Source organism: Salmo trutta, chromosome 31 (genome assembly GCF_901001165.1).
Source record: "Salmo trutta chromosome 31, fSalTru1.1, whole genome shotgun sequence".
Taxonomy (NCBI): Eukaryota; Metazoa; Chordata; class Actinopteri; order Salmoniformes; family Salmonidae; genus Salmo; species Salmo trutta.
The window spans coordinates 2,437,701-2,577,657 of record NC_042987.1 but is presented as its reverse complement, the minus strand read 5'-3'; the positions used below and the strand labels follow the sequence as shown (position 1 = coordinate 2,577,657).

Genomic DNA, 139,957 nt, shown 5'->3' with positions numbered 1-139,957 from the left:
GTTATTTGCTTAGAGCTTTCCATTAGTTGACTCCGTGTTTGGCCGGGGTAGACCGTCAATGTACTGTAAGTAAGAATTTGTTCTTAACTGACTTGCCTAGTTAAATAAAGGTTAAATAAAACATCTGGTACATGTACCTCCCAAGTGGGAAACTCAGGTGTCTGACTAGGTTAGCAAGATGGACATTTCCCAGTTTCTGACAGGACGTGAACGCGGTATAATTGTTGTGATTATAGGCTTCGCTGTACCCACAGCCTCTGAGTGCCATAGAGAATAAATTGAGCGCAGATTCGTGACCGTTATGTTTTCACCATTACTACAGAGAAAATGGCTAGTTTCTAGCAGTTGAAAACATATGACCCATATTACCGGCGCAACGTTTTTTGTAGTAGGGGAGAGAAGGGCATGCTTCATAGTTCCCAACCAATGCTTGTTCACTTGTGCAGGGCCACTGAGTGAGCATAGTTCACTTATGAAAACAATTCTCTCATTTAGAAGCTAAAATTACATTTAATCTTTTCACAAATAGTTTCATATTTAAACATTTAAATTGCACAACAATTCCTTGTGAATCTGATGACTAGAATGTGTAGACTTTCTAAGATACAGTTTGTCATCCTATCATCAGTAATAATGTCTCAGACGACAACTGATCTGACATCATATTCTTTAAGTACCAACGGACACTTTCAACTGGTTGGATTACATAAAGATTGTCCTTTTCCCCAACCTTTTGATGTTACAATACTCTCTCTATGTTAACAAAAAGGCTTTCCAAGGGTCCATTCTGTAGAGTGGAGAGAAAAGCGGTATGCATTTATGGGATGGAGGGGGGGTTCATAAACCTCCCCCAACAGGGCAACGTCATGACACACGTTTGCTAAAAAGTTAAAGTTAGCAGGCACCAGGCTAACTAGCTAGCCAACTCCAGTCAAGTGCTAAAGTTTGCTGGTAAACGTAGCTTTAGGTGGCTGGTTGTAACCTTGTAACTTGCTGTTTAGTAGCCATATCTACGACTAAAAAGAGAAGAGGTTTTACAATCGAGATACAAAAGATCTCATATTTTGTGAAAGCTCTTCTATTTTTAGTCATAGATACCTAGCTAAGTTAGCAAAAATAAAATTTTCCCCCCACTGTAACACAGTAGTGTGTTAGCCAGCAATACACAATATGGGTTTCAGTAGATAAACTAAAGTTAGCTAGCTAGGTGACTTGCAGGAAAAATAACATATTTGTCATCTGCCCTCTTGGTGCTGGCATCGGCTGTAGCTGAGCTTCTAATGTTAGCTAAATCCAACTCTTTGTTTCAAATCCTCTTCGCTATATTCGGGTTGAAACATGTATGGTTGAATGTCACCATGGAGATAATAGACCATCAATAAATGCTCCATTGTGGAATTTGTGTTGATGAGAGGAATCACTTGAAGCCATTGTGTCTGGTTAGTTCTTTACATTTTTCCCAAAGGATTGTGTTGTTAGTGTCTGCCTCACCTTCAAAAAAGCCCGCCTTGGTGCAGGGACTGGGGACAGAGCACGAAGCACCGCCCAACACAAGTTGTAGTCTTTCAGAGACTGGAAAAAATATGTCTGCTTGTATATTTTATCAATGCCGCTGAAAGACGTCCAATGGCTCTATCGAACAAGGACAATCATATCTTCACGCACAAAAATGTATAGCACAATCAGCATAACATAGAGCCGTCACAAAATGCCACAAAGCAAGACTATATTTATTTTTAAATGTATCAATTGTGGGTGTATCATTCAGCATGCGAAGCCCAGACCTGCCTTCCTCCTGGGTAATTATGTGTGAAACATCTCACTGTCCTAGAAATGCCTCAGACATGATGAAAACAAGCCCAGATTCCCCCAGGGTGAAATTCCCCTTTAAGGCTGGCTTACAGTCCATCTATTGACATGTCTGTAGACAATTGTCATAGGGACATCATGAACATTCTATTGTCGTCCGACATCAAACATGTATAAACACAAAAATACAGCCTCTGCATGACATCGGCAGCAAGGTGCTCCAAATAGCATACTTTCTCTATTTTAACACCAATAAACACATCCGTTTAAAAATGTATTGAGTAAATGTCAACCTAGCAAGCCAGGCAACTAAAAGCAATTTTCTAAACAATGTTATGGTTCGTTGCTAGCTAGTCAGCTAGATGGCTAGTCATTTCAAATAACGACCAGAACAGTTGCAAATTTAGCTACTTTTTATTCGTTATTACAGGAAAATAAACCCACAACAACATAATTATTTACAATGTAATGACGAGCTTACAGAAAATAGCTTATTGCCACACGGTGTGACAAAATAAAAACAGGTCATTCTATCTGAGAATTTTAGAACTCCTGCATCTTTTTGTCACAGTAGGATTTGGTCTCCTTGCTCTGGCAGTTCGGTAACCATGACAACGGACGTTGCAACAATCGCAGAGACTTAAACTTTTTTCATGTCTGTGCGACAAAGAAACTGACAGTCACAGCATCAGTCTACAGACATTCCGCCAGAGTATAAATTAAATGTTGTTTTGACCAGCGACACTTGTCGCTTTCTAATTGTCTACACACATGTCGTTAGACCAAGTATAAACTGACCTTTAGTGAGAAGATGCTGCAAGCAATAGTCCCCTTTCCAGTACATGACATACTGACGTCACGAACAGATGCGCGTGACTCTTTGTGGCAGTAAGAAAGCCATCGCCGTCTGCGCCCAACAGCTTAGATTTACATTTTTATTACTTCTAAACAAAATAACTTTTTGGGATTCTCATATGCTTACAATGATGTTTTGATTCTTGCTTGAACAGTCGCTAAGATTATATTTGGTTGTGATCTTTGCAAAATATTTTTTTCAGATGCAGCAGCTCATTAATATATGCTGTGGTAAAAGCTAACCAAAGAGCCGTTTTACTGGTTGAAGTTGAAGTGTTTTTTAAGTATAATGCAGTTGATTTGCGATAATGACACACACATTATATTAAGCAGGGCATTCATACAAACCTTAAAATCATATTTATAATCCAAAAGTAGTGTGAAATGCACTCATAAGCAACATGAAAATTGAGACTTTTTTTGCAGGCGTTCTATAAGAACTCCCCTTGTTCTGCCACAAACTTTTGCGCATCGCCCACATGCGGCAATGTTTGCAAACACTGAAATGGGTCTAGATCTTGCTGTGAGATGTTATCCCACTCTTCCACCAAGGCACCTGCAAGTTCCCAGACATTTCTGGGGGGAATGGCCCTAGCCCTCACCCTCCGATCCAACAGGTCCCAGACGTGCTCAATGGGATTGAGATCCGGGCTCTTCGCTGACCATGGCAGAACCTTGACATTCCTGTCGTGCAGGAAATCACGCACAGAATGAGCAGTATGGCTGGTGGCATTGTCATGCTGGAGGGTCATGTCAGGATGAACCTGCAGGAAGGGTACCACATGAGGGAGGAGGATGTCTTCCCTGTAATGCACAGCGTTGAGATTGCCTGCAATGACAACAAGCTCCGTCCGATGATGCTGGGACACACCGCCCCAGACCATGACAGACCCTCCACCTCCAAATCGATCCCGCTCCAGAGTACAAGCTTCGGTGTAACGCTCATTCCTTCAACGATAAATGCGAATCCGACCATCACCCCTGGTGAGACAAAACCGCGACTCGCAGTGAAGAGCACTTTTTGCCAGTCCTGTCTGGTCCAGCAACGGTGGGTTTGTGCCCATAGGCGACATTGTTGCCGGTGATGTCTGGTGAGGACCTGCCTTACAACAGGCCTACAAGCCCTCAGTCCAGCCTCTCTCAGCCTATTGCAGACAGTCTGAACACTGATGGAGGGATTGTGCGTTCCTGGTGTAACTCGGGCAGTTGTTGTTGCCATCCTGTACCTGTCCTGCAGGTGTGATGTTCGGATGTACCGATCCTATGTAGGTGTTGTTACACGTGGTCTGCCACTGCTAGGACGATCAGCTGTCCGTCCTGTCTCCCTGTAGCGCTGTCTTAGGCGTCTCACAGTACAGATATTGCCATTTATTGCCCTGGCCACATCTGCAGTCCTCATGCCTCCTTGCAGCATACCTAAGGCACATTCACACAGATGAGCACAGACCCTGGGCATCTTTCTTTTGGTGTTTTTCAGAGTCAGTAGAAAGGCCTCTTTAGTGTCCTAAGTTTTCATAGCTGTGACCTTAATTGTCTACCGCCTGTAAGCTGTTGGTGTCTTAACGACCATTCCACAGGTGCATGTTCATTAATTGTTTATGGTTCATTGAACAAGCACTGGAAAGTTTTTAAACCCTTTACAATGAGGATCTGTGAAGTTATTTGGATTTTTACGAATTATCATTGAAAGACAGGGTCCTGAAAAAGGGATGTTTCTTTTTTTGCTGAATTTACAAACAGAATACAGACACAAGTTCACATACACATCATACAGAATATTCAATATCGGAGCAGTAAACATAAAACGTAAAACTCTGAATTATAGTCTGATTACAGTGGAAATATATAATTTACAGAGGAGTTAAACTGTATCTGTATATAAACAGAGGGAGGAATGCTGCCGTGGAAAACATATACTGTGCATATACAGTGTTGTACGGAGGTTTACAGTGCAAATGCAGTGTATTGCAGATTTTTATTGGCGGTCATTGATGACAATGTGTAGTAATCGGCTCAATACAAAGTCACTTAATCCATAAGCGCTTGAGGGCCGGTTAATGAGGGCCACGGCATGGGGGAAGAAACTGTTCAGGTAACTGTCTGTTTTGGTCATGAATCACCTAAACCTTCTGCCAGAGAGGAGTCTTTTAAAGATGAGGGGTCTGGGATCGGCGATCATCTAACCTGGACGCTTTCTTGTCCTGGAGGCGTGCTGGTCCTTGATGGAGGGCAGGTGACAGCCAATTAACTTCTTTGCAGACCAGATGAGGTGCTGCAGTTTGTCCTTGCAGTTGCAGATGCGGACCCAAACCAGATGGTGATAGAAGTGCTGAGGATGGACTCAACGATGGTGATAGAAGAGCTGAGGATGGATTCAATGATGGACTTGTAGAACCGAACCAGAATTGTCAGAGAGAGTTTGAGTTTCCACAGCTGGCACAGATAATACATCCTCTGTCGAGCCTTTTCGGTCACTGCAAGTGGTGGTAGGTTCCGTTTAAGATTAGGGAGATTTTTTTTGTTTTAATTTATCAGCATGGCCTTATTTCTATTACAGCATTTTGGATGACTCACTCATATTCCATTCAGCCAGCTCAATGTAACATTGATAGGTTTAGGTTACTACATGATACTCAAATTTTCCCTGTACCCATCATGAGGTTGCTACAACCTAGCCTACAAATGAACGTTTTTAACGTAGGTGCACAGGTCGAGAGACAAATTGGAGTAATCAAGGTGACAGACAGTGACACATTCAGTACCGCCTTGCACACTCTTGCCTGCATCTAGCTGATTTGGGGTGTAATCATTATTTTCGGAACTGGGACCCGGAGAAAAAAGGGGGAGGACAATGCTTTTTCAATGTTAGGGTTTAGTCCAGGGGAGGGTCATGCAATTTGTAATCGATTAAACTTCAACATTGCCCGATGCTGCCCCTCATCCCTGATTCTTTGCTGGAGAACAATATCAGGTCTCAATTAAATTATCTATAGCTATACTATACAGTGCATTCGGAAAGTATTCAGACCCCATGACTTTTTCCACATTTTGTTACATTACAGCCTTATTCTAAAATGGATTAAATAGTTTTTTCCCCCTCATCAATCTACACACAATACCCCATAATGACAAAGCAAAAACAGGTTTTTAGTAATTTTTGCAACAAAAAAAAATACAGAAATCACATATACATAAGTATATATAGACCATTTACTCAGTACTTTGTTGAAGCACCTTTGGCAGTAATTACAGCCTCAAGTCTTAGGTATGATGCTACAAGCTTGGTACACCTGTATTTGAGCTCAAGCTCTGTCAGGTTGGATGGGGAGCATCACTGCACAGCTATTTTCAGGTCTCGCCAGCGATGTTCGATTGAGTGGCCCAGACTCAAGGACATTTAGAGACTTGTCGCAGTGCCACTCCTATGTTGTCTTGGCTGTGTGCTTAGGGTCGTTGTCCTGTTTGAAGATCCAGTCTGAGGTCCTGAGCACTCTGGAGCAGGTTTTCATCAAGGATCTCTGTACTTCATTCCGTTCATCTTTTCCTTGATATTGACTAGTCTCCCAGTCCCTGCCGCTGGAAAACATTCCCTCAGCATGATGCTGCCACCACCATGCTTCACCGTCAGGATGGTGCCAGGTTTTCTCCAGCTGTGACGCTTGTCATTCAGGCCAAAGAGTTCAATCTTGGTGTCATCAGATCAGAGAATCTTGTTTCTCATGGTCTGAGAAACAAGAAATCTGGAGCTCTGTCAGATTGACAATTGGGTTCTTGGTCACCCCTCTGAGCAGCCAGCTCTAGGAAGAGTCTCGGTGGTTCCAAACTTCTTCCATTTAAGAATAATGGAGAGCACTGTGTTCTTGGGGACCTTCAATGCTGCAGAAATGTTTTGGTACCCTTCCCCAGATCTGTGCCTTGACACAATCCTGTCTCTGAGCTCTATGGACAATTCCTTCAACCTCATGGCTTGGTTTTTGCTCTGACATGCACTGTCAACTGTTGGACCTTATATAGACAGGTGTGTGCCTTTCTAAATAATTTCCAATCAATTTACCAAAGGTGGACTTCATTCAAATTGTAGAAACATCTCAATAATGATCAATGGAAACAGGATGCACCTGAGCTCAATTTTGAGTCTCATAGCAAAGGGTCTGAATACTTATGTCAGGTGTGCCCAACCTTCTTTGACGTGAGATTGTCTGTCAGTATAATGGAGGTGAGGAATAGAGTCAAGTGCACGACACCGAACTGAGTAAAATAACACCCGGAGGACGAGGCGCAGGGCGATCTGGGCGGCGACGGTGAAAATCCTGCAGCAAGGAAGGGTCCAGTATGTCCTCCGCCGACACCCAGTATCTCTCCTCCGGACCATACCCCTCCCAATCCACGAGGTACTGAAGACCCCTAGCCCGACGCCTGGAGTCCATGATTGTTCTCACAGTATACGCCGGGGCCCCCTCGATGTCCAGAGGGGGAGGGGGAACCTCCCGTACCTCAGATTGCTGGAGAGGACCAGCCACCACCGGCCTGAGGAGAGACACATGGAATGAGGGGTTAATACGATAATTAGTGGGAAGCTGTAACCTATAACATACCTCGTTCCGTCTCCGCAGGACTTTAAATGGCCCCACAGACCGCGGACCCAGCATCCGGCAGGGCAGGTGAAGGGGCAGGTAAAGGGTTGAGAGCCAGACCCGGTCTCCTGGTACATATGCCGGGGCCTCACTACGGTGGCGCTCGCCTTCTGTCGCCTGATGGCCCGTTGCAGGCGTACATGGGCAGCATTCCAGGTTTCCTCCGAGCACCTAAACCAATCATCCACCACAAGTACCTCAATCTGGCTCTGATGCCACAGTGCCAGAACCGGCTGATAACCTAGTACACACTGCAACGGAGACAGGTTAGTGGAGGAGTGGCGGAGGGAATTTTGGGCCATCTTTGCCCAGGGGATAAACACCGATCACTCCCCCGGCCGGTCCTGGCAATAAGACTGCAGAAACCTACCCACATCCTGGTTAACTCTCTCCACCTGCCCATTACTTTTAGGGTGAAACCCCGAAGTCAGGCTGACCGAGACCCCCAGACGTTCCATGAACGCCCTCCAGACCCTTGATGTGAACTGGGGACCCCGATCAGACACTATATCCTCAGGCACACCGTAGTGCCGGAAAACGTGAGTAAACAGGGCCTCCGCAGTCTGTAGGGCCGTAGGGAGACCGGGCAAAGGAATGAGACGGCAGGACTTAGAAAACCGATCCACAACGACCAGAATCGTGGTGTTTCTTTGTGACGGAGGAAGATCCGTCACGAAATCCACCGATAGATGTGACCATGGCCGTTGTGGAACGGGTAGGGGTTATAATTTCCCTCTGGGCAGATGTCTAGGTGCCTTACACTGAGCGCACACCGAGCAGGAGGAAACATACACCCTCACGTCCTTAGCTAAAGTGGGCCACCAGTACTTCCCACTAAGACAGTACACTGTCTGATCAATGCCAGGATGACCAGAGGAAGGTGACGTATGAGCCCAACAGATCAATCGATCACGAACATCAGACAGAACGTACTTACGTCCAACTGGGCACTGGGTGGGAGTGGGTTCCGCACGTAATGCCCGTTCGATGTCCGCGTCAACCTCCCATACCACCGGTGTCACCAGGCAAGGAGCTGGAATTACAGTGGGGGAAAAAAGTATTTGATCCCTTGCTGATTTTGTACGTTTGCCCACTTACAAAAACATTATCAGTCTATAATTTTAATGGTAGGTTTATTTGAACAGTGAGAGACAGAATAAAAACAAAAAAATCCAGAAAAACGCATGTCAAAAATGTTATAAAATGATTTGTATTTTAATAAGGGAAATAAGTATTTGACCCCTCTGCAAAACATGACTTAGTACTTGCTGGGAAAACCCTTGTTGGCAATCACAGAGGTCAGACATTTCTTGTAGTTTGCCACCAGGTTTGTACACATCTCAGGATGGATTTTGTCCCACTCCCCTTTGCAGATCTTCTCCAAGTCATTAAGGTTTCGAGGCTGACGTTTGGCAACTCGAACCTTCAGCTCCCTCCACAGATTTTCTATGGGATTAAGGTCTGGAGATTGGCTAGGCCACTCCAGGACCTTAATGTGCTTCTTCTTGAGCCACTCCTTTGTTGCCTTGGCCATGTGCTTTGGGTCATTGTCATGCTGGAATACCCATCCACAACCCATTTTCAATGCCCTGGCTGAGGGAAGGAGGTTCTCACCCAAAATTTGACAGTACATGGCCCCGTCCATCAGTCCCTTTGATGCGGTGAAGTTGTCCTGTCCCCTTAGCAGAAAAACACCCCCAAAGCATAATGTTTCCACCTCCATGTTTGACGGTGGAGATGGTGTTCTTGGGGTCATAGGTAGCATTCCTCCTCCTCCAAACACGGCGAGTTGAGTTGATGCCAAAGAGCTCCATTTTGGTCTCATCTGACCACAACACTTTCACCAGTTGTCCTCTGAATCATTCAGATGTTCATTGGCAAACTTCAGACAGGCATGTATATGTATTCTTGAGCAGGGAGACCTTGCGGGCGCTGCCGGATTTCAGTCCTTCACGGCGTAGTGTGTTACCAATTGTTTTCTTGGTGACTATGGTCCCAGCTGCCTTGAGATCATTGACAAGATCCTCCCGTGTAGTTCTGGGCTGATTCCTCACCGTTCTCATGATCATTGCAACCCCACGAGGTGAGATCTTGCATGGAGCCCCAGGCCGAGGGAGATTGACAGTTCTTTTGTGTTTCTTCCATTTGCGAATAATCGCACCAAATGTCGTCACCTTCTCACCAAGCTGCTTGGCGATGGTCTTGTAGCCCATTCCAGCCTTGTGTAGGTCTACAATCTTGTCCCTGACATCCTTGGAGAGCTCTTTGGTCTTGGCCATGGTGGAGAGTTTGGAATCTGATTGATTGATTGCTTCTGTGGACAGGTGTTGTAACGCCCTGGCCATAGAGAGGGGTTTTTTGTTCTTTATTTTGGTTAGGCCAGGGTGTTACATTGGGTGGGCGTTCTATGTTCCTTTTTCTATGTTTTGGTATTTCTTTGTTTTGGGCCGTGTGTGTGGCTCCCAATCAGGCACAGCTGAAGCTCGTTGCTGCTGATTGGGAGTCACACATAAGGAGCATGTTTTCCTTTGGGTTTTGTGGGTAATTGTTTCTGTTTGAGTATTTTCCTAACAGGACTGTTTGCTGTCGTTTTGGTCATTTTGTAGTGTTCTCTTGTTTATTTGAATTAAAATTCTAATGATGAGCACATCCTCTGCTGCACCTTGGTTCCCTCTTACAGACAGCCGTGACAGAATTACCCACCAACAACGGACCAAGCAGCAGAGGAAGGAGCAGCACAAGGAGAGGCACCAGGAGAAAAGCTATCTGGAGTCATGGACTTGGGAGGAAATCCTGGATGGGAAAGGACCATGGGCTCAAGCTGGGGAGTATCGCCGCCCGCAGTGGGAGATCGAGGCGGCGAGAGCTGAGAGGCGCTGGTACGAGGCGAGGGAGCTCAACGGACACGGGAGGCAGCCCCACAATTTTTTTGGGGGGGGGCACACGGGGAGATTGGCAGAGTCAGGTGGTAGACCTAAGCCAACTCCCCGTGCTTACCGGAAGCAGCGTGGTACTGGTAGGACACCGTGTTATGCTGTGGAGCGCACGGTGTCCCCAGTGCGCGTTCAAAGCCCGGTGCGCTACATACCAGCCCCCCGCAAGTGCCATGCGAGTGCAGGCATCGAGCCAGGGCGGATGGTGCCAGCTCAGCGCGTCTGGTCTCCAGTGCGCCTCCTCGGTCCAGGTTATCCTGCGCCGGCGTTGCGCACTGTGTCTCCAGAGCGCTGGGAGGGTCCAGTTCGCCCAATGCCTGCTCTCCGCCTGTGCCGGGCCAAAGTGGGCTTTCAGCCTGGAGTGTGGGTAAAGAGTGTCCGTACCAGAACTCCAGTGCTCCCCCACAGCCCGGTTTATCCTGTGCCTCCTCCTCGGACCAGGCCTCCAGTGGGTCTCCCCATCCTGGTCCATCCTGTGCCACCTCCCAGGACCAGGCCTCCAGTGGGTCTCCCCATCCTGGTCCGTCCTGTGCCACCTCCCAGGACTAGGCCTCCAGTGGGTCTCCCCATCCTGGTCCGTCCTGTGCCACCTCCCAGGACTAGGCCTCCAGTGGGTCTCCCCATCCTGGTCCGTCCTGTGCCACCTCCCAGGACTAGGCCTCCAGTGGGTCTCAACTGTCCTGAACTGCCAGAGTGGCCAGGGACGCCCGCCAGCCCGGTGAGTCCTGTGCCTACGCCTAGGGCCAGGCCTCTGTCATGTCTCCCCAGCCTGGTGAATCCTGGGTCAGTGCCGTCGGAGCAGCCAGGGTCGCCCGCCAGCCGGGCGCAACCATCGCCGCCCGCCAGCCGGGCGCAGCCAGGGTCGCCCGCCAGCCGGGCGCAGCCAGGGTCGCCCGCCAGCCGGGCGCAGCCAGGGTCGCCCGCCAGCCGGGCGCAACCATCGCCGGCCGCCCGCCGGGCGCAACAAGGGCCGCCCGCCAGCCGGGCGCAACCATCGCCGCCCGCCAGCCGAGGGCAACCATCGCCGGCCGCCAGCCGGGCGCAAGCATCGCCGCCCGCCAGCCGGGCGCAGTCAGCGTCGCCCACCAGACCTTCGGCGCGGCCAGGTGCGCCACCTAAGAGGGCGACGTCAAGGGTGGAGCAGAGGCCACGTCCCGCACCTGAGCCGCCGCCGTAAGAAGGCCCACCCGGACCCTCCCCTTCAGAGTCAGGTTTTGCGGCCGGAGTCCGCACCTTTGGGGGGGGGTACTGTAACGCCCTGGCCATAGAGAGGGGTTTTTTGTTCTTTATTTTGGTTAGGCCAGGGTGTTACATTGGGTGGGCGTTCTATGTTCCTTTTTCTATGTTTTGGTATTTCTTTGTTTTGGGCCGTGTGTGTGGCTCCCAATCAGGCACAGCTGAAGCTCGTTGCTGCTGATTGGGAGTCACACATAAGGAGCATGTTTTTCCTTTGGGTTTTGTGGGTAATTGTTTCTGTTTGAGTATTTTCCTAACAGGACTGTTTGCTGTCGTTTTGGTCATTTTGTAGTGTTCTCTTGTTTATTTGAATTAAAATTCTAATGATGAGCACATCCTCTGCTGCACCTTGGTTCCCTCTTACAGACAGCCGTGACAGGTGTCTTTTTTACAGGTAACAAGCTGCGGTTAGGAGCACTCCCTTTAAGAGTGTACTCCTAATCTCAGCTCGTTACCTGTATAAAAGACACCTGGGAGCCAGAAATCTTTCTGATTGAGAGGGGGTCAAATACTTATTTCCCTCATTAAAATGCAAATCAATTTATACCATTTTTGACATGCGTTTTTCTGGATATTTTTGTTTCTTATTCTGTCGCTCACTGTTCAAATAAACCTACCATTAAAATTATAGACTGATCATTTCTTTGTCAGTGGGCAAACATACAAAATCAGCAGGGGATCAAATACTTTTTTCCCCCACTGTATGGGAGTGGGATCCATGGATCGTTCCTCTGTGTCATACATGCGAGACAGTGCGTCTGCCTTAGCGTTCTGGGAACCTGGTCGATAGGATAGAGTAAACACAAAACGGGTGAAAAACATGGCCCACCTTGCCTGGCGAGGATTCATTCTCCTCGCCGCCCGGATGTACTCCAGATTGTGGTGATCAGTCCAAATGAGAAAAGGGTGTTTAGCCCCCTCAAGCCAATGCATCCACGCTTTCAGAGCTCCAACTACAGCCAACAACTCCCGATCCCGCACATCATAGTTTCTCTCCGCCGGGCTGAGCTTCTTCGAGAAGAACGCACAGGGACGGAGTTTAGGTGGCGTTCCTGAGCGCTGAGACAGTACAGCTCCTATCCCAGCCTCGGACGCATCCACCTCTACTATGAACTGTAAGGAGGGATCAGGATGAGCCAACACCGGAACCGAGGTAAACAGAGCCTTCAGTTGATTAAAAGCCCTGTCTGCCCCAGCTGACCACTGCAGTCGCACCGGTCCCCCCTTAAGCAGTGAGGTAATGGAAGCCGCTACCTGCCCAAAGCCACGGATAAATCTCCGGTAGTAGTTGGCAAACCCTAAGAACCGCTGCACTTCCTTTACCGTGGTTGGAGTCGGCCAATTACGCACGGCTAAAATGCGGTCATTCTCCATCTCCACCCCTGACTCTGACAGACGATACCCTAGAAAGGAGACGGACTGTTGGAAGAACAAACATTTTTCAGCCTTCACAGACAGGTCATGCTCCAGCAGTCGACCAAGCACCTTGCACACCATAGCTCATACTCGGCACGTGTAGTGGAGTATATTAGAATGTCATCTATATACACCACTACGCCCTGTCCGTACAGGTCCCTGAAAATCTCGTCAGCAAAGGATTGGAAAACGGATGGAGCATTCATCAACCCGTACGGCATGACAAGGTACTCATAGTGCCCAGATGTGGTACTAAATGCTGTCTTCCATTCATCCCCCTTCCGGATACGCACCAGGTTGTAAGCACTCCTGAGATCCAATTTGGTGAAGAAGCGCACCCCATGCAATGACTCAGTCACACTGGCTATAAGAGGCAGAGGGTAACTATACTTCACAGTGATCTGATTTAAACCTCAATAGTCAATGCACGGGCGCAAACCTCAATCTTTTTTCTTCACAAAAAAGAAACTCGAGGAGGCAGGTGAAATGGAAGGCAGAATGTATCCCTGTCCCAGAGATTCGGTGACATATGTTTCCATAGCCGCCGTCTCCTCCTGTGACAGAGGATACACGTGACTCCTGGGAAGTGCAGCGTCTGCCAAGAGATTTATCGCACAGTCCCCCCGTCGATGGGGTGGTAATTGAGTCGCCTTCTTTTTCAGAAGGTGAGAGCCAAATCGGCATATTCAGAGGGGATGTGCATGGTGGAGACCTGGTTTGGACTCTCCACCGTAGTTGCACCTAGGGAAACACCTATACACCTCCCTGAACACTGATGTGACCATCCCTTAAGAGCCTTCTGTTGCCACGAAATAGTGGGGTCATGATAAGCCAACCAGGGAAACCCCAATACCACTGGAAACGCAGGAGAATCAATCAGGAAAATACTAATTCTCTCCTCATGACCCCCCTGCGTTCTCATGCATAGTGGAACGGTGACCTCCCTTATAAGACCCGATCCTAAAGGACGACTATCTAAAGAATGTCCAGGGAAGGGCACATCAACAGGAACAATAGGAATCCCTAAACTATGAGCAAACACACAATCAATGACACAAACTCTGGGTGAGTTGGGTGACTACTCACCTGGGATGATCCACCAGTGCCCTGCCTGCTGCCTCAATTTCCTGGGGTACCTCTCCAGCACCGACCAGCAGTGTGTCCTCTGCAGCCACAGGTAGTGCAGGAAATAGCTCCCCCTCCGGCCCCCCTTAGAGCAGCACCCCCGAGCTCCATAGGTGTAGAATTGGAGGTACTGGGGGATGGAACGGACGGACCCCGATCTGGACGTCCGCGGGTAGCCAACAGGTTATCCAGCCAGATGGATAAATCCACCAGCTGGTCGAGGGTAAGAGTGGTGTCCCTACACGCCAGCTCCCGACGGACGTCCTCTCGTAGACTACATCGATAATGGTCGATCAGAGCCCTCTCATTCCATCCCGCACTGGCAGCCAGGGTCCTAAAGTCCAGTGCGAACTCTTGAGCACTCCTCATCCCCTGTCTGAGATGGAATAACCGTTCACCCGCCGCTCTCCCCTCTGGTGGATGATTGAAGACAGCCTGAAAGCGACAAGTGAAATTCCCATAGAGGACCAACGTTACGTCTATACTCCCCCATTCCGCGTTGGCCCACACAAGGGCTTTCCCAGACAGACAGGAGATGAGGGTGGACACGCTCTAGTATCCCGAGGGCACTGGGTGAACGGTAGCCAGGTATAGTTCCATCTGGAGCAGGAAACCCTTACACCCTGCAGCCGTTCCATCATAAGCCCCTGAAGCGAGAGCCTAATCCCATTGGGTCCAATTGACGGAGGGGTGGGCAGCGGTGGTGTTGGTTGAGGTGATGTGGATGAAGTTGTAGGAAAAACCCCTTTTTCCCAACGCTCCATGGTGAGCAGCACGCGATCCATGGCTGTGCCAAGATGTTGTAGCATTGTCGCGAGCTGCTGGACTTGTTCCTCTACTGGTACCGGAGGAACTGATGCGCCTGCTGACTCCATAATATGGTGCTGTCATGGCTGTTCGAAGGAGCAGACAAAAAATTTAGCGTGTTCATAGTTCCACATATTTATTAAACGTGAAACTTAATGCAATACACTTAAATACTTGAAAACACAAAAACAACAAAACGTGACGCAGAGAGGAAAACACACTACACACTACTAAAAGATAATCACCCACAAAAACAGGTGGGACAAACATCAACTTAAATAGGACCTCCAATTAGAGATAACGACAACCGGCTGCCTCTAATTGGAGGTCATGCCAAACAAAAACCAACATAGAAATACAAAACTAGAAACTGAACATAGAAATAGAAAAACAGACAAACACCCCCTGTCACGCCCTGACCTACTCTACCATAGAAAATAACAACTTACTATGGTCAGGACGTAACAGGTGCGTTATTCTGTCAGTGTCAGTATAGTGGAGGTGAGGAATAGAGTCAAGCACAGGACACCGAACTGAGTAAAATAACGTAATTTACTATAGAAAGACTCATCAGTCAAAATCCAAGCAGGGATAAACAATATAGACAAAACACAACTAACACGTCAACAGGAAAACAATAACGCACAAAACATCATGAGAACCAGAGGGTTTAAATAGGGAAGTAATCATAACGAGATGGGAACCAGGTGTGAACAATCAAGACATAACAAATGGACAAAGAAACATGGATCGGTGGTAGCTTGAAAGCCGGTGACGATGACCGCCGAACGCCGCCCGAACAAGGAGAGGCACCAACTTTGACGGAAGTTGTGACAGTGATCTACTTTTTCATTTGCCAGCCTGATGAGATCTACCAGACTCTAAATCTAAACCAACCAACAAATTGTATGAAATGCAACACACGACTGAGTATTGACCTGCCGCTATGAAACCTATTTGATACCGAAATATAATGTGGACCAATAACATGTTTTCCACAAATAAGTGCAACTAATTTCATTTCCTACTTTAGTGTGACTTTTGGCATTGGGTGGAGGCAAGTAGTTTTTATTAGTCAGGGCTGTTACAGCTTGTTGCAAGTCTCATGCAGGCCACAAGGTGGTCATCCGTCATAGTAGATCTGTACTTGGACTTCATTATCTTCATGTGAGAAAATGCAGACTCACAGAGGTAGGTTGATCCAAAAAGGGCTGATAAGTTGAGAGCACATCTTCTTATGTTGGGATACTTCTCTTCTAGCAGCAGCTCCCAGAACTCGTCCTTCATCTCAGTGGTTGCCCTGGATTTCAGTTGAATATCATTTTGAAGGTTGACAATTTCAGTTTCTGCTATAGTTGTGTCCAAATAAAAAAGTGATCCCATTTTGGAGGCAATGACTTCCACATTTATGTCTGTGCCAAACGGAAAGCACATATAAGTGGCAATAGGCTCAAGTGATGCAAACAACTGTCAAATTCAGATAAGATGCTCTGGACTTGCTCCACGTAACGTGCACTGTCAAGCTGTGCGGTATCCTCCATAAAAATGTACCTCGGCTCAGCCACAGCACATCCGTGTGCAGCAGCAGGTCTGTATGCTCCGCTTCAGTCTCTTCTAAGTGAGCACGAAATAGCCTCAGCTGTAGGCTTCTTGCTCGAACAATCTTCAACGCAACATCCATCACCTCTTTCATGTTTCACATCTTCCCACACAAAGCTTGCTGATGAATTACACAGGGATAACTAAGAAATTCTGGGGAAAATGATCTTGTTTGCACAATGCAATGAACCCACTAATGCGGCCTACTATTGCGGGAGCCCCATCGGTAGTAATGGAGACAAGCTTACAAAAGGGCAGTTGGAATTTGTTAGCAAACTCATTAAAAGCTTGAAAAATATCTTCGGCCCTTGTATGTCCTTTTAGTTGCAAAATGGCAAGTAGTTCTTCCTTCGTACTCATGTTGTCAAATACCATTCTGATGAAAATGAATAACTGTGCCACATCTACCGTATCTGTGGACTCGTCAAACTGGAGGGAATAACACTCTCAGTTGCCAATATCCTTCTTCAGTTGATCCTCGAGGTCCTCAGCTATTCCCTCACATCTTCTTGTCACCGTATTTCTGGACAACTGAATGTCATTGATGGCAGCCATAATTTCAGTCTTGTTCTTAAAATCCCCAAACAGCGAGTCTGCAGCCTCAGTAAATGCTTCCTTGATCATCTCCCCATCTTTGAACTACTTTTTATGCTTAGCAAGAACATGACTCATACGATAAGATGCGATGGTTGCCGCCTCCCTTTGGTCACAGGCCTTGTAAAAATTGACTGCTGCGCAGCCAGTTGATTTTTTTGTTCTTGTACCTTTCTTCTTCGTAATTCAGTCTTTGCTGGAAAATCTCTTTCCTGGATGTCACGTTCTGACCAGTAAAGGGGTTATTTGTTATTGTAGTTTGGTCAGGACGTGGCGGGGGGGGTATTTGTTTTATGTGGTTCGGGGTGTGTTAGAGTATGTGTTAATGTAGAGGGGTGTTTGTTTAGGTTATTCCGGGGTTTTGGTTATGTTCTATGTTGTGTATTTCTATGTTAGATCTAGGGTGTTTAGTTCTATGTTTAGTTTATTGGGATTGGGCCTTCAATTGGAGGCAGCTGTTCCTCGTTGCCTCTGATTGAAGGTCCTATGTATAGGGGTGTGTTTGTTGTGGGAATTGTGGGAGGTTGTTTTTGCATTGTTATGTTTAGCCTGCAAGACTGTCTAGCTGTCGTTCGTTTTTTTGTTTTGTTGTTTCTGTGTAATGTTCGTCATAAAATAAATATGAGCATTCACGTACCCGCTGCATTTTCCTCCACTTCCTACAACGGCCGTTACACTGGAATTGTGTGTGGATTTAAAATGTTGTTCTATGTTACCTTTCTTTGGGATAGCGATGCTATTATGGCAGATGAGGCACACACATTTTGAGTTTGAGTTTGACATGACGAAAAAAATGATCCTCCTCCCATTCCTTGTGGAAATTATAGGTTTTCTGTTTTTTGTATCCTTCCCTTCACTCATTGTTGCTGCTGTCGACCACACAACTTAAGAACGAATCTGGCTACACAGTTAGCTAGCTAGCTACCTACCTGGCATCACCGTGACCTGACTTGGAGTTAGCGCGGTCAGATGCCGTCCGCCAACTCGGCATATGTCAGTAAGTGGGCAGGGACTGGTCATATTTTATGTAAATCACGTGACTTTTCAGACATTGCTGTGAATGGAGGACTGTCGAACATTAAAACAGAAAGAGATTATAGGCATTGATTTGTGTGGCTGAAATTTTGTAGATGTAAAATCATCTCACGATCGAATGGCAAGCACTCCGCGATCGACCAGTAGATCGCGATCGACTGGTTGGGCACACCCGACTTATGTAAGTAAGGTAATACTGTTTGTTCGTTTTAATAAATTGGCAAAAATGTCTCCACCTGTTTTCGCTTTGTCATTAAGGGGTATTGTGTATAGATGAGTATTCTTTTTGATTTAATTCATTTTAGAATAAGGCTGTAACTAGTGATGCACCAATATGACATTTTTGGCCGATAGCGATATTTTCCTTGCCAAAAAAAAAGCGATACCGATAACCGGTATAAAAGAAAATTGCGGCATTCTAGTACAGTTCAATAGTTAACACACACAGATGGACGCAGCGGTATAAGGCACTGCATCTCAGTGCAAGAGGCGTCACAACAGTCTCTGGTTCGAATCCAGGCTGTATCACATCCGGCTGTGATTGGGAGTCCCATAGGGCGGCACCCAATTGGCCCAGCGTCATCCGGGTTTGGCCGGGGTAGGCCGTCATTTTAAATAAGAATTTGTTCTTAACTGACTTGCCTAGTTAAATAAAGGTCACACACACATACAGACACACAACACTGACCAAAAAGTTCATTTGTTGGCATTTACGTATGTCTCCATTACCAGGAAAACAATCAAAACCTATTTCTTTCACTTACTTGCTGTGCTGTTTCGTTGTTCATTTGTTCAGTCGTTTCATTCTCAACCAGAATTTATCATACTATGGAACGCCGTGTGGGTCTTTGCGTGTCAAATAACACTATTGCATCTGAGCTCCTAGAGTGTGCGGCTCTCCTTTATTTTTTTAAGTGTTCCACTCCGCTAGCCAGCACCTCGCCTAAATAGGTGTGCGTTTCTTTCGCCTCTAAATAAGCTTGTTGACCAATCAGGACCTGAATATGACTGCATGTCACATAATAATTTAACGTATTCATACATTTTTTTATGTAGTTATTACACATTGATTACACTATCACTCGTATTTCATATGTCACAACGATTCATCGATACGTATGCTATGATGCTGGTAAAGTTTTGTCTCGTGCACCTACAGTGCTGGTCATAAAAAAAGCTAGCTAGCTCATGGATGCAAACAATGTTCTTCCCCAAAAACATAGCAAAACGACATAATCTGTTTCAGTAGCTAAAGTTAGCTAGCTAACTATATAGCTAGGTGTCATCTAAAATAACCCTAATTTATAAGACAGTTCTTATTTGATTAATGGTGGTCGGACCCATGTATGTGATGCTAGACACACTAAGGATTTGCCACAATAGTGGACTTTGCCGTTGGCCTTCAAAATAAAAGTATGTAATTGACAGTAATGCAAATGAATACAAATAGTAGAATTATGCCATAATTGAATAGATCATGCTAATCGAGGTCAGAATGTTGTTCTAGAAAATCAACAAAAGACAATAATTTGTTAATTTGACAAAAATCTGTTGAAATCACACTGGATGTATTATACTTTAGAATTGCATTGGGAGCATACTTATTTCACTGTACAGCCTTACCTATGGATTGTGGATCAATGACATGGGCTATCAGTCTACTCAGTGACACCCACAGAGCATTGGCGTCATAGCTCTTATTGCAGGACTCTGAAACAACTGTGAATTGAGACACATTTATTGTCAACCTTTGTGTATTGAACACTATTCCTGAGGAAAAACAATACTGCGTGCATGTTTTGGAGTGTGACAACTCTGAGGAGGACGTTGGGAAAAAATATCTTGGGTATTGAGTAGACTGATTTCATTGATCCCCAATCCTTAGGTAAATCTGTACAGTGCAATATGAATGTCAATACACACAATAGGCTGACTGGGGAGGTGATTTCACACAGTCACAGTCCCGCGATAAGAGCTACAGCGCTAATATTTGCGTAAACTCTTCACAGTTGTGTTCTGTGGGTGTCACCCAGTAGACTGATACCCCATTTCATTGCTTCACATTCCAACCTTGTTTAACATTATCTAATCTAAAATGGAATGATTACACCAATTGTAACCTTCTGCATCGCTTTCAAAGAGATACTTTCATTTTGAAGGCAAACCGCAAATTCCACTACTGTGCCTAATCCTTAATGTGGCTAGCTTCACAACACATAACCCAGTCCGGTCGAGCATCATTAGCCAGATGAAGCTAGCTGGCTGCTTATAATGTTATCTTTGGGCAACAGGGTTAAGTAGCTGGCTAGCTATTTATTTTCATGAACTGAAGTTCAATTTCAATAGGCGAACAACAAGTAGCTACCTAGCTAATACTTACTCACAAGGATTCCTAAATCATTGCTAAGAATAATGAAAATGACTGCAGTTTCTCCTGGTCATTGTTTTCAGGCTGGTTGTATTGGTGCTAGCTAGGTACCAAGCTAAAGCTAGCTACCCCAGAAGTTGCGGTCGAACAAATAATGCTTTATTACCAACGCTGTATTGGAAACACATCTTTCGTGGCAGGTGTTTGCTTGTTTGCACGCTTGTTTGTACAGCTTTGACAGTGCTACTGATAGTAGTGGTGGTGCTTGGCTTGCATGTGCAAATTCAGAACACACAACATTCTATAATAGATCTGTGTTATTTGACATGTCAAATTAAAAGCTTATTTAACGCGTCAAATACTGTTATTTGACCTGTCAAATTGTTTTATTTGACGTATATCTTTTTTGACACTCAAAGACCTAAACAGCATTCCATATTATGTCGTGAAGCTAATAGCAGTGACGCTATTACTGTGTAACATCGGTAGGGCAATATGTGTACCGGTGCTCAACCAGTCGGCGAAAGCCAACATCACCCACGACAGAGAACGGTTGATTGTCAAGGGCAATGAATTCCATTATCTTGGTGTTAATGGATTTCGCCTTTAAGTTGTCTCGCTGAAATGTTCTTATTCTTTCAAATGACTGCTCGACTTGTTGACTGCTCGATCCACACAGCAGACATTGTGGGCTAGGTTAGGAATTCTGTGTTGCACGTGTAGCGCCAAATTTTACGTGGCGTCATCACGTCCTGTACCTACATTATATAGGTCAGCTTTGACATCGGTTTTGCACATCAGCATTAAACTAGACATCGGGTCGATACCGATGTTGGCATTTTTAGCTAATATCGGCCGATTCTGATATGTTCCCCGATATATCGTGCATCCCTAGCTGTAACGCAACAAAATGTGGAAAAAGTCAAGAGGTCTGAATACTTTCCAGAATGCACTGTATGTTGCTAGTAGGCTAAGATGTAGCATTAGCAATGTCTTTCAAAAGGAGACAACTCACAAATGTGGAAATTCTGGAGATTGTTTTCAATTCTGACAATGAGTCTGAGTATGAAAATGAGGAATCAGATTCTGACAGTGACAATGATGAGCTGCTTGCCAACTTTGTAGCTATTGAGAACCCTGAATCTGAGGACCCCTTGCCCACCAACAAAGTCCCAGGTCCCTCTGAAGATGCTGGTGGTGATGGTGGCAGACCAACAGTGGGTGAAGTATGAGAGGTCTGCGGTAGCTGGAAGTCTGGCAGCCATTTCACCCTTCCAGCCTATGCTGTTGGCTTTGATGAGTCCCAGTCTGGAGTGCAAAGCCCCTTGCCATCTCCCTCTGAGGCAGAGTGCTTCAAACTGTTTCTGACAGAGGAGCTGTTGGTAGACATAGTGGAGTGGACCAATTGCTATACTTTGGAGCTACAGGAGAAGAGAGAGCCAGGAGTGATGGAGAAGCTTGCTAAATGAGTGACAACCACAATTAGTGAAATGTATACCTTCCTGGTGATAGTCCTTCTCATGGAATAGTGAAGAAGAACTCCCTAAGGGAACACTGGAGGACAGATCCCATGTTTGCAATTCTCTTCTTTGCTACTCTCTTTTTCCCAAGTTAGACTAAATATTAGCGCTTTATATACCGTGGGGTAATTACATTCAATTTGGATAAGTAGACAAAACAAATCATAAGGCTAGATAAATGTATTGCGAAAACAAGCAACACTCAAACATGATGGAGAGTAAACGTGGAGAATCAATATCGAAAAGGAAACGTGACTCCTCCACAGATACAAACGATTTATGCGTTTCACCACTGGGACTGGTAATTGTGGAAAGCGATCTGTTAAAGTCGACACATGACGAACTGGGCCTACTTCAATTAGTCAGTAAGGATATAAAGGAGTTGAAGGCGAGTCTTGAAATGAGTGACGAAAGAGCTGCGATAATGGAGAAAGAAACAAACAAGCTAAAAGGGATAGTCAATAAGATAGAAACGGACGTTAATGAACTTAAAAAGGAGAACATCTTTATGAGAGAAGCCTTACTAGACATACAGACTAGATCTATGAGAGAAAATCTAGTAGTTATGGGTACCAAAGAAAGAGAAGGAGAGGTTCCCGAAAACGTAGTGAAGGAATTCTTTCTTACAGCACTTCAAATCCCACTCGATGTTGTCAATAAAATCCAACTCGAACGTGTAAACCGTTTTGGACAAAGATATGAGCGTCCAGTCGTTGCCAAATTTACTTTCTTTAAGGATAAAGTAATGGTTAAAAGCCTGGGTAAAATACTCGCTGGCACGAAAATAAGCATGAATGATCAGTTCCTGAGGGAGATTGCAGAATAGCGCAAAGTTCTGTATCTAATCTTCAAGGAGAATAGATTGAAAGGGAAGTGTGTAGCTCTCGTTATCAATTAAGTGTTTATTGATAACCAAATGTTCAGAGACACAAAGACTACTCCATGGCTATTCTAAATATTACAACATTCCCATAGATTTGAATAATGGAACACCGAATACTAGCCAGGGTAGGGATTTTGTTAATATATATTTTTTATTGAATCTTTATTTAACTAGGCAAGTCAGTTAAGAACAAATTCTTATTTACAATGACGGCCTAGGAACAGTGGGTTAACTGCCTTGTTCAGGGGCAGAACAACAGATTTTTACCTTGTCAGCTCGGGGATTTGATCCAACAACCTTTCGGTTACTGGCCCAACGCTCTAACCACTAGGATTGTAATAATACAAGAAAATAGATAGAATCTTCAAATATAACTAATTGGAACACAAAAGTACTATTTCAACATGGTGGAGATAGAAATACAGCAAACAGAAGACATAGAAGGCACAGTATGTGGGTATGTGGGGCTGTATTGTGATGGAAGGTGAGGTGTGTGTTTTTGGTGTTTGGAAAAGTGTGGCGTTAAGTGAGTGAGAAAGGAAATGGTTGCATATCCCAGAACCAATGTGTGCCTGTGAGCAGGGGTTGTGATGAAACGGTCCACAACCTTATACACTAGAAACCCACCTGAACGACCCATACACTAAAGAGAAGTCCCTATCTGTTTTATGGGCCTGCTGTAAGCGGCCTGTATGCAGCCATAATGCGTTCAGAGACCTACTAGAGCAGCACCGCCCCCTCAAGATTCTGAGCCTGCCTGGCAGGGTTGGTCCTACAAAGCCAGAGCCCCCTGATTCGGAGAGCATAATATACAAGGAAATTCTAAAAGCTGCTAATGAGAACCTTGACGACCTTGTACCTAGCCGGTGGGGATTCCGGTGGGGTCCTGCCACCCAGGTAGTGGCAGTGTTGGCAACACTGGCTGCAGTAACCCATGGGGAGGGGGTCACACTCGGACATTCAGAGAGGGGGTATATTACTGTGGCCCTGGTGGCACAAAATAATCAAAGGTCTGACTGCACAGAGATGCTTGGGAAAATGGTCACAATGGAGGACCAGTGTGTGTATGTGTTTCTGGGGAAGGGGGTGTATCTGCTCTCCATCACCTAGGACTTGACAATGGTTAATCAAATCTCCCCATTTTTGCTCAATCTTGCATGCTTTCTCAAACAGCTGTAACTGTATATGCATTCATAAATCAGGTCCTTTCTTGAGTTGGGCTCTGGGATGTAACAACCTTTGAGCATCTGAGCTTATGGTTGAGCGTTGGGGAAAGGGGTTGAGTATGTAAGAGTGAGTGTGTGTGTATGTATCCCACATCTGTTGCAAGGGGCTAAGGATGTTAGGGACAATATAGGATGAATCACAATAATTGTTTGCGAAAATAATAAATGCTTGAGAAAAATGCAATGGTAATCCTGGTTATAGGTAACAATCCTTTTCACAAACTGCCAACATTATTTAGCATATTCATTTTAAATGATGGAAATTAAGATACGTAGGATATTTGAATATAGCGTTTTTTAATAGCAATATATAAAGCAAATTGAGGTGCGCTTGACTATAACTTCCAAATGGGGGCTGTGGATAAGGCAGACATGATAAACAGCTTCGTGGAATGCACTCTGAAAACCACCCAGTGGCACAAGAAGATATTTTTCCACCTGATCGACACTGCTGTCCTCAATGGCCAGATAGTTCACCGCCAGGTGAGATGATTACTGAACAAGTATTTTTTTTTGTTATTGGACATACAAATGACTACAGTTCCATTATGCAATTATATTGACAATATCTCACCCACCCACTCTCTCATCATCTTCTCCACTTCCTCATCCTGCCCACTCCCTCTCCCCCATAGGTGAGGTGATTACCTACCAAAAGTATGCAGAGAACTTCCTGAAAGTGCTGCTGGAAGAGCACCACACCTCCCGGCGTCCATCCACTGGGGGCCGTCCTGCTGCAGACAATCCCTTACGCCTCACGGCACAACATTTTGCCTCCAAAGTCCCTCAAACTGCTGTTCAAGGCAGTTGCACACAGAGACACTGTAGTCTGCCTGTCCAGCACCAGGAGAAGGAAGGTTGACAAAGTACATGTGTTTAGCTTGTGACACACCCCTGCGTGTTACACCATGCTTTGGGGAGTATCATAAGCACTATTGAGCACATCTGCAGCAATTACTGACTGACAGCCTTGACAGGTGACCTGCCATAATACTATGCCTTTAGGGGTGGGGAGGGGGGTGCCATTTTTGTTGTTCGGTCACTACATTAATATTGAAATATGGGTTATGCATATTTATAATTAAATGACAGTCAATTTTTTTCCTTCTAATAAAACTAGTTTTTGTTTATGTTGTTCAAACACTACTACTGCTTCAATAAAATAGACAAATATAGGCCTATGTCTGTTATTGCTGTTTTTTTCCTCTAGTTAAACTGTAAAGGAGTGAACGTTCATACAGTATGTTGCTAGCATACAAAAGCTGGCCTCAATCTTCGCCAAGAAAGATGTCCAGCTCCAGTTACGTTGGCAAATAATGTTCAGTACTGTTTGTGTGGTTTCTGAAAGTACAGAATAAAGAGGAATTAGTAGTAATTATACCGAACAAAAATAATTTCAAAGATTTCACTGCGTTACAGTTCATATAAGGAAAGGAGTCAATTTAAATAAATTCATTAGGCTCTAATCTATGGATTTCACAGGACTGTGCAGGGGCGAGCCATAGGTGGGCCTGGGAGGGAATAGACCCACCAACTTGGGGGAGCCACCCACTGGGGAGCCAGGCCCAGCCAATCAGAATGAGTTTTCCCCCAGAAAAGGGCTTTATTACAGACATAAATACTTCTCAGTTTCATCAGCTGTCTGGGTGACTGGTCTCGACGATCCCATAGGTGGCTGGCGTGGTTACACGCTGTCTGTGGATGTAAGGCCAGTTGGAAGTACTGCCAAATTCTCAAAAATTACGTTGGAGGCGGTTTATGGTAGAGAAATGAACATTGAATTCTCTGGCATCAGCTCTGGCGGACATTCCTGCAGTCAGCATGCCAATTGCATGCTCAATCAAAACTTGAGACATCAGTAGCATTATGTTGTGTGACAAAACTGCAAATTTTAGATTGCCATTTATTGTCATGCTGTTTAATCAGCTTCTTGATATGCCACACCTGTCAGGTGGATGGATTATCTTGGCAAAGGAGAAATGCTCACTAACAGGAATGTAAACAAATTTGTGCACAAAATTTGAGAGAAATATGCTTTTTGTGCATATGGAACATTTCTGGAATCTTTTATTTCAGCTAATGAAACATAGGACCAACATTTTACAGGTTGCGTTTATATTTTGTTCGTTATAAGTTGTGGCATATGTTTATTATAAGCATTTTTTCTCTATCAAATTCATGACTGTAATTTACTTTCCACAAACATGACCGTGAACGAGGGCTATACTCTAGGAAGCAAAGGAACAGAAAACTATAATCTCCTCGGAAAGGTGTCTTGTCATCTCTTTAAAGGCCCAGTGCAGTCAAATACGTGATTTTCCTGTGTTTTATATATATTTCCACACTATACGGTTGTAATAATAATAATGAAAATTATGATAATGCCCTTTTAGAGTAAGAGATGCTTCAAAAGACAGCCTGAAATTTCAGCTTGTTTTAGTGGTATGGAGTTTTGGCGGGATGGAGTTTTGGCCTACCTGGTGAATTTGGCCTACTAGGCAGTAAATGAGTTAATAGACCAATAAGAGAGTTCCAAACCTCTCTGACAACACCAGCTAGATTTCAGTTTCCCCTCCCCACTCAGACCACTCACAGACAGTCCTAGTAAAATTATTGCTTGAGAAAATGCTATTTTTGACCATTTTAATGGACAACAATCATAGTAAGGTACTTAATGGTTACCCAGAAATGATTTGATATTGAGATAAAAACAGCTGCATTGGACCTTTACAGTAATGTGTTATAGACAAAGTTAACATGAAAACAGGAAGACCACAGATGAGTTGCGTGAGCAAATCAGTTTTTTTTTTTTATTCAATTTTTTTATATATATAATTCAGAACAGCAAGAGTCAATTATGGCAACAATAAAATGTGCATAAAACAAATCTGAAGACAAGAGTAGTACATTATTCTGTAGCAACTATAAGCAAAAAAATTAAGTGTTCACACATACTAAACAGTCGAGCATGTGTGCCCCCTGCAGGGAAGAAAGACCTTGGTTTAAGCTGAGAGACAGTGAAATCTGCCCACGCAGCTCTGGTTGGTTTGGAGAAAGTGACGCTTTGGTTCCATAGCACTTATTCAGCGACCTCGAGTCAGAAATAGGATGACCTTGACTGAAGACGGTTACATTCATTTGAAAGAGTATTTACCTATACATTTGGTATGGTGGGGAGCCTTCACCTGCTGAGTGCACAGTTGTCTGGTAGCATTAGCTGTGCCCTGTGAGGCCATGTTGACTTGAGTGATCTAAATATTTCCGGGGTGGTTTTGTGTTAACGTTACATTTTATTCTTGAGAGCTCATGTAGTTTCTTGGTAAAAAATATATATATCACAAGTGCAAGTGTTCGATTACTTGTCTAAAGTGTTATTTCCCCCTTCTCCCCAAATGTATTTTTGTAAATTGAAAATATAAACTTTCCATATCTACTCATATAGATTTACATTTGTGTTCTTTTTACATGCAATGAAATGAAACTAAAATTTGAAATGGTTTGTAATATATTTTTTTGTAGTTATTGTACCGTAGGGCTAGGCATGAATGGCCTGTTCCAAGATTTGAAATATGGACAATATATGATATTTATTGTATATCACATACTACAGGGGGAGTGAGTGGGAGTGAATGTGGGGATTACGCCCCTTGAGGATTTCCTGGCAAACTACTAGCCACTGACAAAAGCTTAAAAACGCATAGCTTTTTCTGAATGCATTGGCCTAGAAACTGGCACCATTTTCTTTCTTTTTGCAAGCAAATTTGTTTAGCTGGTCTATCCGTTTCGATTTTTTTTAAATTAACCTAAAAAAGTACTTATCATTATAGAATTTTTTATTCAAAATAATATCTCAATATGATAAATGTTTTTTTTTTCTCTGTTCATTGACTATGTACAGAAGTGCAAAAAGTCAACCTTCGTCCCTTAGGTTAGAGTTCGTTCATCTGCAGCATTACCGACCTTCCCGATTCAGCAAAGTCCACTACCTCACCTCTACTCTCACTATTCACCAAACTCCAGAGACCCATCAATCTCACTGTTCATTTTGCGCTGACATTCAGGGCAATCTTAAGAAATATTAAAACAATATATATATATTTTTTTTAATTAATGGATACAGTAGAAAATAACTTTTTGTTCCTTCTCTAAACATGGACGATCTAAATTTCGACACAATATGCACTACCGTTCAAAAGTTTTAGAACACCTACTCATTCAAGGGTTTTTCTTTGTTTTTACTATTTTCTACATTGTAGAATAATAGTGAAGACATCAAACTATGAAATAACACATATGGAATCATGTGGTAACCAAAAAAGTGTTCAACAAATCAAAATATATTTTATATTTGAGATTCTTCAAATAGCCACCCTTTGCCTTGATGACAGCTTTGCAGACTCTTGGCATTCTCTCAACCAGCTTCACCTGGAATGCTTTTCCAACAGTCTTGAAGGAGTTCCCACATATGCTGAGCACAATGTAGAAAATAATAAAAAGAAAAACCCTTGAATGAGTAGGTGTTCTAAAACATTTTACCAATAGTGTGTTTTCAAACAAGATCTCGACTTGTAGCTAGTTAAAACATTCGTTTTCAGCCAGAGTTGATGCCTCGGCAACACACCAACTGATGCCGTTCATTGTATCAATATCAAAAGGTCTTTGATCAACATTTTTGATCAACTTCTTCAGACGTCCAGCTACAAGAATGATGTGAATACTTATTCTGACTCCACATATTATTATTAATCATTAGTATGGTTTGAAAATCCAAATCTCTAAATTTACAACGGCTATATAATAATGTTGTCAAGTAGAATATAATAAGGCAGAAATCTACAAACTAAATATTCAAATAGATTAAAATCCTTAAGTAATACATAACACATGAGTTCAATGAAATTTAAGAGTAAATTGTTACTTGAGAAAAAAACTAAACCAAAACATTATAAGGTGTATGTATGTGTACGGACTATAATATATAATTGGTGTTCATTGCCTGTATGGTGATTGAAAGTACATTTGATTGGGATGTAACCCAGTCCTGTAATCTAAGGCTTCAATAGAAGTACATTACAATCAGAAAAGAGATCTTACACCTCAGTCAAAACAACAAAACAAAATCCCACAACATAATGGCATGTGAAAACAAGGGTTTTGAAATGAAATCTCTGCTCCCCCAATTCTGTGTTCAACCTTCCTTGAATTTGGCCATATACTCCGGTAACCCTTCGTGCATGAGCAGAACTGTGCTTTGGTATCCTTAATCAGATCAAATCTGATCAAAAATGTGAGATACTTTTTCCTTCTGTTTGATAAATTCACATCAAATTAGTTATTTGTTGTATAACCTCAATTGAAGTAAAATGTGTCTATTGAGAGGTAATAGGTCTGGGGGAGCACAAAAACACTCAACCAAGTGCATATCTTCTTATGACCTAATCAAACTTATATTTTTTTAACAACACATGATTTGACAGTGCTTCTTTCTAGACACACTTTTAGAGTCCCTCCACCTATAACGAAAAAATCAACTCAAAAACTACATTTTGATATAATACCAAAAGATTGTTTTTGAGTGGATTTTTCCTTTAAGGTTGGGGACAAGAAAATGAGACCTCATGGAGAGCTAGTACGCCCCATATCACTTCAACAGGCAATAGAGTCTACTGACTTACAACTCTCCCAGTCACTATGAGCTCTGAGTCATAGATCACCCCATCTGATAAATACAACAATAAAGCAAAAACAGAAAGGCAAAACAAAAACAAATTGATAAAAGGCACCTCTATTTTTTTTTTCATTGCAAGAGAGATCAAAGGCTGGAGAGGAACCCATTCCTAATATCAACCAAAAATCAAATGGCACAATATATATATATAAAGAAAATACACAATGGAGAAATTATGTAAAAAAAACTAAACTCGAGCCATAAAAACACATATCTTAGGTAAACAGAATAACACTGCTGAAATAACACTCTGGTTTGGGATGTATGGCCTCTATGGCACAATTTAGGTGGTTAAAGCTAGCATGGCTGTGCTTTCAAAGGTACACAGGTGTGTTTCTTACCCAGAACATTCATATGTCCCTGACCCTCATTTTATCATCTAGCTTCACTAGAAGCCTTTTTAAAAACAGAAAACTGTACATGCTAAAATGTGTTGTGCCTTTCTGATTTCAATTCAAATTCAAGGTGCACATTTGCATTTTTTTTTTGTAAACCATGAAAACAAATGTATTAATTTAAAAACAAAACAAATAAAAAATGCTGTCTTGGTCTACCGACGTACCAACACAGGGTTCTGTATGTTAGACGCCACAACATCTCGCTCTCAGCCTCGTGTGTGTGCAAAAATGTCAAAAATAAATGTGTTTGAACACACAGGTGTATTGTGAATGTACTCAGTGTCTGTCTGTCAGCATGGATAGACAGACACTCCTCTTCTCAGCTGGGTGTTGACTTGGGGGACAAGGAGGTGTGTGTGTGTATGTATGTGTGTCATGGCATGGCATCGACTGGGCACACCGATGTTGGCATGTGTGACAAGAACAGCATTGCGGAGCGACTGAGAGATGATGACCGATTCTCCTCATGTCCATTGCTTGACATTCTGAACATTATATACATAAAGGCGGAACTCTTTAGGCTTGTACAGTGCCAGCACACGGTCATTTGATCTGCAAAACAACAGACAAGGAATTACATTTTTTGGGGAAGTTAGAAAAGTTATTTTCATATGTAGCTCGTCTTCCAAGATCTGGATCTTATTTTTTGTTCGCTGAAAGGTTGCTTAAATCAGCAATCTGCAGTTTAATCAATAACCTTGCAGTCACCCCGCCACTGCTTTGGTAAAAAGCTGAAAGATGGGTCTGGAGAAATATAACCAACATCTAATTCATAGACAGAGCTCTGGATGTAAGGACTGACCATCCATGATATCAAAATTGTTTATGTTATTACCATCAAGAAGCACTTTGGAAACAAGTGTTTAAATGTATACTTTTAAGTGCTCTCGCCTGGAAATACAGTGTACGTCTTGCTGTATAATGTTTTTACCCAAACAAATCTAAATAAATTAAATGTTTGCATTTACATTGTTTACAAATATTGGATGAAAACAAGATTAGAATGTGGATTCTGATGGGGTACAAGAGTTAAACTGGCATCTATAAGTAATATTCTTCAAGAATCAATGGGTATATATTCATTTCAATGTCCAAAAATCTATGACTGCCGATTGCCCCTTTAAATGTATAAAAATAAAACAAACACACTAGCTGCACAGTTAAACATACTGTAACGAAACAGAGATGAATAGAAACTCACTGTTCTTGACTCGAACTACATTTGAGTCAGATACTTGTGACTACTCAGATGATCGGCAGAAATGATTGGAATCTGGGGATGGAGACAGGGCAGAGAAATCAAACACAGCAAACATCTTACGCATATCATCGGACATCCACTAGCACACATCAGCAGTTTTAACCACATTTTCGAGTTCATTACCGAAAAGGAGATGAAGATAAGACAAAATGTGGTTACAATGTTGCATAGATAAAACAAAGCATTTTATAGGATCACTGAAACCTGCTAATCAACGGTCAAGCATCATTTTTGGAATGTTTGGCAAGGGGAGGGTGGAGGAAGGGGGTGGAAGGAAGAAAATAAAATGTCAGTCGCTAGTGAGGTGTCTCCTCGTGCAAACTTAAGTCCTACAGCTTGTTGACCTGCACCCAGGGGTTGGAACCAAAATTATTTTCCAATCGTTTTGTATTGTTTTTCTTTCCGTTCCACTGTTCCAACCTATAAAATAAAGTTCTGAACCGGTTCGGACCAAATAAAAGTATTGGTTTATATGGTTCCTTTTTGTTCCTTTTTAAACCTCTGAAATAGTTTTTTACATTAGCTCGACATTAAATTACTTCACAAATCAGTGAGGATAGAGTAGTATGGAGCAGGCAAGCTATAGTTGTTTAAATCCGCGATGAACAGACAGACAAGTGTAGGGCGCGAGAAGCGACTTCAATTTTGCGGGTGGGGGAGTGCAAGACAGGGTGAAGGAGGAGGCTTGGCTTGAAGCTCTGGGCATATTGTTATGACATGCATTATCTCAATTAGGCCCACAGAACTATACCTACGGAAGAACGGCTTCTATGGAAAATCTTTGAATGTCTATTGAACTTCCGAGTGTTAACATTGGACCAGAGCTAGCTAGCTATCTAGCTAATAAGCTTGTGTGTGCAGAGTGGCACCATAATTAAAAACAATAGTTAATAAATCCAATGTGAAATGTAAAAGCTATAGTATTGAAAATGTTAATACATTTTTCCCTAATTAAAAAGCTCTCCCTAATTTCTGAATCACACTTGTAACTACAGTAGGTTACAGTAGCCTAAGCTTCGGAGGGGGAGAGGCAGGTTGCCTACATGCTCACACTGGCAAATATTTTCAGCTGGCAGGCCGACACTGGAATAAGTTTCTGAGTGACAGAGGGAGGGCTTTGCATAGCTGCCTTGTAGTATTTTTTTGAGGGACTGAAAATAATTCCTGGAACGTAACATAATATTATTAACCGGTTCCCATGATTTAAAAATAACGCTTCAGAACTGGAACAGTATAGATCTCTTTCCTTCCCGGTTCTGATTCTGTCTCCCCAAAAATGTTTTTTGGGGGGTGTTTCGGTTCAGTTCCCTGAAGTGCAGTTAGTTAAGCATACATTTTTTTCATTGGGATAATAAAGTTTCAACTAATGTCTTTAACTTTAAGGGTTGTTGCACTCCCATTACATTATATGTATAGTGAGGGAAAAAAGTATTTGATCCCCTGCTGATTTTGTACATTTGCCCACTGACAAAGAAATGATCAGTCTATAATTTTAATAGTAGGTTTATTTGAACAGTGAGAGACAGAATAACAACAAACCAATCCAGAAAAACGCATGTCAAAAATGTTATAAAATGATTTGCATTTTAATGAGGGAAAGAAGTATTTGACCCCTCTGCAAAACATGACTTAGTACTTGGTGGCAAAACCCTTGTTGGCAATCACAGAGGTCAGACGTTTCTTGTAGTTGGCCACCAGGTTTGCACACATCTTAGGAGGGATTTTGTCCCACTCCTCTTTGCAGATCTTCTCCAAGTCATTAAGGTTTCGAGGCTGACGTTTGGCAACTCGAACCTTCAGCTCCCTCCACAGATTTTCTATGTGATTAAGGTCTGGAGACTGGCTAGGCCACTCCAGGACCTTAATGTGCTTCTTCTTGAGCCACTCCTTTGTTGCCTTGGCCGTGTGTTTTGGGTCATTGTCATGCTGGAATACCCATCCACGACCCATTTCCAATGCCCTGGCTGAGGGAAGGAGGTTCTCACCCAAGATTTGACGGTACATGGCCCCGTCCATCGCCCCTGTGATGCGGTGAAGTTGTCCTGTCCCCTTAGCAGAAAAACACCCCCAAAAGCATGTTTCCACCTCCATGTTTGACGGTGGGGATGGTGTTCTTGGGGTCATAGGCAGCGTTCCTCCTCCTCCAAACAAGGCGAGTTGAGTTGATGCCAAAGAGCTCCATTTTGGTCTCATCTGACCACAACACTTTCACCCAGTTGTCCTCTGAATCATTTTGATGTTCATCGGCAAACTTCAGACGGGCATGTATATGTGCTTTCTTGAGCAGGGGGACCTTGCGGGCGCTTCAGGATTTCAGTCCTTCACGGCGTAGTGTGTTACCAATTGTTTTCTTGGTGACTATGGTCCCAGCTGCCTTGAGATCATTGACAAGATCCTCCCGTGTAGTTCTGGGCTGATTCCTCACCGTTCTCATGATCATTGCAACTCCACGAGGTGAGATCTTGCATGGAGCCCTAGGCCGAGGGAGATTGACAGTTCTTTTGTGTTTCTTCAATTTGCGAATATTCGCACCAACTGTTGTCACCTTCTCACCAAGCTGCTTGGCGATGGTCTTGTAGCCCATTCCAGCCTTGTGTAGGTCTACAATCTTGTTCCTGACATTCTTGGAGAGCTCTTTGGTCTTGGCCATGGTGGAGAGTTTAGAATCTGATTGATTGATTACTTCTGTGGACAGATGTCTTTTTTACAGGTAACAAGCTGCGGTTAGGAGCACACCCTTTAAGAGTGTGCTCCTAATCTCAGCTCGTTACCTGTATAAAAGACACCTGGGAGCCAGAAATCTTTCTGATTGAGAGGGAGTCAAATACTTATTTCCCTCATTAGAATACAAATCAATTTATAACATTTTTGACATGTGTTTTTCTGGATTTTTTTGATGTTATTGTCTCTTTTTTTGTTGTTATTCAGTTTAAATAAACCTACCATTAAAATTATAGACTGATCATTTCTTTGTCAGTGGGCAAATGTACAAAATCAGCAGGAGATCAAATACTTTTTCCCCTCACTGTACAATATGTTAATATTTCACTATGTACATGTATTATTTCCCTTGTCCTATTTGACCACATACAGTATGGTCTGAAATTATTGACACCCTTGAGAAAGATGAGCAAAAATTACTGTATAAAATAAATAATTGAAATACTGAGCTAAATTGTATGCCAATATTTTTGGGGAAATTATATTATTTTATACTAATACAATTGCTCAGAGAAGGAGATTTTGTTTAACAAGTAATACAAAAAAAATACAAAAATAGGTAGGGGTCAAAATTATTTACACCCCTGTTTTCAATACCTTTCAACACTTCCCCTTGAGAGGATAACGGCACTGAGCCTTTTTCTAAAATGTTGAAGAACACATTGGGAGGGATCTTAGACCATTCCTCAATACAGAATTCTCCCAGATCTTTGATATCCTTTGTCTGTGCTTATGGACTGCCCTCTTCAATTCAAACCACAGGTTTTCAATGGGTTTCATGTCCGGAGACTGAGATGGCCATTGCAAAATGTGGATTTTGTGGATTTTGATGTCTGCTTGGGATTATTGTCTTGCTAGAAGATCCACTTGCGGCCAAGTTTCAGCCTCCTGGCAGAGGCAACCAGGTTTTTGGCAAAAATATCCTGGTACTGGGGAAAGTGACCTTAAAAAGGGCCCCAGGACCAGAGGAAGCAAAATAGCCCCATAACATCAAAGATCTACCACTATATTTTACAGTAGGTATGGGGTTCTTTTCTGCTTATGCATTCTAATTTCGACACCAAACCCACCAGTGGGATGCGTGGCCATTGAGCTCAATTTTCATGACAAATGTAAATGCCTGGAGTTTGCTAAACAACATTAGCACTTGGATTGGAACTGGTGCTTTGGTCAGGTGACATGTAAATAGAGCTCTTTGACATCTTTATCAAGTGTGTCAGTAATTTCTGACCCCACTGTATACTCCTCACTCAAGGGCCTAAGCAGCGGAAGAAAAAAAAAAGTGGAGTCCTCAGACACTGTAATAGCTTTGACTGCATGTAGGCAGCAGCAGAAAAACATAAGCCGAGCACCAAATGTCACAGATAGCAACTGCTGCACCTACTGTGCAAAACGCTTGACAAAAATAAGGAAAACTACCTCATACATACCAATTGCATGTATTCGTTGGTAGTCAACTTTGATAAGGAAGAGTCCTCAAAATGAGAAAGGACAAAGATCAAGGTTAAAATTACGTCAAACATGAACGACAGAGTAAATGTCTCCCCAGAATGACTAGTTAATGACATATATAACTTGTTTAATAACTACATTCAAAGTTTACCATTAACATGATACATAGATGTACTGTTCTAATAACCTTTTGTTAAACGGTTATACTCAACAACCAGTGTAGGCCAACAAGAGGGAGACTGTCTCCCATCCCATCCCTAGCAGACAGAGAAGCACCTACAGAACCTCCATGTGCACTGTGCGTGAAAGGCAGATATATATACTGTATACACAGTGCCTTCGGAAAGTATTCAGACCCCTTGACTTTTTCCACATTTTGTTACATTACAGCCTTATTCTAAAATGTAAGAAATAAAACAAAAATCCTCAGCAATCTACACACAAAACCCTATAATGACGAAGCTAAAACTGTTTTTTAGACATTTCAGACCCTTTACTTAAATCTTTGTTGAAGCACCTTTTGCAGCGATTACAGCCTCGAGTAGCGATTACAGCCAAGTCCTCTTGGGTATGACGCTACAAGCTTGGCACACCTGTATTTGGGGAGTTTATCCTATTCTTCTCTGCAGATCCTATCAAGCTCTGTCAGGTTGGATGGGGCGCGTCGCTGCACAGCTATTTTCAGGTCTCTCCAGAAATGTTCGATCGGGTTCAAGTCCGGGCTCTGGCTGGGCCATTCAAGGACATTGAGAGACTTGTCCCAAAGCCACTCCTGCGTTGTCTTGGCTGTATACTTAGGATCATTGTCCTGTTGGAAGGTGAACCTTTGCCCCAGTCGGAGGTCCTGAGCGCTCTGGAGCAGGTTTTCATCAAGGATCCATTCATCTTTCCCTCGACCCTGACTAGTCTCCCAGTCCCTGTCGCTGAAAAACATCCCCACAGCATGATGCTGCCACCACCATGCTTCACCGTAGGGATGGTGCCAGGTTTCCTCCAGACGTGACGCTTGTTTCATCAGACCAGAGAATCGTGTTTGTCATGGTCTGAGAGTCTTTAGGTGCCTTCAGACAAACTCCAAGCAGGCTGTCATGTGCCTTTTACTGAGGAGTGGCCTCCGTCTGGCCACTTTACCATAAAGGCCGGATTGGTGGAGTGCTGCAGAGATGGTTGTCCTTTTAGAAGTTTCTCCCATCTCCACAGAGAAATCTGGAGCTCTGTGAGAGTGATCATTGGGTTCTTGGTCACCTCCCTGACCGAGGCCCTTTTCCCCCGATTTCTCAGTTTAGGAAGAGTCTTGGTGGTTCCAAACTTCTTCCATTTAAGAGTGATGGAGGCCACTGTGTCCTTGGGGACTTTCAATGCTGCAGACATGTTTTGGTACCCTTCTCCAGATCTGTGCCTCAACACAATCCTGTCTCGGAGCTCTACGGACAATTCCTTCGACCTCATGGCTAGGTTTTGCTCTGACATGCACTGTCAATTATCGGACCTTATAAAGACAGGTGTGTGCCTTTCCAAATCATGTCCAGTCAATTGATTTTACCACAGGTGGACTCCAATCAAGTTGTAGAAACATCTCAAGGATGGTCAATTAGAAACAGGATGCACCTGAGCTCAATTTTGAGTCTCATAGCAAAGGATCTGAATACTTGTGTAAATAAGGTATTTCTGTTTTTTAATTTTAAAACATTTGCAAAAAAATCGATAAAACAGTTTTCGCTTTGTCATTATGTGGTATTGTGTGTAGATGGATGAGGGGGAAAAAAATATTTCATCCATTTTAGAATAAGGCTGTAACGTAACGAAATGTGGAAAAGGGGAAGGGGTTTCCGAATGCACTGTACATGAGGGAGAGAGAGAGAGAGAGAGAGAGAGAGAGAGAGAGAGAGAGAGAGAGAGAGAGAGAGAGAGAGAGAGAGAGAGAGAGAGAGAGAGAAGCAAACCTGATTGGCTGAGGCGGTTGCGAAGGGAACGCTTGTGGCAGATGTGGTGGCTGCAGACGCTTGCGTACCACCGTGCATCATGGGTACTTTTGTCAAAAGGGAAAATCAGATAAGCAAAAACCCATAGAGGAGGAGTAGAGTGTGGCCAATTGGGCACCAGGCAAACGTGAGGGACAGGAGAGGGGGGAGAGGGGCAAGGGCCCGATTCTAATTCAATAACTCACTTCCTTTCTCTCTGCCCTCGCTGATGCATACTTGAAGATCTGAGAGGATTGGATACGTTTAAGCAATATGATGCAGAAAAGACCTAGCCTAGAAGAAGGTTGGGTTGGCAGTAACCATATTGCTTAAACACTTCCAGTCCTTTCTGATCTGAGAAGGGAAAGACACGAGGGAGAGGAGAAGGGAGTAAGTTATATGATTGGAATCTAGCCATGGATGTTAAAGGGATAGGGATTCAGATTGGTACATCTGTGGATGGCATATTGAGGAGTAAGTTATATGATTGGAATCTAGCCATGGATGTTAAAGGGATAGGGATTCAGATTGGTACATCTGTGGATGGCATATTGAGGTTATACCAGACAAAAGCGGTATAGAGTCTAAGGAATATTTACAGTAACATGTTTGGTAGTACACCTGAAACAGAATAAAACGTACATTAAAACATACACTGAGTGCACAAAACATTAGGAACACCTGCTCTTGCCATGACAGACTGACCAGGCAAATCCAGGTGAAAGCTACAGTATGATCCCTTATTGATGTCACTTGTTAAATCCACTTCAATCAGTGTAGATGAAGAGGAGGAGACAGGTTAAGGAGGATTTTTAAGCCTTAAGACAATTAAGACATGGATTGTGTATGTGCTATTCAGAGGGTGTATGGGCAAGACAAAAGATGCTTTTGAACGGGGTATGGTAGACGGTGCCAGGTGCACTAATTTGAGTGTGTCAAGAACTGCAATGCTGCTGGGGTTTTCCCGCTCAACAGTTTCCCGTGTGTATCAAGAATGGTCCACCACCACACAAAGGACATGCAGCCAACTTGACACAACTGTGAGAAGCATCGGAGTCAACATGGGCCAGCATCCCTGTGGAATGCTTTCAACACCTTGTAGTTCGTGTGTCAACGAATCGAGACTGTTCTGATGGTAAAAGGGGGTGCAACTTAATATTAGGAAGGTGTTCCTAATGTTTTTCACACTCAGTGTATATCGCCAGTATTACAATTTATAGTTATGACTAAACACAGTATTATTATTTTTTAAATGACAAAGGAAATGTGCAAATGAGTAGATATTATATGCCACAACCAACCCTGTGACTCAGTCAAAGCAAAGGCAGATCCAACTACATGTGGATCTGACCATTCTGAGGATTATTAAATGGAGGGAAATTAAAACTATTAGCCTGATCCCAGATCTGTTTGTGCTGTCTTGCCAACACCTATGGTTATTGAGTGCTCCTATCTTGCTAACTCCTATGGTCACTCGTGTGACAACGACCCTAGCAGTTGACTAGACCGCACAAAAAAGTGGGAATCATGCTATAAAACTATATGGGTTCACTCAGATGTGATGGTTAGATAGATTGATGTGCGAGTCACTGGCAAGGCTGAAAGCTAATTGGTGGAGAAGGAAAGCTGGAACCTACCAACACCGGCGGTGGGGGTCATGCAGAATATTGAGCCTGCCCAAATGCACATCATGCAGTGCAACAGGAAGTGTACAACAGGAAGTGGATCGGAAAAGGGGGAGAGAAATCAAAACAGCCCGTCACAAGGTTCGTTAGAATGAAGGAAGAGATCAGGTTAATTAATTAACTGGACAGCATTCAGTAACACAGTAAGTAGTCATCAGTGGAAATACAGGTGTGCTGACCAGGGTTGGGAAAAATTTAATTTAAATTCCAGTTAATTCAAAATGCAAACCTAATTCCAATTCCAATTTAACACATATCTAATTGAAAACCATTGAAGAGAATTTGAATTGGAATTTCAGTGTTTCTAAATTGACTGGAATTGAAATGGAATTGACCCCAACCCTGGTACTGACCAAACTAGACAATAAGGAGAATCAGGTAGAGAGTCAATACAGATCAGATAAAAACATGGATATTAATGTGCAATAAACAGTGATAATAATAGTAATAGCAATCATCAATCAATGAATATAAATAGTAAAAGTCATAATAATAATCATAATAGTGACACATAGCATACACACACGCTCAAGACAGAATCGAAACAGTGTAGCAGCTGAATATGGAAGCAGGACATACATTATGTTGCCAAACAGATGCAAGGGGACAGAAAGGAAACACTTCCCAATGCAGTCTCCATCTGACCACATGCACAGCCCCCCAGCCCAAACCAAAGCACATTACCAGCGAGAGAACCTGAACACCTCCACCACTTTCAGATTTAGATGGCGGCGTGGAGCCTTTAACATTGTTATAACAATGTTTGCACTGTTCACCTTCTACGTACTCTAACTCTATTGCTGAGCTCTATCTACCTTCAATGTCCAGGCAGGTCTACTCGTTTTAGTTCTACGTATGAAAGAGACCATATGAAAGCAACGTGGGCGCCCTGGGAGCCATACCTGAGGGGAGGAAGGCAGCCTGCTGCTGAAACTGCATGTTGGCCAAGGCGTGTTGGTACTGGAGCATGCCAGTGTTGAACATGGCAGAAGCCCCATTAGGCTTCTCCAGGGCTGCCCGCTTGGGCATGGGTGGCATGACACTATGGGGGATCCCCTGCCCAGCCCCAATGGAGGGAGGGAAAGAGGGATGGGGGAGAGAGAGAGAGAGAGAGAGAGAGAGAGAGAGAGAGAGAGAGAGAGATTGGAGAAACAAACAACGAGAGAGAATGAGAGAGAAAGAGGTGTGTGAGGGAGGCGTGAGAGAGGGTGTGTTGGAGGTAAAAATGGGAAAGAAAACAAAAAAGAGAATTGTTGTTAAGTTAGAGGATAAAAGAACATCACAACAACAACGTGTGACCGTGTGTAACACCAGCAAGCAAGCAGCAGTCTACATCATTACTACACAAGCAAGAGCATGGCACTAACTGGGGCTACATAGTGACTCTATAAAGCATTCATATCCATGATACAATCAGTTACTAAGCTTAATATGGAGGATATACTGTATAAATACACCTTGCGCTGACTTAATGCAACTAAAGCAAGCATTGCTCTATTAATAAAACAATAAGGCAGCTAGAATAGGAAGGGATAGGAAGCATAGAGAGAGAGAGGGCTGCACTGCTAGCGCCATGATCAACTGAATTATGAGCAATCTTCTTAACTCGGGTGGGAATGGATCCCTACAATATGACTTTAGTCCTATCCCACTCAATCAGACATGCACTAGGAACAAATACATGCATATATACTGTACATACATACTACTGATTTACAACACATTGTACATAAGCTAGAGCCATGCCACCATTTACATTTACTGTTAAAAGCTAAAATGTCCTCAACCCTCTCCTACTGTTAACATAAGCTACAGGTGATTAATTGATTGTGGCCCTTTTTTACAGATTCACTTGTCGAATCGATGTTTGTTTGGGAAGCAGGTTTTTAATCGCAAACATGGTGGAGATGGTCAATTCAGTCAAAGCCGGGAAGGAAGCCACAATCAGTTTATCACAGGCAATAATGACACATATAGCAACAGGAGAAAAGAAAACACATTACGATAACAAACAATAATTAAAGTAGCTATATCTGGGTTAAGACATTGCACTACGACAACAAAGCCACATGCCAAGCTAAAAGGTGAAAGGTCATAGTACCAGGTCAAAGGTTGCGTCGAGGGGTCGCTTCAGTGATTTGACAGCCGACTGAGTCTTAATTAGCAGGCAGCGAGCACATGATGGCAATGGGCCAATGGGGTTCAAGCGCATTAACATAAACCAGCAAGCAGAGGTGCATCATGGGGGCAGCAGTGCAGTTCGGGTAGGTGAGAAAAAAAAACAAATAAAAAAACAAATCATTGGAATGCAGTATACAAGGGGATAACATGACTAGGGCATGCACAGTGTGTAGACACTACAGTACTACGCTGAGCGCTACAGTACAGTACATACATGGTCATGAGTTCAATAATGGTCTAGCTAAATCAAATACTGTGAAAAGATGTAAACAAGAATAAAATGGAATGTACACTGTCATTACTTCAAAACACTGGGCATTGAGTGATATGATCACACTTTAAAAGAACTATAACTTATGAAGCATTCATAAACCCTTTATAAGGTCTAAATAAATGCTTCATAAATCATTTATGAACAAATGTCATACTTTATGAAGTGTAGTATAGGGTTTATACCACATCTGGTATAGCACCAGATGTAAGGACCTGTTATATAACCTTTATATAGTGTGACATTTGCTTATAAATGATTATGAAGCATCTATGCAGGCCTTATAAAGGGTTTATGAAGACTTTATTAAGCAAAATGAGCTATAGAATGTTTAAAGTGTGACAAGTGGGACAATTAAACGATCAAAAAGCAATACACTCTAATCTTTCACTGTGCACATCATAGTCATTGTCTCATTACAATGATTACACCACAACGTTTGTTTTTTGCTCTTCATACAAAGCATGGCAAATACTAGGAACAATAGACAAGTGTTACAACGCTAGTTTAGCTGTGGATGTTCAGCTAGAGAGGAATGACCATTGTTATATTAGACTTAGGCTGCAGTCAGATAAGCACATTAAATGCATTGAATGCCAAGAGGAACCTATGCAGGGGAAGCACACATTGAGACAGAGGATGTAGATACAGATACGATCAGTCAGATCAGCTAAACGTCTGTTTTTTTTATCAGCTAACGCCATCAGGCAGAGAAAAAGACTGAGCCATATAATATAATAGAGACGTTACCTGTAGGCACATATCTAAGATCAGTTTCTCTGCTTACCCTCCCCAAATCCTAACCATATCCATTGCAACGTCAAAACACATAACTGACCTTAGATCTGTGGCTACGGGCGGCTTCATCCTACTGTGTGTATTTCCTCATTCCTACAATGCGACTGTTTCCTAGATGATCCAAGATGGCGGACTACTCACCATGGTTGCGGCGGCAGTGGCCTGGTTCACCTGATGCTGTGCAGCCTTGATCTTGGCCTGCAGGTGGGCCGGAGGGTGGAAGTACTTGCACTTCTCCCTGGAGCAGCGGCCCTTGATGTAGTCCATACACACGGTGACCGTGTTGTCGTTGGTGTCAATCATGGTGCTGTCGGAGGGGTGGGAGAAGCGGCAGTCATTCTCCCCCCGGGAGCAGTTGCCCCGCTGGTACTCACGACACACCTGGCAATGGGGAGAGGGTGTGGGGGAGGGATGAATACATGGATATACATTGATACACACTAGCTTGGTTTCCATCCAATTGGTGACAGATTTTCATGTGAATATTCTAAAATCTGCATAAAGAAAATATCCACCGCCATTTATCGCATAATTCATTTTCATAATTCATATGAACGCATAATTCATTCATTTTCATTCATTTCATTATCTATCAGCATTTATAAAATTGGACCAAAACTTCCTGTTTCCATCACAACTGTCGTGATTTTTTTTTATACGGTATGACTTTACACACATAAAAACTGTAGATGGAAACTTGGTTACAGCCATACAGACATAAGCATTGAGCAAAGTCACTGTGTGTTGGACATGGCATTTGAAGGGCAGCAGAGGGCAGCACTGGCTTTTTGTTAACACAGCATGTTGTGGCCTAGAATCAGTACAGGCTGCTGGAGCGGGGGAAGGGGTTGTCCGTCAATCTGAATCTCTTACCTCCAGTCTGTCTGTCCTCATGAGTTTCTGTGCAGCTGCGGCTGCAGCATTGGGGACCTGGCCATGGTTGGGGTGGCCTGCCATGAGGACCTGCGGGCTGGGCATGATCTCTGCCTGCATCAGGCCAGGCGATACCGGGCCCAGGTACGGGTTGAAGGCTGCTGCCGCTGCGCTGGCATTGGTGGCCAGGCCTGGTGCCATAGAGAACATAGGCTGCAAACGGGAGGAGGGGGTGGGCAGATAGAGACAAGGGTCAAAGGTGAGAGGTTATATTTCCTGGTATGTTAAATGTACTGTAGTCAATGTTATGTGGCTTATCTAAACTGATACTGAATTCCCTATATAGTGCACTGCTTTAGGGCTCTGCATGGTCATAAGTAGTACACTATATAGGGAATAGAGTGCCATTTGAGACGCAACCGACTGTAAGTGTTGTCATGTAATTACTTGATGTAAACTGAACCTGTTGCTGTCTTGGACCAGGTCATAGAGACTAACCTGGATTGGCAAAGGTTGAATAAAATGAAGAGGGGTTTCAGGTCCTGGCATTCAGTCACAGTTCAGTTATATTCTTTTCCACTCATGTGTATGTGTGTGTGTGTGTGTGTGTGTGTGTGTGTGTGTGTGTGTGTGTGTGTGTGTGTGTGTGTGTGTGTGTGTGTGTGTGTGTGTGTGTGTGTGTGTGTGTGTGTGCATTTGTGCGCACATTTGTGCATGTGTGTGTTCTCTCACCATTGTGTATGTGTGTGACTTCACATCCCTACTGTATTTGTCTCACCATAGGCTGTAGCTGTGTGCCGGGCATCATGGCGTTTGCGAGTTGCATCTGCTGGGCCAGCATGGCCATGTTCTTCTGTTGGATTAGGTTGTTCCTGCCGTTGATCTCCAGCTGGGTCTTTAGGTGGCCAGGAGGGTGAAGGTACTTACAGTTCTCCCTGGAACAACGGCCCTGAGAGAGGGAGAGGGAGGTGCGATAGGGGAGTGGGGGGGGGGGAGGTGTTGCACAGCAAGAGAGAGAAGCAATGTGTCAAAGTAAAGTAAGTTGATTCAGATTCAGACAGCCCTGCTTTAAAGATGTCCTCCAGAGACAACAAACTTCAAGGAGACTGCCTCGCCTGGTTCACCAACTACTTCTCTGATAGAATTCAGTGTGTCAAATTGGAGGGCCTGTTGTCCGGACCTCTGGCAGTCTCTATGGGGATACCACAGGGTTCAATTCTCAGGCCAACTCTTTTCTCTGTATATATCAACGATGTCGCTCTTGCTGCAGGTGATTCCTTGATCCACCTCTATACAGACGACAACCATTCTGTATACTTCTGGCCCTTCTTTGGACACTGTGTTAACAAACCTCCAAACGAGCTTCAATGCCATACAACACTCTATCCGTGGCCTCCAACTGCTCTTAAATGCTAGTAAAACTAAATGTATGCCCTTCAAACCATCGCTGCTCGCACCTGCCCGCCCAACTAGCATCACTACTCTGGATGGTTCTGACTTAGAATATGTGGACAATTACAAATACCTAGGTGTCTAGCTAGACTGTAAACTCACCTTCCAGACTCATATTAAGCATCTCCAATCCAAAATTAAATCTAGAATCGGCTTCCTATTTCGCAACAAAGCCTCCTTCACTCACGCTGCCAAACATACCCTCGTAAAACTGACTATCCTACCGATCCTCGAATTCGGCGATGCCATCCGTTTTGTCACCAAAGCCCCATATACCACCCACCACTGCGACCTGTATGCTCTCGTCGGCTGGCTCTCGCTACATATTCGTCGCCGAACCCACTGGCTCCAGGTCATCTATAAGTCTTTGCTAGGTAAAGCTCCGCCTTATCTCAGCTCACTGGTCACTATAGCAACACCCACCCGTAGCATGCGCTCCAGCAGGTATATCTCACTGGTCATCCCCAAAGCCAACACTTTGGCTGCCTTTCCTTCCAGTTCTCTGCTGCCAATAACTGGAAAGAATTGCAAAAATCGCTGAAGTTGGAGACTTATATCTCACTCACTAACTTTAATCATCAGCTATCTGAGCAGCTTACCGATCGCTGGAGCTGTACACAGCCCATCTGTAAATAGCCCACCCAACTACCTACCTCATCCCCATATTGTTTTTATTTACTTTTTTTTGCTCTTTTGCACACCAGAATTTCTACTTGCACATCATCATTTGGACATCTATCACTCCACTGTTAATTTGCTAAATTGTAATTACTTCGCTACTACTAACTCCTTACTCCTTTTGCACACACTGTATATAGATTTTCTATTGTGTTATTGACTGTACTTTTGTTTATCCCATGTGTAACTCTGTGTTGTTGTTTTTTTTTGTCGCACTGCTTTGCTTTGGCCAGGTCGCAGTTGTAAATGATAACTTGTTCTCAACTGGTCTACCTGGTTAAATAAAGGTGAAATTAAAAAAAATAATAATCAAAGAGTTGGTCTGTTGGGAATTAGTGATGTCATCAGCCTCGTCCCCCTTGCTTGAGGAACAATAGAGGAGAAATAGAGAACAAAAGAGGAAAGGACCCCCCCCACACACACTTTTGCTATGTCATGACTTACCTGGACCACCTATTGAGAAGAGCCTTTTGTTAAGTAAATCAGGTGTTAAATGAGGTGAAAAGGAGACTGGAGTGCCACTTTCAGCTGACCACTGTGTGCGTGTTTCTGTGTGACTGTGTGTGTGTGTGTGTGTGATATGCTGGGAGCTGTTTATAGCTGCACGCACCTAACCCTGTTTCACCCTAGGTCTGGGCTATGCCTGGCACTAACTAATTGTTAAGGGATCTTTATTTCTGCTCTATCCTGTGGGACAGAGATGTCTATGTGTGTTTCTTTGTGCATATGTCAGTGCGTGTGTCTTTATGCATACTTGCACATGTGTGTCTTCATACATGTGTATGTTCAGGTCAGAAGAGGGTCTCTGTGACCCTATTTTTTATTTTTTTTCAATTTTACTGTTATTTTACCAAGTAAGTTGACGGAGAACATCTTCTCATTTACAGCAACAACCTGGGGAATAGTTACAGGGGTGAGGAAGGGGATGAATTAGCCACCTGTAAGCTGCAGATGATTAGGTGACTGTGATGGTATGAGGGACAGCTTGGGAATTTAGCCAGGACACCGGGGTTAACACCTCTACTCTTATGATAAGTGCCATGGGATCTTTGATGACCTCAGAGAGTCAGGACACCCATTTAACATCCCATCTGAAAGACAGCACCCTACACAGGGCAATGTCCCCAATCACTACCCCGGGGGCATTGGGATATTTTTTTAGACCTGAGGAAAAAGTGCCTCCTACTGGCCCTCCAACACCACTTTCAGCAGCATCTGGTCTCCCATCCAGAGACTGACCAGGACCAACCCTGCTTAGCTACAGAAACAAGCCAGCAGTGGGATGCAGGGTGTTATGCTGCTGGTGCAGGGTGGTGTGCTGCTGGTGCAGGGTGGTATGCTGCTGGCTGGATGGACTGCAACCCAGACATCCAGCTAGGCTACATGTCAGACAGGAGATATAAATACATTTCACTCATATGATACATAGATATTGTATCACAGGGCAATATGAGGTCAAACTTCAAAGCGTCAGTGCCAAGAGATAATGAACTAGGAGAGATCGTTTTATGCTGTCTGCTAGGAATACACACTGCCAAGAAGGAGGGGTCTGAGTCGCAAAAATACTGGTGGACTGGGGTCAGAATAGTTCAAGTGTCACACACAGGCGTACACACACACTGGAGTCATGTTCATGTAACAGGTGGCGCACACACATCATGCACATAGCCCTGTTCTTTACGACAGATATTTATTTACTGACATTCCATGGGCACAGCTGAGCCGACCGGCCGAGGCAGCAGGGTCCTCCCACTGTGGACACACTGGTTGAATCAACGTTGTTTCCACATCATTTTTATGAAATTACATTGAACCAATGTGGAATAGGTGTTGAATTTACATCAGTGCCCAGTGGGCACACTCAATCACAAATAGAGCTGCTGCCTGGGTGCTTCTCAATAGTCTAACATATATGCCTCTCTTTGTCTCCTTTCCTCTATTCGCAATGACATGAAATACTTGGACAGGTCAAAGGAAGCAAATTCCTGGTGGGCATTCTCCATATTGCTTTCATCCTGGGTTTTCAGATCAGTGGAGAGGAAGGAAAGGAGATAAGGAGAGGAAACCACGTTGGACAATTAGGATGCGCCCTCAGAAGTTTCGTTACTCAGATACATAAGAGTGTTATTGTGTCTGCGTCACAGCACACCACGTCAGTCACAACTACAACAGGAGACGTAACGCCTCGGGACAGTGTGTGTGTGTGTGTGTGTGTGTGTGTGTGTGTGTGTGTGTGCGCGCGTGTTATGCCTCTCGGACAGTGTCTATCACAAAGAGAGGGACGTCTAGCCTACGCAGACATCTGACTTGTTGAGACTTGTGACTCAGAAATGTCAACAACTGGGTCAGATTTGAACTCATGATCCCTGCCTCAGCACTGCTGTGTGACTGACTGGCTGGTTTAAGCACTGTTATTAAACCATATCACTACATGTACTTAACCTAAATTGCTATAGATAATGGTGAAGGCTTAACGACTGGCATGTGAAATGTAGGTTAAATGGTAAATGGTTGAAAGTAGGCTTGGGCGATATACCGTTTATACCATATATCTGGGTATTTAAAAATATGATTTTCAATATGGTATTTCTTTTGAATATATATTGTTATGGGGGGGAGGGGCTGCTACGCCACTGCTTATACCTAACTATAAGTTAAGTATAACTATAAGAAATCTAAGATGTGTCAAATAAATTATATCTAGCTCAGGACTCCAGCTATGCATTTGGTTTGCTAATTTGCTAACTAAGAGGCACGATTTCAAGATCAAGCTTCTTCGTTACAGCATAGACATTCAATCCCCTCCTGGATCAAGATCCCTGTTGTCTAAATTGTATTTATACAAATAGCGCCCCTTGTGTGCACATTCACTAATACGTATACCCAGGTATGGTACAGAAACGGAATGACGGTATGAAAATCTGGATACCGCCCAACACTAGCTGAAAGAATCAACCTCTCTGTCATTCAAGTTAAATGGTGCACGCAGGCAGACGGGCTGTGTGCTCTATGTGATGGTAACACATCACCAAGTTAACAGGAGTTATGATTGTAAACATGTTCAGAGAGGTCAAAAAGGAGAGGCCAAATTGAAATATCGATACAGTTCTTAGACTGGACTGATGGACTAACTGGCTAATGTACAAAAGCTGTGAGTCAGAAACTTGGAGAGAAATTATGCAGAGCTTGTTTTGAAAGAGGTTCTAGACCCATACAGAACTGTTCTGAAAAGATGTTCTAAATCTACAGATGACTTTCCTGAAAAGAGATTTGGTCATCCAGAGGTGGTGCTCGTAATGACCGGGGACTTTAATGCAGGGAAAATAAATCAGTTTTACCTCATTTCTACCAGCATGTTAAATATACAACCAGAGGAAAAAAACTGTTGGCCACCTTTACTCCACACACAGAGATGCATACAAACCTCTCCCTCGCCCTCCATTTGGCAAATCTGACCATAATTATATCCTCCTGATTCCTGCATACAAGCAAAAACTAAAGCAGGAAGTACCAGTGACTCACTCAATACGGAAGTGGTCAGATGACGCAGATGCTAAGCTACAGGACTGTTTTGCTAGTACAGACTGGAATATGTTTCGGGATTCTCCCGATGGCATTGATGAGTACACCACCTCAGTCATTGGCTTCATCAATAAGTGCATCGATGACGTCGTCCCCACAGTAACCATACGCACATACCCAATCAGAGCTGCTGATTTCAAGGAGTGGGACTTTAACCCGGACGCTTATAAGAAATCCCGCTATGCCCTCAGACAAACCATCAAACAGGCAAAGCGTCAATACAGGACTAAGATTGAATCGTACTACACCGATGTAAGACCTTCAAACAGGTCAATAGTCACACCAGGACGAGTACTCTGAGCATGCGCTGACCAACTGGCAAGTGTCTTCACTGACATGTTCAACCTCTCCCTGACTGAGTCTGTAATAACAACATGTTTCAAGCAGACCACCGTAGTCCCTGTGCCCAAGAACACTAAGGTAACCTGCCTAAAGGACTACCGACCCGTAGCACTCACATCTGTAATTATGAAGTGCTTTGAAAGGCTGGTCATGGCTCAAATCAACACCATTATCCCAGAAACCCTAGATCCACTCCAATTTGCAGATCACCCCAACAGATCCACAGATGACACACTCCACACTGCCCTTTCCCACCTGGACAAAAGGAACACCTATGTGAGAATGCTATTCATTGTCTACAGCTCACCGTTCAATACCATAGTGCCCTCAAAGCTCATCACTAAGCTAAGGATCCTGGGACTAAACACCTCCCTCTGCGACTGGATCCTTGACATCCTGACAAGCCACCCCCAGGTGGTAAGGGTAGGTGACAACTAGAGCTTTACCGATTATGATTTTTCAACACCGATACCGATTATTGGAGGACCAAAAAATAGCTGCTGCCGATTAATCGGCCGATTTTTATATATATTTGGAATAATGACAATTACAGCAATACTGAATGAACACTTTTATTTTAACTTAATATAATACATAAATAAAAATAAATTTAGTCTCAAATAAATAATGAAACATGTTCAATTTGGTTTAAATAATGCAAAAGCACAGTGTTGGAGAAGAAAGTAAAAGTGCAATATGTGCCATGTAAAAAAGCTAACGTTTAAGTTCCTTGCTCATGTAACAGTGTAGGTTCCGTCCCTCTCTTCGCCCCAACCTGGGCTCGAACCAGGGACCCTTGCACGCATCAACAACTGACACCCCCGAAGCATCGTTACCCATCGCGCCACAACGCAAGGGGAAACCCTACTTCAAGTCTAAGAGCGAGTGACGTCACCGATTGAAACGCTATTAGCGCGCACCACCGCTAACTAACTAGCCATTTCACATCGGTTACACTCACCCCCCCCTTTTCCGCAGCAACCAATGATCCGGGTCAACAACATCAATGTAACAGTGCAGGTTCCGTCCCTCTCTTCGCCCCAACCCGGGCTCGAACCAGGAACCCTTGCACACATCAACAACTGACACCCCACGAAGCATCGTTACCCATCGCGCCACAAGAGCCACGGCCCTTGCAACGCAAGGGGAAACCCTACTTCAAGTCTAAGAGCGAGTGACGTCACCGATTGAAACGCTATTAGCGCGCACCACCGCTAACTAACTAGCCATTTCACATCGGTTACACTCAGAACATGAGAACATATGAAAGCTGGTGGTTCCTTTTAACCTGTTGGGGATAGGGGGCAGTATTTGCACGGCCGGATAAAAAACTTACCCGATTTAATCTAGTTACTACTCCTGCCCAGTAACTAGAATATGCATATAATTAGTAGATTTGGATAGAAAACACTCTAAAGTTTCTACTGTTTGAATGGTGTCTGTGAGTATAACAGAACTCATATGGCAGTCAAAACCCTGAGACAAATCCTAACAGGAAATGGAAATCTGATGTGTGGAATCACTTCAAACCTTTGCCATTGAAACACACAGGGACTTATTAATCATTTAGCACTTCCTAAGGCTTCCACTAGATGTCGACAGTCTTTACAAAGTGGTTTGAGTCTTCTATGGTAGAAACTGACCCAAAGAGAGGCTTGGGAAGTTGGTCACAGGGGGAGGGCTATTACTACTATGACGCGGGCGCCCATGGGAAACCTTTTATTCCGAAACGTTTAGTAAGACAATGCAATCGTCCGTCTTGAATATTATTGAAGCTCTGGTTGAAAAAGGCCCTAAAGATTTATGTTATACAACGTTTGACATGTTTGAACGAACGTAAATATTTTTTTTTTGCACATTCGTGACGACATGTCCCGCACGCTTCAGTACATTATGAGTAGCCTTCGGAACGAGCTAACAAGAAGGAACTATTGGGACATAAATTGTTAACTTTTTCGAACAAAACTACATTTGTTGTGGACCTGGGATTCCTGGAAGTGCCTTCTGGTGAAGATAATCAAAGGTAAGGGAATATTTACAATAGTATTTTTGATTTTAGATGGTTCCAAGATGGCGCTAACATGTATCGCCTAGCCTATTTTTCTGAGCATACCACGTAGTTTATTGCAAAGTGTGATTTCCCAGTAAAGTTATTTTTAAATCTGGCAATGCGGTTGCATTCACGAGATGTTAATCTATAATTCTTTGAATGACAATATTACATTTTAACAATGTTTTCGAATAGTAATTTTGTAAATTGTAGCGCTGATCCACCGGAAGCATTTGAGGGAAAATATTTTCTGAACGTCACGCGCCGATGTAAAATGCTGTTTTTATATATAAATAAAAATGCATGTATGTGTAACATGATGTCCTAGGAGTGTCATCTGATGAAGATTGTCAAAGGTTAGTGCTGCATTTAGCTGTGTTTTGGGTATTTGTGATGTATCTAGTTGCTTTGAAAATGGCAGTGTGATTTTTTTTAGCAGGGTACTCTCCTAACATAATCTAATGTTTTGCTTTTGCTGTAAAGCCTTTTTGAAATCGGACAACGTGGTTCGATTCAGGAGAGGTGTATCTATAAAATGGTGTAAAATAGTCATGTTTGAGAAATTGAAGTTATAGCATTTATGAGGTTTTGTATTTCGCGCGACGCGATTCCACTGGCTGTTGACTAGGGTGGGACGCAATATTCCCAGTTAAGAAGTTTTAGGTTGAAGTTATTATAGGAATTATAGGACTATTTCTTTCTATACCATTTGTATTTCATATACCTTTGACTATTGGATGTTCTTATAGTCACTATAGTATTGGCAGCCTAATCTCGGAAGTTGATAGGCTTGAAGTCATAAACAGCGCTGTGCTTCAAACATTGCGAAGAGCTGCTGGCAAACACAGGAAAGTGCTGTTTGAATGAAATACGGAACCGTTCCGTATTTTATCGAACGGGTGGCATCCATAAGTCTACATATTGCTGTTTCATTGCACAACCTTCAATGTTATGTCATAATTATGTAAAATTCTGACTAATTAATTACGGTCTTTGTTAGGAAGAAATGGTCTACACACAGTTCGCAACGAGCCAGGCGGCCCAAACTGCTGCATATACCCTGAGTCTGCTTGCACAGAACGCACGAGTAGTGACACAATTTCCCTAGTTAATATTGCCTGCTGACATGAATTTCTTTTAACTAAATATGCAGGTTTAAAAATATATACTTGTGTATTGATTTTAAGAAAGACATTGATGTTTATGGTTAGGTACATTGGTGCAACGACAGTGCTTTTTTCACGAATGTGCTTGTTAAATCATCCCCCGTTTGGCAAAGTAGGCTGTGATTCAATGAGAAATTAACAGGCACCCCATTGATTATTTGCAACGCAGGACAAGCTAGTTAAACTAGTAATATCATCAAGCATGTGTAGTTAACTAGTGGTTATGTTAAGATTGATTGTTTTTTATAAGATAAGTTTAATGCTAGCTAACTTACCTCGGCTCCTTGCTGCACTTGCATAACAGGTGGTCAGCCTGCCACGCAGTCTCCTCGTGGAGTGCAATGTAACCGGCCATACCCGGCGTCCAAAAATGCCGATTACCGATTGTTATGAAAACTTGAAATCGGCCCTAATTAAATCGGCCATGCTGATTAATTGGTCGACCTCTAGCAACAACACATCTGCCACGCTGATCCTCAACACGGGGGCCCCTCAAGACTGCGTGCTTACTCCCCTCCTGTACTCCCTGTTCACCCAGGACTGCATGGCCAGGCATGACTCCAACACCATCATTAAGTTTGCCGACGACACAACAGTGGTAGGCCTGATCACCGACAATAATGAGACAGCAAATAGGGAGGAGGTCAGAGAGCTGGCTTTGTGGTGCCAGGATAACAACCTCTCCCTCAACGTGAGCAAGACAAAGGAGATGATTGTGGACTACAGAAAAAGAAGGACAGAGCACGCCCCCATTCTCCTCGACGGGGCTGTAGTGGAGCAGGTTGAGAACTTCGAGTTCCTTTGGTGTCCACAACACCAACAAACTATCATGGTCCAAACACACCAAGACAGACAAAGCCTATTCCCCCTCAGGATTTGGCATGGGTCCTCAGATCCTGAAAAGGTTTTACAGCTGCACCGTCGAGAGCATCCTGACTGGTTGGCATGGTATGGCAACTGCTCGGCCTCCGACCTCAAGGTACTACAGAGGGTAGTACATCACTGGGGCCAAGCTTCCTGCCATCCAGGACCTCTATACCAGGCGGTGTCAGAGGAAGGCCCTAAAAATGGTCAAAGACTCCAGCCACCCTTGTCATAGACTGTTGTCGGCAAGCAGTACCGGAGAACCAAGTCTAGGTCCAAAAGGCTTCTTAACAGCTTCTACCCCCAAGCCATAAGACTCCTGAACAGCTAATCAAATAGCTACCCAGACTATTTGCATTGTCCCCACCCCCTCTTTTACACTGCTGCTACTCTCTGGTTATTATCTATGCATAGTCACTTTAACTCTACCTACATGTACATACTAGCTACCTACATTGTATATAGCCTCACAACTGTTATTTTACTGCTGCTCTTTAAATATTAGTTATTTACATGTTTTACTTATCTATTTTTTACTTAACACTTATTTTTCTTAAAACTGCATTGTTGGTTAAGGGCTTGTAAGTAAGCATTTCACTGTAAGGTCTACTTACAGTGAAATGTTGTATCTGGCGCATGTGGTATTCGGCGCATGTGACCAATAAACATTTGATTAGAACTACGAAGAAGTGTTCTGAAAAGAGGTTCTAGCTCTAAGCAGAACTGTTCCCAAAAAGAAGATCTAAAACTGAGCAGAAGTGAGCATATTCAAAGCTACTAGTATGGGCTCAAATCTCATGAGCTGAACTGGCATTCATAAACATTCTGACACATAATGGTGAGCAGCGAGGGGGAGCTCTGAAACAGAGCTGCAGCTCTGATAGCAGTCAGCCAGAGACTGGCATGCGGGGTGGGGGGGCTAGTTAACGAGCCGTGAGGGATCACGTTGCGCTCCTCCCCACCTGACCCCATCCGTTCCACGTTGGACTTACTCTAGTGGCATTCGGCGAGGGAGGACCGTTGACCCCCGCAGAGGAAACCATTAGGGCCTGACATTACTGCCACGGCTGCTCTGCTGAGTCATCTCTTATGCAGAAATAAGAGCAGTGGCTAAAGAAGGCTGCCATTTTGAATAGTGAAATATGCCCCAGCAGAGGAAATGTCAGCCTGTGTACGCTGTGCAGGGGATAGCCATAGTGATTCACATACGGTAGCGTAACCCTGCGTCAGTGAAATACTAGAACCTGCTGCATGAGAAGTCCTTAGTGACGGTCAGAGACAGAGAGGAATGAGGGGGAGAGAGAGAGTGTAAGAGTGATAAGGTAGAAGGAGCAAGAGACACACGCCAACAGAGATACATGTAGATGGATAGAGATAAAAAGAAAGAGATTGGCAAAGAGAGAGAATGAGAGATAAATAGAGATACAGGGAAAGAGAGACAGTCAGACAGATGTTCCCTACTCATATGATGTTTTCTTGCTTCTGTGCTGTTATTACATCAGGGGCCTTGAAGAGCACCCACCAAGTACACGGCAACAGACCAGCCCAGTGTTCCAGTCCTAACAACAGCCAAATTCCAGCACTAACAACAGCGGAATCCCTGCTTGCTCCCTGATCCCTCACAGATACATAAAGGAAACTCTGTAATGGAACGCCACAGACTTATAAAGGCATATAATCACTATTATTTCGTAAGGAGAGGAAAAGCAAGGCACACTACAACAATGAAATTGTCTTCATTTTTCAAATATCCTATACATCCATATGCAACAGTTCCTTATATCTCTGTCTAATGTAAGTTATCATTAGTATACTTTCATTATAATGAGAACCACATTATGAGAAGCAGCTGGGTAATACTGTTTCATAAGAATAGTCTTTTAAATATAGCCTGACAAATCTGAGGTCTCTCTTTCCTCTCTTTCCTCTGCTGGTGGAAAACAAGCCTTATTCCACTGTTCTAAAGTACCAGGGGCCTCATTTATAACCATTGTGTATATTTTATACTAAAGACCTTCATGTGCCATTTCAGAAAAATATTTAGATTCATAAACTTGGTGTACACCATGTTTCCGTTATAAATCTGACCCATCATGAAATTGTGCGCGTGTGAATGAGCATTATACAGTGAGGGAAAAAGTATTTGATCCCCTGCTGATTTTGTACGTTTGCCCACTGACAAAGAAATGATCAGTCTATAATTTTAATGGTAGGTTAATTTGAACAGTGTGGTTCAGTTGGTAGAGCATGGTGTTTGCAACGCCAGCATGGTGTAAAGCCTTTTTGAAATCGGACAACGTGGTTGGATTCAGGAGAAGTGTATCTTTAAAATGGTGTAAAATAGTCATATGTTTGAGAAATTGAAATTATTAGACTTTTGATGTTTTGAATTTCGCGCCCTGCTGTTCGATTGGCTGTTGGCTAGGCGTTCCGCTAGCGGAACGCCTAGATGCAAGAAGTTAGAGTGTGCTCCTAATCTCAGCTCGTTACCTGTATAAAAGACACCTGGGAGCCAGAAATCTTTCTGATTGAGAGGGGGTCAAATACTTATTTCCCTCATTAAAATGCAAATCAATTTATAACATTTTTTACACGCGTTTTTCTGGATTTTTTTGTTGTTATTCTGTCTCTCACTGTTCAAATAAACCCACCATTAAAATTATAGACTGATAATTTCTTTGTCAGTGGGCAAACGTACAAAATCAGCAAGGGATCAAATACTTTTTTCCCCCACTGTAATTGTCTACTTGGAAAAATTGCTGTAGGCAGTGGTAGTCTACGCACTTCCATGCAAAACATCAACTGTCTGTTCAGCTGTTAAATTCTACTGTATATTATAAACCGAGCTCCCTTTCGGATGCATAGAGCAAAGACTTGACTAACAGGCACAATTAAATGAGACATGCGCATGGTTGTTGTATGGCTACTTCGGGAACTTTATATGGCCAGAAAAGGTGAGGAATTTATTCTGTAATGGTTATGATATATGCTATGTAAACTCAGCAAAAAAAGAAACATCCTCCCACTGTCAACTGCGTTTATTTTACCGATCCTCGACTTCGGCGATGTCATTTACAAAATAGCCTCCAACACTCTACTCAGCAAACTGGATATAGTCTATCACAGTGCCATCCACCTTGTCACCAAAGCCCCATATACTACCCACCACTGAGACCTGTATGCTCTTGTTGGCTGGCCCTCGCTACATATTCGTCACCAAATCCACTGGCTCCAGGTCATCTATAAGTTTTTGCTAGGTAAAGCCCCACCTTATCTCAGCTCACTGGTCACCATAGCAACACCCACCCGTAGCACGCGCTCCAGCAGATATATTTCACTGGTCATCCCCGAAGCCAACACTTCCTTTGGCTGACTTTCCTTCCAGTTCTCTGCTGCCAATGACTGGAACGAATTGCAAAAATCACTGAAGTTGGAGATCTACCTCTCTAACTTTAAGCATCAACTGTCAAAGCAGTTTACCGATCACTGTAGCTGTACACAGCCAATCTGTAAATAGCACACCCAACTACCTTATCCCCATATTGTTATTTATCTTCTTGCTCTTTTGCACCCCACATCATCATCTGCACATCTATCACTCCAGTGTTAATGCTAAATTGTAATTATTTCGCCTATGGCCTATTTATTGCCTTACCTCCCTAATCTTCTACATTTGCACACACTGTACATAGCTTTTTCTATTGTGTTATGGACTGTATGTTTGTTTACATGTAACTCTGTGTTGTTGTTTTTGTCGCACTGCTTTGCTTTATCTTGGCCCGGTTGCAGTTGTAAATGAGAACTTGTTCTCAACTGGCCTACCTGGTCAAATAAAGGTGAAATAAAAAATAAAATAGATAAAATAAAAAAGTTCAGCAAACTTAACATGGAGGGTCATGTCAGGATGAGCCTGCAGGAAGGGTACCACATGAGAGAGGAGGATGTCTTCCCTGTAACGCACAGAAATGAGGTTGCCTGCAATGACAACAAGCTCAGTCCGATGATGCTGTGACACATCACCCCAGACCATGACGGACCATCCACCTTCAAATCGATCCCGCTCCAGAGTACAGGCCTCGGTGTAACGCTCATTCCTTCGACGATAAATGCGAATCCGACCATCACCTCTGGTGAGACAAAACCATGACTCGTCAGTGAAGAGCACTTTTTGCCAGTCCTGTCTGGTCCAGCAACGGTGGGTTTGTGCCCATAGGCGATGTTGTTGCCGGTGATGTCTGGTGAGTACCTGCCTTACAACAAGCCTACAAGCCCTCAGTCCAGCCTCTCTCAGCCTATTGCGGTCAGTCTGAGCACGGATGGAGGGATTGTGCGTTCCTAGTGTAACTCGGGAAGTTGTTGTTGCCATCCTGTACCTGTCCCGCAAGTGTGATGTTCGGATGTACCGATCCTGTGCAGGTGTTGTAACACGTGGTCTGCCACTGCAAGGACGATCAGCTGTCCGTCCTGCCTCCCTGTAGTGCGTCTCACAGTATGGACATTGCAATTTATTGCAGCATGCCTAAGGCACGTTCACGCAGATGAGCAGGGACCCTGGGCATCTTTCTTTTGGTGTTTTTCAGAGTTGGTAGAAAGACCTCTTTATTGTCCTAAGTTTTCATAACTGTGACTTTAATCTTAGTCTGTAAACTGTTAGTGTCTTAACGACAGTTCCACAGGTGCATGTTCATTAATTGTTTATGGTTCATTGAACAAGCATGGGAAACAGTGTTTAAACCCTTTACAATGAAGATCTGTGAAGTTATTTGGATTTTTACAAATTATCTTTGAAAGACAGGGTCCTGTCTTTGTTTCTTTTTTTGCAGAGTTTTTTTTATCTGTATAAATTAAATATTTTCTACTCAAGAAATTTGACATGACAGTATTCAGACGTAGCCTACAAAATGGATCGCATTGAGCAAAATAAATAGCTTTTCTATTTACTACTGTGAAGTGGGTCCAAAAATGAGAGTTGGGACGAATGGTAGCCTATCCTACCTTGTTGTAGGCCTACAGGCTATTTCGCGAGTATGAAACCATCACTGTCAGAAAAGGTGAAGAATGCAAAGATAAAATAAATCGATATTCGCTTTTCTCACTAATGGAAAATGATTGCATCTTGTTATTATATTTAGCCACATGTTTTTTTGTTATAAATAAGAGTGTCATCATACATATATTCCACATTTGCACAAAGCTACTAGGCTACTTTTGCCTTCTTGCAATGCAATACTTCAACCACTAGGTCTAAAGTTTGTAGGAGGATAAGCACTTTCTCATGTCACGTTCAGTTTTTAGAAATGCCAATTGTTGTGTGAAAACTGGCGCACGCATGTTTTGTGGCATATTTTTCACATACATGAGGCCCCAGGTGGCTTGAAGCTGACTATTCAGCTCTAAGCAAAGCTTGTAATAAAATATCATACGTTAAGAGAAATAAATGGATTAAAAGGGTTTGATCTATTTGCAAGTAAAGTAGGGTATTTTCACTCTTTTTGCTGTGTCATTCATACCTAACAGATGTTTGTGCGAGACAGAGAATAGGTGAGGAGACACTATAACCTTGCTAGCTGAATAAGCTGAAACAGGTTAATTCAACTTAAAGATGGAACCTTAATCATATACTTTCTCCTTCGTTCATCTCTCCCTCCTTCTCCCCTCAGAATCAGGGACACTGCTCTTATTTGGTGCTGAACGGAGCAAGATGGTTGGCTAGAGAAACAAGTGCAGACACACACCATACTTTGTCACCGTGTGGGATTTAAGCAAACAATGAATCAGCCTGCAAAGAATGCTGGGAGGTGCCGCACCACTTCCTGTGAAGGCAAGAGGACAGAGCGGCGAGAAGCTCTGAGTGTGTGTGTGTGTCTGGACAGAGGACAGAACAGCAAGGAGCTTTTAGACACCTTGGCACGCTATCACTGAGTCATCTAATCCTCACGCCCTCCAAAACACACACACACCAGACACAGAACAGACACACACACTACATTTACCCCCCCCCCCACACACCTGCAGAATCCAAACACACGACTCCTCATATGGGCTGTGTTTATGTTCTGTATATAATCACACAGGGAGGAGTAGAGGCTAACCGCCAGGCCCCATCCTTTCACTCTGTTTGACTGTTGGGGAACAAAGCTCCATTCACAGTGTGTGTCTGAGGATAGGGGGCTTTTCATCTCTCAATACGGCTGTCCAGAAGTCACTGGGACAGAGAACAGAGGCAGAGATAAGGCTTCTCATCAGTGATCACAACACAGCAGGCTACAACAACAGAGCGACTGGGAAACTAACAAGAGGCAATAACTGTGACTATGACTCTAAAACAATATAATGCACTGGGGAATACAGAGAACACATACACACGCTAATACACACTGGAAAACACGTTTCTCTCATCTACCCCATCCTTATACACAAGGTACACTCAGGCACATACTGATCCAGTAACCTCAGTATGTACTGTACATACAATGTACACACACTGACATAGCAATCCCCCTACACCCCCCCCCCCCCCCCCCCACACACACACACACACACACAGCCAGCACATTATGCGAGGAGGCTTTTGCTGCTCACTGCACGGCCTGCACCACGCGTTCATCTGGGCGGTGTAATGGCTCTCTTAGGGGACACAGGTGACACTGGTAATGACTTAGGGCTCAATGGTGTGACACACACACACACACACACACTCACACACACTGGGCTTAGTGGGCAGGGACCGGCTCTGTCCAGGGGGCTTATGGTGGCATGAAGGGTCCGGAGAGCGTTAATCTATGATTAGAGCTATGACAGCCCCCAGTGACATATTAACTATGACCCTAAACTATGTGGGAGAGAGACAGACACAAACCAGACCACACAGCATGTCACAGCCACACAGAGGGGTTTACGTAATGTAGACTGACAAAGAGAGCTGGCTTTAGAAATCTGTTTTTAAGTTGGGGCTATACCAAAACATTAAGAACACCTGCTCTTTCCATGACATAGACAGACCAGGTGAATCCAGGTGAAATCTATGATCCCTTATTGATGTCACTTATTAAATCCACTTCAATCAGTGTAGATGAAGGGGAGGAGACAGGTTAAATAAGGATTTTCAAGCCTTCAGACATGGATTGTGTATGTGTGCCATTCAGAAGGGTGAACGGGCAAGACAAAAGACTTAAGTGCCTTTGAATGGGGTATGGTAGTAGGTGCCCGGCGCACTGGTTTGTGTCAAGAACTGCAACGCTGCTGGGTTTTACACACTCAACAGATTCCTGTGAATATCCCGTCCACCACCCAATGGACATCCAGCCAACTTGACATAACTCTGGGAAGCATTGGAGTCAACATGGGCCTGTATCCCTGTGGAACGCTTTCGACACCTTGTAGGGTCCATGCCCCCTCTAATTGAGAAACTCAAATTGAAGGCCAACCGGGGTACTGCAGGCTGTCATTAACAACTAAATTGTTCTTATATCTTTTTCTGTGTGCGATTTTAAAATAATCAGTTCAAGGACATACATCCAGTGTATTATAATCAATTATACCATGATTGTCTTCCCAAACATATTTTTTTACATGAACATCGACCACAACGATCGACATTTTCCCATTCACTATAATGGGGGATCCTGTTTTCTGCAAGCAGTGCCTGCAGTACCGCTGTCGGCCTTGAACTACCGTGGCTTAAAAATGAGAGGTGGCAGTCGTTCTCCTTTGGGTTATACGTAGAAAAATGGAGGGAACATTTTCCCTGATAACTCGGTGGCCTTGTACGTCTGTGTCGCATGTACACACAACCAGACACACACACACACACACACACACACACACACACACACACACACACACACACCCCATGTCACTGACATGCCTACTTATAGAGCTGTTCTCACTTGAAGAGAGTGGTGGCTCTCAGGAATGCCCATGGTCAAGTATCAAGTATACAGTAGCACAAATGTCACCCCCTGGTTGTGTTGATTGACTAATAATTCAGATTGGCGGGTAACTGAAAAATTGCATTTTTCCACAGCCGCAGTCAGTTAAGGTCCATGTAGCCTATATTATCTGGATATTCTCCCCTCTCCAGTCCCTCTCTTTCTCTTAGCTTTCTACAAACTTTGTTCAAATTGCAAGCATGGAAATGGTATCTTAGCAACCAACCTTTGAAAAGTCAAAAGCTGAAAAGTTGAGAGAGGTCTCCCCATTTTTGTGTACAGTATACATTTCTGTTTCTCAATATATCTCATCCCACTCTCTCTCTCTGCCTACAAAACACTAAGACATGATAAGAACACCGATAAGAAATAGCATGTTTCTGCCCCACTATAGGATAATCAGTAATTTGGCAGAGTTGTCCCGTTAATCCTGTGTTATATCATTATATACAATTACAGTAATCTGATCTCTTAACTGTAATCCTATGAATTGCATAGTCCTAATCCTGTATCAACATCAGATTATCTCCTAATAATAATAATTTGTTATTACCGGCCAAGGTAACCTGCCTAAATGGCTATCGCCCCGTAGCACTCACATCTATAGCCATGAAATGCTTTGAAAGGCTGGTCATGGCTCACATCAAGACCATCATCCCAGACACTCTGGACCCACTCCAATTCGCATACTGTCCCAACAGATCCACATATTACACAATCTCTATCGCACTCCACACTGTCCTCAACCATCTGGACAAAAGGAATACCTTTGTAAGAATGCTATTCATTGACTCCAGCTCAGCATTCAACATTATAGTCCCCTCCAAACTCATCACCAAGCTTAGGACCCTGGCACTGAACACCTCCATCTGCAACTGGATCCTGGACTTCCTGACGGTCCGCCCCCAGCTGGTAAGGGTAGGAAACAACACATCCGCCATGTTGACCACCAACACAAAGGCCCGTCAGGGATGCGTTCTTGGTCACCTCCTGTACTCTCTGTTCACCCACGACTCCATCACCATCATCAAGTACATCACTGGGACCGAGCTCCCTGCCATCCAGGACCTCAAACCAGGCGGTGTCAGAGGAAGGCCCTAAATATTGTCAAAGACTTCAGCCACCCAAGCGATAGATTGTTCTCTCTGCTACCCCACGGCAAGCGGTACCAGTGCACCAAGTCTGGAACCAACAGGACCCTGAACAGCTTCTACCCACAAGCCATAAGACTGCTAAACATGGCTGCTAAATAGCTAATCAAATGGCTACCCGGACTACCTGCAATAACCCTTTTTTTTCCTACTAACTTGCAACCACTCTATGCACACACACTGGACTCTACCCACACACTCACACATACTTACACTGACAGACCAATACACACACACACACACAAACATAAACCCACACACATGATGCTGCTACAGCTCAGTCTATTATCTATCCTGTTGCCTAGTCACTTTACCCCTACCTATATGTACATAGCTACCTCAAGTATCTCGTACCCCTGCACATTGACTCGGTACTGGTACTCCCTGTATACAGCCATGTTATTACCTGGTACCCCTGCACATTGACTCGGTACTGGTACTCCCTGTATACAGCCATGTTATTACCTGGTACCCCTGCACATTGACTCGGTACTGGTACTCCCTGTATACAGCCATGTTATTACCTGGTACCCCTGCACATTGACTCGGTACTGGTACTCCCTGTATACAGCCATGTTATTACCTGGTACCCCTCCATGTATATAGCCATGTTATTATTAGGTAGCGATGGCGTGAATAGTTGTTGACCGAGATGAGCTAAGTGAATAGCGCTGCCCCGAAGCCCTTCTCTCACCTGTCTAATGGTGTGAGTGAGAGTGTGGGAGGGGGGCATTTAGCTATGTGTGTGTGTGTGTGTGTGTGTGTGTGTGTGTGTGTGTGTGTGTGTGTGTGTGTGTGTGTGTGTGTGTGTGTGTGTGTGTGTGTGTGTGTGTGTGTGTGAGCTAATCATTGTATGGGTGGGGATATAAAGGGAATCTGTTTAGAGAAGGGACAGGGACGGCTGACACTGAGAATAAAGACATGCTCTTGTTCCCATCACAACCTCACAATCACACACACCCTCTGATCTAACCACAGACCAACAAGAACACAATAGTGTGTGTGTGTGTGTGTGTGTGTGTGTGTGTGTGTGTGTGTGTGTGTGTGTGTGTGTGTGTGTGTGTGTGTGTGTGTGTGTGAGAGAGAGAGAGAGAGAGAGAGTTGCCAGGGTCAGATTGTTCTAGATGTGAAGCACAGTTAAATTACTAGAAGGGAGAGGTGGGAGGAGGGGAGAGAGACAGGAGCAGTTAGTTAAATGGATATTATATTCTACACCAAAATGTTCCATTCAACAGAAGTCTCGGGTTAGGCAGTGGGGGGAAATAGTGAAACACTGTTACGTGTTGCTATATTTAAACATGAGCAGGTGTGTGCGTGTGCGTATCTGATTGTGTAAAGTAGATGTGTATAGTGTATAATTACAGATTAAGCTAGTTGTCAGTGTACTGCAGACAGCAGTGACTCATTTTTCTAAGCATTTCATTTTACTGTGTACACCATTCGCAGTCTGTGCAAAAGACAAATACAATTGATTCCTCTCATCCATTATCCTAGGTACTGAAGCCTAGTACACTGTCTCTATCTCAATCACTGTATTAGCAGTGTTTCCCCTAGGATTTATTTCAGCAGTCTTCTTTGGGGGGGGGGGGGGGTCCAGGGGCATGCCCCCCCTGGATATTTTTGTTGTCGTTGAACGACTGTGAGAAGGTCTCTTCTGGGGACCTTTTTTAAAGAACATTCTACTCCAAAATTCAAGAAAATGTAATTATGTTATCTTCCTTTGAAACTCATTTTATCTCTTGATCTCAATGACATCACTGGCCAATTTTGTATTAACCCCAAAATGTACTTAGCTAGCGTAACGTTACTGTATCTTAGCAATTTTTGTTTTTTGACATATATCTATTAATAGTGTTGGCTCAAAGAGATAGTTAGATGACGCAACATTGTATCTATCCCATTATGACGTCTGTGAGGGCATGGGCCATCACCATTTTGAAGTTGTCAAGATTCTTCATCTACTACTTCTATGAGTTGGTAAAGAAACTGAAAGGGTGCATACTGCCACCTGGAGTGTGTTGTTTGAGCAGGTATAAAACCAAGGCTGGCAATTAAATGCCTACAGTTATGGAATGTTTGCTCACAAGTCTAATTTATTGGCTGATCCCTTCTGATGACCTGGATGGAATTGTGTGATCCTTCCTTAACCCATAGGAAGTCCCATCCAGTTGATTACTTCAAAATGGTGAAAGTCCTCAATGGTGCTGCCCATGCTAAAATTGTATTTTGGGCACTAGAGTCCACGATCTCTCTCTATGGGTTGGCTACACTTCAAGGATTACAAGCTACCTAGCTAGTTATCATGGAGGTTTCTCTGACAATCTGATGAGAATCTGAGGACGATATGTAACTTGTTGTAACTTGTCACTTTGACCTTAAAAGAGCGTTTGCAGAAATAAAAAATTGTGTGGCACTGCTAAATGAATATAGGGGAAACACTGGTATTAGCCAGGATAGGCTATTATGGGGAATTTGCTCTTTCCAATGTTTTAACTCAAGTCTCCAAGGTAATACTGTGGTAATACTGCTGTTTCGGTATGCCCTTTGATGATGTGCAGGATGGTGGTCCCAATCTCTATCTCACTCAAATCACACACACACACACATGCACACCCATACACTACATGACGCAAAAGTATGTGGACACCTGCTCGAACATCTCATTCCAAAATCATGTGCATTAATATGGAGTTGGTCACCCTTTGTTGCTATAACAGCCTCCACTCTTCTAGGAAGACTTTCCACTAGATGTTGGAGCATTGCTGCGTGGGTCTTGCTTCCATTCAGCCACAAGAGCATTAGTGAGGTTGGGAAGAGCATTACTGATATTGGGCGATTAGGCCTGGCTCACAGTCTGCGTTCCAATGCATCCCAAAGGTGTTCGATGGGGTTGAGGTCAGGACTCTGTGCAGGCAGGTCAAGTTCTTCCACACCAATCTCGAACCATTTCTGTATGGACCTCGCTTTGTGCACGGGGGCATTGTCATGCTGAAACAGGAAAGTGCCTTCCCCAAACTGTTGCCACAAAATTAGAAGCACAGATCGTCTAGAATGTAATTGTATGCTGCAGCATTAAGACTTCCCTTCACTGGTAGTAAGGGGCCTAGCCTGAACCATGAAAACAGCCCCAGACCATTATTCCTCCTCCACCAAACTACACAGTTGGCACTATGCATTCGGCAGGGAATGTTCTCGTGGCGTCCGCCAAACCCAGATTTGTCCGTCAGACTGCCAGATGGTGAAGCGTGATTCATCACTCCAGAGAACGCGTTTCCACTGCTCCAGAGGACAATGGCGGTGAACTTTACACCACTCTAGTGCTTGGTATTGCGCATGGTAATCTTAGGCTTGTGTGCGGCTGCTCGGCTATGTAAACTAATTTCATGAAGCTCCCGACAAACAGTTCTTGTGCTGACGTTGCTTCCAGAGGCAGTTAGGAACTCGGTAGTGAGTGGTGCAACTGAGGACAGACGATGTTTACGCGCTATGCGCTTCATCACTCGGCGGTCCCGCTCTGTGAGCTTGTGTGGCCTACCACTTTGCGGCTGAGCGAAGTAGACCAGAGCCAGCTGTTCCCTTTCTCGCTTGAGCACGCCCGATATTAGGGAGGAACCATGAGCTCACGCAGGAAAGCATGCTCATGCCAGAGAGGGAACGTCCACTTAAACAAACTGGAACCTTGAATATTTTTTACAATGGTAAACATCTTGAGTCGTTCATCTTAATTTAATCCATCTTTGCCCAAAAGCTCTTGCTAGCAAATTAGCAGTTCTCAACTGTTAGCAGTCTCTTACTGGCGGTAAGGACGGAGGATTGCCATCAATTTTCGAGTTTCATCACTCAGTTATTACATTTATATTACATTTAACAAATCAAACATTGACATACCATTATGTAAAGTAAAGTTGAACTCCAAACCAGTCCATGCATCAATACCGGTATATAGTAAATTGCAGTTTACCACCCAGCCCTATTGCCCATGTCCACATACACACATACATACACACAAAAATACACTCGTTCTCCCAACAATTTAGCAACAGGCTGACCTCAGCAAAGATATACAGACAATAGAGCTGTCGTCTGATTTCAGTATAGATATGTGCATACAAGAGTGGCAGATTATACAGTAAGGAACAATAACAACACCACCAGGCTGATGTCAGCATAGAGATATGAACAGTGTAAACGGCAGACCAGATTGTAGCCTACGGTGATGTGTGTACTGTGCCCAAACACATGCATACAATGTTTGACGTATGTGTCAAATACATGTTACCCCTCTGACCTCCTAACCCCATGCACACACTTCTCTGTCCTTTACTCCCTCTCTATCACCTGCACATGGGCAGTATTAAAGGATGGGATAAATGGGAAGGGGAGGAGGGGAAGCTTGGTAGTGACAGAGTCTTGTAATTTCAGACAAAACACTGTTGAATAATAAACATGTTAATATGGTGACATGTCTAACTGGTGAACCTCTGTGTGTGTGTGTGTAGCCTGATTGTTCCATGCAACCCCTGAATGTAAACACAGCATGGAACAACTGACAGGAGAGAGAGAGAAGGAAAGTGAGAAAGGGGGAGTAACAGAGAGAAAAAGAAGGAGAGGCACATAGCGAGAGAAAAAGAGGGAGCAAAAGATAGAGGGAGCAAGAGAGTGAAAGTGAAAGAGAGTGAAAGAGAAAGTGAGAAAGAGAGAGTAACAGAGAGAAAAAGGAGAGGCACATAGCCAGAGAAAAAGAGGGAGCGAGAGAGAGAGAGAAAGAGAGTGAAAGAGAGAGAGAGAGAGAGAGAGCGAGAGAGAGAGAGAGAGTGTGTGTGTTACCCACCCTCAGTTAAGCAGGAATGTAAGCTTGGCTCAGATCAGGGCACACAGACAAAGAAACACACATGAACAGAAGCAGTAAAGCAAGCACACTAAAATATGTGCACACACACATGCAAACACACACGGACTCTCAGTTGCAATAAATAGAGGTGTGTCAGAGAGCAGACAAGGTCTTGTCTGTGTCTGCCTGTCTGTATTTCTGTCTGTCTGCCTGCCTACCTGCAAGTCTGTTTGTCAGTCTATCTGGTCTGGCTTTCTGCAGTATTTATTAAATGTTTTATTTTCATGTTCAGTTCACTTAATATAATTAAGAAATGTGCATTACAGTGTCTGTAATATAATATACTTGTCAAAAACGAATGTAGACATTAATAAATGCATTTTTATAGCTTCTAAAATACGTTTTACAATAGAGGAGAAATACCAAAATGGCTGCGAGGTGGATTCAAGTTAATACATATCATTGGTCCTAACCCAGTTAAACACACTTGTCCAGCCTGTCAGTGGAGAGGTACATACACTGCGTGCACAATTATTAGGCAAGTGAGTATTCTGATCTTGTCATTATTTCTATTCACATTTTCGAACTCCAAACCATATAAACTTGAATGCTTATTGGATTTAATCATTTTCAGGTGATATGTATTCGTGTAATGAGGGAGGGTGTGGCGAAAGTGAATAACACCTTATATCAAGGTGTGCATAATTATTAGGCAGCCTCATTACCTCAGGTAAAATGGGCCCAAAAATAAATTTAACTGACACTGAAAAGCCAAAAATGTAAAATGCCTTTCAGACGGATGCGACACTCTTTAAATAGCTAAACTATTGAGGTGTGACCACCGGACATTCAAACGTTTTGTTGCGAATAGTCAACTGGGGCGCAAAAAACGCATGGGAAAGAAAAGGCGCAAATTAACTGCAAAAGACTTGAGAAGAATCAAACGTCAAACTACCAGGAACCCATTATCCTCCAGTGCCACCGTATTCCAGAACTGCAACCTACCTGGAGTGTTCAGAATTACAAGGTGTCAAGTGCTCAGAGACATGGCCAAGGTCAAGAAGGCTGAAACAAGACCACCACTGAATAAGATTCACAAGTTGAAGCGTCAAGATTGGGCAAAGAAATACCTGAAGACAGATTTTTCAAAGGTTTTATGGACAGATGAAATGAAAGTGACTCTTGATGGACCAAATGAATGGACCCGTGGCTGGATCAGTAATGGACACAGGGCACCAATTTGAGTCAGGTGCCAGCTTGGTGAAGGAGGGGTACTGGCATGGGCTGCTATCATTGAGTATGAGGTAGTTGGACCTTCTCGGGTTGAAGATGGACTGAAACTCAACTCCCAAGCCTACTGCCAGTTTCTGGAAGATTATTTCGTCAAACAGTGGTACAGGAAGAAGTCCTCAGCATTCTAGAAGGCCATGATCTTTATGCAGGACAATGCTCCATCACATGCATCCAAGTACTCCACTGCTTGGCTAGACAGCAAGGGCCTCAAAGATGCCTGAATAACGACCTGCCCCCCTTCCTCACCTGACTTAAATCCTATTGAGAACTTGTGGGCCCTTCTCAAACGTGAGATTTACAGTGATGGAAGACAATACACCTTTTTGAACAGCATTAGGGAGGCTGTGGTTGCTGCTTCAGCGAAAATTGATCGTGAACAGATCAAGAAACTGAAAGACTCCATGGATAGAAGGCTCATGGCAGTTATTGAAAATAAAGGTGGCTATATTGGTCACTGAATATTTTTGAAAGGCCAAAAATGTTATATAATTGTCATTTTGTGTTACTTATCTGTTACACTTACTCTAAAAATGGAGAATAAACAAGTGAGTTGAGAGAAATTATTTTTGTAATTTAGTTGCCTAATAATTCTGCACACTAATAGTTGCCTAATAATTGTGCACACATATATTTCCCTGAGAAAGACAAAACTCACTTTTCCTTTGTTAAACATTCAGGTTTGAGGTTCAATAACATTTTGGATTGACTGAGAGCATTGTGTTTGTTCAACAATAAAATGAATCCCGAGGAATACAATTTGCCTAATAATTGTGCACGCAGTGTATTTACACCACAGTGACTAGTGTTGTGTTCGAGATCACCTAAAGCGAGACCGATTCAAGACCAAGACCGGAGCAAATCAAGTCTAAATGAAGACCAAGACTGGAGACCGGGTCAAGACCGAGACCAGAAAAATGCCAGTCCAATTCAAGACCATGATTGTAATTCTGTCAAATCAGCACCATAATAAGAGTTCTAAATGTCCAGTATTTCTGTGTTCATACTTCAGAACAGCATATGGATTCTTTAGACATTCAGAATAGTGAATAAATGCAGGCTGAGGGAAAATAGAGCCACTACAAATTATTACTAACCCATACACAGTGGGGAACAATGGGCCTTCACCGCCTTCAGAGAAGGGCTAAGGATTTATACAATTGTTATTATAGTAAAAATTCCTTGTTTTAGGTCAGTTAGGATCACCACTTTATTTTAAGAATGTGAAATGTCAGAAATACAGAAGAGACAATGATTTATTTCAGCTTTTATTTTTTCCATCACATTTCCAGTGGGTCAGAAGTTTACATACACTCAATTAGTATTTGGTAGCATTGCCTTCAAATTGTTTAACTTAGGTCAAACTTTTCAGGTAGCCTCCCACAAGCTTCCCACAATAAGTTGGGTGAATTCCTCCTGACAGAGCTGGTGTAACTGAGTCAGGTTTGTAGGCCTAATTGCTCACACACACTTTTTCAGTTCGTCCCACAAAATTTCCATAGGAATGAGGTATTTATTTTTTTACCTTTAACTAGGCAAGTCAGTTAAATTTTTATTTTATTTTCAATGACAGCCAACAGATTTGTTTTACCTTGCCAGCTCGGGGATTCAATCTTGCAACCTTTCGGTTACTAGTCCAATGCTTTAACCACTAGGCTACCTGCCACCCCTGACATTTAATCCTAGTAAAAGTTCAGGTCAGGGCTTTGTGATACCCACTCCAATACCGCCAATACCTTGACTTTGTTGTCCTTAAGCAATTTTGCCACAACTTTGGAAGTATGCTTGGGGTCATTGTCTATTTGGAAGACCCATTTGCGACCAAACTTTAACTTCCTGACTGATGTCTTGAGATGTTGCTTCAATATATCCACATAATTTTCCTTCTCATGATGCCATCTATTTTGTGAAGTGCACCGGTCCCTCCTGCAGCAAAGCACCCCGACAACATGATGCTGACACCCCTGTGCTTCACAGTTGGGATGGTGTTCTTCGGCTTGCAAGCCTCCCCCTTTTTCCACCAAACATAACGATGGTCATTATGGCCAAACAGTTCTATTTTTGTTTCATCAGACCAGAGGACATTTCTCAAAAAAGTACGATCTTTGTCCCCATCTGCAGTTGCAAACCATAGTCTGGCTTTTTTATGGCCGTTTTTGAGCAGTGGCTTCTTCCTTGCTGAGATGCCTTTCAGGATATGTCGAAAAAGGACTAATTTTGCTGTTGATATAGATACTTTGCACCTGTTTCCTCCAGCATCTTCACAAGGTCCTTTGCTGTTGTTCTGGGATTGATTTGCACTTTTCGCACCAAAGTACGTTCAGCTCTAGGAGACAGAACACGTCTCCTTCCTGAGCGGTGTGACGGCTATGTGGTCCCATGGTGTTTATACTTGCAAACTATTGTTTGTACAGATGAACGTGGTACCTTCAGGCATTTGGAAATTGCTCTCAAGGATGAACCAGACTTGTGGAGGTCTACAATTGTTATATGAGGTCTTGGCTGATTTCTTTTGATTTTCCCATGATGTCAAGCAGAGAGGCACTGAGTTTGAAGGTAGGCCTTGAAATACATCCACAGGTACACCTCCAATTGACTCAAATGATGTCAATTAGCCTATCAGAAGCTTCTAAAGTCATGACATCATTTTCTGAAATTTTCCAAGCTGTTTAAAGGCACAGTCAACTTAGTGTATGTAAACTTCTGACCCACTGGATTTGTGATTCAGTGAATTATAAGTGAAATAATCTGTCTGTAAACAATTGTTGGAAAAATTACTTGTGTCATGCACAAAGAAGATGTCCTAACCGACTTGCCAAAACTAAAGATTGTTAACAAGAAATTTGTGGAGTGGTTGAAAAACGAGTTTTAATGACTCCAACATAAGTGCATGTAAACTTCCGACTTCAAATGTATACTAAGGCATTTGTGAAAATTCTATAGCAATATAGAGTGGGAAAGCGGCCATGCGTTTGGACAATTGATAGACACTGCAGCAAATAAAACCGAATAAAAACATCTGTCTTGTCCAGGACCGGTATACACAGACCGGTACGCTATAGCCAATCAGAGCTACAGTAGGCCTTTATATGGGCCTGGCATCATTCACTTTGAACTAGACTGTGTGTTTACAGGCAGAAGCACGACTTTAGATCATTAGAACGCATTCACCAAAAGCCACAAAATACAGTGCATTCGGAAAGTATTCAGACCCCTTGACTTTTTCCACATTTTGTTACGTTACAGCCGTATTCTAAAATGAAACCGTTTTTTTCCCTCATCAATGTACACACAATACCCCATAATGACAAAGCAAAAACAAAAAACTGAAATGTCACATTTTCACTGCCGCTGAAAAACATCCCCACACCATGATGCTGCCACCACCATGCTTCACAGTAGGGATGGTGTTAGGTTTCCTCCAGATGTCACGCTTAGCATTCAAGCCAAAGAGTTCAATCTTGGTTTCATCAGACCAGAGAATCTGGTTTGTCATGGTCTGAGAGTCCTTTAAGTGCCTTTTGGCGAACTCCAAGAGTGCTTTCATATGCCTTTTACTGAGGAGTGGCTTCCGTCTGGCCACTCTACCATAAAGGCCTGCTTGGTGGAGTGCTGCAGAGATGGTTGTCCTTCTGGAAGGTCTTCCCATCTCCACAGAGGAACTCTGGAGCTCTGTCAGAGTGACCATCGGGTTCTTGGTCCAACGCCCCATCGGGTTCCTGACCAACGCCCTTCTCCCCCGATCGCTCAGTTTGGTCAAGCAGCCAGCTCTAGGAAGAGTCTTGGTGGTTCCAAACATCTTCCATTTAAGAATGATGGAGACCACCGTGTTCTTTGGGACCTTCAATGGTGCAGAGATTTTTTGGTACCCTTCCCCAGATCTGTGCCTCGACACAATCCTGTCTCGGAGCTCTACGGACAATTCCTTTGACCTCATGGCTTGGTTTTTTCTCTGACATGCACTGTCAACTGTGGGACTTTATATAGACAGGTGTCTGCCTTTCCAAATCATGTCCAATCAATGGAATTTACCACAGGTGGACTCCAATCAAGTTGCAGAAACATCTCAAGGATGATCATTGGAAACAGTTTGCACCTGAGCTCAATTTCGAGTCTCATAGTAAAGGGCCTGAATACTTATGTAAATAAGGTATTTCTGTTTTTTAATACATTTGCAAAAAATTCTAAAAACCTGTTTTCGCTTTGTCATTATTGGGTATTGTGTGTAGATTGATAAGATTTTTATTTGTTTAATACATTTTAGAATAAGGCTGTAATGTAACACATTTTGGAAAAGGTCAAGGGGTCTGAAGGCTTTCCGAATACACTGTACACCTGAATGGATTTCTGCAAATATGTAAACACCATGGGAGTCCTCTTATATTTGGGATTACATACCATTACATACCTATTTGAAGGTTTGTGTCAAATTTGAATCGGGCTTTTAGGGCAGTGCTAAAGTGATCTTCAGAAGTAAACAATGGCTTTTGAGAGTCATGATCTGTCACAACTTCCGCCGAAGTCGGTCCCTCTCCTTGTTCGGGCGACGTTCGGCGGTCGACGTCACCGGTCTTCTAGCCATCGCCGCTCCACCTTTCATTTTCCATTTGTTTTGTCTTGTTTTCCCGCACACCTGGTTTACATCCCCTCATTACTCTACGTGTATATTATCCTCTGTTCCCCCCATGCCTGTGTGTGGTATTGTTTGTTCGTTACGTGTGTGACGCTACAGGCTGGTTTTGCGCCGGGTATTGTTGTAACCCGTGGTTTTGTTATTTGTACCTATTTGTGTAATTTGTGCGCTATCGCTTTTTTCTTTGGGCCGGAGTGTTGTGACGCAGTAGCGTCCGGCTGTTTTCCTCTGCCTGAATAAAGTGTGCCTATTCACTCATCTCTGCTCTCATGCACCTGACTTCCTTCGACCAGTTGCGCACACTCTGACATGATCGCTGGCAGTGACGACGCAAACAATGACTAGATATCCCCCTTACCCCCGTCACTGTCCATTTCTTGTTTTTAAACGATGAGAGAAGTGCTACACCTTGTGGAGAGAGATTGTAAGACAGAAATAGTTGCTTTATGCGTGCTGTACGTTACGGCATGACACGTGACGAAGTAACGGAGGGTCAGTTTTTTCAACTTTTCTCCTATACTATAGAGCCGAAACGTAGTTCACACCCCAGATTTTGAAGTCAACACAGTCGCTACAGTCCCATTAGTTTTCTTTGCAGCCTTGTTTGAATGTCGCGGTTGCGCACATTTGTCCAGAATGGGGTGAGTTATGTTAGTTGGCTGTCAAAATTGCACTGATAAACAATGGGGATTTCGTAGCCTCCTCGTCCTTCTGCAGCTTGCCTGCCAATGCATGCTTGCCCCAACCAAGCACCCAAGCTAACTGGCTAAAGTTGGCTAGCTCTGTATAACCACTGAAAAACAATATGAGGGGAAAATGTCAGTCTCTCACCCACTCCTCCATGACATGACATCCTCCTAGCAGCTAGCTAGCTGTCTAGCTAATCTTAGGCTCCGTGTTTTTAGCTTGCTACATACTGTAAATAGATACACTAGCCTATTAGCCACATTATGACTGACTTGTGAACATTGCCCTTGCTAGTTTGATTGTATTGACTTTCCCAGCCTTAGTTACATTCGTCAGATTTTGTCCAGAATATTAAGTCATTGAAACTGAAACAGTGCATCCTGAATGGAGGCAACAAACAATGTACCAGGCCAGCTGTGATTTACAACCTGATAACAATACTTTTTGGACTACCAAAAAGTATTAATCATGCATTGAACTGCTCCAAAATGCCTTAGTGAACGTCATTGAACGCTGAGTCAAATATAACCTATTTTTAAAACCTATTATAAAGTTGGTTTTGTAGATATTTTTTACTGATATTATGATTGTCTGTTTCTTTCATATCTGCAAAGTAGTTAAAACGCTGTCAGTTCCACTTTAAACTTTAGGTCATTAGTTACTTTGTGTGCTAAACGTGAAATGTTTTCTGCAATGGGAAGCAATAGTTATTCATGTCGATTGGGAAACGCTTAAAGGTTGTATTTTTGTATTCTTATGATTGGGAAGTACTGGCTTATTATGTCCAAGTTTATCGACTGCTTATCCTTTAACATCATGCTGTGCGACTGTTGTCTTTCCATCGTCCCTGTGCAGTGGTGTAGTGGTGCCTGGAGAATCGGTTAGTACCCGCAAAACACCAGTCTCAACGTCAACAGTGAAGAGGTGACTCCAGGATGCTGGCCTTCTTGGCAGAGTTCCTCTGTCCAGAATCTGTGTTCTTTTAGCAATCTTAATCTTTTCTTTTTATTAGCCAGTCTGAAATATGTTTTTTTCTTTGCAACTCTGCCTAAAAGGCCAGCATCCCGGAGTCGCCTCTTCACTGTTGACGTTGAGACTGGTGCTTTGCGGGCACTATTTAATGAAGCTGCCAGTTGAGGTCTTGTGAGGCATCTATTTCTCAAACTAGACACTCTAATGTACTTGTCCTCTTGCTCAGTTGTGCACCGGGGCCTCCCAATCCTCTTTATTTTCTGGTTAGAGCCAGTTTACGCTGTTCTGTGAAGGGTGTAGCACACAGCGTTGTATGAGATCTTCAGTTTCTTGGCAATTTCTCGCATAGAATAGCCTTCATTTCTCAGACAAGAATAGACTGACGAGTTTCAGAAGAAAGGTCTTTGTTTCTGGCCATTTTGAGCCTGTAATCAAACCCACAAATGCTGATGCTCCAGATACTCAACTAGTCTAAAGAAGGCCAGATTTATTGCTTCTTTAATCAGACAACAGTTTTCAGCTACGCTAACATAATTGCAAAAGAGTTTTGTAATGATTAATTAGCCTTTTAAAATGATAAACTTGGATTAGCTAACACAACGTGCCATTGGAACACAGGAGTGATGGTTGCTGATGATGGGCCTCTGTACGCCTATGTATATATTCCATAAAAAATCCAGCAGTTTCCAGCTACAATAGTAATTTACAACATTAACAATGTCTACACTGTATTTCTGATCAATTTGATGTTATTTTAATGGACAAAAAAATGTGTTTTTCTTTCAAAAACAAGTACATTTCTAAGTGACCCCAAACTTCTGAACGGGAGTGTATGTGTTCAACTCAACAGTTCCAATGTCTATTCTGTTCCAATGTCTATTCTGTTATGCCTGGAGTATGTGGCTATGCTACCAGATCTGATTATACCGTCTTCCCATGAAGAATCGCAATTACACAATTTCTGCTATTTAAAGGACAGAAATGTGCACTCTTCTAATTCTCTTAGCATGGAGAGCACGAAGGATTACTGCGGCTGAGTCCCAAATGGCACCCTATTCCCTACATAGTGAACTTATTTTGACCAGAGCTGTATGGGTAGTGCACTATAGAGGGAACAGGGTTCCATTTGGGACGCAGTATGTCACATGTACACATGGATTTTGTATTGTAGATGTGTTGTGAAAAGTGTTAAGAAATGTAATTTCATGTAATATTTGTAATTGTATATAACTGCCTTAATGTTGCTGGAACCCAGGAATGTGGATCCTTAATAAATACAAATACAAAATACAGTGTTGGGCTGTGCCTGGGAAAGGAGGACAGAGAGGGTTAGTGGTGGGAAGCTAGCTGTGTGGGTGTTAGGGAAATGACAGAGTTTGGGTGTGACCTGCTCTGCTATGTGCCGTGATCATGTGAGACTCAAGCTAATTATGGAAGAAGAATAAGGCCATTCCTCTCATGAGAAGAGCGTATATGTGTGTGTGAGTGTTTGTGTGTGTGGCTGTGCGTCCGTGCGTGCGTGCGTCTTTCATAGAACATACGTAATGTAATGTACTGTACTGTATAGGCTAAATGAGATTAGGTAGCTCTTTAGGCCATATTTGTCCTATTTGATGTTGAACAGGCTCACAGTGAAAGAGTGAATGTAGGACGAGTGGTTAGTGAGAATGTGAGTATGGGTGCGATCTATATCTGTGTTAGTCTGTGTGTATGAATGTGTGTGTTTGTGGACAGCATGTACTCATCACCCATTACTACCTATTTCCTGTCTCTATCTCTTTCTGCATTGTCGTTTTCTACGCTGAGCTTTCTGAGGCCTCTCCTCGTCTCGGTTTCTCATTACAAGTGGAAACAGTGGTCAAACGGTTAAAACAGATCAATGGCCTCCCATTCACACACAAGGCTGCGTGTGAGGAAAAACCCAAGCAAGCCCAAGCTGATAAAACTGCTCACTATCTTCAAGTTCACCCCAAAAAACATCTCTCTCTCTCTTTCTCTCTCCTTCCCTGCCTGCCTGCCAGACAATTTTCCAATGGCTGACCTTTCTACGCTGTGACATGGAGCACCATTTCTCTCTTCCTCTCCTCTCTGATGAAATATCCTATCCCCTTGCCATGTTCACATCTCTCAACCTCTCCCTCCCTTTCTTCCTCCCTCCTTCCCTCAGTTACTCATCCCTCCACAGATAACAGTTCTGTCGTTCTATAGCTCTGTCTAGTCACTGAGGACAGAGTTGGATCAGTGATCATTGAGGTGGGTTCTATTGGGTCACTGGCTGGAACAGAGCCCTCTGGCAGCTCGGTCTGTTAGAAGGAAAGAACACTGTACCTTTGATCTCTCTGGCCAGTGTGTGTTTGCGTTTCTGTGTGGTGTGCGTGTCTGTGAGTGCGCGTTTCTGTATGTGCACGCGCGTGTGTATGTGTGTGTATGCATTTGCATGCACGTCTGTGTGTAGAACAGTGTTGACGGGTCCAGCACAGCCAGGCTATGACCCATCCAGCCCTCTCTACTGCTCTGAGGAAACTATTACATACAGCTCAGCCTAGCTCAGAGCAGCGGCACCCGGACAATGTTCCTCTGTCCATATCTGGCTGTAAACAGGCCCTCAGAATCAGCTCATACACCCTGCCCTACTCTGACCTGAGTTGGCATGGCCAAGGACAGTGCTACAATCACTGGTGTCACAAAAACAAGGTGTGTGTTTTTACGCCCTACAGTATTTATGCTTTTGTATCACACACACCCATAAAATTCTTTCTGACCAGGTCTTGGAGCTCCTAAGGGAAGGGAGGGATGTGTGTGTGTGCATGTGTGTGTCATCTTGGACAGAGGCCAGAACCTTGAATCAGACCTAAGAGGAGAGGTCGGTCATCCCATCTCTACAGATCTCCAGAGATCCAGAGAAAATAACATTGAAAGAGAGAGAGAAAGAGAGCGAGTGGAGCACTGAGCGAGAGAGAAAGAGAGGTGTTAGCCTTTCTGTCAGCACTTAAAAATAGATGGAAAATTACAGCCCCCCCCCCCCATTGCTGCCCCTAGGCTGGAGCACAGGAAGTGTTGAGATGACTGACCATGATGCTATACCCTCCCCTACCTTCAGCTCTGCTCTCTATGCCTGAACTAGAGAGGAGAAGCTCTGATCCCCCCACACACCCTAACCACTTCCACAGCAGACTGGGAGAGAAAGAGCGAGAGGGAGAGACAGACATCGACAGATAGAAACAGAGAGGGAATGGGGTTCTCAGCTGAGCTGATACTGCAATAATAGATTTTCTATCCTTGATATAACACTAAAAGAGTCAGCACTTTGGAATACTTGGAAATTATGTCATTTGAGGGAATTGTGAAAATGTCATAATTTGAAAAGGTTCAAATTCATGTGATTTTAGTGCACAAAGCTCACATGCTCGATATTGTAATATTGAGAACACAATCAGAACTCTATTTTACAGTTTACATTTGATCCAGCTATTCCAGTCAGGAAATAATCTGGTGCCGGGATTTCAAAGTAGTTTTCATTTTTCAGTCAGTGGTGACTTCGGTGATCGGTCTGATTTATGCTGCAGAATGAGAAGACTGTTCTCCTTCTAGATAACAATAATAAATCACTTGTGACGACACTACTGTTTACAGGGATCTTTATTTATGGACAGCTCAAAGTGGAAAGAGTATTTGTGACAGAGAGAGAGAGATCATGGTCATGATCATGAATGTTCTTGGCTAGCTACAGTAGCTAAGCCACACTTGGGCTAGCTAACGTTTGCTAGCTAGCTATCCTTGTGTTCACAGTACAATTGTCAGAAAGTATCTAGCTAGCTATATATGGTAACATTTGATCATAAATAGCTGAATTATCTTGATGTGTTAGTTAGCCACATTTTGGTTAGCTAGTTAGCTTGCTGGTTGCAGCACCATTGGCTGTAGCAAGTGTAGATAGCTAGATACTTTACTTCTTGGGAAACAAGTTTTAATCAAAGTTTATTAGCTAGGTAACTAGCTAGCTGACATTCATTATACATCTGTTGTGTATTCATCCAACAAGTATTATCAACTACAACATTTAGTTAGCTAGCTAGTCTTAGCTGTTTGAATGGTAGCCTCATCACATTGATTGGGAATACACTGTCTGCATACACAGTACTGGTCAAAAGTTTTAGAACACCTACTCATTCAAGGGTTTTTCTTTTATTTGTACTATTTTCTACATTGTAGAATACTAGTGAAGACATCAAAACTATGAAATAACACATATGGAATCATGTAGTAACCAAAAAAGTGTTAAACAAATCAAAATATATGTTATATTTGAGATTCTTCATATAGCCACCCTTTGCCTTGATGACAGCTTTGCACATTCTTGGCATTCTTGGCACTCTCTCAAAGAGTGCAGTGTATAAAGTCAGAACATCTGCTGTCTCAGCCACTGCCTGTCACCAAGGGAGTACCCCAAGGCCCAATCCTACGCTTTCTCAATTTATATCAACAACATAGCTTCCTACTGCCTGAGCTATCTCATCTCCAGAGATGTATAAAAGACACCTGGGAGCCAGAAATCTTTCTGATTGAGAGGGGGTCAAATACTTATTTCGCTCATTAAAATGCAAATCAATGTATAACATTTTTGACATGCGTTTTTCTGGATTTTTTTGTTATTCTGTCTCTCACTGTTCAAATAAACCTACCATTAAAATTATAGACTGATCATTTCTTTGTCAGTGGGCAAACGTACAAAATCAGCAGGGATCAAATACTTTTTTCCCTCACTGTATTGTTGTCTACCTTCTTGCACTTTGTGCTGTTGTCTGTGCCCAATAATGTTTGTACCATGTTTTGTGCTGCTACTATGTTGTGCTGCTGCCATGTTGTGTTGCTACCATGTTTTTGTCATGTTGTGTTGCTGCCATGCTGTGTTGTTGTCTTAGGTCTTTTTTTTATGTAGTGTTGTGGTGTTTCTCTTGTCGTGATGTGTGTTTTGTCCTATATTTTATATATTTTTTTATTTTTAATCCCAGCCCCCATCCCCGCAGGAGGTCTTTTGCCTTTTGGTAGGCCGTCATTGTGAATAATAATTTGTTCTTAACTGACTTGCCTAGTTAAATAAAGGTTAAATAAAATAAATAAATAGACAAAAATGTTGTTGAGACATATTTAATGAAGCCTAAATTAGCATTATTATTAAGTGTGATGGTTTTTGTGGAGACCTTTGCCTGTCACATTTAAAGTTATATTCATACGTTGAAAACAGCAGTTTGTGGTTGATGACGGTTCAAAGCTATAAATTGGATGTCAGAGAGTTTCCTGGAAGAGATTTGCAATTGACTCGCTTTCAAACTCTACCTCACTTCCCCCATTAACAGACAATAGCTATAACATCAAGTTATATGTGTAAATCTGGCTTCCTGAATCTGAAGTGACGCATGTTCCCCTCTTTCTCCCCTCTGCCTCACACACCCCGTCACATATTCCAATCACATGACTTGAAGTAGGAGTGGCCAGAGAGAGCACATGCAGGGGCCAGATGGTATCATGCTGTTTTAACAGTAGCAGAGTGGGAAATTCAAAGTTACTTTCGTAACCCCGGTTCTCTGATAATATAACCTTGGTGACTGGGCATAGGCGACGCGCTCCCTTCATAAAATGACACAACAGACAATGTTTTTTCCCTACTCTGTTATTGTCAAAGCCTATAAAGCAGGCCGAGATAGCGGCTAAATAGCCCTGAACCCTTCCCTTACAATTTCCGCGGCCCAATCCACCACATCCGCCGATATCGTCCTTCTGCGGGGAAAGGTGACAGAGCTAGAGCGGTGTTTGTAAGACCATGAAACATAACAAAAATAGGTCTTCTCACAAAAGAAGTGTCCGAACGGTTTGGCCTACAAACTATTATGACACCTCTGTGAACACCCACAAGCCTCACAAGACTCGTCTGAAGGTCCCAGGTACCAGTTAAAAAAATGAATGGAGGTGTATATGGAGATGGGGGGGGGGCAGCATCATGTTGTAGTGCAGGAGGGACTGGTGCACTTCACAAAATGAGGCGGAAAAATGATGTGGATATATTGAAGCAACATCTCAAGACATCAGTCAGGAAGTTAAAGCTTGGTTGCAAATGGGTCTTCCAAATAGACGATGACTCCAAGCATACTTCCAAAGTTGTGACAAAATGGCTTAAGGACAACAAAGTCAAGTCAAGGTATTGGAGTGGCCATCACAAAGCCCTGACCTAAATCCTATAGAAGATTTGTGTGCAGGACTGAAAAAGCGTGTGCGAGCAAGGAGGCCTACACACCTGACTCAGTTACACCAGCTCTGTCGGGAGGAATGGGCCAAAATTTACCCAACTTATTGTGGGAAGCTTGTGGAAGGCTACCCAAAACGTATGACCCAAGTTAAACAATTTCTGACCCACTGGGAATGTGATGAAAGAAATAAAAGCTGAAATAAATCATTCTCTCTACTATTATTCTGACATTTCACATTCTTAAAATAAAGTGGTGATCCTAACTGACCTAAGACAGGGTATTTTTACGAGGATTAAATGTCAGGAACTGTGATAAACTGTGTTTAAATATATTTGGCTAAGGTGTATGTAAACTTCCGACTTCAACTGTATGTTAGTAGAACCCCACTCCCCCTGGCTTAGACAGCATTTAGACTCAGTGGATTATAACCTTCCCTCTGTCCAAAAGGTCCTGCAAGAAGCATAAAACCTTGGATACGGAGCATTGGTAAGGAATTATCTGTTTTAGGTCACACCAGTTGTTTCTATACAGTCAGCATGTAGAAGGGGCTCTGTCTCTCTGGATAGTGGCAAGCCTGTCCCATTCAGATTCATCCTCCCATGGGCCAGTCCCAGAGGATCATGGTTTCTGGGTAATGGTGGGAAATCTCTCAGTTCGCTTGGGTCAGAAGATCCCTGCGTGACGGAAGCTGCCAGGGCTCATTGTAAAGCAGGAGAGTGATCGCCGCTAACCAGAGCCTTAGGCATAAAGTAGAGTGGGGTGTATGAGGCATAGAGTGACTAGAGTGGGGAGTATGAGGCTTAGAGGACGAAAAGTGTAGAGCAGCACCCTCAGTGTGTCAGCCCGTCTATCCGCAGTGGTTTGTTTCCTGCTAGCGCAAAGAACAGCGGGCAGTGTGCGTGTTTGTGCATGCAAAGAGATCTATGGTGGCTCGACCGTATCTGATTGACTAGAGGTCTTCACGGGTCCAAAAAGTTAGACCCGTTCCAAAATGGACATGTGGCTTTCCCACCCGGACCCAATATGCATGAATAAAAAATAAAAAAACTGAGATCTGTTCCGAATGAACCTGAGGACAACCCGAGGACAGTCAGACCTGTTTCTGTAAAGACTGTAGGAACAACAGACCCAAACAGACACGTGCCCGTTCGGATCCGAGAGACCTGTTGACCTGTTCAGATCCGAGGGTAGAAAAAGAGAGCGAGAAAGAAACCTCAATAAACATGGGATATTGGCCAAATGAAACACATTTACCTTAACGAAACACATTTGTCCTTAAAAACAGCCTAGAACAAAAACATTTCACAACTATTCCTTGTGTTTCGATGTGTAGCATTTGCAAAACTGTATAGCCTATTTTACAACTGTCAGAGATCTGAGGACTAAATGCATCAGGGCATAGCATGCATAGGCCTATAGGCTTAGGAATCCACTGTATGACATTAATATTTAAAATACATTTATTTGGCCACAGAGGATTAATAGCTTCTAAAAAATAGCTGTAGATTAAGTTTTATCACAAGCACATAGGCCTACAGTTGGGAAGACTGTAATTTGGGCAGCATGTGCACCAAATATAGAACAGCTTGTTGCATTGTGGCCATAGACATATAATCCATAGAAGGGTTTTAGAACCAATTTAACTGTTAAACTCATGGGTACGCTACGCTTGGTTGCCAATCTTGACTTCAATGGGAACTACCATCTATGGATTATACTTCTATGGTTCTTTGTGGCTGTCAGTTTGCCTCTCTCGCACTCTCTCTCTTCGCTCTCACTCTCCACAGTAGCAGATGCACGTAAAGGTGAGTGTCCGGAACCAGTTCCAGATGGACCTGCCCGGCTTAAGCTATAGGTATACATTTTATTGAGTTGCAATTGGCTGCAAACTTGGAGATGGTCTCCAATCCCCGTATACGGGATTCCCTCTGGACAAAAAGTCCGCTCCTACATACAGGTAACTGGCAAAATAAAGGAAACACTTGAGTAAATGAGGAATACAAAGTATATTGAAAGCAGGTGTTTCCACACAGGTGTGGTTCCTGAGTTAATTAAGCAATTGACATCCCATCATGCTTAAAAATTCCCAACTGCCAATTATTTTGTCTACCATGACTAGAAGATGAGATCTCAATGACTTTGAAAGAGGGGTCTCAAAGGAACATAGGGGGTTTAAAGTGTGTGTCTCTCTCAGTCACCAGATCTCAACCCAATTTACCACTTATGATGGGACATTCTGGAGCGGTGCTTGAGACAGCATAACGCCCTAGTAGTCCTTTCCTGCAGTCAAATGACCTAGTGGCCTCATGTATGGAATGTTATTCAAATCCGGTGTTTCTATGTCAAACAGTTTGTTATATTTCAGTCTTCTGTGATGTAAATAATGTGTAATATTAGGATGCAAACTCAAAGTTGAATACATTTCCACTCTATATCTGACATGGTACAGGTGTCTTCTTTTATGTAAACCCATAATTGTGTGTGAGGTGTATACTTTTGCTTCAAAGTGATTTGTTTAAGACTACGAAGAAGCACTCTGTGTGGCCTTTATTTAGCCCACTGCAGTAAAATGAAGACACAGATTAATCTTAACAGTTAGTCTGTGTAGATGCAGAGAGTCTGTATAGATGCAGACAGCAAAATGCTGTAGGGCATGGGAAGAGGATAGATAGATGGCATCCTGCTCGGTTTGTCTATTGAGACCGGAGGGAGAGTGAACATGTTGACTTCCAACCCTGGCTGGAACCTGAAAAGGCGCAGAGGGGCTGTCGAGCAACCAGGAAGTATTGGGAGTGGAAGCCGCGATGGCTCTCTGCCGCTGGTATTGCTCTGATTGCCCCTTTGCTCAATAGAGAAGAGATTTCCCTGCTCTTGCGGCGAGTCACCCATAAATTAGATGATTCTCACTCACCAATGATGTGGAGTCACTGGGATTTGGGGACAGTGCTCGGTGGAGAATTACAATTTGTCTTCCTGCCTAGGCTGCTTGAGAAAGACCTGCGGGAAGAGCTGTGGCACTGAGGACACTTAGGGGTTGAGTGAGCCCCCTCAATCTTCCCTGTGAGCGCATGCATAGGAATGAAGCTGCAAGGGGGGTAGGGTTATAGGAGCACAGATGTGCCTCTCCCCCATTGTGATGGGGTATCTGTGTTCCATCCGAGAGGGGACAGGCCAGGACACGGCGTGAACTGTTGGCGGCCCCTCTCTGCTGCTGGGGACAGACCCTTAGGTCGGTCACCACTTTTTTCCGCCAGGGGAATCACCAGGCAGGACCTCGATGCAGCCACAGCAAGGGACCGTTTCCCCTACTGTCTGCCTCTGTCCTGAGACTGCGGGTTTGCAGCATACTACGTCGCTGGTCGCTCAGTTAGCATTGGCACTAGCAAACCGCCCTCTCCCTGCTGCCAAATCTTGGCTCGTAGAGTGGCAACCTGGTCTCCCCCGGTACCCGGGTCTGCGGGGCAGGTGGTGGCAAGGTTAGCCTTGACGGCATAGCTGACCTGGTTTTTGAGTCTCTTGTAAGTAAACACAAAAATGACTGAACGTTATGTGAACTATGCAAGATAGCTAAGCTAGCGGTGTGCTAGCTGAGGTAGGCCGCATGAGCACTTTGCCTAGCATTAGTACAGCCAGCCTTGCCGCGTTAGCTAGACTGTTTTAGGCCGTCTCGTGGACCGGATCACCACATTGTGGGACTGATTCAGTTAGTAGGCACAAAGCAACTTAATGCTAGGTAAACTAAATACGAGAGCTAACCTAGCAATCGCTAGATAGTGGATAGCTAGCTACAGGTCGCCGTGAGGGCTTGTAGCGTAGCTTAAGCTAGCACGGGCCAGTACTTGGTGAAACCTTACAAAACTTCCAGCACTCGTTCGAGAGCTGACTGAGTATGTTTGATTCCCATGGGGTACGGGGGCCCATAATAATGCCGGGAGAAAAGTATTGCTAACCGGTTTATACATGTGCTAGCACCGCGTTAGCTGAAGAAAACCACATGAATAGCGTTGCTTCCATCTTGAGAGTCTCTTTTGACCATAGCACGGTGAGGTAAAACCGGTCAGTTAAGCCAATGAAACGAGTGAACATTAGATGTACTAAACGAGACAGTAAGCTGGCAATTACTCCATTGATGGAAAAGCCAGTAACAACCAGCTTCCCAGCATCATCAAGCCGCCAGCACAAGAACGAGGGGGTTGAGTGCCTGCCTCAGGTGGAGTAGCAGTGGCTATAATTTGTTGAACCAGGATGTCAGGTTGTGCCACAGTCAAGCCACTGTTACCCTTCCTATGTCCCTAATTTGTGGAAAATGACCTGCTAACACAGTAGTGCCTGCCATGAATTAGCCTTGACAGGTGTGTTAGCTTATTAGATACCTTGTGTCTAATGACTAGCTGAAGTGAACACTGTGTATAAACACTATAGCCGTGGTGGGCTAGTGACGCTAGCTAGCAGCCAGCTCGTAGGCTAAGGTTGTTATAGCTAGCGCAGTGCTAGCCGAATGGAACCATGTGGGTATTCGTCTTAGGGTAGAAAATCTCCCATGACCGTAATGCTGAGGGGCTAAACCAGTCATTCTAGTTAACACAAACAAGTGAACGTAGGTTGTACTACACGAGGGAGCTGGCAATGCTTCCGTCCGGGCAGGTAAGGAACTTGTTCCGGGTTAGGGAAATTGTTCTGAGTTAGCTAGCAATGCTTATGCTACCGTCTGTGCAGGTAGGGATGCTAGTGTGGTTAGCTTGCTTTCCAGTGAGCTAGCCAAGTTAGATTATGCCTTGCAGCAAGAGCTAACCAAGTCTTGATAGTTAGTCATGTGGCGCTAGCTACCACAAGAGACTTGAAAATATATTCTAAGTTGAAACTTTCATTTTGGTCAGTTCTTCAACACAAGGACAAAAGCTGGGGTCCTACATTTGGCAGCTTTAGCGGTTCGCCTGAGAACACTTAAGTAGGAAGACAGGGATCAAGTCGTTCTGAGGAGAGCTTCAGGAGCCTAGTGATCTTCAGCAAGGAAGAGAGGCGAGAATGACCAGAGGACGGGTGAGTGGCGCCTGATTCCTCGTTTACATTGTGAAGTATATCATTACACAGTACGTCAGTCTTGCTTCGCTACTGAATAGAAAAGTGTAGTGTTTGTAATGCAAGCTGGAGGAGAGCCTGTCTCTTGTCAGAGATCACATTTATTTTGGGAGATTGCAAAATATGACCTTTCATTCTAGACAGGATAAATATATTGTTTCAGGTGATAATAAAATATGTTTTGTTTAGTTACTTTTTTCTCAACCAGTTTCTCTAACTTTATAGCAAGTCAAGCTAGCTTGCTAAAAGTTAGGCTAGGTTGAAGATACCATTGTAGCTAGTGACCTCCACCTAAAAAACAAACAGCATTACCATCACAATAAACTTAAAACGGGAGGCAACAGTCATACAATATAATTGGCTAAACAGTCAATGTGTATTATTTGACATTACTATTAAAATAGTTCCACTTATGGGAATGGGTAATTGTTTACAAGTTGCTAGCTATTACATTTTACATTTTAGTAATTTAGCAGACGCTCTTATCCAGAGCGACTTACAGTAGTGAATGCATACATTTCATTTCATTTCATGCATTTATTTATTTATTTATTTATTTTTGTACTGGCCCTCCGTGGGACTCGAACCCACAACCCTGGCGTTGTAAACACCATGCTCTACCAACTGAGCATAAAGCCATCATCGAAAACCATATATTTTCATTTCTTCTGTGGTTTGGTAACTTCCTGTTCTTCAACGAACTCTGGCTGGACGGAAGACGATGAAAAGTTTGAAAAATGTGAAAGTATGTGGTGTCAGTCTCGCAACGGGAGCCTTCAACTGCAAGGAGGCGTTGCGTTTCCACTTTGATGTCCCCATTGAAATGCATGACATTCTGTGCAACGTAATGCGTAATGCTAACGTGAAACAGGCTTTATAAAGAGGGAGGGGCTCACCTCATTCGCCACTTTCCCTGTCTGTCTCCGACTAGGGTGACCACATGTCCCGCATTTTTGCCCTTTTTCCTGCGTCCCGCAACCAAACAATCATGTCCTGCATTTTATCAATAAATTCAAACACCTAAAAAAAAGTAGATTTGTCCCGTATTTCAATCAGACATTCCAACCTGTCTCTTGCAGTCACGTTGTGCTTATGAAAATATATACACTAAGTGTACAAAACATTAGGAACACCTTTCTAATATTGAGTTGCACCCCGTTTTGCCCTCAGAACAGCCTCAATTCGCCGGGGCATGGACTACAAGGTGTCAAAAGCGTTCCACAGTGATGCTGGCCCATGTTGACACCAATGCTTGATACACACAGGAAACTGTTGAGCGTGAAAAACCCAGCAGATTTTGACACACTCAAACCGGTGCGCCTGGCACTTACTACCATACCCCGTTCAAAGGCACTTTAATATTTTGTCAAGTCCATTCACCCGCTGAATGGCACACATACACAATCCATGTCTCAATTGTTTCAAGCATTACAAATCTTTCTTTAACCTGTCTCCTCCCCTTCATATACACTGATTGAAGTGGATTTAACAATAAGGGTGTCATAGCTTTCACCTGGATTCACCTGGTCAGTCTATGTCAGGGAAAGACACATCTCAAATTGTTGTTGAGATCTTATATTCTGTGCAGCGTAAGATGATACGTAGGCCAATGTCATAGGCCCATCATCAACCAATCACATTTCTCAGATATTTTGGGCCTAAATTCCAGCTAAACTTGGAGAGGACAGTTCTGCGTAACTACTTACAAAACATGTGCTTCTGACAAAGAGCTACAAGTAAGTAAATAGCCCTATTAGACTAAAAGATAGAAGGTAATTTCGTCAAACTATTCAGGCTCTCCATGCTCATTAGCTGCTTATTCAACATATTTGCTGCTACTTCACTCAATCTCGTTTTAAGTCTCAGTTTCTGACTGTTTTACATTCCCTGAAACCAACCAGATAAGTATCCTTGGCCAAATATTCCCATACTTTCATAAAACAACCACACGTTGTCTCTCGTTTCTGCATCACCAAATTTTTGAGCAGGGGTGCATTACGCCACTTCTCACGATAGTGCTCTTCTCACAATGGTGCTCATCTTTTAGTAAAGTTAGATCAAAGCTGAATCAACGTCTTGGAAGATCACATAATGATTCATTTGTATTTTACATAACAGAACCAAATATAATAGCATAGTATAACATTACCGTTACATCAAAAACACCACCTTCATAATACTGTAGTCAAAAATAAATTCTCATACGGTCAAAACTAAACAGCGCTCGCCACTAGGCAGAATTTGCTTAGATTGAAACAAAATATTCCTACAGGAAGACTATATAGTCTGCTAACACCATCTGCTCTAATTCGCTCACAAAAAAGTAATTCAAGAAGATCTAAATGCATATTCCCATGAAACTAATTGAGATCAAATGATTGCCATGCGATGCTGCCAACATGTTGTATTCATATAGGCTACACTGTCCCGTAAAAGCATCCTGTTGTCCCACATTTTGGTATTTTAAATGTGGTCACCCTATCTCCGACAGACATTGTGTGATTTGTTATTCATGGTAGCAATCTGCTTGGAGCCAATCCCAACGTGAGACATTGAAACGAGTATTGAATGAGAACCCCTCACTGTGGTAAAAAAAAAATCGTATTCATGACAATACACAATGTATGTTGGAGGTTGAGAGAATGTTTCGGTTTAAATAGTGCTGTTTGAAACCACACCATAAATATGGTGTTTTCATGTGCTCATTCAGTCAAAACCTTTCCCCGGCTTCGTACTCCTGTGGGTATGAGTTAACTTTTAAAACTGTGAGTTAATGTCTCTATGTTGTTGTGTCGGTTTGCATGTGTTTCTGTATTGTGTTGTGTTCTGTGTGGACCCCAGGAAGGGTAGCTGTTTCTCATGTATGCCTTACAACTAATCAGATTGAATAAAACAATAAACTCCCCAGGACCTCTCCTTTCTCTTAACCCCTGACCCCTTGATCATTCTGTATGCCAGACAATCAAATCACAACACCATATATGGCCGTAGCCCATAGCTCATCCTGTGTCGTATCACCTTTCTTCTTACCTTGAGGGAGTCGAAGCAGGCGATGACTCGTCCGTTCTCCACCTGGCAGCTCTTGGCCGGGTGGGCGAACTTACACTCCTGGTCGGAGCGTGAGCACGTGCCTCTCTGGAACTCCCGGCACACCTCCAGTGTCAGCCATTTTGTGTCCCGCATGTGCGCCATATTCATGTGCGCCATGGCGACAAAGACAGTCCAGGAAAATAATAGTAATCCGTCCGAATCGGGCTAAAGCGTGATGTGTGTGTCCTTTGGTTGGACACGGATAAGTCCCCTACAACTTATTCTTCTGAAAGATCCGAGTGAATGTATCAAGGCGATAGGTGAAATGTGGTGTAAAATTGTTGTGTGTGTGTTATTATATTCCTTAAAGCATTGAGAACACACTCAACAGACAATGATCTGAGCAGAGAATGACTCTACCACTTTTTGTCTCAACTTGTATCTCACCAACAATCCAGCATGTAACCCAGAGGGAAAGTTCACTCTTCAGATCCTTCTTTCCTGACTACAACAGTGCTGTAGGCTATGACTGAACGGAGATCAATGGAGATTAGAGATACTGCGGGGTCTGAAAGTGAGAGGCTGGGCCCAGAAGGAGAGAGGGGTAGGGTGTACGGGAGGGCAGGTGAAGGCTTAGGGCAGTAAGCCTGGTGATGATGGGGCTGGAGGCTGGAGCTGGTGCAGGTCTGGGCGTGGATTTTTTTAGGCCGTGACGAGGGGTGTGGTTGGTATCCTTGTTCTCGCGTTACCTTGGCAGCAAGCGAGGCAGGGGGGGGCGCAGAGCTTCTGCTCTAGAAGCGGATCGAAGCTGCAGCAGATGTCAGGGAAGGCACTTCCTCTGTAGAGAACGAGAGACAGGGAGGAGAAAGAGAGAGAGACATTAGCTTGGTGAGATATACTTCCACAGAATCGATTTAGAGTTGATTTATGCCTCCATTCATTCCTCAGTGGAAACTCCTAGAGCAGGATATAGTTATTTTCCAAGAGCACGCTACTTTCCCTTACTCATTCTCTTCACTCTCTAGAACCCACCTATGCAGCTGTGGGAACAGATAATGTGTAGAACTGTCAGCCATGCAAGGGTGTCTGCTAAAACAAATACAACTTTCACCCTCCGCACTCCCACAAACACACACACAGACCCACCACGCCATACCACACACAAACAGCATGTACAAAGCACTCTTTCAGTCGGAAAATCTAATCAAACCCCATATCACTTACAGTTGAGCACTGCACAACCAGACGTGGCAAATCTATTTAAAAGAGAAAGTAAGAGAGAAAGAGAGCGAAAGCAGCGGGAACTGGAGGGGAGGGTGGTAATTTCCCTTTCTCAGAAGCGGTGTGTGTGCGGGGACCAATGAGAGTGGGCGGAATTGCAGCAACATTCTGGGCCGAGTGCCAGGTGAATGGGAGGGGTGGAGCCAAGGCGAGGTCGACCTGGCTGACTGACTGCCACCAGAGAGAGAGAGAGAGAGGGAGGAGAACATGAGAGAGGGGTGAGGAGAACATGAGAGAGGAAGAGAAAAGGGTTAGTTAAAAAGTGAGCCACAGAGAGAGAGAGTGAGAGAAATGGAGGAATTAGAAAGTGAGAAAACGAAACCCAAAGCCAGAGAGAAAGAGATAAGCCCAGGCCAAGATAATCAGTTTCGCTGCCATGACAACTATCTTATTCCTGAAAGCAGACGATGATGATGAGTTTGTTTCTCTTGCACAATTTACCAAATTTCACAACCGATCAAATAAAATCTTGCTTCCTGAGAAAGAAAACCTACTCAAGCATGTCCAGAAAGATATCAGACCTCTACAATGAAACAAAATTAGACATGCCAAAAGTAATTATCATACCATCGCAGTGAATTACCACCAATTAATGAAGTGCTAGTTATAAGAACATAAAAAGAATAAAATCGCAGATTGAGATCACTGACCAAACAGTACCTATGATTACTTGTCAATTCCCTTTTCCCACTGCGTGTAGGTGTGACCATTGGTGAAAAGTAGGGCTGATCCCAATTTAGTCGACTGGTCGATTGTTTGGTCGATAGGCTGTTGATCGACTGAGATTTTCTTTTCAAGCAGTAGCAAATATATACAGTGGGGGAAAAAAAGTATTTGATCCCCTGCTGATTTTGTACGTTTGCCCACTTACAAAGAAATGATCAGTCTACAATTTTAATAGTAGGTTTATTTGAACAGTGAGAGACAGAATAACAACAAACAAATCCAGAAAAACGCATGTCAAAAATGTTATAAAATGATTTGCATTTTAATGAGGGAAATAAGTATTTGACCCCTCTGCAAAACATGACTTAGTACTTGGTGGCAAAACCCTTGTTGGCAATCACAGAGGTCAGACGTTTCTTGTAGTTGGCCACCAGGTTTGCACACATCTCAGGAGGGATTTTGTCCCACTCCTCTTTGCAGATCTTCTCTAAGTCATTAAGGTTTCGAGGCTGACGTTTGGCAACTCGAACCTTCAGCTCCCTCCACAGATTTTCTATGGGATTAAGGTCTGGAGACTGGCTAGGCCACTCCAGGACCTTAATGTGCTTCTTCTTGAGCCACTCCTTTGTTGCCTTGGCCGTGTGCTTTGGGTCATTGTCATGCTGGAATACCCATCCACGACCTATTTTCAATGCCCTGGCTGAGGGAAGGAGGTTCTCACCCAAGATTTGACGGTACATGGCCCCGTCCATCGTCCCTTTGATGCGGTGAAGTTGTCCTGTCCCCTTAGCAGAAAAACACCCCCAAAGCATAATGTTTCCACCTCCATGTTTGACGGTGGAGATGGTGTTCTTGGGGTTATAGGCAGCATTCCTCCTCCTCCAAAAAGTTGAGTTGATGTCAAAGAGCTCCATTTTGGTCTCATCTGACCACAACACTTTCACCAGTTGTCCTCTGAGTCATTCAGATGTTCATTGGCAGACTTCAGACGGGCGTGTATATGTATTCTTGAGCAGGGGGACCTTGCGGGCACTGCAGGATTTCAGTCCTTCACAGTGTTGTGTGTTACCAATTGTTTTCTTGGTGACTATGGTCCCAGCTGCCTTGAGATCATTGACAAGATCCTCCCGTGTAGTTCTGGGCTGATTCCTCACCGTTCTCATGATCATTGCAACTCCACGAGGTGAGATCTTGCATGGAGCCCCAGGCCGAGGCATATTGACAGTTCATTTGTGTTTCTTCCATTTGCAAATAATCGCACCAAATGTTGTCACCTTCTCACCAAGCTGCTTGGCGATGGTCTTGTAGCTCATTCCAGCCTTGTGTAGGTCTACAATCTTGTCCCTGACATCCTTGGAGAGCTCTTTGGTCTTGGCCATGGTGGAGAGTTTGGAATCTGATTGATTGATTGCTTCTGTGGACAGGTGTCTTTTTTACAGGTAACAAGCTGCGGTTAGGAGCACTCCCTTTAAGAGTGTGCTCCTAATCTCAGCTCGTTACCTGTATAAAAGACACCTGGGAGCCAGAAATCTTCTGATTGAGAGGGGGTCAAATACTTATTTCCCTCATTAAAATGCAAATCAATTTATAACATTTCTGACATGCGTTTTTCTGGATATTTTTGTTGTTATTCTGTCTCTCACTGTTCAAATAAACCTACCATTAAAATAATAGACTGATCATTTCTTTGTCAGTGGGCAAACGTACAAAATCAGCAGGGGATCAAATACTTTTTCCCCCCACTGTATCTATTTTTGAATGGCACACAAGACACCTGTCTGATTCGCACCCATCTCAGTGAACTAATCCACAATGCACGTCTCTCTCCAGAATACGCTCTCCCCTGCCAATTTGTGCACATTCATTGCTTCATAACTTCATTGCGTGAATTGTTTGCCTTGATTGTTAGTGTCTATCAATTCTCCATTACATACATCACCAGTAGTAGCCTATATTTACCATTAATTCCTATCATTTCTAATGCACAATGTTTGTTTGGTCATGGTCATTTCTGTTAATGCATTATATTATTATTACAGTATTTTACCGCTCTCATTGTCAGAGTGGACACGTAGTTTGCAGAGCGCACAACCTATGCTACACTTGTGAGAAACGATTTTTGGTTAATTTCAATCCATTTAAGTGTTTTGTCAATTTAGTCATTGTCTTTTGTTTGGAGTAACTAAAGTAAAGTAACTATGCATAGGTAAAAAACAGTGAGTGGAAGCAGTATAAAAACAAAGGGGGGGGGGGGGGTGAAAGAGAAAAATGTCATGCTCTGATCCAGTGGAAAGTCATAAAATAGGTCTACCTGATGAGCTCTTATCTATTGCGCAAAATAGCCTACAGCTGTGTGTGTCTGTCCAGAGCTCACTGGGGTGGAAACTCTGAGGGCACAGAATATTTTATACAATGTTGCAAGTTTGTTACAGCAAGCTTTGGGCTGTACCCACAAAAGTTGATACAATGTTTCAAGTTCGTTGCAGACATGGAATAAGCCAATGTGATTTATAGGATATTTACTTTTATCAGTATATTTTCTACCCTCAGGCTGTTGGATTTATGTAGGCTATTTTTACATAGATGGCAATGGCAATAGAAGTAACTTTTTAGGTTTGTATCATTTTCATTTAGATTTGTATAGAATTTTGATTAACCACGTGACAATGATTTTGAGATACGAAGCCATTATTAGAAATTAAATTAAACTGTTCCACGAAAATGTGCATATGAAAACCATAACTGGCACACAGATTGGTAGAAATGGTCATATAAATTGGCATTCCACATGAGAAAGATTGCCGACTCCTCATGTAGCCTATTACCAGCAACTTCAGGAGAGTAATGGCAGAATCTGCGAAAGCCAGGAGGAACGGGAGGAGGATGGTCGGGTCAGGTTAAGGTTTTTCTCTTCTGGTTATCTTGATCTCTTGCTCCCTCTTGAGTCATTTGTATCTTATTTCATCAAAGCATCAGACAAGCATATAGTTGATTTTATTAAAACACATAGGGTGTGTCTATATATGGAAAAATACACCTTTTAAAATGTATTTTAGTCAGGGACAGCCCTAGTGAAAAGTGTTTGTTTATAATGAAACTATTGTGTTTGCCATGGGAATTTGATACATCCCACTGGGCTAAAACTGGTTGTTTCCATGTAATTTCAACAACAAAAATCTATGTGATGATGTTGAACCAACATGTAAAACTGATTGGATTTGCAAAAAGTGCACATTGATGGCAAAAAGCCATAAACGTAAGGGAATGTTGTATTTTTTTCTCCAAACTTTTAACCTAAATCCAATGGCATGATTACAGTTTTCGTTGATTTCACGTTGAATTCACCTTAGTTTACAACTCAACCAAAAGTAAATCAAAACTAGACGTTGAACTGACATCTGTGCCCAGGGGGACTTGAGTCACAGGGGCCGTTTCCCCTCATTATCCGAGCAGGGCCAGTGCTACACCCTCTCAAGAGAATTCAATTTCCTAGAACAGGTTGTGCACGTTCAGCAATGATGTGCACGTTCAGCAATGATATGCACATTCAGCAACGCTACAAAACCACTTTGCAACATTCTGTATCACATCTCTGGAGGACACCATGGGTCACCATGACCCGCCAACATGGATGTATTTTTACAAAGAGCTGAGCATCATAGTTCCAGAGAAAGAGTGCGTGTGTGGGGGGGGAGGAGATAAGGGAAGAGAGAGAGAGTGAGAGACAGCGAGAGAAAGAGAGAGAGCTAGATGAGGGGGTTGAGTAAACAACACCCTACTGCTTGACAAGGCTTCACCTTGGATGACTTCATGCAGGCTCAAATAAAAATGGCACATACGGTTGACAACTATGACCTTTGGAACCCAAACACACTGAATGATAACAACACAGACACTTTGGAACCGAAAGACAACACACACACACTTTGGAAGTATCACGTTTTAAGGTATGACCCAGGTTCAGACAGTGTTGAAGAAACGAAAGTTTATTCTTTAAACAGGGGCAGGCAAATGACAGGTCAAGGCAGGCAGGGGTCAATAATCCAGAGAGGGTGTAAGACACCGGAACAGCAGGTGGGCTCAGGGTCAGGCCAGGCAGAGGTCGGTAATCCAGAGTAGTGGGGCAAAGGTACAGGACAACAGGCAGGGTCAGGGCAGGTAGAACGGTCAGAATCGGGAAACTAGAAAACAGGAGCAAGGAACAGGAGCAGGGAAACAAAACGCTGGTAGGTTCTACAAACAAAACGAACTGGCAACAGACAAACAGAGAACACAGGTATAGATACACAGGGGATAATGGGAAAGATGGGGGACACATGGAGGGGGGTGGAGACAAGCACAAAGACCGGTGAAACAGATCAGGGCGTGACAGGAAGACACTGAACGGAATACACACCTTCGAAAGAGAAAAGCCCAAAACAGCAAACAAAGAAAATATACATTATTTTCTAATTTGACTTTGAATCTGTTTCAAAACTGCTGCACAATGTTTCATCTTAATTCCATCGAAAAAGTCTGTTTGGCCAAGTTTGATCTGTCTGTTGTTTTATTATGGAGGTGGATGTAGTTTGAGCTTCAGAGCGTTTTGATGTTAAGACGTGTTTATTTCTGAAGCTTTGCTTTCTCATAGCTAATTTTAACGCTTTTTTTATTGCACACTGTTTAGTGAGGTGGATACATTTTCAAATAGGAAATGAACACAAAGTAGCTCAACCAAGTCATCCGCAGTCACCGGTACACAAACCTAAAGAAATAAATCCCTAAATTCCTTACCTTAGAAACCAAACTTCAATGACAAATTATATTAGCAATTTACTCTTTTCAATTTGATTACTAATCAAATTAATGAATTACTGACTATAATGTGTGTCAGATTCTCCAGTCCTTTCCATGGTTTCCGTGGGCTGTGGTAGTCAGTCAGCTCTGCAGGTAGCTATAGAAGGCCGTTCAGGTCTTTATGTGTCAAAATTAAAATAACACTATTGGACGCATGAAATAAGCTTTTAATTTCACACGTCAAATAACACAGTTATATTATAGAATGTTGTGTGCGCTGAATTTGAAGCCCATTAAAAACCTGTGGTTTGAATTGAAGAGGGCAGTCCATAAGCGCAGACTAAGGATATCAGGGATCTGGTCTAAGATCCCTCCCAATGCCCAATCACTGCTCTTTATTAAGCGTTACGTATCCAATACTTGCTAAACAAATACATTTTTTGAGCAATTGCATTAGCATAAAATGTAAATCTTTTTTTTCAATTTTTTAAGCATACAATATATCAATTTTTTTATTTTTTATTATTTTATAGTCTTTTTCAACCACAACTGAAATACCAATAATTTCTGTATTACTTTAAACTGCTGGTCTAAGTTGGTCTAACAGTTCAGAAAGTAACCACCATATCTCTGCTTTAACTAAATGTAAATGTCATAACCCGTTTTTGTACCCTTTACTACGCTTGGCGTGTCATTTGTTTGTAGAACGATTGTGAGAAAGTCAGTTCTGATGACTTTACAACTCCAAAATGAATGAAAATAAACATTATGCTGACACCATCTAAAATATAATTATCCTTTCCATAAATGAGCCTAACAACATATTGGTCCATATCATCAGGCTGCTGTGCTATTTAGCAATACACATTAGCACCTGTAGCCCAGCATAATTGAATAAATAAATAGGCTAAAGCATGGAGTTGCCAATCTGTATTTGTGCTAATCCTTACCTAGATCAGTGCTTCCTAAACCTTTTCAGTCATGGACCCCCTTTCATCAAGGGGAACATCCTGTGACACCCCCCCATGCCCCCTCACCTTTCCAAAAGGCATGATCTGCTCCTATTGTTACACAATCAATATGGTATAAGAACAACAAAATTATTCAATTGTAGTTAATAATTCAAACTTTTACTCCTCAAGTACATACAAACACCAGTACCTGGTTTCCCTTCCATATTGCAATCATGAAGAAAAAAATCATAAAGGACAAATAAACCAGCTTACTGCTGTGCAATGTTGCAATGAAGACTAGGGTGGGCCAATTTCTGTTGTAGATTTTCAAATAGAAATACAAACTAAAGTTGGTTCAGGATGTGTTCTGATGGTGATTATTAGGTTGCATGAACATGATTAGTGCTTTCGATCCACAATGTTGGCCTTCAAATAGGCATAAAGAAGGAGGATAGGTTGCTGCTGTTGGTCAATGGTCAGTCTGGGAAACAGGCAGGCTGCCTCTGACTGGGGAGAGAAACAGGCTTGCAGGCCTACTGCCTAAGGTTCATAGAAACAGCTCTTCTCTAATTCTAGAAACTAGATCTTTTAAGGTTTATAATACTACCAAAAAGCCCAATATAACATATTACATCTCATTTTGAGAAATAGCGCTCCTAAGCAAGATGCCCACTGTCACTTCGCAACAGAAACCTTTTCCATTTGAAAAAACATAATTTTCTATATAATTCTTATTAGTGGTTATGAATTGACCATGTTAAATTTGACTGTACTATTTCATTTGTTACAAGTTAACTTGCAGATTTGAGGGTTTGTTAAAAAGATGAGAGAGGAGAGTTAAAGAGAGGAGTTATTGTGCATCTCCTTTCTCCTTACAAGCCTCCGCAAACCACAGTTTCTGAGAACTGGGCCAAACCAAAAGCATAATTACAGCTGGCGGAGGGGTGTAAATAGAGAAAGTGGGAAAATAATTTCCTATCAATCAAATTCATCATGGTATATTATGAAGGGGTCAAATTGACCAGTCTCTAAAATTGGGAGGGGTCATGACCCCCATTCCCCCCTGCAAGTTATATGTCATCAAGCATTTTGTCAACATCGATGACAGTTTGTAAACTGGAGGTAGGCTGTCTCCCTACTACGTTGACTTCGGTTGCAGTATGACAAAGTCACTCACAAATATCTTTGGTACAGATGTCCGGGTTAGGGGAGGGTTTGGCCATCTTGTTAAATAAGAATTTGTTCTTAACTGACTTGCCTAGTTAAATAAAGGTTAACAAAAAAAAAGTGTTATTAGCAGCTTCTGGGGTAACTAGCTAGCTAGCTTGGTACCTAGCTAGCACCAATGCAACCAGCCTGAAAACAATGACCAGAAACTGCAGTCATTGTCAATATTCTTAGCAATGATTTAGGAATCCATGTGACTATTAGATAGCCACTTGTTCTCTTATTGAAACCAAACTTTAGTTCATGAAAATAACTAGCTAGCTAGATAATGAACTAAACAAGCTAGCCAGCTAGCTGTTGCCCCAAGCTATAGCAGCTAGCTAGCTTCATACTCTGGCTAGTGGCTTGACCGGACCGGGTCTGACCATCAACCAAATAAGAAAACTGCTTTATAAATTCGGGGTATTCCGATGATGACACCTTGCTAGATAGTTAGCTAACTAACTAGATAGCTACTGAAACGGATTATGTTTTTTTTCTCTGTTTTTGGGGGAGAATAGTATTTGCATCAATCAGCTAGCTATAGCTTGTTTTCTGACCTGTAGACCGAGAGCTTGTGTGTCTGCCGCACAGGCACGCAAGACAAAACTTTACCTGCATCATAACATACGTACCAGTGAATCACTGTTACATATGAAATTCGAGTGATAGTGTAACCACTACGTAAAATAATAATGTTAAAGTATTAAGTGACATGCAGTCATATTCAAGTCCTGATTGGACCATTAGTTTATTTGACGCATCAAATAGTGTTATTTGACACGTTAAATAAAAAGACGTTGACTGACCCAAACAGCATTTGATAGGTAGCTGACTGTTCCATGTACAACATTATTGAGAGACAATGAGATAAATAAGCCTCATAAAGTCACTATCATGCCTGGACAGTGCTCCTTTACGGCTATTGATATACACTGCTCAAAAAAATAAAGGGAACACTAAAATAACACATCCTAGATCTGAATGAATGAAATAATCTTATTAAATACTTTTTTCTTTACATAGTTGAATGTGCTGACAACAAAATCACACAAAAATAATCAATGGAAATCCAATTTATCAACCCATGGAGGTCTGGATTTGGAGTCACACTCAAAATTAAAGTGGAAAACCACACTACAGGCTGATCCAACTTTGATGTAATGTCCTTAAAACAAGTCAAAATGAGGCTCAGCAGTGTGTGTGGCCTCCACGTGCCTGTATGACCTCCCTACAACGTCTGGGCATGCTCATGATGAGGTGGCTGATGGTCTCCTGAGGGATCTCCTCCCAGACCTGGACTAAAGCATCCGCCAACTCCTGGACAGTCTGTGGTGCAACGTGGCGTTGGTGGATGGAGCGAGACATGATGTCCCAGATGTGCTCAATTGGATTCAGGTCTGGGGAACGGACGGGCCAGTCCATAGCATCAATGCCTTCCTCTTGTAGGAACTGCTGACACACTCCAGCCACATGAGGTCTAGCATTGTCTTGCATTAGGAGGAACCCAGGGCCAACCGCACCAGCATATGGTCTCACAAGGGGTCTGAGGATCTCATCTCGGTACCTAATGGCAGTCAGGCTACCTCTGGCGAGCACATGGAGGGCTGTGCGGCCCCCCAAAGAAATGCCACCCCACAACATGACTGACCCACCGCCAAACCGGTCATGCTGGAGGATGTTGCAGGCAGCAGAACGTTCTCCACGGCATCTCCAGACTGTCACGTCTGTCACATGTGCTCAGGGTGAACCTGCTTTCATCTGTGAAGAGCACAGGGCGCCAGTGGCGAATTTGCCAATCTTGGTGTTCTCTGGCAAATGCCAAACGTCCTGCACGGTGTTGGGCTGTAAGCACAACCCCCACCTGTGGACGTCGGGCCCTCATACCACCCTCATGGAGTCTGTTTCTGACCATTTGAGCAGACACATGCACATTTGTGGCCTGCTGGAGGTCATTTTGCTGGTCTCTGGCAGTGCTCCTCCTGCTCCTCCTTGCACAAAGGCGGAGGTAGCGGTCCTGTTGCTGGGTTGTTGCCCTCCTACGGCCTCCTCCAACTCTCCTGATGTACTGGCCTGTCTCCTGGTAGCGCCTCCATGCTCTGGACACTACGCTGACAGACACAGCAAACCTTCTTGCCACAGCTCGCATTGATGTGCCATCCTGGATGAGCTGCACTACCTGCTACCTGAGCCACTTGTGTGGGTTGTAGACTCCATCTCATGCTACCACTAGAGTGAAAGCACCGCCAGCATTCAAAAGTGACCAAAACATCAGCCAGGAAGCATAGGAACTGAGAAGTGGTCTGTGGTCACCACCTGCAGCACCACTCCTTTATTGGGGGTGTCTTGCTAATTGCCTATAATTTCCACCTGTTGTCTATTCCATTTGCACAACAGCATGTGAAATGTATTGTCAATCAGTGTTGCTTCCTAAGTGGACAGTTTGATTTCACAGAAGTGTGATTGACTTGGAGTTACATTGTGTTGTTTAAGTGTTCCCTTTATTTTTTTGAGCAGTGTATTTATTCACAGACTTCTCGTGTCAGTTACTTCACGACTCCCTGCATTTAATTATACTACTGTCTATTTCCTTCAACTGTCTCCCATCAACACACAAGGACACATCTATACGAAAAACACACGTACACACACACAGTCATTTACACTTCTCCATCTTTGTGCCCTCAATATGACTGTCTGGTCTGCTTTGTCCCAGAATCCTTAACGGTAATAGTCCCTCGCGCTCCAAGGTCTCAGAACTTGGTGCAAGGTCACATAGACTGGTGGAAGGATGGAGTAAATAGAGAGAAATAGAGATGGAGAGTAGGGCTGGGAGATATCAAAGATTGTCTGTTATATTGACAAGATAGTCAAGTGACCGCATTAACAATGGAAATACATGTCCTCAAAGATGGAAGGCAGGCGGGAAGAGGCGAGATCAGGTGGGACAATTCTAGCCAATGACAGGGCAGGCCATAGAGATAGAGGACACATCTTTGTATGATGGAAGCCCTCAATGACAATGGCCATGCCAAAACAGGTTATATCCTCTCACTTCGCCTCTTCCTCTGTCTGTCATATGCGCACAGTGATCATGAGCATAGAGAAGAAAAATACATGTTTAGAACTGATAATTAAACGCATAGTGCAAGAATGAACTAATTGATTATTGAATGTTATGATGGACACAGCTTTGTAGAACCAAAACATACACAGCCTCAGCTCAACAAACTCGAATTCAAGAACAAATCGTTTTGGGGGCTTCTGTTCGTGAACAACATTGTACTTATCACCCCCACGGCAGTCAAGCAATGCATTCCGCCTAGAGTCGTTCACAATCTAGTCCGGTTGTGGTCATAACTAGGCCACGTTTCAAATGTAGCAAGCAATAATCGTATTTTTATGCCTAGCAATCAACAAAGCATTTTATTACGAACAACTACATTGACGATAATAATCGGGTGATGCGGATGTTGAAAAAAGTTGAAAGTAACTGTCCAGTGTTTCCCGAATTTCTATGAAATATGACTTACAATATGAGTGAAATATATTTCCTTCCAAAAAATGGCAATTAAGTATATTAAAAAGCAGATTTTCTCTGTTGGAATGGTGTATGCATACCCCAACAACAGAATGGTGTTTGCATATACCGGTCATTAAAGATATTCATGCGAGTAGACCGCTGATTAGCCAGCTCATCCTCAATGAGGAAATAGCAAACATTTTTTAAACAGTCTGTTTGGGATACAAGTGGAGGTTTGACGGTTTTTTTCTTTCATGCTTTGGCCACAAAGGATAGGATGGGTCAAAAACATAACATAATATTAACCTTTAAAAGTGAGATTTTCACTGGACAGTTATTTAAAGTTTAAACTTTTTCTAATGTTTGCAAGTATGGACCCAATAGGTTTTAGTGTTAGAATATGTGTAATTAAATCAAAACAAGGTCCTTGTCTATAAAATCTATAAGCTATGGAGGTGAGGTGACAACCATTGTGTAGCGTAGCCTACTATTTTGACTCAGAGGGGGACAGCCTGACAACATGGAAAGCTACAGCGTTCGAGGCTACGTTCTAATTGTGCAGGATGGCTTGGGAGTCGCCATTGTGACTAAACCACTATCACTGCCTCACAGTCAACAAAAACCAAGGGTGTGGTTCACAGTTATGATAAGGCTTCCTGAGGAATAACTGGATACTAGCTAGATAATTAGCCTTGCCCTGCTTGACATCGTGCTACAATCACAAACTGAGCTTCTAGCTGCATACTTCCACCCTCCAAAGCATAAAAATAGAGTATACAAATTATTAAAGTGCATGTCTGAAAAAAGTATGCATAGTGCCAGCAGAGAACTGAAATATTTGAGATGTTAGCCAAACTATTAGCATGTGCTAGTAAAACGAAACTAGCATGTAATGAGGACCTTTGTTTCAGCTTTCCTGAGAGCTGCCTGTATGCACAGTTCACAGAAATAAAAAGACACAGCAGCACTATATTTTCCTCAGCCTGTTCTTTAGTAAAGAAGTGGTATTAGCACCGAGTCAGAGTCAGGGCAATGATGTGCTGAGATAGGCATTGGAGGAAACGCAATAACGCAGCCATGGCTGTTTGGTGTGCTTTAAATATCAGAAGTCAATATCGCCCTCGCTCACCCTGACACACACTCACTGACACAAACTCACTCGCATACATTCACACACACACATTCTCAGACTTACACATACACACCTAAGTTAACACACACACACACACTTATACTCACACTGCAACTTTATCTAGGGCCGCCTCTACACCACTGTGACACACAGCCATGTGCCATATATCCCAGAGTAAACACTGTTTCCTTGACAACGCCACTTCCCATGTTGACTGAGAGCTTTTATGACCAGAGAGATGACCGCAGGCCAAGGACAGGGCTGGGACCAAACACGGTCCTATGGGCTCACTGGGTTAGGTCAGCAATACAGCACAGGGTCTTATACTGGACAGTTCTAACACCTTCCTCATAGCCCATTTCATATTCTCCTTATCATCATCATCATCATCAGTGAGTATTATACAAAACACACACAATTACTTGATATACTCCTAATAATCGTCATAATAACCATCCTCAGTATCAGATCCTCTTTTCTTGCCTCTTGCAGCATATGCCTGGTTTGTCATGGGGCGAAGTGGTGTGTGTGTGTGTGTGTGTCTGTTGTCTCTGTGTGAGCAAGAGAGTGAGAGTTTTTGGTTAGCATCGCACAACAAACAATGGCTATTCATTCCAATGAGAGCAAACAGAGGATCAGAAGACAATGAGATCTGTGTGGCCCACATACACAGTCACTAACCACGCACACGCACACACACGCACGCACACGCTGGTGTAACCGATGTGAAATGGCTAGTTAGTTAGCGATGGTGCGCGCTAATAGCGTTTCAATCAGTGACGTCACTCGCTCTGATACTTGAAGTAGGGTTTCCCCTTGCGTTGCAAGGGCCGCGGCTTTTGTGGCGCAATGGGTAACGTTGCTTCGCGGGGTGTCAGTTGTTGATGTGTGCAAGGGTCCCTGGTTCGAGCCCGGGTTGGGGCGAAGAGAGGGACGGAACCTACACTGTTACACTGGCATGTACCCTGTTGTGTGTTTAAGCTGCCGTGAATGTCCGACTGTGTGGCCATGTGAGTGACCGTCGGAATGTGTGCGTGTGTGCGTGTGTGCACGGATGTGTTAAACTCATGAACAGACACATGGAGATAATGGCTTCTCTTATGGTCTAATGAGAAGGCTATCGGCTCACGTTTACATTAGTGTTTCAGTGGCTGTTAAAGAGTCTGCACATACTATAACAGACCTGTTATTGCTCTGCCTGTGGCCAATGCATTTACATTCAACTGTATGGTGGATATAAGATGTACTCTGATCAGTACTAGGGCCACTCACGAGAGTGGCGCGTGTATCTTGTTGTTGTCCAATTGTAGGAAAGGGAGAAAGCACACAGGTAAAGTTATGTAGTGGTGTGGTGTGGGGGCTGTGCTTTGGCAAAGTGGGTGGGGTTATATCCTGCCTGTTTGGCCCTGTCCGGGGGTATCATCGGATGGGGCCACAGTGTCTTCTGATCCCTCCTGTCTCAGCCTCCAGTATTTATGCTGCAGTAGTTTATGTGTTGGGGGGCTAGGGTCAGTCTGTTACATCTGGAGTATTTCTCTTGTCTTATCCGGTGTCCTGTGTGAATTTAAATATGCTCTCTCTAATTCTCTCTTTCTCTCTTTCTTTCTTTCTCTCGGAGGACCTGAGCCCTAGGACCATGCCTCAGGACTACCTGGCATGATGACTCCTTGCTGTCCCCAGTCCACCTGGCCATGCTGCTGCTCCAGTTTCAACTGTTCTGCCTGCGGCTATGGAACCCTGACCTGTTCACCGGACGTGCTTGTTGCACCCTCGACAACTACTATGATTATTATTATTTGACCATGCTGGTCATTTATGAACATTTTAACATCTTGACCATGTTCTGTTATAATATCCACCCGGCACAGCCAGAAGAGGACTGGCCACCCCTCATAGCCTGGTTCCTCTCTAGGTTTCTTCCTAGGTTTTTGGCCTTTCTAGGGAGTTTTTCCTAGGGAATTTTTCCTAGCCACCGTGCTTCTTTCACATGCATTGCTTGCTGTTTGGGGTTTTAGGCTGGGTTTCTGTACAGCACTTTGAGATATCAGCTGATGTACGAAGGGCTATATAAATAGATTTGATATGTAGTCTCAATTAGCCTAGCTAATCTTAGCTAGCTAGCTATCTTAACTAGCTTATCTCGGTTTGATGCAGTCAAGACAGGTACCATGTAATCAGATGAGATGATAAATAACTAACAATAAGTTAGTCTACCAGCGTAAGTCAAGTTGGTTGCTATCGCTCTACCCCTCTCTGCTCCCCTCGTCACTCAGACGCACAACGCACAGCCCCTCCCAAGCTCCCTGCTTGAACTGCTGCTCTGCTTCTCTCTCCCTCATGCATTACAGTTCCTATTAATAAAACAATGGTCTTTTTTTCTCCTCCTACCAGGGTTAAGTTCAATTCAGAATTGAATTGAGAATGCCTCATGAATTACAATTAAATTCTTGAATTTGAATTGAAGTAGTAAACAGAATACAAAATTGTAATTTGAATTTAAGGAAATAGAACTGAATTCAGTGAAATACAATGACATTCAAATGCGTCTTCTATTCTATATTAAGTTTAGTCTATACAAATATACATATTGTCCATAAAACATAAAAAATGTTGTTTTATACATGCATATAAAATATTGTTGAAACAATAGATTTTCAGGACAAACTTCAAATGAATGATCCCGGAAAACAAAACCTGTATGTAATTGCATTAGTTTAACCCTCAAGTTGATGAGGCCTTCAAAAAGAAGCCAAACAAATTAAATGGTTGGTGGAAATATAATTGGCTATTCTAAGCATTGTTTCCAGATAAAAGTGATATATTCTTTGGTATCTGGAAGTGTGACCTGTCAGATTCAATAAAACTCTTGTTATATGACTGAGTGGAATTTCTGTAAATTGCACTGAATTAAATTATACTTCCTGTCACTCACACTCAAATTCAAATTCTACATCCTGTGGGATGGTGGCTAATTCAATTCAAATTTCAACTCATATGTTCAATGGGAGTCAATTCTACAATTCATAATTGAGCCCAACCCTGCCTCCTAATGTTACAGCATTGTTGCGTAAGGTATTTGTTTAATTTAAATGTTTTCCTTTATGATGACGATCAGGACCTGTTAGTGGTAGTTTTGTGATAACTGCACTGTGACTTGAATTTTGTGATTTAAAAAAAGAACACCGTTTTTCAGTTAGGGAGTTTGTCTTAATGTTAACAATACATATTTCATTAAATGTTCACACCTCTAATGTCAACTCCTGTATTATTGTATACATTTCTGTACATGTTTATGTATGTCTGCCGCGAGAAACTAACCTCATTTACCCATTTGTGACTCACCACCTGGATTCGGTCTTATGTAGCAAAATTTGAAATTGTGTTTTTTACATTGGATAAAAGTAGAGACTCAGAGCTACAAAATGGTATATCATACACTGCATTTTTGAGGAACAATGGGAAAGTATTTCTGCTTTGAAAGTTGCTAAAATTGTAAACTCACTTTTGAGAAAATGGCCTATGAATGTTTTGGTATGTAGTGAAGAGCTCCTCTTTGTCTACAGCCATACAGCATCGTTCACACCCACTTAAGCTTTAGCCCCACCCATCTCGTTTCACTCTCGGAGCACACAATTGACGCTCTGATTCGCTAGAGCATTTGAACGTTGGTAATACCACCTTTTTTCAAATCCATTCGCTAACTTTTTATGCGGCTGACATGCGTAATGATACATTCCAGTGTAGGAGCCTAAGGTTAAGTTAAAATATTTGATCTAATTTTTGTGATTGGCTAATCTTTAACCGGTATGGCATACCACCACTATATCCTTTGCCAGTACTCTGTACCGGACAGTACCGGCTTACTTTCATTTAAAAGTCAACAAATGGATGTAGCAATCGCAGATTTCCCCTTTATGTGTACAGTGGGGTCGGAAATATTGACACTCTAGATAAAGATGAACAAAAATGAAAGTATAAAATAAATAATTCTAATACTGAGCTACAGTGCCTTCGAAAAGTATTCAGACCCCTTGACTTTTTCCACATTTTGTAACAGCCTTCTAAAATTGATTAAAAAAATTATAATTCTCAGCAATCTACACACAATACCCCATAATGATAAAGCAAAAACAGGAATTGTCTGTAGAGCTCCGAGAAAAGATTGTGTCGAGGCACAGATCTGGGGAAGGGTACCAAAACATTTCTGCAGCATTGAAGGTCCCCAAGAACACAGTGGCCTCCATCATTCTTAAATGGAAGAAGTTTGGAACCAACAGGATAGCCACCCGAAGCACACAGCCAAGGCAATGCAGGAATGGTTTCAGGACAAGCCTCTGAATGGCTTTGAGTGGCCCAGCCAGAGCTGGACTCAAACATCTCTGGAGAGACCTGAAAACAGCTGTGCAGTGATGCTCCCCATTAAACCTGACAGAGCTTGAGAGGATCTACAGAGAGGAATGGTAGAAACTTGGGGAGGCAGGTAGCCTAGTGATTAGAGCGTTGGGCCAGTAACCGAAAGGTTTCTAGATCGAATCCCCGAGCTGACAAGGTAAAAACCTGTCGTTCTGCCCCTGAATAAGGCAGTTAACCCACTAGGCCGTCATTGTGAATAGGAATTTGTTCTTAACTGACTTGCCTAGTTATATAAAAAAAATGTTAAAACTTCCCAAATACTGGTGTGCTAAGCTTGTATCATCATACCCAAGAAGACTTGAGGCTGTAATCGCTGCCAAAAGTACTGAGTAAAGGGTCTGAAAACGTATGTAATATTTCTGTTTTAGTTTTTTTTATAAATTAGCAAAATTTTCCAAAAAACTGTTTTTGCTTTGTCATTATGGGGTATTGTGTGTAGATTGATGAGGGGGAAAAAACTATTTAAACCATTTTAGAATATGTAACAAAATGTGGAAAAAGTCAAGGGATCTGAATACTTTCCGAATGCACTGTATATTGTATGCAAAAAAATTATATTATTTAAATACTAATACAATTGCTCAGAGAGATGTTGTTTTTTTGTCAAAAAGGTAGGGGACAAAATGATTGGCACCCCTGTTTTCAATAACTTTCAATACATCCCCTTGCAAGGATAAGGGCACTGAGCCTTTTTTCTAAAATGTTTTATGAGTTGGAGAACACATTGGAAGGGATCTTAGACTATTCCTCCATACAGAATCCTTCCAGATCCTTGATATTCTTCATCTGCTCTTATGGACTGACAGCCTTTTTTAATTCAAACCACAGGTTTTCAATGGGTTTCAAGTCCGGAGACTGAGATGGCCATTGCAAAATATTGAATTTGAAGCCAATGAACCATTTCTTTGTGGATTTTGATGTGTGTTTGGAGTTATTGTCTTGCTGGAAGATCCACTTGCAGTCAAGTTTCAGCCTCCTGGCAGAGGCAACCAGGTTTTTGGCAAAAATATCCTGGTACTGGGCAAAGTTAATGATGCCGTTGACCTTAACAAGAGCCCCAGGACAAGTGGAAGCAAAATGGCCCCATAACATCAAAGATCCACCACCATATTTTACAGTAGGAACGGGGTCCTTTTCTATTCATGCATTCTCATTTTGATGCCAAACCCACCACTGGTGTGTGTGGCCAAAGAGCTCTATTTTCATGTCAGCAACAAATGTAAATTGGAGTTTGCTAAACTGCATTGGCACTTGGATTGGAACCTGTGCTTTGGTCAGATGACATGAACATAGAGCTCTTTGGCCACGCACACCGGTGGTGGGTTTGGCGTCAAAATGAGAATGGATAACTGAAGTAAATGGTCAGTTTAAATGTTTTTCTCTTTCAGAGATTTTTACAGATGTAAAAAATAATAATATTTAATTCATTATTCTACTAGTAGCTTTGCAGTATAGCCTTGCAGTAACAGAGTACTACTGCTGTCTTTAGATCAGGCTACAGCTGAACCCTGCCTGTCATTTCTTCTACAGTATGTTTTTCATACATTCCAGACATAATACTACTAAGACAATGAAATCCGATAACCAGGCAAGCTGCAAGTAAGTATTTGACTATTCAACTTGCCAAACCCTTGAACGAACATTAAAGTTTGGACTGTGCCATATAGCAGTGATCGAATCAACCGCTACCCTGTTGCCATGACAGCATGTTATGGAGTGTGATATTAGTGTAATATAGGGCATAACGCAGTTCAAACTCAATCGTAACACGGTAGTAACATGCCTGTAGACCCAAACGCCCTATGAAGGCTTAACCTGTTAGCGGGAACCTCTCAGGCACCTCATCCTGTCCTCAGGTCAGAGCATAGATCATTGAGAGATACAGGGAGACACTCACACACGTGCAGACACACAAACACACACATGATTGAACCTATGAAATATACACACACAGGCACACAAACACATGCAAAAATGCATGGTCGCACAAATGCGCACACACATCATGGAGACACACACACATAAACACACAGCAATGTGTCAGCAATTGATTCCACGAGGAACTGAACATCACAATACAATAAAAATATATAATCTCCACCCGGCACAGCTAGAAGAGGACTGGCCACCCCTCAGAGCCTGGTTCCTCTCTAGGTTTCTTCCTAGGTTCTAGCCTTTCTAGGGAGTTTTTCCTAGCTACCGTGCCTCTACATCTGCATTGCTTGCTGTTTGGGGTTTTAGGCAGGGTTTCTGTACAGCACTTTGTGACATCGGCTGATGTAAAAAGGGCTTTATAAATACATTTGAATAAATACAGCTGTCTTGGGATGACTCTCCCTTGTCAAAGAGATGTTTAATCTCAGCATGATCTCCAGTATAAATCAAGAACATGAAAAAAAGATTAAAGGCATTCCATAAGGGAAAGGCAGAACCCACTACGTAATCAGCAGTGCATCTCTATGGGCCACTGCAAACCATCTAACTCACAACAACAAAATTCCTCATCAGTGCTTCAACCACAGACACACCACCAAGAGGAAACCAATGGGGAATTGAGTGGAGAGGAGAAGGGAGGATAAGAGAGTAGAAGACAATAGAGGCCAGGGCCCATAATCTTAAAGTATCAGACGAACAGAACAGAAGGGAGGGGAAGAGAAGAAAAGAGAGTGGAGAGGCCAGGACTGTAAAGTCTAAACCCAGAGAAGGAGGACCCAACGGTGCTAGCTAGTAGCTACCAGCAACTGTCTCCCTTCACAGCAGAACCAGTCATAATGCTATAGTACATGTCTTCTCATCATAACACACAGGCAACAGGGTTACTTTGCTCTTGAACACACACATGTAAAACCCGTTAAATGACAACATTGGTGAATCTCTCTCAGCCGTTCAAAGTACGTATTCACTTACTTAGCTGCTCCAAATAAACAGTGCTGCGCCGCAAACTAAAAACCTTCCATTCAATGAGTCGCTCTCTCTCTTCCTCCTCTCTCTCTCTCTCTCGCTCTCTTTTTCTCGCACTCTCTCAGTTACTCCCTCTCTGTGAGACACACACAAAGAGACGCAGGCAAACACACACACACACACACACACACACACAGACATAGCCACCCCCTCACACACTCTCTCCTCCCGCGACCCGGAATGTTTGGCAAGGCTTTACTGTACTGAAATACAGCGCTCACCATATAAGGTAGCAGCAGCTACACATGTCACACATCATTTACATGCAGCAGGCGGGGAGTTCACCTTACACAGCGCACACACGCTGAGAGAGCATGCTAAAAACCACACCACCGCCAGGCTGACGCTCAGAGTTGGGAGGAGAAAGTGAAAAAAACTGAGTGAAGGAAAGTAAAGGGGAAAACAGAGAGAGAAAAAGGAATGCTAGAGAAAATAGGCAAGCTTTTTTATGTTTAGTCGTAAACCAAGCCTCACTCTGGTTGGCCCGTTGGTTTCCAACATGTTGAGTTGTTGAGTCAGACAGAGGGAATAGAACCTGTGTATCCCAACTACTGATCCACTTTCCTGCTTCCCGGAGTAACCACAGCCTTCTACACACACACACACACACACACACACACATTCCTGCTTCTAGCGTTCGCCACAGAAAGAAGTTATAGAAGCTATTGTGTGACCTTCTGTATTTAGTCTGGTATGCATTTTCTCTGTGTGTGTGTGTGTGTGTGTGTGTGTAAGACAAGACATAACAAACAGATGTTAACCCAGTGCCCCGCAAAGCGAACACACACATAGACCTAAAGCTAACAAACCCCAGCATATCTTTCCCTTACAACAGGCTGGACCCTACTGCTGTAAGTAAAGACAGTCGCCTCGTCACAGAGAGGGAGAAAGAGAAAGAAGGAGAGTAGGGTAAAACAGAAACCCTTACCTCTCACATTGCTGTTTGGTTTGTGCTCGCGCATCCGTGTGTCTATTGAATATGTGTATGTTTGTGTGTGTTCAGACAGGCCACGACAGAAGAGCCCCAGGCACCGGCTGGACCATTCTCAGGCAGAGCAGAGTGGAACGAGGGAGAAATCTGGCGGAGGAGTGAGTGAGAGTGAGTGAACAAGCGAACGAGTGAAGGCGCTGCGCAGAACGGTGTGGTGCGAGAGGAGGAGTGCCTGCCTCTGTGTGTGTGTGTGTGTGTGTGTGTGTGTGTGTGTGTGTGTGTGTAGCTGGCTTGGCTCTGTGCGCTAGTGTCTCCCCTTCCCTGCTCCTGTTGGTGGCTGTGCTGTGTCTCTGGGCTCCGGGCTACTGCAGCCAGAGGAGAGCTCCACTTGCTGGACGACTGCACTGTAGCAGCAGCTGGAGAGGAGGAGTGGAGGAGGAGGAGGCAGCACTGACTGCATTCGGCAACACCAATCATACAGACTCTCTGCTGCAGCTTTCTGGCTGCTCTCGCTCGCTCTCTCTCGCTCTCTCTCTCTCTCGCTCACTCTCTCTCTGTCTGCTCGCTCCACCCACTAGACCAACAACCAGGAACTGCTGGCTCTATTACATCAACACTGTTATTTTCAAGGGTGTGAGAGAAAGGGGGAGAGAGAGAAATAGGGAGGGGCGAGACAGAAGGTGAAAGATTGTCAGACCTGCACAGCCTTAGTTAAAGTGGTAAATGACCTCACAGCCAACACAGACGCCAAACAACTCTCTGTGCTGCATTCGACACTGTCGACCATCATGTCCTTTTGGACAGACTGGAGAGGTGGGTTGGCTTCTCCAGTCCAGTTCTATATTGGTTTAGAACCTATTTAAATCAGTCAAGAGTTTGTCACCCATGCGGCATTCCACAAGGTTTGATTTTGGGTCCGTCACTGTTCAGTTTATGTATTGTGCATGACAAAATGTGTAGAATTGCAAGAAATAAGCTTTTAAACCAGTATTGGGGAACATCCTGTGCGCCACATCTATTTCTATGGACACAAGCACTGTTCATGACAAAAACTGTTCACACCCCTCTTGTTGGTGGAGAGAAAGGTTTTAAAGCTTATTTACTGCAATTCTACACATTTTGTAATGAGGTACAGAGAAAATGTTGCAGTTTTAAAGCAAATGTTCATTAATTCTATGGATTTTGCCATGTCTAATGTGTATGCATGTGATATTTGAGTGACTCAGACATTACAATAAAATATATGTGCTAAAAAAACTAGCTAAAAAACGTTTGCTGACATGGGCTAGTTCATCTTGATATCTCGGACAAGTTATAAATAGCTCTTTAAGGTATGCAATGACTAACATGACAAGAGGATTCTACTTGTGCATTCTACTATTACAACTTTCAAGAGTAAGTTGAAAGCCGGACTGAGTTGTTTTTTATTTTATTTTTGTATATTTTTTGAGGTGGGGATCACCGCGCGCACCCCACAGTTTGGGAACCCCTGCTCTAAAGAAAAAAAGACTCCGCCTACCATCACCCATTTTCGCTTTTCCATGAATCTAAACCCAATTATAAGTCCACATAGTCCAAGGTTCCATATGCATGAGTAAAAAAGATGAGTCCATCATGCATGACATTTTTTTTAACGAATATAGGATTGTAATGTGTAGTGTTTTGCAATGTTGTGTATCGGGGACTACGTCAGCAGTAGCAGTAGTTCACCCACAGCCACGTTGTAACCTTCAAGTCCTTGCACAATTGGTTGTTCACATACAACTTATCGACCACTAGACAAACATTCTGCTTCTCTGCTTGGAGCCTTTTGAAAGTGGGGTATTTCATGGGGAAATTGTTCTTCAGATCCCTACCCCGTTGTAGCAAGGCAACCTTCCTTTTGTAGTGAGTTAGCCTAGCTACAACTGGATGGAGATTTCTCTCCCCTTTGCTGCTAAAAATCGATTGTATCTTCCTGTTCGGTTGTCATCTTGAGATGACGTTTCATGAAAACCACTTTATCCTCAGTTGCCAGATAGTTTTCATTTTCATCCTCCTTTACTCCCATTATGATAATATTACTCTTCATTCTTCTGCACGTCAGATCACGTAATTCTGCTTCCATTGTGGTATTGTTTTTTCAATCATTTATTTTCAGCTCGTATTTCTTCTTCATTTTATTGCTGTAATCTATTCCTGACTTGCGGGCCTCAACCTCCTCCAATAGCCCAGGCAAAAGATCCAGCTTCTTCAGCTGTTCCTTTATGCTTTCCAGCAATATCTTATCTTCTGCGAACATTGTTTAAAAACCTCATCTTCTATTGTTATATTCAGATGTTTAATCGGCGGATCCTTTTCTTCAGTTTTGCTTGAGGAAAAGATTGATCTTGGTGGCTTTGATGTGTATGATTGTTGTTCGAGCATACCAATGCGTTTGAGGTTCTCTATGTTATCCAGAATGTTTGTTTGGCAGTTATCAGCTAATCCTTAATTTTACGATTAATTCATTGGACAAACTGTGCCTACCACGGTGCCACTTGCCACGTCATTACCTCCTCCATGATTAGTATATCTGTATACTCATTTATTGTTGCCCTATTATGTAGTCTGAACGTAGTAAAAAGTTTATATTTTATTCTGTAAAATGAGAAACCAGAAGTCTCACCGCTTGCACAGTCAGCTCATTACAGCTGTGAGAGTGTTTTAAAGTATTTTGGAACGATAAAGTGTAGTGTACCAACTGAGATTTAAATCAACATGCTAATGCCTTCACTGATTACACATAAAGTAAGATAGGTCCTACATGATAGAGTACTTGCTTTGTTTTCTGTGAACCCCATTCATTGCTGCTAGCAGCTATATTTTTTCTTTATTTTTATTAATATTGGCCCATCTCTTCGGAGCACAAAAGTAACTTGGTTTTACATTATTGTTCTTTTTTACAGCTATTTTGTTACATATACATTATTCACATTGAACTTTTATACACAGTATTACAATATAGTTTGATATTACACATTACATGGTACTCAGACATATCCGGTATATGGTGTTTCCGGTCCTAACTATAACAGATCATAAGCTTTTAATCCCACACCACCTATCTCCGTAGCCCATCCCAAATATCTCCGTAGACTACTCTCTCTTACAGTGCATTCGGAAAGTATTCAGACCCCTTGACTCCACATTTTGTTACTTTACAGCATCATTCTAAAATTGATTAAATAGATGTTTTTCTTCATAAATCTACTTCCAATACCCCATAATGACAATGCAAAAACAGGTTTTTACAATTTAAAGAAAATGTATAATAAAAAAAAATGGAAATATGACATTTACATAAGTATTCAGACACTTTACTCTGTACATTGTAGAAGCACCTTTGTCAGCGATTACAGCCTTGAGACTTCTTGGGTATGATGCTACAAGCTTGGCACACCTGTATTTGGGTAGTTTCTCCAATTTTCCCAGCAGATCCTCTCATCCTCTCAAGCTCTGTCAGGTTGAATGGGGAGCGTCGCTTCACAGCTATTTTCAGCTCTCCAGATATGTTTGATCGGGTTCAAGTCCTGGCTCTGGGTGGACCCCTCAAGGACATTTAGAGACTTTTCCCGAAGCCACTCCTGTGTCTCTTGGCCTTGTGCTTGCTTAGGTTCGTTGTCCTGTTGGAAGGTGAACCTTTGCCGCAGTCTGAGGTCCTGAGAGCTCTGGGGCAGGTTTTCATCAAGGATCTCTCTGTACTTCGTTCCATTCATTCTTTCCCTTGATACTGACTAGTCTCCCAAGTCCCTGTCACTGAAAAACATTCCCACAGCATGATGCTGCCACCACCATGCTTCAAGGGATGGTGCCAGGTTTCTTCCAGACGTGACGCTTGGCATTCAGGCCAAAGAGTTCATTTTGGTTTCATCAGACCAGAAAATCTTGTTTTTCATGGTCTGAGACTCTTTTAGGTGCCTTTTGGCAAACGCCAAGCAGGCTGTCATTTGCCTTTTACTGAGAAGTGGCTGGCCACTCTACCATAAAGGCCTGATTGGTGGAGTGCTGCAGAGATGGTTGTCCTTCTGAAATCTTCTCCCACCTCCACAGAGGAACTCTGGAGCTCTGTCAGCGTGACCATCGGGTTCTTGGTCACCTCCCTGACCAACGCCCTTCTCCCCCGATTGCTCAGTTTGGCCGGGAGGCCAGCTCTAGGAAGAGACTTGGTGGTTCCAAACTTCATCCACTTAAGAATGATGGAGGCCACTGTGTTCTTGGGGACCTTCAATGCTGCAGACTTTTTTTGTATCCCCAGATCTGTGCCTCTACACAATCCTGTTTTTGATGAGGACATTTTTTTATTCAATACATTTTCAAATAGGGCTGTAACGTAACAAAATGTGGAAAAACTGAAAGGGTCGGAATACTTTCCGAACACTCTGTAAACACTCTGTAAATATTTGTAACTGTGCTGTGATGTATTACATTAATTCTGAACCTTTCTAATCTCATAATATCCATATATTGTAAATGAAAGATGAATATTTTTGCTCTTAGTATTATTATATTGTTAATTGATTATGGCTTTCCAAATTTGTTTTAATATTTGTTCTGGCTTTTCAGGAGGATGACATTGACATTGTAACCAGCTTTGTGTGAGTTGTTTTAGAAAAGGTGATACTTTGAACAAGGATTCATTTTCAATTAACCGAAAATCAGAACTTGTAATCTGGATAAAGGCAAAAAGGCAATTTTGATCAAAGGGTAAGCCATTCTTTCTAATCTACTGGAGCATCGGTTCGGGTTTAAGTATAACCTTTGTATGACTGAAGCTTTTAGTGAGATGTTTAATTCTTTAATATTTAATAATACAATATTTTACCAACCAAAGAAACCAACACAGAGCACACAGATACAGTATACCAACTAGAAAGGCCACAGCCCAGGGGCACAATACAAGAGAGAGAAAGAGAGAGAAAGAGAGAGAGAAAGCCTGACCTGGAGAAACCATCAGCTCAAATGCATGACTTTAACAACCATGAGAAACCATCACACAGCTCCCAGCAACCAACCCAAAGCTAACGCATAGTTTACTGGTCAAGGCAGGGAGAGAGGCCAGGGAGAGAGGCCAGGGAGAGAGGAAGGGAAGCCACAGCCACAGGGCTGGGTCCAAGGCTAATTTTATGCCCATGGATGGAGAGTATGTGAGGTCAGTGGAGATGTTGCACGTGACTGGTGCAACCGGCTTCCCTTTACATAGGCTTCACTTGAACATCTATGGTGAAATGCTTAGTTCTGAAAACAGTTGAACCAAGCATCCAGTTGAACCAAGCATCCATCATTTCATCACCTACAGTATCTCAGTGAAATGTCACTCATTTAAATCGCAGTGCACCTGTGCACTACAGGTTTCCCAGCACGCTACATCGCTCTCTTCTCTCAGCCCCCTCTCTCGCTTTCTCTCTGTCCCCCTCCTCTGTGACTCCTGTCTCCTCTCACTCACTCTGCTCCCCATCTCTCCGTCTCTCTTTCTCTTACTCTGTCCCCCTACCCCTCATCCCTCGCTCTCCCTTTCTCTCCCTGGATGATGTGATGAGCTTTGCCTGTTAGCAGCAGATCGGCGCTGAGCGTTGTAGGCCAGTCTAACCAGCGCTGGTGATAAGTCACCTCTAATTTACACGGCTTGGCCTAAACCCAGGGTGACAATCTCTGACAGCTCCAGCTAGAGGACTAACTGGGTTCAACTCCGCAAACACTTCAAAGCACTATCTTGTTCTTTCTTTCTCCCTCATTCTTGATTTCCTTCTCTTCTCTTGATCTAGCTTCCTTTTTCAATTCTCTCTCTCAACAAAGAGCGAGAGAAGGCTGCATACTAGCTCCTAGCACAGACTCTGTGCCAAAAGTTTGTAATTTCGGACTGAAATGAGAGACTTGAGAGCGTTCTCTGAGCTAGTGCTGGGTAGTTCCAACCGCACAAAGTTTTAACTTTGATGGACATCAGTTTTCCCCATTACTGCTCACACACATGGTAACCAATCACACACAACACATGGAAACAGATCCATTCACGTTTGAGTCAAAATGGCTGCTTGTAATTAGCTTTGATATAATTATCTGCTCTAGATGAGGAACTGGGGCCCCATATGGGTCCGTTGAAAGCCTACTGGTCAATGCAGGCCAGGTCACTCTGACCCAGATTGGAGGAATAGTATGCTTTGACCTGTAATGGAGGAGCAGGGTGATTGATGCATCGCGTCAGTACTTTGTACTCACTCCATTTCTCTTTCTCTCTCTCCATTTCTCTATTTTGATTGCGGACATTTTCTCTCAGTCCTCAATCCCTTCTCTATGTCATAACCACAGAGGATATTTCTCTACATTTAAAACCCCTAGAGTCGATGTCCGCACCCCCTTGGAAATGGCATTAGCATTCCAATATCAAACTGTCTGTTTAAGCTAGAGATATGTTTTTTTTTTGTTGCATGGGCTGCGTCTCAATCAACCACATCCGCCAATGCTAGCTAGCTAGCTAGGGTAGTTGAGGCTATTCTGCTGTGCTCTCCGTCCTTGTCTAATGTTACAACAACCCTATTCAGTTTAAACAACAGCCTGCCTGTTGGTTGCTCATTGTAGCCTTCTCCTTCTCATTTAGCTGACGTAATTACGGAATTTTAATTCCATTTTGCATTGATTAGAGATCTCCCACTTCGAGTTGTTACACACGGAGCCTCTGACTGTAGTGCACACCACCTTTAGTGGCCGACAATAACAACAAACGACATGCATAAAACGTGTGTAGACTATGCTGCCCTACAAAGGCAAAATATAGTAACTAGACTTTTGGTCAAAATTTAGTTAAGACTGAAATCAGGCTTTGTATTATGTGTTTTATCTTGTGATGAATTGTCCTGGTTCAATTATGTTCTGTTTCAGAGAAAATGGAGTGTTAAAAGTGCAGTAACTATAAAATGTCAGTAAAAACCAAGGCAATCAAGCAGTAACTTAAGTTACTACGCAAACATTGAAACTGGGAAAAAATTGTGTTTAAAGTTTATTTGCTGTCCAGCCAAATATGTTGTAGGTAGATAAGTGATAATGCACTTATGTATTATCTTATTATGAAGTATTTATTGTTGTTGTGTATCAACCATAATTTAAGTCAAATAAATGCCCATACAAAGTCAAACAGAAAAACAACAAGAAAGTTGGATAAACACATTTCGATTATAGATACTGCACAAAGTTACATATTTTTAAGTATAAAAATTCTGCATGATGAAATAGTCCTTGAGGGTTACTACAATACAACATTCAAAACATGAAAAAGCAAATACATAAAACAATTGACTACAGTTGGAATGTAGTTAAAACTCTCATACTGTTTCCATCAAACAGAAAAACAACAAGAAAGTTGAATAAACACATTTAGATTGTGGATAAAGACAAGAGTGTGCAAAGCTGTCATCAAGGCAAAGGGTGGCTACTTTGAAGAATCTAAAATCTAAAATATATTTTGATTTGTTTAACACTTTTTTGGTTACTACATGATTCCATTTGTGTTATTTCATAGTTTGATGTCTTCACTATTATTCTACAATGTAGAAAATAATAAAATCAAAGAAAATCCTTTGAATGAGTAGGTGTGTCCAAACTTTAACTGGTACTGTGTATAAATACAATGTATGTTTTAAAATCGACCAATACTGTAGGTGACCTTCTTTGTGAGGCATTGGAAAGCCTCCCTGGTCTTTGTGGTTGAATCTGTGTTTGAAATTCACCGCTAGACTGACGGACCTTACAGATAATTGTGTGTGTGGGGTACAGAGATGAGGTAGTCATAAAAAAAATAATGTTAAACACTACTATTGCACACAGAGTGAGTCCATGCAACTTATTATGTGACTTGTTATGCAACATTGCATTACTGAACTTATTTAGGCTTGTCAAAAGAAAGGGGTTTAATACTTGTTGACAAGACATTTCAGCTTTACATTTTTTATTCATTTGTAAATAAAATAAATTCAAAAAACATAATTCCACTTTGACATTATGGGTTATTGCGTGCAGGCCAGTTACACAAAATCTACATTGAATCTATTTTCAATTCAGGCTGTAACACAAGAAAATGTGGAAAAGGTTAAGGGGTATGAATACTTTCTGAAGGCACTGAATATAGGATGAAAAAGATTGTTTATGTTTCTACATGGCATTTTCTACGCAGTTCCAACGTATACATAGTTCTCATGTTGAAATTTGATTGATGTAACAACATGTTAATCAGGTTAAGTCAATGTATTTAACTTGAAGTTTTACCCTCATTTCAATGTTTACAATGCTGTTTGAAATTAGATGAAAAAGCAGTACTGGTTTATGCATTTTTCAAATCGAATGTAATTTCATCTTATCCACAACTACTCTCTGTCTTTCCCTCTTTCCCCCTTTCTGTACGAGAGACAGCAGGCCAAAACATTTAATGACACCTCTCTCTCTCGTTCTCTTTTTCTTTCTTTATTTCTCTCTCTCTTTCTTTTTTCTTTCTCTCTCTCCCTCTCCCTCTTCCTCCTGTGGTGAAAACGTTAAGTGTCTCCCTCTCTGCTCTGCTCAGCGCCCTGCTATTTCCCAGCCTTCTGTAAATTACACTGGCTCGCTGATGTGAACTCGCTGAAATGTCCCAGACCCTTTATAAGCCCTGATGGCCCATCTATCACACACACACGCACACACACACACACACACACACACACACACACACACACACACACACACACACACACACACACACACACACACACGCATTACACCACCATTACAGAGCATCACCCAAAAATATATAGCATGGCACGCAGCATCGCTGACAGGCTGGAAGCTCAGAGAGCATTCAACGTCAGCCATTTCACAACATTTTGTCGTTGTGAGGTTATGAGACAGCAGAATGGAGATGAGATATAACTGCTGAGACTAAAATAGTTACTCATTCGTTCTGTGTGGTAATAACCCTTTTGAATGCAGCCTTGAGTGATTTGGCTTGCTTGTCAACAAAGTTAATCAATGGTAAATGTAAAGAGACTGATGAAGTCAAACTACAAGACAAAAACTTGGGAGTAAAACAATTATAATAACTCAAACTTCAATTGCTAACCTAGTGGAAACCATTTAAAAACATTCTCAAAGAATTTAAGAAACATTCTCAAAGAATACATAAAAAAAAGCATATCATTCATCTTACAGCAATAACTGCCTTGCTGGTGTATGAAGATAAAGGCGTCCCTCAGCGCGCCATTTTCTATGGCTCTCTCTCAACTATGACGCAGATAGGAGAAGCAGGTGCGATTCTAACGGTCACAGACTTAGGAAACAGAGGGCATAGTGTCCCTAGCTGACTCCACACTGTGTATGCAGTAGCATATCTCGTAACTTCGGCCTTATCTAGGGAGATTATATGAAAGTGAATGGAAACACCCTGTGTAAAGAGATATTTCAGTTGGCTGTGCAGTGTGCTATTAGATTCAGGCAGGTTGCAGAGAAATAGTTGCAAACAATTTCAAAATGTCACCATCTCAACCTCAATCATTCACACTCATAAACACTCACATAAAAGGAAGAGTGGAGATGCTGACAGCTATTGCAGTAGTAAAGTTAAAACAAAAGTTTTTAAAACAAAATACATTAAAATAAAACAAGTCCTGCATGAAGTCGCAACTGAACGAGGCACTTATAAATGTTATCTTTAGAAAATGTTCGCAATATAATCAAAAAGTACCAGAGTTAAAGTGTATCGTATTGTCTGCATGGTATGAAAGTCGCGTGTAACAGTTAATTAATTTGTCAAATATGTATTATAGTTTTACATGAAGAAAAGTATGAAAGTAAGTCAAATCAAAGTAAATATAATAGCTTAAATCCAATATATTTCTAGGTTTATGAGGTTATCCTCATCCTAAAGAGAGGTGGCCCTTAAGTCCCCTGTGTCTGTGCCTTCTTACCTGTATGTCTGTGGAACGCTGACGTGACACTGGGGCTGAGTGACAACACTTTAACCGAGTCACAACGTACCACAATGCATTGTGGGTTAAACTCACCATCTCTCTTCTCTCTTTCTAACTCTATAGTTTTCTCTCTCTCTCTCTCTCCCTCCTATCTCTCTTTCTCTCCCTCCTCCCTCTTTCTATTGCTGTCACTCCACCTCCCTCCCTCCCCCCTCTCCCTCTGTCTCACTCTACCTCCCTCCCCCTCTCTCTCTTTCCCTCTCTCCCAACAGCGCCTTCTGCCTGGCGAGCGGCCGAATCACACCATGGCCGATCCGACAAGCAGGTTGCCATGGCAATCTGCCCTTATCTCATTTGCATCATTTGCTTACATTATGTGCTGCCAAACATGGTAACGCTTAATTGTATCACCCTGCCGTCCTCCATATTTCTCTTTTTTCTTTCACCCATCACCCCTCACTTCCCCCCCTCTCTCTTCCTCTCTCCCCCCTCTCTTGCTCCCTCTCGCTCTCTCTCGCTGTCTCTCTGTCTCTCTCCCTCACAGCAGTCAGTGTGTGTGTGTGAAAAGAGGAAGTCACTCTGACATGTGACCAGTTTGCAGCATTACAGATAAGGAGTGAAACAATTCGAAACAGGAAGTTGGGTGTGGTAGTGGTTCTGTTTAGGGGCACAGAAACAGAAGGGGAGCTTAGGTCACCATACACCCCCCTCCCCCCTACAGTATCAGGTGCACTGGCACAAGGTTTCACTTACCCCAAGTTCCTGTTCAGAAGGATTCTGAGTGCATTTGTATATCAGACCTTCAGTGCCAAGTCCGTCAATCTGTCACAGTGGTAGAGACAGGAGACAGACTGGCCTTCTGAAGTCAATACTGAGAGGAGAGCAGCACTCAGCACATCCCCACCTGCCACCAATGGAGAGACAGAGAGAGCAATAGAAAAAGAGAGAGAGAAAGAGATTTTTCTAAAAGTGCTATAGCTACAAGATTTGTGTCAACAAACAGGACTTCTAGTTCATATTCAACCAACAAGTCAAATCAAATCTACATTCAAAATCTTATCAACCATGTTTACCTTGCTCTAGTCAGGTCTGTGAACATCCGTTATCAATCGGCATCCCAAGAAAATCCAAAAACACCCTTTCAAAAGTACAACACTCCTCTATCCAGATACAACTGACCTACACTTAGCTCCTTCACAGGGACTGAGGTTCTTCAGGGACTCTCAGAGACACAGTAGCGCAGCAGGCAATAAGGGCCTCTGGTACGGCCTTCCTTCCTTAGGGCTGCCTACAGGGCTCTGGGGAGTGGAAGTCAATGAGACAGCCTAATTTAGCCTGCTGCCTGCCTGCCTGCTACTTCTTACTGCTGCCAGGAACCCAGAGTGAGACTCCTTCCCTTTTTAGGTTCCCTGGATGCTGCCGTCTGCAAGAGGCCACTGCCGCATTCCGACCGGGCTACGCCAAGAAAGAGAGGGAGAGGGGAAGAGAGGGAGAGGTAGACAGAGAGAGGGGGGATAAGAGCATCTGCTAAATGACTAAAATGTCAAATGTAAAAGTCTTACATACAGATCTCATATTACTGTATTGAACAATTTTTCCCCACATGTTATCTTTATATTGATGTCACAAATGTATCATTTGTACAGTTCTTTATTAAAAATGCCATTATTTCTTACATTTCACTGTTCAAAACGACTTATTTCTCTGAGAGTGAGGCAGATATATAGCATTTTGAAATAAACATGATTATTTGTCTCTCTGAAAGGAAACCATCAGGTAATAGACTTGAAACAAATACATGTCTCATTGAACAAACCCATGCCATGATTAGACTGTGAAAAAGCATACCAATCTCTTTCATCAGTTCTTTCAACAATAAAAGCTCATTTACCATCATTTCTGAAAATGGATATAGTGTTTTGGAATGAAACTCTTCAGATGGAAAGAGAGAAAGCGAGAAAAGGCGGTGGTAAGAGAGATACTATAAATGTTGCTAAAAAGGATGTTCATTCAGGAGGAAGTCAATGCTGACATGTTGTTAATACCTGCCTATCCCCCATGAGTCAGTGGTAATAGTGCAGCAGTAAGTGCTTAATCAGTGATAACTAGGCTATATAAAAGTGTCACTATCCTGAAGTCTTTGTAATAGGTCAATACATTACTGTCACATAGACGGTAAACCCCAGAAGGATAAAACAACAATAACAACAATCTGAGTTGAATGAGTTGCGAAAGATTCGGAGAATCTCATCAATGGGAAAAGTCAAACAGCGGTAGAGAAAAGTTGAGGGTAATGTTGCAGTCGTAAGCACGATCCAATGGTTTCCCTATGAATCAGGCTCTACGATGGTCAGGGCCAGTAAAAATAGCCTGTCTAATATCTCAGCACTAATTAGCTATGAGAAATAGGCTGATCTGCGATGTTATTCTTGCCATGTCATATTATGAAACTACTGTATCAGGGTTCTAGACTAATTCTTTCTCACTTTTTCAGCTGATTGCACCAGCACATATGATCTGGTCACATTTTTTATTTTATAATTTTGTTTCAGCTAGCCTGTCTCCATTTATACAATCAATTATAATACAATCACACAATCAATATGATATTGTTTTTATCCATACAACAACATAATGGTTATCATTTAGTTGAATAGTAAATCTCTGTTGATAAACTTGGTGAATAAAGATGTAGCCTAGGTCTATTCACAATACAGGTGAATGCATATTCAGTAGGAATGTGTTCATGCATTGAGTTATTAAGCTTGTTTTCAAATCAAAATCAAATCAAATTTATTGGTCACAAACGTGTTTAGCAGATGTTATTGCGGGTGGAGTGAAATGCTTGTGCTTCTAGCTCCGACAGTGCAGTAATATCTAACATTTTCACAACATATACCCAAAATACAGAGTTGCAAAGAAAAAGCCATATCTCTGTCCAGTGTCTGTGTTCTTTTGCCCATCTTAATCTTTTATTTTTATTGGCCAGTCTGGGATATGGCTTTTTCATTGCAACTCTGCCGAGAAGGCCAGCATCCCGGAGTCACCTCTTCACTGTTGACTTTGAGACTGGTGTTTTGCGGGTACTATTTAATGAAGCTACCAGTTGAGGACTTGTGAGGCGCTTGTTTCTCAAACTAGACACTCTAATGTACTTGTCCTCTTGCTCAGTTGTGCACGTGAGCCTCCCATTCCTCTTTCTATTCTGGTTAGAGCCTGTTTGCACTGTTCTGTGAAGGAAGCAGTACACAGCGTTGTACGAGATCTTCAGTTTCTTGGCAATTTCTCGCATGGAATAGCCTTCATTTCTCAGAACAAGATTAGACTGATGAGTTTCAGTAGAAAGGTCTTTGTTTCTGGCCATTTTGAGCCTGTAATCAAACCCACAAATGCTGATGCTCCAGATACTCAACTAGTCTAAAGAAGGCCAGTTTTAATGCTTCTTTAATCAGACAACAGTTTTCAGCTGTGCTAACATAATTGCAAAAGGGTTTTCTTATGATCAATTAGCCTTTTAAAATGATAAGCTTGGATTAGCTAACACAATGTGCCATTGGAACACAGGAGTGATGGTTACAGATAACGGGCCTCTGTACACATATGTAGATATTAAATTAAACATCAGCCGTTTCCAGCTACAATAGTAATTTACAACATAAACAATGTCTACACTGTATTTCTGATCAATTTGATGTTATTTTAATGGACAAAAAAATTAGCTTTTTTTTCATAAACAAGGACATGTCTAAGTGACCCAAACTTCTGAACAGTAGTATATATTAAGCAAGTATTTTTGTACAGATAATTATCAGACTCAAGTAACAAATACTGGTAAACACTCAAATACATTTAGTTTACATTTTTTTCACAACGGTAGTGAACTGGGTCTTTACTAGCCCTGTATTAGCAGACCAATATAAACACTTCAGCTAAAAAGACATGGCAAACAAAATCGCAGCATCCCCACCCCCAAACTACTTCTCACGGCTATGGTCTGATCTATATATTAGGCCTATGAAAAGGGGAGACACAAATACAATATGACGTCCATCTAACCTGGAGGAGGAAATTATTGTCCAAAAACAAACAAAAGTGGCACTGACCCAATGATAAAGACAGTGAAAATGCACTCACCTGGGGATATGGCTGATGGAGTCTTTTCATTGTCTTCTTTACAGCAAATAGCCATTTGATTTCCAAACTATTTTTCCGCGATTGTATTTTTTAATATTGTATTTATGCCTGGCTGGGTTGCTCTACTTTTCGCTGACTGTCGCAACTCAACAATCATTTATTTGGTTATTTGCGATTTGCTGGCCCTTCTGACTGTAGGCTATGTGATTAAAAACAATTTTTATTTTTAAGGCCCTAATGATCCTCTGTTGCCAAATCATGCTTTCTGGTGTAGTAGCCTATTTTTTTCTTCTTTTTTTTCTGTATAGACAGGAGTAAGATAATTAGGCTATATAATTTTGGCAATTTAATTCAATTTACTTTTGGGAAACAACTGTAGGTTCCCCTAGCCTTATGGATGTGCCTTCAAATTACTTGAAATTGCACATTGGAAATTCAGTAAATAATTACGCACGCCGTTGCACCCGAGTTACTTGTTCTGTTAAGATGAATTCAAATAAATGTTTATTTGTCACATGCGCCGAATACAACAGCTGTAAACCTTACCGTGAAATGCTTACTTAAAAGCCCTTAACCAACAATGCAGTTCAAGAAATTACCATAAACTAAATGTGATTTCTGTAATTCTGAGAACCGTGGGTGGACGCCCTTATCAGGTTACGCAACCAATGCATATTCTAACGGAAACTCTGACCTCTATGTATCCTACTTAGCTTTGGAAAGAAGCAGTATTCGTTTCAGCTGAGCTATCATGTCAACACATTTAGACATTGATCAGCTTCCATACTCATTTGCGTAAACTACCAAAAATAGCATTGAATAGTTGAAATAACTTTTTTTACACAAGCTGTATGTGAAAGTAAATTAGGAGTGAGCTTGGGTTTATGTAGGCTACATCTGGTTTACCCAACAAAGGACACCATCATTTCTAACTGTAGCTAGGTATACAATCATTCAGCCATGGTTGAATGGATCTTTGGAAGTTTAAAAATAGATACCATTAGCCCTATAAATCGGTCGCCAAATTCATGATATTAATAATAAACTTTTACCTTTGTAAACTCAGCAAAAAAAGAAAGATCCTTTTTCAGGACCCTGTCTTTCAAAGACAATTCATAAAAATCCAAATAACTTCACAGATCTTCATTGTAAATTGTTTAAACACTGTTTCCCAAGCTTGTTCAATGAACCATAAACAATTAATGAACATGCACCTGTGGAACGGTCATTAAGACACTAACCGCTTACAGACGGTAGGCAATTAAAGGTCACAGTTATGGACACTAAAGAGGCCTTTCCACTGACTCTGAAAAGCACCAAAAGAAAGATGCCCAGGGTCCCTGCTCATCTGCGTGAACGTGCAGATGTGGCCAGGGCAGTAAATTGCAATGTCCAAACTGTGAGAAGCCTAAGACAGCACTACATGGAGACAGGACGGACAGCTGATCATCCTCGCAGTGGCAGACCACGTGTAACAACACCTGCACAGGATTGGTACATCTGAACATCACACCTGTGGGACAGGTACAGGATGGCAACAACAACTGCCCAAGTTACACCAGGAATGCACAATCCCTCCATCAGTGCTCAGACTGTCCGCAATAGGCTGAGAGAGGCTGGACTGAGAGGCTTGTAGGCCTGTTGTAAGGCAGGTCTTCACCAGACATTACCGGCAACAACGCCGCCTATGGGCACAAACTCACCGTCACTGGACCAGATAGGACTGGCAAAAAGTGCTCTTCACTGATGAGTCACGGGTTTGTCTCACCAGGGGTGATGGTCGGATTTGCGTTTATCGTCAAAGGAATGAGCGTTACACAGAGGCCTGTACTCTGGAGCGGGATCGATTTGGAGGTGGAGGGTCCGTCATGGTCTGGGGCGGTGTGTCACAGCCTCATCAGACTGAGCTTGTTGTCATTGCAGGCAATCTCAACGCTGTGCGTTACAGGGAAGACATCCTCCTCCCTCATGTGGTACCCTTCCTGCAGGCTCATCCTGACATGACCCTCCAGCATGACAATGCCACCAGCCATACTGCTCGTTCTGTGCGTGATTTCCTGCAAGACAGGAATGTCACTGTTCTGCCATGGCCAGCGAAGAGCCCGGATCTCAATCCCATTGAGCACGTCTGGGGCCTGTTGAATCGGAGGGTGAGGGCTAGGGCCATTCCCCCCAGAAATGTCCGGGAACTTGCAGGTGCCTTGGTGGAAGAGTGGGGTAACATCTCACAGCAAGAACTGGCAAATCTGGTGCAGTCCATGAGGAGGAGATGCACTGCAGTACTTAACGCAGCTGTTGGCCACACCAGATTCTGACTGTTACTTTTGATTTTGAACCCCCCTGTGTTCAGGGACACATTATTCCATTTCTGTTAGTCACATGTCTGTGGAACTTGTTCAGTTTCTGTCTCAGTTGTTGAATCTTGTTATGTTCATACAAATATTTATGTTAAGTTTGCTGAAAATAAACGCAGTTGACAGTGAGAGGACGTTTATTTTTTTGCTGAGTTCATATTGTCTTGTATATGAGGGATGGTTGGTTGAGTTCAAATTTAATCTCGGCTAACTACATCAAATCACATTTATTTGAAGTGCATTTCAAGTTCGTTTTGATTTAGTCTTATTCTTTTACATCATTTTTTGAGACGTGAATACAACCTTATCAATCATATTGAATTGTGAAGGCAACCAAATCTCAACATTTGAAGGAGATATCTTCTGCTTTGAAAGTATATACAGTGCATTTGGAAAGTATTCAGACAACATTTTGTTACGTTACTGCCTTATTCTAAAATGTATTAAATTGTTTTATTCCCTCATCAATCTACACACAAAACCCCATAATGACAAAGCAAAAACAGGTTTTTAGATTTTTTTGCAAATGTATGAAAAATAGAAAACAGAAATAAGTATTAAGACCCTTTACTCAGTACTTTGTAGAAGCTCCTTCGGCAGCGATTACAGCCTCGAGTCTTCTTAGGTATGATGCTACAAGCTTGGCACACGTGTATTTGGGGTGTTTCTCCCATTCTTCTCTGCAGATCCTCTCAAGCTCTGTTAGGTTGGACGGGGAGTGTTGCTGCACAGCTATTTTCAGATCTCTCCAGAGACGTTCGATCGGGTTCAAGTACGGGCTCTGGCTGGGCCACTCAAGGACATTCAGAGACTTGTCCTGAAGCCACTCCTGCATTGTCTTGGCTGTGTGTTTAGTGTTGTTGTCCTGTTGGAAGGTGAACCTTCGCCCCAGTCTGAGGTCCTGAGCACTCTGGAGCAGGTTTTTAATCAAGGATCTCTCTGAACTTTGCTCCATTCATCTTTCCCTCTATCCTGACTAGTCTCCCAGTCCCTGCCGTTGAAAAACATACCCACAGCATGATGCTGCCACCACCATGCTTCACCATAGGGATGGTGCCTGGTTTCTTCCAGACGTGACACTTGGCATTCAGGCCAAAGAGTTCAATCTTGGTTTCATCAGACCAGAGAATCTTGTTTCTCATGGTCTGGGAGTCTTTAGGTGCCTTTTGGCAAACTCCAAGTGGGCTGTCATGTGCCTTTACTGAGGAGTGGCTTCCGTCTGGCCACTCTACCATAAAGGCCTGATGGTGGAGTGCTGCAGAGATGGTTGTCCTTCTGGAAGCTTCTCCCATCTCCACAGAGGAACTCTGGAGCTCTGTCAGAGTGACCATCAGGTTCTTGGTCACCTCCCTGACCAAGGCCCTTCTCCCCCGAATGCTCAGTTTGGCCAGGTGGCCAGCTCTAGAAAGAGTCTTGGTGTTTCCAAACTTCTTCCATTTAACAATGATGGAGGCCACTGTGTTCTTGGGGACCTTCAATGCTGCAGAAATTTCTTGGTACCCTTCCTCAAATCGGTGCCTTGACACAATCCTGTCTCGGAGCTCTACAGACAATTCCTTCGACCTCATGATGGTGTTCTTTGGGCAAATCAGATGTCAATGTAGCCTACATAAACACAACATGGTATCTATTTCTAAACTTCCAAAGATCCATTCAACCATGGCTGAATGATTGTATACCTAGCTACAGTTAGCTTGTGTAAGAAAAGTTACAGAAGTTACTTCAACTCTTCAATGTTATTTAGGTAGTCTACGCAAATGAGTATGGAGGCTGACCAATATCTAAATGTGTTGACATGATAGTTCCGCTGAATCAAACACAGCTTATTCTAAAGCTAAGCAGGGTACATACAGGTAGGCGTCCGGATGGTAGACCTATTCTCACTGAAGTGTGTTACACCTCATATACCAGTAGGAGTCACTGTCCAGGCAGGAATCTGTGGCTTCATTTTTAAACATACCTCTTTATTTAGGTTGATGGCATGATGTTGAATCAAACATACCATTTTACTATCAACACTGAAACAAGTTCAAATAAAATATGTGTCACCAAATACGAAATTCAACATAATTTCAACCACCCACAGGATGAAAAATATGTTCTACATTTCTACATGGGATTTTCAAAACAATTTCAATGTGTACATAGTTCTGATGATTATGTTGAAATTAGATTGATGTAACAACCTGTTAGTAAGGTTAAGTCAATGTATTTAATTTGAAGTTATAACCTAATTTCACTGTTTACAATGCTGGTTGAAATGAGATGAAAACAGTACTGGTTGATTACTTTTTTCAAATCCAATGTATTTTCCACGTTGATTCCACATCACAATACATTGACAAATGACGTTAAAACAACATTGATTCAACCAGTGTGTGCCCAGTGTGTAGAGACCAATAAACAATTGGTGTCGCACTGCCAGGTCAAAAGGTCGCAAATGCGAGTGTTTTGGTCACAGTCTCAAACCCTGCTGTATATTATGACACTATGCCATGTCATATTAAATAGCCTCACAGTGTAACTAGACGCTTCATTCACATGAGTGGATAACGATCTTGTGCACAGTTTTGCCCGCAACAACAACAGGTCTTTCTCTCTATTTCCTCTGACTGCCAGCCTGCCTGCATATTTTTATTTAACCTTTAACTAGGCAAGTGAGTTAAGAACAAATTCTTATTTACAATGACGGCCTACACCACCCAAACCCGGACAACGCTGGTACAATTGTGCCCTGGCCCATGGGACTCACAATCACAGCCATTTGTGATACAGCCTGGATTTGAACCAGGGTGTCTGTAGTGACCCCCTTAGACCACTGCACCACCCAGGAGCCCCATACCTGCATGACTGTGTGTCTTACTCTATCTCCCACTCTCCACTCCCTCTCTTAAATCGAGGACAGAATTGCCCATGTCCCCGGATACGTGTTCCCATCAACCCAGATCAATATCAGACTAATGTAGCATCACAAAACTGGTCACCCCTCTTACCCCCTCATATCACAGACATGTCCCTGAGAGGGAGAGAGAAAGAGGGAAATAGGGAGAGGGAGACACACAAATTAAAAGTTGTCTGCTCAACGAACCAGCATGGCAGCGGAGTAGCCAGACTCAACATTTTAATGTGGGATAGCCCTGGGAAAGCTGTATTCACACCAGCCATAATCCCATTACTAAACCTCCCTTCGTCACTTCTCTAAAAGGCCCCACTACAATAGGAAGGGAACAGGAGTTTATTCATATAGAGGGCAATCTACTGCAATGTAGCTACAGTACTATGTTTCTATAATCTATAAGTCTCCAAGTCCAAGCCTTCCCTGTAGCTCAGTTGGTAGAGCATGGTGTTTGCAACGCCAGGGTTGTGGGTTCGATTCCCACGGGGGTCAGCACAGAATTCACTACTGTAAGTCGCTCTGGATAAGAGCGTCTGCTAAATGACTAAAATGTAACGTTTGAGCAGCAGTCATGTAAATACTTCATTCAAACTTTTCAAAATAACTTGCCTGGAGATAGTGCTGACTATCCAGGTGTTTCAAGTATATTATACACATAGGCTACTCTGAATCTTAAAATCCACCCTTACTTGTCTTATCATGGTACAATGTCATTTATACATTCATCCATCAGAAATAGGCCTGAAGAGAAGAGATCCAGTCAGCCAGTTGTGGGAGCCCATGAACTCAATACCAACAGTTATCGATCATGCAGGCCCTGCAATAACATAATAACAACCCCTAAGCGTCCTGGGGTAGGTAGGTGGTATTAGAGTTTAAAGCACCAACGATATTAACACATTCAATTACAGTCCTATCTCCACTAATCCTGTAGTGTTGGGTTTGAGAAAGCCCCTCTGGTTAAATTAGCCTAACATTTATTGATTTAATGCGTTATCCTCAATGCTGTAGACACATTGCTTAAGGCAGGTTACAGACAAGCGGATTGCCAACCAGAGCGGGTCAATCCCGGCTACGTGGTGTTGATTTATCAGAGCATGAATCAAACTGAGGGCTCCGGTCAGTATCAATCAGAATCAAGAGGGATGGGTGAGGGTGGGGTTAAAGGTGATGTTGGCTAATGGATAGTAGATAGGGCTGAGGGTTAGGTTAGGGATAAGGGGGAAGGGGATAAGGGGTAGCACATAAGGTTAATGGAAGAGTTTACAGGGGTGAGGGGTAAGGGTGAGGAAAAAGGTAAAGGGTAAGGGAAGGATAAAGAAGATCCACTCTGCATTCAAATCTTTCCCATCATCTTGACAGGTGGGTTGAGTGATAGAGCAACCTGATACATTAGAATGCCACGTCTTTAATCTTATACAGTATAGGCATTAAAATGCTCATTTAAACACCAGAAAGTAAAACTGATTAAAAAGATAGTTTCTCTCCCCCCCCCCCCCCCCCCCCCCCCAAAAATCAGAGTCTGTCAAATGTTTTGGGGTGGCAGCTTGGTAGCTTAGAGATTAGATATTCCATGGAGATGAACTATCCCTCCAATGGATCATGATGACAGCTAGCACCACAGTTAAAATACCTTGGTGGATCATGGGTGGATGGATCTATCTGGGGGCAAACCGGGGAAGGGGGACAAGGCCACAACACCTCGAGTCTTTAAAAACATTTTCAGACGACTCACCACTTTGTCACCTAGTAACCGGCGAACTCCACACAGCACCTACTGTATTTCCCGGACTAGCTAGCCCGCGTGCCATGCATAATGATATCCCTCTTTAGCCAATCACGTCGCCCCATTAATAACACACAACTCCCTTACTGAGCTCCAGTCTGGGCACAAAAGTCAACAAATACTTTCTCCAGTAGCCTCATTAACTCAATACTGGATTCCCCTAGCAGAGAGAAAGAGGAGAAGGAGGAGAGGAGAGAGAGGGAGGGACAAGAAAAACAGACATAGCCTATGATTACTGAGTCATAACCATGCAGGGGCGATGATAAGTTGGGCTAAGGCCTGAAAAACGTTGCCAGTTGAAAGTCCATGCTAGCATAATGGCCTTATATGTCAATATTTGAAACACTGGTAGACTTTTTGATCATTTGAAATGCATAAGAATGACCCAACATACGTTTTCAGGGTTTCAAAACACTCACAGGCAGTGATTAAAAAATCATACAATGCCTTACAACAACACTGCTTTATAGTTACTAATGGTTTTCAACGGCCAGATCTTCTATATATCAAATATTTGAAAGACTAACTGCCTGGTGGACTATTGGCAGCTAATCCAGAGTTCTGCAAATCGGCCCTAGAACCTTTGGGAACTATCTTTAGATTATCTAAAGAATATTGAATCCCCCCCCCCTTTTCACCAGTTATCTACGGTGTCACTGTTGACGGGGCAAGAAGTTACAGCCAAAATTACTATCACATCACAACATGGTTTGTTGGAGAGATCTTTTTCTAAAGATACTGGGTGGGTGCTGAAAGATAAGAGTTAGCGAGGTGTATATGAAGACTCTTAATGTGTAATAACGCCCTTCCAAAGATTCCAAAGCCCTGCTTATCATTTCAGGGCGTTGGCATCTCAACACTCAATCTGTTTTGGCAATGATTACTGTTTTTCCTGTGTACATTTCAGAAGTCACTCCTTTTTTAGGCTGCGGTCTAGGCCGCAGTGTTCTTCGCTACTGATCCTGGAGATGCATTGTGTGTTCAGGCTTTTGTTCCAGCCCAACACTAACATTGGTGAATCAACAAATTTTTTAACAATCAAGTCCTTGATTAGTTCAATCTGTTTTATTATTGTTAGTGTAACCGATGTGAAATGGCTAGCTAGTTAGCGGTGGTGCGCGCTAATAGCGTTTCAATTGGTGACGTCACTCGCTCTGAGACCTGAAGTAGTTGTTCCCCTTGCTCTGCAAGGGCTGCGGCTTTTGCAGAGCAAGGGGAACAACTACTTAGGTCTCAGAGCGAGTGACGTCACCAATTGAAACACTATTAGCGTTTGACCTCCTCCTTTTCCGCAGCAACCAGTGATCCGGGTCAACAGCATCAATGTAACAGTATAGCTTCCGTCCCTCTCCTCGCCCCAACCTGGGCTTGAACCAGGGACCCTCTGCACACATCAACAACTGACACCCACGAAGCATCGTTACCCATCGCGCCACAAAAGCCGCAGCCCTTGCTGCGCAAGGGGAACAACTACTTCAGGTCTCAGAGCGAGTGACGTCATCCGATTGAAACGCTATTAGCGCGCACCACCGCTAACTAGCTAGCCATTTCACATCGGTTACATTAGGCTGGAACAAAAACCTACAAACCCTTGTGGGTCTCAAGTAGGCCTACCAGGAATTCAGTTCCCTTGTCTACTACAGTCATTACATTCTTGACGCAGCCATAACATTACACCCAAGTGACAATGTCATATGATCCAGTAGTTACGGCAGCCACACTGAAATATCCCCTGAGCGATCAGAAAGAGGAATGGTGGCTGATGCAAGTGCACTGAGACGCCCTTTGGCAGTTATCAGATAATAAAACAGATGTGTCCTACATGTCCGTTGCCTTCCCTCTCACTTTCATTAGGCAGCTCACACTCCGAGTGGTGCCACTTTCTGAACCTCAGTGTGACGTCTCTCTGACTCTAACCATGCATTTCACTTTGTTCTGTAATGTTACTGTGACCCAACCCGTTGCCATAGAAGACATGGCAATGGATCTGCAGACACTGGGGCAACTCTGATTTCCCTCATCCAAAGTCAATGTAAACTTTAGTACTCTTGTGACTGACATGGTACACCTATTCTAATGTACTAAGTAAGCTTAGCAACTCTGTTTTCTCTTGTTGTGCGTGCTACGGGGTGTTTTCAACTCTATTGATGTACTAGGCCTACTGAAGTTATACGAACAATGTATGCATTCTATGCATTAACCCTTGTATATGAAAGTAAACAAAAAAATGTGTATTGACTTTCACAGTACACAGTAGAATTTACAACACAGAAGCCCAGAGGTGCAGAGAGAAACGCATGGCCATTATACAGTGGACAACATGGCAATACATCTCATCCCTGTTGCCCTGAATATATCCCTTGATATTTTCTCAGTAGCCAATGTGAAGCATACACTGTTTCAAGGTCAACACCAGTAGGGGATTAAATGAGTCCTCCAATGTTGTGATGTTGGCACACAGACAAGTGACCTGACTAAAATGATGAAACAGGGATACAGTAATAAGCAGCGTTTGTTTTCCTGACCTTCCTTGATGTCAGCGCTTTTTGCATCAGTGGCTGTGCAACGTGAACGTTGGGCCATCGTAGCAGAAATCAACCGCAGCCGCTGACAGCACTTCAGCATTACTGAAGAAACTACAGGTATGACTGTTCTGCCTTCACCACAACGTGCATCTACTGTTTATAGTAAACTTTAACAAACGCACAAACGTTGACATTTTTCTCGTACCTGTCTGTCCTGACTTTGAATTTCTGTCTCCTCCTCAATTAGCTAATTTACAGCATATTGCCAGGTATAGGCCCACACTACAGCAACAACAGAAAAAAAGCACACGACAAGACACTGACATCAGCAGGTCGATATTGTTACTTCAGTTTAAAAACAAAAGACTACATTTTCTATAGACCTTTCTGTGTTTACAAACATTGCCGCACGGGGGCGATGCGCGCAAGTTGGTGGCAGAACAAGGGGAGTTCATACAGGACGTCTGCAAAAATAGCCTCTATTTACATGTTGCTTATGAGTGCATTTCACGCTACTTTTGGATTATACTTGGATTTTAAGGCTCGTATAAATGTCCTGCTTAATATAATGTTTGTGTCATCATAGCAAATCAGCTGTATTATTCTTTAAAAACTTCAACGGTAAAATTGTAAGTGTATGAGAACCCCAAAAAAGTAAATCTAGGCTATGTTGAATGTGCACAGATGGCTATATCTTTCTTACTGCCGACAAGAGTCACTGACATCAGTGTGACGTGTACTGGAAAAGGGTCTATAGATATACACTGAGTATGCAAAACATTAAGAACACCTGCTCTTTCAACCTGGTCTCAGAGCATTTCGTATTATTCTGTCAGTAAATCTGAGACACTACATTTAGTATGATATGTTACGTTTTGTATGGTATGTATTAATTTGTGGCTGTCCATCACCCATTTCATATTATATATTACTAATGTGCTAAACGTACAATATATGATATGCAACTATGATACAGTAAAGGTTTCTTTTCAATGTAACCAAAATTCAATTTCGCATTACCATTAATTTCCCTAAAGTACCCTAAGATCCTCATTTGCCCCATTATCTACAGATGCATTTCAGACCTCTGGGTCAACTTATGTGTTTACACAACACCATGACAGAGAGAGGAAGTCAGTCTATCTGTCAGTTGCTGTCATTATCAGCAAGCAAACAGTAGCTGAGCCACTGTTCTGTGGGATGGGAGGAACTCAGATCATGGGCTACAGTGTTGATACATGCCAATATGCACTCACAGATTGCATCCTAAATGGCACCCTATTCTCTATATAGTGTACTACTTGGTCAAAAGTATTGCACTAAATAGGGAATAGGGTGCCATTTGCGAGGCAGCACAAACAGCACACACTCTCCCAAACACACATGTACACACATACCTATGTGCTTATGTAGGCCAATGAACGTTGAATGACTTATTAACACATAGCTTTCAATAGAATAACATTGATTGTTTTATTTCAAGCTGTCTCACTCACAGACAAACAAAACAAAGAACATTATAGGCCTACATACATTGTAGTATAGCAGCGGTCGGCAACAGGTGACCAAAACCAGCCGTGAGTGATTTTCTTGGGCCCCCCAAAGTTTTTAGTATAAAGGAATTCAGCAAAAAAAGGTGTTTAATTTCAGAAATCTGTTCCCAAGTATTCGCACAAATAAAAAAAGAGACGTAATTATGTGAAACAATTTTAAAAATAATGTAATCAAGGAATACAATTATTGTTATTTTCAAATACAATCTTTTTTTGGGCTTAGTTGTGATCAATTTGCAATTTTGCAGACTATTCTGGCTATAGACACAGTTGGGGTTAGCGCTGTAGCGCTTGGTCTACTAGATGCCTTCCAGGTAACTTTCAGCACAGTTCACATGGCTGCTGTACTGGTTCCGGTCGCACGTGGAAAACCTCTGGATGTTGTAGTGGTGAAAGGGGTTCAGGGTTGAATTTCATTTAATTGAGTTGATCAATCGTGTTGAGTTGAATTCAGTTTAGATTGATTGTGAATTTAATTGAACTGTGAATCATTTTGAATCCAGATGTGGCATTCAACATAACACCCACAATAGAATAAGCAGAAACAATCAACCATTGTGTTTTCTATTGTTGTGAAAAATACCATAATATATTACAAATGAGTCATTCATGAATCTACCAATAAAGTGAGCAGCTCTGATTTCGATGTGACCTGCCCCGCCATCTTAAAGTTGAAGACGTGGATCGTGTATCTGTCTTACTCTGAGGGTATTTCTCAAAATAAATACTACTGTGCTCCGAGCACACAAATTGGAGCATGGGAGGGTCAGAGTATGAGTCCAAATCAAAGTATGCAAAACAGAGCACAGAGGGCACTTCTTGAATGCGTACTCCGTTTACACATATTTTGAATCTTGCATCAATTCAAGCTTCAACGGAAAGGATGCAAAGAAATATGACGCAACCATGTAAAAAAATTACGCAAAATGTATTGAAATCACGGCGGCCATTAATTGAGCTGAAGCGAGAAAAAAATACACTCCGACTTTGGAATGACATGTTGCCTATTCACATCTCATATGTTGCCTGACTACAATATTTTATCTTGATATGTTAATAAATACATGCTGTGTTAATTTTGGAATGTTTACCTACCTACATACCATAGATCACAAGCACATAATAAGCCAATAGCGCTAACTGGCTAGCTACTAGTACTGTTAGCTAGCCAGCTAGCCACGAAAAATTGACATCTTGCATAATATTAGTTTTAGGTCATTTTTACCTGTTAAAGTATCTGGTTATCTACATTATTACGATTCACATACAGCGCATTCGGAAAGTATTCAGACCCCTTAACTTTTTCACATTTTGTTACGTTACAGCCTTATTCAAAAATGGAGGATATTTTTTCCCTCATCAATATATACACAATACTCCATAATGACAAAGCAAAAACTGTTTTTTAGAAATGTTTGCATATAAAAAAAACTGAAATATCACATTTACATAAGTATTCAGAGTCTTTACTCAGTACTTTGTTGAAGCATCTTTGGCAGCAATCACAGCCACGAGTCTTCTTGGGTAAAACGCTACAAGCTTGCCATACCTGTTGTAACGACTTCCACCGAAGTCAGTTCCTCTCCTTTTTCGGGTGTCGCTCGGCGGTCGACGTCGCCGGTTTTCTAGCCATCGCCGATCCACTGTTCATTTTCCATTGGTTTTGGTCTTTGTTTCCCACACACCTGGTTTTCAAATCTCCTGGTAGACGCCGCACTTCCCAGGAGTCACGCGTATGCCCTGTCACAAGCAGAGACGGCAGCTATGGAGACATATGTCTCCGAATCCCTGCGTCAGGGGTACATTCGGTCTTCCACTTCACCCGCCTCCTTGAGTTTCTTTTTTGTGAAGAAGGAGGAGGGAGGTCTGCGCCCCTCTATTGACTATCAAGGTCTAAATCAAATCACGGTGAGGTACAGTTACCCGCTACCTCTCATCGCCACGACGATTGAGTCAATGCAAGGGGCTCGCTTCTTCACGAAACTAGGTCTTAGGAGCGCGTACAACCTGGTGCGTATCCGGGAAGGAGACAAGTGGAAGATGGCGTTCAGTACCACCTCAGGGCATTATGAGTACCTCGTCATGCCATACGGGTTGATGAATGCTCCATCAGTTTTCCAAGCCTTTGTAGACAAGATTTTCAGGGACCTGCACGGGCAGGGTGTAGTGGTGTATATTGATGACATTCTGATATACTCCGCTACACGCGCCAAGCATGTGTCCCTGGTGCGCAGGGTGCTTGGACGATTGTTGGTGCATGACCTGTACGTCAAGGCTGAGAAATGCCTGTTCTTTCAGCAGGCCGCCTCCTTCCTAGGGTACCGCATTTCCACCTCAGGGGTGGAGATGGAGAGTGACCGCATTTCAGCTGTGCGTAATTGGCCTGTACGTTTGCAGTGGTCGGCTGAGGCGGACAGGGCTTTTGGTCACCTAAGGGCTCTGTTTACCTCGGCTCCTGTGCTGGCCCATCCGGATCCTTCTTTGGCGTTCATAGTGTAGGTGGACGCGTCCGAGGCTGGGATAGGAGCCGTGCTCTCTCAGCGCTCGGGCACGCCACCGAAGCTCCGCCCCTGTACTTTCTTCTCAAAGAAACTCAGCCTGGCGGAGCGGAACTATGATGTGGGGGACCGGGAGTTGTTGGCTGTGGTGAAAGCTTTGAAGGTGTGGAGACATTGGCTTGAGGGGGCTAAACACCCTTTTCTCATCTGGACTGACCACCGCAACCTGGAGTACATCCGGGCAGCGAGGAGACTGAATCTTTGTCAGGCAAGGTGGGCCATGTTTTTATACCCGTTTTGTGTTTACCCTGTCCTACAGACCAGGTCCCCAAAATGTGAAGGCAGACGCACTGTCCCGTCTGTATGACACAGAGGAGCGGCTCATGGATCATACTCCCATACTCCCGGCCTCCTGCCTGGTAGCGCCGGTCGTGTGGGAGCTGGACAAGGACATTGAGCAGGCGTTACGTACAGAGCCCGCTCCCCTCCTGTGTCCCGCTGGGCGTATGTACATTCCGTCTGCTGTCTGCGACCGGCTGATCTATTGGGCCCACACGTCACCCTCCTCTGGTCATCCTGGTATCAGTTGGACGGTGCGCTGTCTTAGTGGGAAGTACTGGTGGCCCACTTTGGCTAAGGATGTGAGGGTTTATGTTTCCTCCTGCTCGGTGTGCACCCAATGCAAGGCTCCTAGGCACCTGCCCAGAGGTAAGTTACAACCCTTACCCGTTCCACAACGGCCGTGGTCGCACCTGTCGGTGGATTTCCTGACCGATCTTCCTCCCTCACAGGGTAACACCACAATCCTGATCATTGTGGATCGTTTTTCTAAGTCCTGTCGTCACCTCCCTTTGCCCGGTCTCCCTACATCCCTACAGACTGCGGAGGCCTTTGTTTACACACGTCTTCCGGCACTATGGGGTGCCTGAGGATATAGTGCCTGATCGGGGTCCCCAGTTCACGTCGAGGGTCTGGAGGGCGTTCATGGAACGTCTGGGGGTCTCGGTCAGCCTTACCTCGAGTTTTCACCCCGAGAGTAATGGGCAGGTGGAGAGAGTGAACCAGGATGT

The 139,957-nt window shown here is 43.0% G+C and overlaps 1 protein-coding gene and 1 long non-coding RNA gene across 17 annotated transcripts; both read right to left on the bottom strand.

Moving 5' to 3' along the window:
- Positions 1-28,935: 28,935 nt before the first annotated feature.
- Positions 28,936-122,522, bottom strand: mbnl1 (muscleblind-like splicing regulator 1). 16 transcript variants are annotated; one of them, XM_029724843.1, is made up of 14 exons: positions 122,215-122,522; positions 121,895-122,045; positions 89,353-90,190; positions 44,148-44,318; positions 43,817-43,867; positions 43,370-43,582; positions 42,638-42,877; positions 41,348-41,401; positions 40,149-40,302; positions 39,199-39,234; positions 37,544-37,629; positions 35,579-35,623; positions 31,368-31,439; positions 28,936-30,718 (listed from the first exon to the last, which is right to left on the bottom strand). In XM_029724843.1, the coding sequence occupies exons 3-13, from the start codon at positions 89,527-89,529 to the stop codon at positions 31,383-31,385; spliced, it is 1,284 nt and encodes a 427-aa protein (XP_029580703.1). In that variant the 5' UTR covers positions 89,530-90,190; positions 121,895-122,045; positions 122,215-122,522; the 3' UTR covers positions 28,936-30,718; positions 31,368-31,382. The 16 variants fall into 16 exon arrangements, with proteins under 16 accessions (XP_029580703.1, XP_029580705.1, XP_029580701.1 ...); XM_029724845.1 differs by lacking the exons at positions 121,895-122,045; positions 122,215-122,522 and adding an exon at positions 121,139-121,275; XM_029724841.1 differs by lacking the exons at positions 121,895-122,045; positions 122,215-122,522 and adding an exon at positions 111,192-111,892.
- Positions 46,213-46,540, bottom strand: LOC115169335 (uncharacterized). Its single transcript, XR_003870847.1, has 2 exons — positions 46,351-46,540; positions 46,213-46,312 (listed from the first exon to the last, which is right to left on the bottom strand). It is a non-coding gene; the product is annotated as an uncharacterized LOC115169335 (long non-coding RNA).
- Positions 122,523-139,957: the final 17,435 nt, after the last annotated feature.

Coding starts and splice junctions, on each gene's coding strand:
- mbnl1 (XM_029724843.1), bottom strand. CDS start 89,529: ATGGCGCACATGAATATGGCGCACATGCGGGACACAAAATGGCTGACA. Junction 44,319..89,352: donor CCTGCTTCGACTCCCTCAAG/GTAAGAAGAAAG, acceptor TCCCTCTCTCAG/GGCCGTTGTTCCAGGGAGAA. Junction 37,630..39,198: donor GACCCCCACCGCCGGTGTTG/GTAGGTTCCAGC, acceptor TTTTGACAAAAG/TACCCATGATGCACGGTGGT.